Source organism: Carcharodon carcharias, chromosome 21 (genome assembly GCF_017639515.1).
Source record: "Carcharodon carcharias isolate sCarCar2 chromosome 21, sCarCar2.pri, whole genome shotgun sequence".
Lineage (NCBI taxonomy): Eukaryota > Metazoa > Chordata > Chondrichthyes > Lamniformes > Lamnidae > Carcharodon > Carcharodon carcharias.
In genome coordinates this window covers 39118678-39230337 of record NC_054487.1, presented here as the reverse complement: position 1 = coordinate 39230337, position 111660 = coordinate 39118678, and the positions used below count along the sequence as shown (strand labels likewise).

At 43.6% G+C, this 111660-nt stretch overlaps 2 protein-coding genes across 3 annotated transcripts; one reads left to right on the top strand and one right to left on the bottom strand.

Moving 5' to 3' along the window:
* The first annotated feature begins 2117 nt into the window (after positions 1 to 2117).
* On the top strand, positions 2118 to 64002 carry LOC121293054 (hyaluronidase-5-like). The gene is made up of 6 exons (XM_041215646.1): positions 2118 to 2348; positions 16590 to 16671; positions 32613 to 33583; positions 33813 to 33902; positions 39019 to 39055; positions 63885 to 64002. Exons 1-6 carry the CDS (start codon positions 2118 to 2120, stop codon positions 63962 to 63964), a joined length of 1491 nt encoding a protein of 496 aa, XP_041071580.1. The 3' UTR covers positions 63965 to 64002.
* Positions 64003 to 69738: 5736 nt separating this feature from the next.
* hyal6 (hyaluronoglucosaminidase 6) lies at positions 69739 to 110728 on the bottom strand. 2 transcript variants are annotated; one of them, XM_041216120.1, is made up of 4 exons: positions 110635 to 110728; positions 82122 to 83098; positions 72348 to 72437; positions 69739 to 71241 (listed from the first exon to the last, which is right to left on the bottom strand). In XM_041216120.1, exons 2-4 carry the CDS (start codon positions 83085 to 83087, stop codon positions 70801 to 70803), a joined length of 1497 nt encoding a protein of 498 aa, XP_041072054.1. In that variant the 5' UTR covers positions 83088 to 83098; positions 110635 to 110728; the 3' UTR covers positions 69739 to 70800. The 2 variants fall into 2 exon arrangements, with proteins under 2 accessions (XP_041072054.1, XP_041072055.1); XM_041216121.1 differs by lacking the exon at positions 110635 to 110728 and adding an exon at positions 110177 to 110229.
* Positions 110729 to 111660: the final 932 nt, after the last annotated feature.

Here is a 111660-nt window from a genome sequence, read left to right as displayed (position 1 = left end):
GACGTTACAGAGATAGAGAAGGGGCAAGGCCATGGAGAATTCGAAAACAGGGATGAAAAATTTAAAATCGAGGAGTTGGACATAGAACCAATGATGGTCAGTAAGCACAAAAGTCAATGAATGAATGGAACTTAATGTGAGTTAGTTTATGCGCAGCACAGTTTTGTATGAGCTCACGTTTATGGGTGGTGTTGGGTGCTAGGCTGGCCAGGAAGGCACTGGAATAATGGTTATAAATATTGGTAGTTTATTACAGGAGATTGGCCAAGATAATTTCAACCTAATGAAGAAAAATTTTAAATGCCATCTGTGGTGAAGGCGGCTCATTAAAATGACTGGAAAGGGATGAACAGACAAGGGGCCAGCTTGAAGAAGCCAAAGAAAAGTGTCAAGTTGCACAGGATGCAGTGTGGCCACAGGAAGCTTTACATTTTAAAGATTCCACTCTTGGAAGAGTATATGGTGGCACCAGATGAAGATCTCAGTTGTGTTACACTTAAGAGGCTTATAATGATATTTTGGGATGGTGCGTATAATTTAGGGGAAATGATGGGGGTCAGGTGACCTGTTCCGAAGTCTGCCTGACAATAAGACTCGGTGGTTTGTTAGTTATATATCAAAGGAAGGCTTAGATTGTTTTACTGGGAAGAAGATGCAAGGTATTTACACTTGCAGACAGTGGCAGCATTCTCTGGGCTCACAATGGGTAGACCCTAATTCTCCCAAAGTCCAAGAAAGGTTTTGAAGGTATTGGGTCATAAACAGTTGTGCTGTAAATTGTCCATTTGCTTCTAAGATGAAAGTCATGGATAGCTAATTAGCATTTCTACCTAGATACAAGGCTAACATTGCCATGGGGAAGAGGGCAGAGGAGGCAGTTTTTTGAGATTAGGTTACAGGCTTCCTTAAAAATCAATGAATCTCAGACAGTCAGCAGTTCTATGCGCTCAGCTAAGAGAAAGGCTGTTTTCCTTTGCGAGTTACCACAGCTGGATGTGGAAGGGAACAGTCTCTAGTTGAAGAGATGTATCACGCAGCATTCTAAGGATTCCAGGAAATTAGTCCTGCCCTGGCTGGGGCGAAAAAGAATCATCAGAACAGACTTTACTGCTGATGGGTGCATTTAAGAAATTCTCTGAAAACTGAGGAAAGCGACTGGAGATGGTCACTCGAAGTCTTTACTAGTGAAATGGTGATATGAGAAGACATTGAAAGCTGGGAGCCACAGTGGATTGTTTGCTAACAGGATTGTAATTCCGTGGAGAGTTTGATGTGTGATAAGTATGAAATGGAAACATTTATATCTGTAGTTCAAAGTGTATGTTGACTACAAAAAGAAAATGATTAGTCACAGTGTTCTTTTAGAAATTTGTTATAGTAAAAGTTTTAAAACATGAAATCTTGGCGTGTCATTTTTCAGCTAATAACTGGAATTTCAAACCTTTTTAAAGATTACCAATCTCTATGGAGATTGCAACAGTTAGGGCCACCCCCTCTTTAACTTTTCTTATCCTATTTACAGCTTCTCACCAGCACAATAGTAATTTACAGGATTCTTTGCAGTCTGCAGCATTCAAACGCTTGAGGTAGAATCTTCCAATCTCTGTGCATTCGTGCACAGTGCACTCAGAATGCCAATGGGTACATCGCATTATCTCTACTACTACTCTAGAAGTATCCTCTTCACCAATGGCCCATCAATTTGCATCCAGCTAAGTTGCACTCACAGACTCCTGTACCCTCTGACACAGATGGAAGTCATGGATAGCTGCTGTCCATGACTCTACCATTTGCTATTGTTCACTTGTGAAATGCAAATTACCTTGTGAAAATCCAACCAAGTCTCTAACTTGTACCATGGAAGTGTGGGTAACTAAGCTAGTGTATGGCCTGTACAAATCCTGTAATGGTGCACCCTAAAATGGATTGAGCTTCTCTGAGGTGTCGTCTTTTGGGATCTCTGTCACCTCGTGTTTGACATGTGAAGCCCCTGTGGGAGATAACAAACTACTCTCAAGGTAAGAATGTTTGAAATTATCATTATACACATGATCATATTTCATTCACTGTTGACAGCTTCTCAGCCTTTTGGCTAAGATCAAGTGCAGTGTGAAGCGATGGCTATAACCAGTCGAGCCCCATACCATGGGGTACGTAACACCGTTCGGATGCTGGTGAAGGACAGCGAAGGAGGAGCACCCATGGATCGGGCCTTCTTCATCAAGCGGATCCTGTTGAAGGCGTGTGGATTTGAAACGGAGGAGATCTATTCTCTGCAAGATTTCCCCAGTGCTGGATTTTTCGATGTGACTTTCAAGCATGCGGCAGCTTGCGTCAAGTTCCTGAAGGTGTTCGAGGAGAAGAGAGACCAGCCGGAGATGAAGATCCTAACGGTGGAGCCACTCTTTGCACTGCCATTGCAATGGGACCGTGTGGTGACTGTGCATCTCTACAACCCCTACGTCCCTGTTGCCGACGTGTTCACCTTCCTCACCAGGTACATCGACAAGGTTGGGAGCTGCACCGAGGTTAAAGACGCCTTCGGGATTTGGACATGCAAACGCCAGGTTAAGGTCACGTTCAAGACCGATGGTAAGGGAGCCATCTTCCACCCTCCTTCCAGCTTCGCTGTTGGGGGAAGCTGTGGCTACCTTGTCTACACTGGGCAGCCCAAACTTTGTTGCTCATGCGGCAAGTTTGATCATCTGGTCAACTGCAGCACCGCCCTCTGCAAGAACTGCAAACAGGAAGGGCACCAGACAAAGGACTGCAAACAGACTAAGTGCTGCAACCTGTGTGGCGAGGCAGGTCACCTCTACAGGACCTGCCCCAAACGCTGCCTCACTTATGCACAGCCAACGAGGGGAAAGGAGAGGAAATGCTTCGTGTCACTACTACCAAGGACACTTGCAACACTCCAACCACCATGGCCCCCACGAGAACAACGGGACAAAGGAGGACACAGAGAGAGACAAGGTGGAGGAAAAGGTTGAGGCAGCAGACAGCCAATCAACAGCATTGCCCCCTGAACCTCCCACTCCTCAGGAGAGTGAATCAATGGAGGAGGAGGAGGAGGAAGCAGGGGAAAATCAGCAGGTGGAGTGGCAGCTGGTGAAGAGAGCCAAAAGGAAGAAGGGGATAAGAAGGGACCAAGCCACTTCCCAGACAAGTGGCAAGAGGCATCTCCCATCCGACACGGATGACAAGGGCAACTGCTCTTCGGACGAAGAAGTGCCAGGGCGGCACCTACAGAAGAAGTGGCAAAGCTCTAGGGAATTGGAGGACAAGACACCCGAGCTCCAGAACATTGGAGACAATGAGGAGACCAGAGCACCCCAACTTTGCCCACAACCCGAAGGGCCCAGCACAACATAGCCCCAGGGATCTGGGAGCAGTGAGGCACTCAGCGCACCCCAGCTCCGGGAAGCTGGGAGCAGCAACGCTCCAGAGAGGGAGAGGATCAGAGTGACGTCTCCAACAGAGAACAATTCAAATCTCGTCCCTTGCATGAACCCCCAGATGCCATCTGAGCAGAACATTGCCAATGGGGAGGTTCAGGACAGTTTCCTCAGCCCAACCAAAGTGAGGCAATTTGTGAACACTATGGGTATGCAGGAGCAGACCAAAGGTCTGGAACTCTCAAAGACAACAGGTTTGCTAAGAGACTAAATGCTTTAAAATGGGTGTAAAGATTGTATCCATAAATGTGTGTAGCATTAAATCTACTACACGATGTGTTGCGAACTTGGACTGCCTTGCCAAGGTCAAAGCAGACCTGTTGTTTCTGCAGGAGTGTGTGATTCTGCACCTCAGCTCCAGAGGCAATGGTCACGATGGTGGTCCCATGGGCCATCGATCTGGTCAGGCGGAAATGACTCTCGTTCCTCCGGCTTGGGTATTCTGCTGTGAGGAGGCAACTTCACCATCTCTGAGGTTAAGGAGGTGGTGGGCGAGCGCCTCCTCATAGCAGACGTAATGTACGGGAATGCCCAACTCCGGTTAATTAACGTGTATGCCCCGGCAGAAAAGGCCGAACGGCTGGCGGTTTTTCAGCAGCTCCCACTGCTGCTGGCGACCTCCAGGCTGGTCATTCTGGGCGGTGACTTCAACTGCATCATTGATGCGGCCAGACGATCCGGCAGGGCCAACAGCAGATTGGACGCTACGTCCTGATCCCTGATGGAAACTGTTAAGGATGCCAAGCTGCACGATGTCTTCAGCAACCCTGCAGATGGAGCGCAGCGTAGATACACCTGGTCGCAGCCAGACGGATCCATCCATTCCATGATAGACTTCCTGTTTGTGCCCCATGCGTTCGCAGTCAGATCCACCGATGTCAAGCCGGTGTTCTTCTCTGACCACTGCCTCCTCCTGACTGACTGTCACTTAGAGGAAGACCAGAGGGTGGGCAGGGGGGCATGGAAGCTAAACGTGCACCTGCTGACCCCAGAGAACATTGAGGAGCTCAAGAGGGATTACAAAGGTTGGAGAACCATGAAACCCCTCTTTGAGTCACTGACACACTGGTAGGAAGCGATCAAGGGAAACACCAAAAGGTTTTTCATCCTCAAAGGTGCCCAGAAAGCTAGAAGGGAACAGAGAGAAATGTCCCGACTCCAGAAAAACATGCAGAACCTGCACCGGCTGCAGTCAATGGGGGCCGATGTCAAGGAGGAACTCCAAGAGGTGAAGAACCAGCAAGCCTCGCTCTTTGCCTAGGAGGCCTCCAAGATCATCTTCCATTCCAGAGTCCACTCCCTGGAACAGGATGAGACGTGCTCATATTTCTTCTTCCAAAAGGTACACAAAGAGAGAGCTCTGTGATCAGCAGCCTGAAGGAAGAAGACGGCTCAGTCATCGCAGTCCGACGTTTTGAGGATCAGCAAATCCTTTTATGCTGGATTGTATGACATGAAGCCCACAGACAGCACGGCCTCTCAGTCCTTCCTGTCCTCTATCACAGAGGTCTTAGACAACAGTACACGGGAGAGCCTGGACAAACTGCTAACTCCTGACGAACTGACTAAGGCTCTTAGAGAAGAGTAAAACTCCCGGAAGCGACGGCTTGCTGGCAGAGTTCTATTTGGCTCTGTGGGTCTGGATCGGACCGGACCTGATAGAAGTGTACGAGAGAATGCTTCTGGCCAGCAGCATGTCAGAATCCATGAGGAAAGGCATCATCACCCTCATCTACAAGCACAAGGGAGAAAGGGAGGAAATTAGAAATTGGCGACCCATTTCACTGTTGAATGTGGACTATAAGATTCTGTCCAAGGTCATCGCCAATCGGGTCAAGTCCACTCTGGAATTGATGATTCACCCTGACCAGACCTGCACTGTACCGGGCAGGAAGATTTCTGATAGCCTTATGCTGCTCAGGGATACAGGGGTGTGGACACCTGCCTCATCAGCCTGGATCAGGAGAAGGCCTTTGACAGAATATCGCACACCTACATGGTGGATGTGCTCTCCAAAATGGGGTTTGGGGAGGGAATTCATAATTGGATCCAACTGCTCTACACTAACATCAGTAGCGCAGTCACAATCGATGGGTGGGAATCAGATAGCTTTCCTATTAAATCTGGAGTCAGGCAGCGCTGCCCTCTCTCCCCTGTCCTTTTTGTGTGTTGCATAGAACCCTTTGCTGAGTCCATCAGGAAGGATCCGGGCATAGGAGGAGTGATGATCCCAGGCAGTGGAGGCACTCCAGTCAAAGCCTCCCTTACATGGATGATGTCACCGCCTTCTGCTCGGATCTGCTGTCGGTGCGCAGACTGATCTACATCTGCGACCAATTCGAACTGGCCTCGGGAGCCAAGGTAAATCGTGGGAAGAGCGAGGCAGTGTTCTTTGGGAACTGGGCTGATTAATCCTTTGTCCCCTTCACTGTCAGGTCTGATGGCCTGAAGGTGCTGGGGATATGGTTTGGAGGGACCGGGGCATGTGTTAGAAGCCGGAAGGAGCGAGTGGCTATGGTGAAAAGAAAACTGGGCATGTGGGAGCAACGCTCCCTCTCCATTGCGGGTAAGAACCTGGTTATCAGGTGTGAGGCACTCTCGCTGTTGTTGTACATGGCCCAGGTCTGGCCCATTCCACACTCCTGCACGATGGTGATCACCTGAGCCATCTTTCGCTTTATCTGAAGGTCAAAAATGGATCGTGTCCGCAGGGACGCGATGTACAAGCCTCTAGATAAGGGGGGAAAAAACGTGCCCAACATCGCCCTCATACTGATGGCCACCTTTGCGGTACGCAAACACCAATTTCACTACTAGCTGAGGTTCTGCCTGTCCCCAGTGTTGTGAAGGATGGGTCTGGCCATGCTGCCGCGGAACGCTCCAAGTAGTTGGAACATGCCGCACCACCTGTCCCTCGTGGAAAAATTTATGCAGAGAAACACCTTTGACCACAAGTCCATCAGGCAGTGGTCAGCACATAACGTCTTAGAGGCCCTGAGGGAAAAGGAGAGGGTGGATCCTGTGGGATGGTTCCCCGAGCAGACTGTCAAAGTCATTTGGTAGAATGCCTCATCGCTAGAACTTTCCAACATGCACCAAGACATAGCTTGGCTGGTGGTGAGAAAGGCCCTCCCATCAGATCCTTCCAACATGCCAGGAGTCTCACCCCACTCTGCACATTGCCCTTGAGGTGGCTGTGGTGGGGACGAGACCGTTGTTCACCTCCTTGTGGATTGTGCCTTTGCAAAGAAGGTCTGGAGAGAGATGCAGTGGTTTCTGTCGAGGTTCATCCCGAGTAGTTCTGTGACACAGGACTCTGTGCTCTACGGGCTGTTCCCAGGGACACACACCGAGACAAACATCAGCTAGAGCTGGAGGATCATCAGCTCAGTGAAAGACGCTCTTTGGTCTGCCCGAAACTTGTTGGTCTTCCAGCGCAAAGAGTTGTCCCTGACCGAGTGTTGCAGACTGGCACATTCCAAGGTCCACGACTATGTGCTGTGGGACGCACTAAAGCTTGGGGCAGCTGCCGCAAAGGTGCAATGGGAAAAGGTCGCTGTCTAAGACCTTTCTGTCACAGTGCACCGAGGGGCTGGGAATTGTATAGACCCCTCGGGCTGTCCAGCTCAAAATGAATGTATGTATTGAATACTAAGTGTATTATGATTTTATTGAAGCACCTCAGAGTGCAACATGATGTATGTTGATAACTCCAATACCTTTGTCTGATTGTCTGTAATGATCATATTGAAATGATTGTAATATTCATTGATTGTATTGATGTACCTTGTGATCCACGTGTGAAAGTTGAATCTGATTGTACTTTTGTGATGGCGATTTTGAAATGTTTTGGAATGTTCTTCCAGATATTTTATGAATAAAGTATATTTTTCAAAAAAAAAATTCATAGTTGACAGCAAGTCAATATGACTGAGTGTTGTATGTCATGTGGCTTTCTGAAGTTTAATTCTGTCACGACATAGCTGGTGGACCCCCAGTTCCCCATCTCTGATGTCCAGGCACGTCGAGATTTTGCTGCTCTTCAGCACCTCCTCCTCTGTAGCTGTCAGTATGGAATGGCTGTAGGCTAAATCTCTGCCTCTTCCTCATACCCTATGCTTCTGAGAAAGAAGAGACCTGTAAATGAGAATCATGGCATTTCTGGATGGATGGAATGGTTGGAATCCCGGAAATCAGACGTTAATGAAGCGGCTACGTTAAAAAGTCACTGACAGACAAGCTTCACAGGTTTACAGGTTTCCCATGTGCTGTTGGTTCCCCACCCCCACCCCCACCCCCTCCCATTCCAATATCGACTTACTTTTTTTACACCCCAGGAGACACAGTGAAATCGTACACAGTATGTAATTGATTAGATGTAGGTGTCTGGAACTTAGCAGCGCTGAGGTGTGTGGGTTTTAGCATTACTAATAGACTCCCAGTGATTGGCCCCATCACACAGCCACATTTCTGACCAGATCATGACCTATCAGCCAAAGTTACTTTCCTACACTAGTGTGAGTAATATTTGTCCATGTGACATGTTAGATCAGAGCAAGGGTTCCCAACTGGGGTTCTGTGAGAAACTACAAAGGGGCTGAGAACTCTGGAGCAGATCTGATTGGAACATCCAGGCAGTGTCGAACTGATTATCAACCACATAAGCAAGGTGCAACCAACCTACAGTTGGCAGCCTTTTTACTACGGTTTTAACAGGCCCGCCTGCATCGGTTTTTTGGGGATTGACATCCAGCTGACAAGATTGGTTCTGGTAATGTTGGGTGCCCCTTTGCCTTGGCTAGTCCAAATCGGCCCGCAGGTTTATCAGTCAGAAAGCTGTCTTCTGCTCAGGGGTGAAAGTAAGCCGGTACAGTCCGGTATGGTGTACCGGTAAGAAAGTGGCCAAAGCATTCAGTACAAATGGGTAAAACAGGCTAGGTTCAACTGCATTAATAACAGCAAATCAGATTTATTGCTTGAATTAAATATAGTGGAGATGGGAAATGGGGCTGTGATACGACCATACTGGTAAGAAATTTAAGATACTGCAGTTGCTGGAAATCTGAAACAGAAACAGAAAATGCTGGAAAAACTCAGCAGCTCAGACAGCATCTGTGGAGAGAGGAACAGAGTTAACGTTTCGAGTCCATATGACTCCTCCAGGGCATAAGAAATCAGAGGTAAGAAATTTAAGTTACTTTCATGCTTCTGCTTTCTTGCTGTCACTTTGCCCAGTATTATCCTCCCAACTCAGCAAATCCTTCCCCCTGCCATTAACTGAGAGGAAATCCAATCTTCCGATCCAAAGTCAGCAAATCCAACCCAACAATGGAGGCACCATTTCACCCTCTTCCCTTGCCCACCCAGTGCCAGTAGCTAAATAGCACATAGCAGTGCTTTCCAACCAGCCGCTCGGAGAAAATTGGGCTAGAAACTCCGGACCAAAACATATCCAAACACATTCATATGAATGGGGGAAATGCACAATAGGATGTTATTTTCTAAGGTAATTCCAGGCCGCATCCCTGGAGGGCAGCCTGCATTTCAGGAAAGCATTTGGTAACAGTTTCCTACTTCAGGCTTAGTTTCTGACAATTATTCTCAGCTTTTTGTTAACAATTCCCACGCTTTTCCGAATTTCTGCACGGTTTGGTGTATCATTTCCCTGCTTTTGTGTTAACCATTTCCCATTTTGGACTTGCTCCCTGCAAGTACTTTTGCACTCTCAATTAATGATTCCCCGCCATTGACTAATTTTTGGAGTTTTTGATTAGCTAACATGCACAAGGGTTAGCTGTCTCTTTGCTTTTTGACTCACCATTTTCCCTTGAACATTGTTTTTGATTTTTCAGTAAATCATTTCCCACTCTTAACTCATTTTTTGGTGAATATCTTCACATGCTGAAAGATTGCTGCTCAGCACCATCAACAAGTTCCACATTAAGTTCAACAAAATGAATAATATATCTATGTTAATAAATATAGTAAGAATATATATATATATACGGAAGCAAAGTGTTTGATAATTTCTGAAGTCGAAAATTTTGCCTGAAGAAGATTTTTGCAACTCAGTCGAGGGCCAGCAACATGTGGGGAAGTTGGTTAGTTGAAGAGTCAGCCTCGGATAGCTGAAGAACGGCAATACCAAGGCTGGCTGACTGAACAATAGAGCTGAGTGGATCAAAAGGCACATGAGAAAATCAGTAGGGAGTTTGAAAAGACATTGAAAATAGGTGATTAGCAGTGATACTCCAGGTACCCCGATACCCCAGGTTTGAAAGACAGGTGTAACACAAAGGCTATTACAATTCACAAGTAATATCTAACAAGTCCTATGAGCTACCATTTTTAAAGTTTCTGGCAGGAAGTACTGCCACTTTCATATGATGGGAAAAGCTTATAATGGGAACTCTAGTTTATCCATTCAATGGCCTCCTGAGAGGCAAGCAGAGAGATGAGAGGCCTCCCACAACAGATCTTGGTCGACAGGTTAAGGTGAAACCTTCCATGGTCTGGGACTCATGGTCACAATCACACTTTGGGCCATTATTCATTTTCCACATTTACAGACCAGGAAGATGCATTGTCCATGTCCTGTGTGGATTCAACTGTGTGTTGTCCATTGTCCTCTGGGAGTTGATGACAACCTGCTTGTCTCCTTGTGCATGTTAGTTCAAGTCCTTGCTAGCTTATGTCATCAAGAATGTGGTCGAACATGGCATCCCAATCTGAAAAGCAAGCAAACATCAAACGTATCAATCAAAGGTAAGAAATTCTGTTTTCTAACATTAGTTCTTGTCAGTAGAGTGGAAAAATATACCGAGATTACTGGAGGCATGCAGTGTATGTATATCAATACTTCAAATGTAATCTGAGAAAGAACCCACAAGATGGAGCCAGTGAGACAATAATTTTATAGGTACGCTTTACTTTTTTAATATTCACCATTTTCTTGCCAATTTTCTTCCCTTCCCCTCTTCCTTATTAGCTCCTATTGTAGAGTTCCATTCCACAGGCATCAAGTGCCCAATAAGCCACTATTCACACGTGAGCCTCGACAGCAAGCATAATCAGGCTGCTCAACTACACAGGCATCACAGCTGAGCCCGGTACTGTACTGGCCCACCTGATGTCTACACAACTGCGCCTCCAGGCAGTGACTGATGAACAGCAGCCAAGACCCCTTACCCAACCTCTCGCCCCCAAACTAGGGATGCAGAAGATAATTGATCCCAGGAGCAAACAGCTACCACAAACAAGCAGGGTAGAGGAGTAAATAGAAGGTGAGTCATGCTATACCATTTGAACACACATTCCAAAGAACATCAAAAAAGTATTTATAGCGATATAGATCAAGATCTTGCCTGTTCTTGATTTCCAAATAGTGCACCATGTAAGGAGCGAAAAGAATTAAAACAGCTGACAAAAAGTACTAACGAAAGTTGAAATGAATCTTTTCTGCATTCTTGTTTTCCCCATAATCTGTCCTTCCCTTCCTATTTTTCTCCTACTGTATCTTTCCCTCTTTTTATCCATCACTATGTAGCAAAAGTGGACAATAAAGATTCCATGGTACTATTCTGTGAGTAGGCTAATGCCCTGGTGGGTTGGCTAACATGCCTTTTGTAACTAACACCACCAACTGGGCTTTGAGGGATTTCTAAGTGATATAATAAGGTACTAAAAATACAAGTTTTCTTTTCTTGTTTAATGCCAACTTTTTGATCATCGATGATGTGATAGAGGGAATAGTTAAATTGGTATGACAGTTGTTTTTTTAGGCTGTAAAGCCTGTACACCTCTAAATTATAGGTGTTAAGAAACAAAATTTATGTATCTCTGATTTCTGGCATCATGAAGGTCTGACCCATTGACATCATGGATGGCTACTGGTTGTCAGTCACTGTCCCTGCTCATGATCAAAAGCATAACTTTAAGATGTCACAGGTGGTGGAACTTTACACAAAATATCTGTTCTGTACTGTCTGTAAAACATACAAAAAAAGCAATGAGGAGACATATTTTTAAGGCTGGAAACTAATCGAATCCCCTTCCTCTTATTTTTTCATACAGTATACTGTATTGTACTGTATTCTTTGTTTGAGGGAATGGAAAGTAACACTGATAACCATTAGAGCTAAAAAATAAATCTATCAGGATAAGGATAAGTGTGCATCTGAATTAGTGATTTAGATTAATTCTCTGAAGCCAAATGTGCAGTTAGGATGCAATATGCCAAAGGAATGAGTGCCCTAGCTACACCAAGAAATAATGCCGCTGAAGAGTAATTGTTACACTGAGGGTGGGAACATTGTTGGAACATTGTACAAATCATTCCCAAACACATTAATTAAGACCACCAGGAAGACCAAGATTAGAAGGATCAATTCACTGTTGTGGCATCTTAGTATAATAAGAGAAATAACAAAATGTCTTTGAGAATTACTTTCCAAGTAGGAATGTAAGCTGTAACTCACAGGGAGAAACAAACATTGGTTTACTCTCTGGCTATTTTGCAAAGAGAGGGCAATTGCTACTCAATTATAGTTGGCTGAGCGGGTGCATTGCAGATGAAATGTGATTAACCTTTGATATTCCTCCAAGTAGGACAATAATACCAAGACTCCTCCATTTTCATCAATGTAAGCTGCCTTTAGCCAGATGACTCAAAACACCTGAAGGCATGTTCCAAAGCGGACAAGACCAGAGTGATGGTGTGGTTGGGGGGAGACGATTCTTGGACTACACTTTCTTACCTGACTTATCAACTTGTCATGCCATCAAACATTTGTCATTATGCACTCTCAGGGCCTTATGTTCTTGCACGCCACCCACAATCCACTATACACCCTCCCATCAAAATTGTACTATTTTGTTTATATAGTAGCTAACTAAGGAAGTTAAGGATGGTATGAAATGGAGAGAAAAGATATACAATGTTGCCAAGGTTAGTGGTAGGTCCCACTTACATTATATTGCGAAAACTTTAGAAACCAGCAAAGGATGATAAAGATAATAAAGATGGAGAAATTGGAGTATGAGAGAAAACTAGCAAAGATTATTAAAACAGACAGTAAAAGCTTCTACAAGTATATAAAAAGGAAAAGAGCAGTGACAGTGGGTGTTGGTCCCCTAGAGGGTGAGACTGGGGAAATAAGGAAGTGGCAGATACTTTAAATAAGCATTTTGTATCTGCCTTTTCAATAGAAGACACAAAAAGCATCCCAAGAATAGTAGAAAAGCAGGGGGAAAAGGGAGGGAAGAACTCAAAACACACAGCAGACTGGAAAAACACAAATTCAACACCATTATTTAAGAAAGGAGGGAACTATAGGCCTGTTAGTCCAATATCTGTCATGAGAAAAATGCTAGAATCTATTATTAAGGAGGGAGTAGCAGGACAGGACAGGAAAATCATAATAGAATCAGGCAGAGTCAACAGGTATTGGTGAAAGGGAAATCATGTTTGACAAATTTATTCTTTGAGGATGTAACAACCAGAGTGGATAAAGGGGAACCAATAAATGTAGTGTATTTGGATTTCTAAACTGCTTTCAGTAAGATGCCACATAAAAGGTTACTGCAATAGGTAAGAGCTCATGGTGTTGGGGGTGACACATTAGCATGGATGGGGGTTGGCTAACAGGATCAGAGAGTCAGGATCACTTTCAGGTTGGCAAACTAGTGGAGTGCTGCAGGGATCAGTGCCGGGGCCTCAATCATTTATGATCGATGGTAATTACTTGGATGAAGGGACTTACTGTATTATAGCCAAATTTGATGATAGGTAGGAAGTTGTGAGGAGGATACAAAGGCAAGGATTTCCTGGCCCCATCGTGGCGGGACCGACCAATGGAGATTCGACAGCCCAGCCAAAAATGCACTGACTTTCAGCGGGAGCAGATGATCCTGGCAGTGGGTGGGGCCAGAAAATCCTGCCCAAAGTGTTGGAGAAGGGATATAGGTAAGTTAAGCGGTTGGGCAAAAAATGGGCAAATGGAGTATAATGTGGTAAAATGTGAGGTTGTCAATTTTGGCAGGAAAGATAGAAAGCATTACTCAAATGGAGAGAAACTGCAGAACACTGCAGTACAGAGGGACACGGGTGTCCTTGTATATGAATCACAAAAAGTTAGCATTCAGGTACAGCAAGTAATTAGGAAGGCAAATGGAATGTTGGTCTTTATTGCAAGGGGGAAGTACGGAAGCCTTGCTTTGTACAGGACACTAATGGGAACATACCTGGAGTATGTGTACAGTTTGGTTTTCCTATTGAAGGAAGGATATGCTTGCATTGGAAGCAGTTCAGAGAATGTTCACTTGACTGATTCTTGGGATAAAAGAGTTCCTTTATGAGGAAAGGTTGAGCAGGTTCATGAGAAATTAGAAGAATGAGAGGTAATCTTATTGAAACATATATGATTGAGGGGCTTGATAGGGTAGATGCTGAGAGGATGTTTCCTCTCATGGAGGAATCTAGAACTAGGGAGCAATTTAAAAATAAAAGATCTCCCATATAAGACGGAGATGAAGAGGGATCTTTTCTTAGAGGGTCATTAGTCTTTGGAATTCTCTTCCACAGACAACAATGGAGGCTGGGTCATTGAATATATTCAAGTTTGAGTTGGACAGATTTTTGATTAACAAGGGAGTCAAGGGTTATGGGGACAGGCAGGAAAGCAGAGTTAAGACAGCAATCAGATCAGCCATGGTCTGACTGAATGTTGGAGCAGGTTGATGGGTCAAGTAGTCTATTCCTGCTCTGATTTCTTACGATCCTATAAGATCACCAAATTGTCTCTCACAGTGCATCACTTCACACTTACCTACGTTAAATTGCATCTGCCATGTCTTTGCCCTTTTCACTAGTCTTTCTATGCCCTTCTGAAGTCTATTACTATCATGTTCACTATTTACTAGTGCCAAGATTTGTATCATCCACAAACTTCAATATATACCCAACTTGATTTATATTTAATAAGGAATGCGACTTCACACAATGAATTACATTTTTTAAGAGTGCAGTGACTTAGCCTTACAAATACAGAAATTATTCTGCACCAGATAAATATTCTTTCATTGGTGTAGGGATGGGTGGCAGATATTAATCATAGAAGGAATGTTGATCAGGACACCACAGGGATGCTGTGTCTATCGTCAGATAGCACATTGTGATATTGCCATCTATCTAGCCCATCTTCACCAGCTTATAAGACTTTGGTTTAATATTTCATCCAAATGATAGCACTTTTGACATGCACTGGAGAGTTAACCTGGGCCATGCAATCAAATCAGGATACCAGCCTCGGATTTACAACCTTCTGATTCAAAAATGGTGGAGGTGCAAATTGATTCAAGCTATGGGGAGCTTTATGCTGTAAACCCATAATTTATAGTGAACTAACATTTTGTAGGATGCTTGCTGTTGGAGAAAGCTGATTTTCAACCTACCATTCTTTGCTGAATTTGAACCAAAATCCAATCTGTGAAGTATAGTAACCCACATCCTTTCCCAGCCAAACTCTTCAGTCCCCTCTCAAACATTGTACCTGAGCTTTAATAAGAGGGCATGGTTATTTTAATGTAATAGATCAGTTGAGTAACTAATAGAACTATCAGAACCAATGAAAATGATTAATGAGATTTTAAAAAGTGTGCCAATAAATATCATTCAGCTGGAGGGTGATCATCACATCGTTCCTCTGTAAGTCTGGCCCTCTTGTTTCAGGCACTTACACAAAGTACACAAATCTCAAAAAGCTTTCCCGTGAAATGTAGTCTCGCAATTGGTTCATTGCACACTGCTGCACACCATTAATCTTTCAGAGACTTGATGTTCTTTACAGCGTTTCCAAGCCATGCCATCATTAAAGGAGACAGAAATTATTACTGTCTACTGGGACCCTTGCTGCCATCAAACATCAACAACAGCTTGCATTTATATAGCACCTTTAATGTAGTAAAATATTCCAAGAGACTTTTAGGAGCATAATCAGACACAAATTGGCACCAAGTCACATAAAGAGATATTGGGCCAGGTGATCAAAAACTTAGTCAAAAAAGTAGGTTTTAAAGGCTGACTTAAGGGAGGAGAGAGAGAGAGGTAGAGAAGGGGAAGGGTTTATGGAGGGAATTCCAGAGCTTCAGGCCTGGAAATCTGAAGGTATGCCTCTGCAACCTCCTCCAGCCCTAACCAACTAACCATTGCCCTTTGATATTCAAAGGCTTTACATTGTTGAAGCCCCCGCCATCAATATCTATGGGGTTATCATTGGCCAGAAGCCTAACTGGACCAGCCTTATAAATTTTGCACCTATAAGAGCAAGTCAGAGTTCAACAAATCTGCAGCATGCATCTCAAATCCTAACTCCCCAAAGCCTTTTCACCATCTAAAAGGAATAAGTCAGGAGTATGATGGAATACTCTCCACTTGCCTAGATGAGTGCAACTTCAACAACATTCAAGAAGATTGACACCATCCAGGACAGAGTAACCTGCTTGACTAGCACTCTCTCCACCACCTTAACCATTCACTCCCTCTACCATAGGTGCGCCAAGGCTGTAGTATCAAGTACAAAATCCACTGCAGAAACTTGCCAAAGTTCCTTTGACAGGTCCTTCCAAACCTGTAACTGCTACATACCAGCAGAATAAGGGCAGCAGATGCATGGGAACATCACCACCTGCAAGTTCCCCTCCAAGCCACACACCATCCTGACTTAGAAAAAAATCGCCATTCCTTCACTCTCACTGGGTCTAAAACCTGGAACTCCCTCCCTAAATGTGGGTGTGGGTACATAACATGGACGGCAGCAGTTAATGAAGGCGGCTCACCACCACCTTTTCAAGGGCTATTAGAGGTGAGCAATAAATTATGGATTTTCCAGAGACATCCATATCCCTTGAATGAATGAAAAAAATTGTTTTACAGTTTGTTTCTATCTTAATCCAATCATAATATTTTATGTTGTAATTTATGTTATCTGAAATATTTAAATTTCAAGTAAAGGCGTTCTCTCTTTTTTACTTTCTGGTTTGCTATAAGTGTGAACACTTCAATGTAATTGGCTGCTTACCTTGTTTGATGATATTACTGATGCTGTCTCTGTGGATCCTTTTGAATTGTGCCAGATTCACACTGATGTGAAGAATGAGGAAGTCTCTGCTCCAGAGATTGCTGGATCTTTTTGGGCAGCTTTCTTTGAGTTCAGCAGTAAGCAATGTTGCTTTGCTGCTGATCGCAAAATCCAGCCCAATGTTTCAAGACGCAGAGCAAACTGAAGGCATTTTCCTCTCAATCTAGGTTGTGAAACTATTCCAGCCTTCCAGCACTCTTCTCTCCATTTTTATTCCCACTTTTGGCGCCATTTTCAACTCAGTAAAAACAAAGGCAGCAAATACAATAGCAATGCTTAGGCATGTTAAAAAAAAATGATCTTTAATGTCTCCTGAATAAGGTAAGATCACACTTTTATATTGCCTATTACAGTAATATAAAAGTACCTTAATACAAAAATATAGCAGAACAGAAGCATTTTGCATACAAGGTGGGCAGATACAAACAGTGAAATACTAGGCAGTGACTGAGCATTGGACAAGTTGATCAATAAGAGTCTGTATAGATTTGTAAATGATAGATCATGTCTGATTGATCTAGTTGAATTTGTTGAGGGGGTCACTAACATGGTGGATAGGGGAGCCTCTATGAATGTTATTTATGAGCACTTCTGGAAGGCATTTTATAATGTTCCAGACCAGATATTATTAGCAGAAATGAAAGTATATGATTGAAGGTAACCTTGTAATGAAGAAATCTTCATTATAGTTTCTCCTTCATTTAATGTGTGAAACCCTTTAGTTTGCTTTTCAACTTCACATTGAAATGTGATGCATAACAGAAAGTGCACCATAAATCCCAATATAAAATCAATAAGTGGATAGAATTTAACAAAATGACCGCCATCTTACAAATAATTATTTTTCTCTAATTATCCAAAACTCCTTGTTTCAGCTGCACTGGCACGTGATCGATTGAATGATTTCTGAACTGTCTGTAATCTGATCATTAATGCTCAGTATCACTCTTCTGAATCAGTGACGCATTTTCTTTATTCACTTTTATGGGATGTGGGCATCACTGGCTAGGCCAGCATTTATTATCCATCCTTGTTCAGAGAGCATTTAAGAGTCAATCACATTGTCGGTAGGCCAGACCCTAAAGGACATTAGTGAACCAGATAGGTTTTTTATGACAATCCACAATGGTTTCATGGTCATCATTAGATTTTTAATTCCAGATTTTTACTGAATTCAAATTCCACCGTCTGCCATGGTGGGATTCGAACCCAATTCCCCAAAACATTACTCTGGGTCTCTGGAATACCAGTCCGGTGACAATACCACTACATCACTGCCTCCCCTAACTGTCAATCTGACCCATCTGATTTAGACTCACACTGATTATAAACTTATTAAATGCAAGATAACTGGAAACATCTGGTTAAGAAACTGGCAGGCATCTCAAGTGAATGCAATGCAAACAAGTTTAGAGTTAATTACAGTTAAAAGGTAACTTGGGGTTTATCTTACACGGTCAAGGGTAGAAGTGTAAAATGAATGGCCCATCTCTGGGTTTGTAATGGAGCTAGAAGTCTACCCTTGTCTTAATATAAGGTTTAAATTGTTTGTGTAGTTCTCAGATGAAAAGAAGCTTAAGGCAATTGCTAAACAAGAGATTTCCTTGGTGTGACTAGCAATTCTGGGAGGAAGAAATATAGAAATTTAGAGAAATAAATTAGCCCTATGGGTTACAGAATCAAAGAGTTGTGTTGAGGTTAAAATAATTAATTTACCATTTTTGTTTGAAGCATCCCAAAGCATGCCAAATTGTTATGGAGCTGGAGCTGTGGGAGTTGGAAGATTTCTTTGTTTAATTTAGTTGAGCATTTCTCACAGAAGGAGTGGCAGTTTTGGTTTGATGTAGACTGCAGCCCACTGAGTTGGGAGAGCCAAAAGAAATGAATGCTAGTCAGGCCTGCATCTTAAGCTGAGAACATAATAACTTTATCATTCACTACGCAGAATTCAAGTGAATACCTGTTTAGAATTTGCATGGAAAAAAAAGCTGGAAAATTTACCTAGCTAGAGGAAGAAATCTACAGTGGTCTTCACAGAACCTTGTGCAGAAGGCAGTTTGAGGTTAGCTTGGAAGCAGTACACTTAGTTATTCAGCTTGGAAAGGGGCAAGAGATAGCCAAGAGCTGGGAATAAGCTGTGGGAACAGCAACTGTACAGAAGCAGTGGAAGGACCATTAGGAACCAAGGGTGTTCCTGATTTTTAAATCCCTAAGCAAGAAGACAGTGAAGCCTAAGCTTGAACTGAAGAGTCCACAGTCATGAGTTCTTTGAAGAAAATTGGAGGATTGCTTAGCCAAAAGCTAATCCCATGAAATTTCATACCTTGAAGAATAGCTTGAACATTGAGGAGTAACTTCCGGAGGGCTGTGGCATACCTTTGGGTTGGTCCCAGGAAAAGTGAACGAACAGTCATGATTCTTGTAACCTATAAGGGATCTCTTGGAGTGAAGTAACAAGTAGAATGGAGTTTATAGGATAAGCTTTCATTACTATTTTGTTAAGTTAGTGGTGCTTGCTTTGTTTAATTTCCTTTTGCACACAATAAAGTTTTGTCTTTGTTTAAAAGTGTGAAATCTGTGGTATAATTCTGTCAGTTAATCACAAAGAGTAGGATCTTCTGGTCAGCGAGCAGGAGCAGACCCCGTGTCATTTCCATTTTCAGGTCGGCGGGGGTGCAGCCAAGTCAGCTGCGAGGCCACTGACCTGTCAACGGCCTATTGAAGCCATTGAGAAACTAATTAAAATCATTAATGCTCATGTGCGAAAAAGCACACTCCCGGCTGAGGGAATCCCCCCACTGCCCGCACAGGGAGCACATAGCGCTTCTTGGCAGACGTCATGCTGGGCAGGCCTTCATTGGCCCGCCCACATAAAATGGGGGCGCGTCCCCAATGGTGGGGGCTGTTCGGAGGTGCGCCCACTCCGCACTTTCCCCCCAACGGGGGTAAATTTTTCCCCAAAGTGTTTGAATTTCTCTTTCAGCATTAACGGTCTCTAACACAATTGTAACACATTAAATCATTACTAATTTCTTATTTCAAGCCCAGGTCGCTATACTGGGGTTGGCACAATAACAAGGAACTGATATCCAACTGAATATTTGTCTTCTCTTTTTGTGTAATTATAGGTCACTTGCACTTTACACTTTTCACATTTTCTTGCCTTTTCTTTAGCTGTATTCCTGTATCAATGGAGAGGTTGAAAGACAAAGAGAACACTTGTTAGACATTAAATATTTTTCTCTTTCAATCAGCTAAGACCATGGTTTGTTACTATAAGCAATTCATTTGGCTAACATCTTTCATCTGGAATCTCTTTGTTTGTGCAAGTGTCCAAGCAGAAATAAGGAGACAATCAAAGGAAAAAGCATAATACCATGGGTAAGTCAAAAAGTGATTGCAGCATTGATGCCCCATTTATATTCTGTGGAATGGTTTAGAAGATGAGATCTCTCCTACCCGAACAAAACAGAACTTAATTTCTCAATATGATGTAACCATCTCCTTTCTGAATTTACCCCATTTATACAAAGGAGAGGTACGTACACACCAGAATGAAACTGGAAACCAACAAGAAACCTACAACCCCTGGAAACGAAGGGAGAAACTGGTTCAAGGAAGATCAGGAACAGAAGTCATTTATAACATTGTGCTTTTCAATTGAAAGAAATGGTGGTCTAATGGTCTAATAAACTTTTAGGAAATTGAATGTTATAGAAATAGTTCTCTCTCTCTTGTTCTCTTGCTCTCTCTCTGGTTAAAAATTCTTCAGTAGTCTGCTTCCGCTGACATAGAACAATGTTCGTAATGATGAATAATGTCTCTTCATGAGGGGGGTCATTATTTAGTCATGGATGTTGCATAGGAACAAGCATTTGTGTAAATCTAATAAGAGATTAGAGAAATGAGTTATAACCCATATATCTAAACAAGTTATCTGAATGCAGGCAGTAAGATGCTTTCAAGAGATAAGGGAAGATAATCTCATCACAGTCGAGACCCAGGTTCGGACATCTATTACCTGATAATTGAAAAGTTGAATGAGTAAACAAATAAGATTGACACAAGCTGTCCACTGGCCCCTAAAACTAAGCTATAAAAATGTGCAGTCAAGGAAGGAAAATCATGTCCAATGGGGGATGATAGCTCTCTGAGGTGGGTCCATGCTTGTTTCAGCTTGCACCTTGGCCAGCAAGGGAGACAACCGAAGGAGAAGGTATCATTACCAATAGAAATCAAACCCATATCAGCTCATCCGTCCATCCAGAACCAGTAATCTAATCTGATCTGTTACGAGGTCATATACCTACCATGTCTATTCTAACCACAACAAAAACAGAATTACCTGGAAAAAACTCAGCAGGTCTGGCAGCATCGGCGGAGAAGAAAAGAGTTGACGTTTCGAGTCCTCATGACCCTTCAACAGAACTAGGTGAATCCAAGGAAGGGGTGAAATATAAGCTGGTTTAAGGTTGGGGGGGCGGGGGAGAGAAGTGGAAGGGGGTGGTGTGATTGTAGGGACTAGCAAGCAGTGATAGAAGCAGATCATCAAAAGATGTCACAGACAAAAGAACAAAAGAACACATAGGTGTTGAAGTTGGTGATATTATCTAAATGAATGCGCTAATTAAGAATGGATGGTAGGGCACTCAGGGTATAGCTCTAGTGGTGGTGGGGGGAGCGTAAAAGATTTAAAAATACTTAAAAATAATGGAAATAGGTGGGAAAAGAAAAATCTGTATAATTTATTGGAAAAAACAAAAGGAAGGGGGAAGAAACAGAAAGGGGGTGGGGATGGAGGAGGGAGTTCAAGACCTAATGTTGTTGAATTCAATATTCAGTCCGGAAGGCTGTAAAGTGCCTAGTCGGAAGATGAGGTGCTGTTCCTCCACTTTGCGTTGGGCTTCACTGGAACAATGCAGCAAGCCATGGACAGACATGTGGGCAAGAGAGCAGGGTGGAGTGTTAAAATGGCAAGCAACAGGGAGGTTTGGGTCATTCTTGTGGACAGACCGCAGGTATTCTGCAAAGCGGTCGCCCAGTTTACGTTTGGTCTCTCCAATGTAGAGGAGACCGCATTGGGAGCAACGAATGCAATAGACTAAGTTGGGGGAAATGCAAGTGAAATGTTGCTTCACTTGAAAGGAGTGTTTGGGCCCTTGGAGGGTGAGGAGAGAGGAAGTGAAGGGGCAGGCGTTACATCTTTTGCATGGGCATGGGGAGGTGCCATAGGTGAGGTTTGAGGAGTAGGGGGTGATGGAGGAGTGGACCAGGGTGTCCCGGAGGGAATGATCCCTACGGAATGCCGATAGGGGTGGGTGAAGGGAAGATGTGTTTGGTGGTGGCATCATGCTGGAGTTGGTGGAAATGGCGGAGGATGATCCTTTGAATGCGGAGGCTGGTGGGGTGATAAGTGAGGACAAGGGGAACCCTATCATGTTTCTGGGAGGGAGGAGAAGGCGTGAGGGCGGATGCGCGGGAGATGGGCCGGACACGGTTGAGGGCCCTGCCAACGACCGTGGGTGGAAAACCTCGGTTAAGGAAGAAGGAGGACATGTCAGAGGAACTGCTTTTGAAGGTAGCATCATCGGAACAGATGCGACGGAGGCGAAGGAACTGAGAGAATGGGATGGAGTCCTTACAGGAAGCAGAGTGTGAGGTGCTGTAGTCGAAGTAGCTGTGCGAGTCGGTAGGCTTGTAATGGATATTGGTGGACAGTCTATCACCAGAGATTGAGACAGAGAGGTCAAGGAAGGGAAGGGAAGTGTCAAAGATGGACCACATGAAAATGATGGAGGGGTGGAGATTGGAAGCAATATTAATAAATTTTTCCAAGTCCCGACGAGAGCATGAAGCAGCACCAAAGTAATCATCAATGTACCGGAGAAAGAGTTGTGGAAGGGGGTCGGAGTAGGACTGGAACAAGGAATGTTCCACATACCCCATAAAGAGACAGGAATAGCTGGGGCCATGAGGGTACCCATAGCCACACCTTTTATTTGGAGGAAGTGAGAGGAGTTGAAGGAGAAATTGTTCAGCGTGAGAACAAGTTCAGCCAGACGGAGGAGAGTAGTGGTGGATGGGGATTGTTCGGGCCTCTGTTCGAGGAAGAAGCTAAGGGCCCTCAGACCATCCTGGTGGGGGATGGAGGTGTAGAGGGATTGGATGTCCATGGTGAAGAGGAAGCGGTTGGGGCCAGGGAACTGGAACTTGTTGATGTGACATAAGGTGTCAGAGGAATCACGGATGTCGGTGGGAAGGGACTGGACAAGGGGAGAGAGAAGGGAGTTAAGATAACGAGAAATGAGTTCTGTGGGGCAGGAGCAAGCTGACACGATCGGTCTACCGGGACAGTTCTGTTTGTGGATTTTGGGTAGGAGGTAGAAGCGGGCCATCCGAGGTTGGGCGACTATCAGGTTGGAAGCTATTCTAACTATGTATTGTATTTGAGCTGTCACTTCTCAGTAAACCACTTATGACTCCTCAAGTCTTTTGAATAATCTGCGACCCATGATCAAATCTCAATTTGATTTTTTTATTGAAAGTGAAACAAGGAAACTATGTATTTACTGTAACAAGAACAATTAGCCAAACATATTGTCATTCATGTCAAAGTTGATGTTCCAATGTGATTGCAGATATGTTCTATAAACATATCATATCATTTTATATAGACCATTAATATTGCTGATGGGATATATTACCCTGAGATCCCAGAAGCTATCTGAGTGACACTAAGAGGACCATTTTAACACTTGTTGCCATTCATTGATTATTGGATAGGTTTCCAAATGGGCATAAACAGTTAAATATTAAAGCAAACCATTATTCACAATACCAGAGTTATGGTCAGATAGAAACATTTACAGTAAAAAGGAGAAGAACATAATAGAGAACCGGCTGTTCCTTCACCTGTGATAGGTAGCATGGAATTCAGTTATTTCAAAACAATGATTGGAAAGGATCCCACGGGGGGTATAGACCAAAATGTACAGATGGCATCACAGAATTTCCAGAGGACAAGATGGTGGAATGGACAAACATGTGGCAAATTAAATTCACTGCAGAAAAGTGCAAGGTGCTGCATTGTGGTAGGAAGAATGAGGAGAAACAACACAAACTAAATGGTGCCATTTTAAAGGGGGCGCAAGAACAGAGAGACCTGGGGGTGCTCATGTATCCCATGAATGAAAAAGTTATGCTAAACATATATTTTAAAAACTAGTTCAGCTCCAGCTGGAATATTGTGTCCAATTCTCATCACCACACTTTAGGAAGGATGTGAAGGCTTTAAAGAGAATACAGAAGAGATTTACCAGATTGGTTCCAGTGTTGACCTGGGAATTTGGTTGGGATAAGAATTCAGTGCAGAGCAGGGGAGGGGCTGCTGATTTTTATATTTTTTTCAGACTCCAGTAGCTGGTTATTGTTCAAAGTCATTAATTAGATGAGCTGGTAGATGATTGGTTGGTGAGTTTAAGATATTAGCACTCTAAATGAGGGCAGTAGTTTAAACCGGTACTGGGGAGATATAAGTATTCCATTAAATTTATAGCTTAACCAGTTAAGCTACTTAATAGATAACAGTTGAGTGATAGTTATAAACTTGAAACCTAAATTTAAAAAAAAATTTAAAAAAATAAAGAAACTTGAAACCTAATTAGTTAAATAAAACTAAAGTTGGCATGATAGGTGATGTATTGCATTAATAGTGTGTGGGAACTGATGGATGCCTATGTGATCTATGGCAATCATGTTTGCATTAAGTGTCTGTAGCTCAAGGATCCTCAACTCAAAATTGATGAGCTCTGAGCTTGGGATGCTGAAAAGCTTTCAAGGAGATGGAGGTTACCTATATACTTTGTTCGTGGAGGAAGTCACTCTTTAGGCTAGGTACTTATGATTTTGTCCATGGTCAGGGACAGGCGTGTGTGACTGTGAGTGAGATAGGCATGGGAACCCATGGTAGCAATGGACAAGCATCAGGCCTTGCAATTGTCCAACAGGTTCGATGTTCTTGCAGCTTGTGTGGTCGAGAACAGGGACTGCAGGATGGATGAACAAACTGATCACAGCACCAGTGGTGTAGGGAGCCATTCAAGTGGGGTGAGTAACAAGGAATAAAGTTGTAGTAGGGGGCAATATAGTTAGTAGGGGACAATATAGTCAAGGAGATATAATACTGTTCTCTGCAGCTGCAAGCATAAGTCCCAAAGGCTCTGTTGCCAGCCCAGTGCCAGGGTTAAGGCCATCTCCTACAGGCTGGAGAAAACATGGAGCAGAATTTAGCCCCTGTCGGACGGGGGCAGTCAGGAAGCCGACCACCGCCTGACAGCGCTGCCAGGAGGCGATTTCATGTTGGCGGACCAATTAAGGCCCGCCCAGCATAAAACGTGAACGATAGTGCTCAGCGCTGCCTGTATGGGGGGAGGTGAGGGGCTGGAGGGCAAACGAGGTGAGCGCAAACTTCACACATGCATGCTAGTGCGCACTTGAGAATCTCCCTGGGGCACAGAACTGCCTCAGGGAGATGAAGAGTTTTCAGAAAAAATAATAAAGATCGGAAAAATGTTATAAAATGTGTTCCCTCATGTGTTTCTGCCACATGAGTAGGGACATGTTATAAGTGAAATTTGAAAAATATAATTTTATTTTTATTTGATGTTAGTAACCTCATCCTGCATGCATGAGGTTTCCAAAAAAATACAAAAGGCCGCTCGGCCTTTTCGCCTGCCTGCCAACCGTAAGGTTGGACGGGCAGTGAAAAACTTAACCTAATGGTTACTTTAATGGCCTTAACAGGCCTTATAATTATTGGCAGGCACAATGCTGATTCCCACCAACCGAACTATTGCGTGACTGCGCGTTGATGTCAGGACACTTGCCCGACATCATTGCGCATCATTTCATGCTTGAATGGGTCAGTCACGTGCCCATCCGCCAAGGAGACATTCTGCTTATGGAGTGGGAGGGAAAGAATCCAGTTTTCATGGTGCAAGTGCATACCAAAAACATCGATAGGACCAGGGGAGAGCTTCTGCCAAGGGAGTATGAGCAATTAGGGGCTAAATTAAAGACCAGAACCACCAATCTCTGGATTATTACCTGAGTCACCAGAAAATTGGCGTAGGGTAAATGAGATGGTGTGGGAGAAATTCATTTTCATTCATGGGCCACTGGCACCAGTACCGGGGAAAGAGGGAGCTGTAACCATTGAGACGGTCTTTACCTGAACTGCACTGGGACCAGTTTCTTGGTGAGTCACATAACTAGAGTTGAAAAAAAAGTTTTAAACTAAATAGTGGGGAAGAAGGTTAACATGATGGGAGATTTGGAAAATTGAAGTGAAAGGACAAAGTAATAGTGCAGGGTAGGGATACGTTTCATGGTAATTGGGGCATGCCAACAAGGGACAGAGTGTACAGCAGCAAATATGGTCCAAGTAGGGAAAATGGCTTTAAACAAACAGTGAGGGAGGAGGGTTTGGGTGAAGGGAGATTTGGAAATCCAAAGATAAAAGTTGAGACAATAGAAAAGTATATTGATGTGGTTAAATAAAAATTGAGTGGAACAAGAAAGGACAGAGAGTTTAATGGTAATAGTGCTTCAGAAAGTAAAGGCCATGCAAGGAATAGTAGTAAGGAAATATAAGTCACTTTATCTGAATGTGTGGAACACCCTCAATAAGATAATTGAGCTAAAAGCAAAAAACTGCGGTGCTGGAAATCCAAAACAAAAATAAAAATACCTGGAAAAACTCAGCAGGTCTGGCAGCATCTGCGGACAGGAGCACAGTTAACGCTTCGAGTCCGTATGAGTCTTCAACAGAACTAAGTAAAAATAGAAAAGAGGTGAAATATAAGCTGGTTTAGGGTGGGGGGGGGTTGGTGGCAGGTGGGGGGTGGGGTGGGGTGGGGGTTGGGGGTGGGACAGGTAGAGCTGGTTGGAGGACCAGTGATAGGTGGAGATAGCCAACAGATGTCTTAGACAAAAGGACAAAGAGGTGAAGGTGGTGATATTATCTAAGGAATGTGCTAATTAAGGGTAGAAAGCAGGACAAGCAAGGTACAGATAGCTCTAGTGGGGGTGGGGTGAAGGGAAGGGATCAAAATAGGCTAAAAGGTAGAGATAAAACAATGGATGGAATTACATTTAAAAATAATGGAAATAGGTGGGAAAAGAAAGATCTATATAAATTATTGGAAAAAAGGAGGGGTATTGGAAAGGGGGTGGGGATGGAGGAGAGAGTTCATGATCTAAAATTGTTGAACTCAATATTCAGTCTGGAAGGCTATAAAGTGCCTAGTCGGAAGATGAGATGCTGTGCTTCCAGTTTGCGTTGAGCTCCACTGGAACAATGCAGCAAGCCAAGGTTGGATATGTGGGCATGAGAGCAGGGTGGAGTGTTGAAATGGCAAGCGACAGTGAGGTCTGGATCATGCTTGTGGACAGACTGAAGGTGTTCTGCAAAGCAGTCACCCAGTCTGCGTTTGGTCTCTCCAATGTAGAGGAAACTGCATTGGGAGCAGCAAATGCAGTGGACTAAATTGAGGGAAATGTATATTCCTTTCAAGTGAAGCAGCATTTCACTTGCATGAGGAAAAATTTCTTATGAAACACATGGTTTGGATAGGATGGTGGATAAAGGTTCAATCTTAGCATTCAACATGGAATTGGATAAATGTTTAAAGGAGGAAAAAAATTGCATGGATGTGTGGAAAGACCAAAGGGACGTGCCTAACTAGATTGTTCTTCGAAATAGCTGGAGTGGACAAAGGACCGAATAGCTCCTTCTTTGCTGTACTAGTCTATAATATTATAAATGCAAAAATCACCGTGCTGGCCTATATATATGGGCTCAGAGCTGAACCCATCCTTAGCAGGAAAAATATGACAGATCCAAGAGGAAGGAGTGGATATGGAAACCATTTTCTTTTGCAACTGGAGGCAAGGGACAAAACACCTCAACGATTGTATTCCCTTAGTCGGAAAGTATGTTTGCTAGCCCATGAAAACCACGAATATGGCATTCATCCCAGCTTGACTCAAAGAGCCATGGCACAGCTTACTTTACTTCTTTTCCCCTATGCAAAAGGCACTAATAAGTATAAAACCATTTCATACAGCACAAACTTGCACCACATCTAGTGGTGCTTCTACCCTTCTGAAAATGTGAAACAATAACAACTTGAATTTATATAGGAAAAACTCAGCTGGTCTGACAGCATCTGTGGACAGAGAATAAGGGATGAAGAAGGGTCATACAGACTCGAAACGTTAACTCTGTTTCTTTCTCCACAGATGCTGTTGGACCTACTGAGTTTTTCCAGCATTCTCTATTTTTATTTCAGATTTCCAGCATCTGCAGTATTTTGCTTTTATTTTGAATTTATATAGCCCCTTTAACATAGTAAAACATCACAGGGCACTTCAGAGGAGTTTTATCAAACAAAATTTGACACAAAGGGGGTCACAAAGTGAGATGTTAGACCAGATGACCAAAAACTTGGTCAGAGAAGTAGGTTTTCAGAAGTGTCTTAATGTTGGGGAAAGAGGTAAGGAGAGGTGGAGAGGAAGGGAATTCTAGAGTTTAAACCTAGGCAGTTGAAGGTACAGCCTCCAGTGATATGGGGATCTGTACAAGAATTGAAGAAGGGCATATATTTCAGAGGGTTATCGGGCTCAGAGATTCTAAATATAGGGAGGGGCATGAGATGGAAGGATTTGGTAAAAAGGGCTTGGAGATTGAAGCATTGATGGATCAGGATCCACTGAATTGAGAGGTAGTGACTGAACGGGACTTGATGTGAATTAGGGTATTGACTGCAGATTTTTGGATGAGCTCAAACTTATGGAAAGTGCAAGGAAACAATGCATTTCTTACATTACAACAGTGACTACACTTAATGTATTTCATTGTCTGTAAAGTGCTTTCATGAAAATTGTTATATAAATGAATGTTTTTTAAAATACATGCAAGTGTGAAAAGTGTTTGGAATATTAACCTGACTACACTGGACAAAGGGTGAGGGTTAATAATAGCATCTTCTCCAATATGATGAATTATCAATTGTATTGGATGTCTGCACTCTTTGTGAGTATGAGCATTGTGAGCTGTGAGTAAATGTTTAAAATGTATCCTCTCCATATAGTGCCAAGCTCTTGGTATATTGCTATATTATTCAAAAAAAGCTAGGAACTATATTATGTTCATGTATACATGTATATCCAGAATGCTACATCACTCACTATTGCACCAGCGTACCAAAGCGACAATGTATCATTCCACAGCACATGGTGCGATCTGAGAAATACATTTGATGTCAGCTTCCATACCTGTGTAAAACAGTACTTCTGGGAAGCACAAGACATATAATTTTAAAGGTGCATAAAGCATTTATTCAAATGTTGAACTCCAAAACTCATCCAACAAACTCACAAATCTAACATTTCAGTTTTCCAGTAAACCTACTTAAATAGCCAAGAATTTGTTGGATCTGCCTGGTTGCTTTAATATTGTGGAAAGTTATGCAATAATAAAAATAATTTGGAAAAAGTAAACAGACTGCATTTTGTGTGTTCGCAAACTGATAGTTCAAAGTGTTTTCATTGTTTCTATTTAATTGATTTCAATAATGTTGCCTCCTAATTATGCATGTGCCTCAACTTGTTTTTATTACTTTATCTGTATTTGACATTACCCTCATCTAAAGAAGAAACTAAACAAAATAAACATGACCTGTGAGAATGTATTTGATTTTCCCATTAAATGTACTATCTGTGCTGAAGTAGAACAAAGTTCCCTCTCCCAGTGGGAGGGAAAATGGTCAGGCTTTGTTAATCACCCATTCTTTAAGGATTCTTTCTTCCTCCCCACCCCCCCCACTCCCCCCATAACTATTGTGTGACTCTGTTGGGGATGTAACATGAGGTGCTAAATTCTACTGGCTTGTCTCCTTCCAGGATAAATGATCAACTAAGTAATTGCATGGACAAGGGACCTCATTGTAATAAGGTAAGTCATTTAAAAACTAGGGGGATTTGTACATGCCAATTCTATTTTGTTCAGTCAGGTGATGTTGTAAAATCTGTACTGATCTTAAGGGGCACTTTTTGCACCTTTGGGGCAAGAAACACAAGAGGCCCACATGTTGACACTGCATCAAACAAGATGTTCAGGATTGTTCTGCTTCACTGAGGCAGAAAGACAGTGAATTACCTTTGTCGCGTACACCTTTCTGGACCTTTCATAGCTTCACTGCTGCAATTCCATTCAATTCTGTTTAAAGCCACCCACTGTTAACATGCCAAATTACTTTAAAATCTCAGTTAGACCTCACTTGCTGAACTGAGAGTTGGGCGGAAGCTCAGAATCTTAAAGAAAGAAGTATCCGCCTAAAGGAGATTGCATCCTGGAAACAAGAGCCTGCTAAATTAGCCTTCAAGAATGTAAGTGATTCAAGGGAAGTGATATTGAGAGATGAATCTGTAATTACAGATTATTGGTAAATTCCTGGTAAAAGAAAAATGTTCATAGAACTTCTGAGAAGCAGTAACTTTTTCAACATTGCTACAAATAAGGTTTTCCTTACATGTGTTAAATTCAACAGTGAACTGTTGTGTAATTTGCCTTTTTTGAAGTTCAAGCTGTTGAAAAATTTCCCTTTTTAAGAATAAAACTCTGAATTTATTTTTCTGAAAATAACTGATTTGCTCTAAAACATTTGTCCAGTTGTCTTATAGAAAGTATTTCTTATTTTAATATTCTTGAAATACATTTTAAGCATGCAAAGTTCTATTTGATTTTTGGTACTAAAATAGTCTTGACCCCTCATACTGTGATTTGTACTCCTAGGTAATGAGGCAACGTCTGTACATTGGCAGTTTATGACACCAGAGTAGTATTAAGACAGCACACAGAAGTTTAGAGGCAATAATACCTTTTGCATATAAATGTAAGATTGAAAACCATTGGAGAGGAGTATGCTGTTAGAATTTTACAAACCTAGTTTAAATCTCTCACTGCACTACTACTAGCAAATAATTTCCTGATAGTCACACTATTATACTGCAATTTACATATCAGTGGGGTATAACTCTTGTTAATCTATCCTCAGCAATAGTTCTCCAGTAGCTTGTCTCCACAATGTTAACTATCACCGATTTGAAATCCCGAAGCCAAACTGAATTTAAATACCCTGAAGCAACTTCAACATTCTTTTGTGATTGTAGTTCTGAATCTCTCTGGATTAGACTCTACATAAACTGATTGTTCAGATTGCAGGCTTCTAACATGTTCCAAGTATCAGAGACCACCCACCCTCCACCCCACCAACCCCCCTCCCTCACCACCACCATTGTTAAATCGCAGGCAAACACTCCATTTTGACATTTTCATCAATACTTTGTTGCGTGATAGGACTAAATCTGCATATGGTGCTTGCAATTTTATAAATTTATGTATTTAGAATCTTTATTCCTCATTTTATATTCTCATATAATCATAGAAGGAAGCCATTTGGCTTATAGGTCTTGAGGTGGCTCTTTGAAAGAGTTATCCAATTAGTCCCACTCTCATGTTCCAGTAGGTTCAGCCAGTCTGTTTGGAACTTTGGTGTCACAGTTGAGCCTGAAATGAGCTTTCAACCACATATTTGCACCATCATTATATATTGCCTATTTCAATCTCCATTACATTGCCCAACTTCACCCCTGTCTCAGCTCATATACTGCAGAAATGCTTATTCAGAACTTTGTTGCCACGAGATTCGACTACGCCAATGCATTGCCAGCTGGCCTCACACATTCTACCCCCCCCCCCCCGTAAATCTGAGGTCATCCAAAACCCAACTGCCTGTGTCTCCTCACATCAAATCATGTTCACCTCTTATCCCAGTGTTCACTGCCCATTGGCTCCTGGTCAAGCAATGTCTTGATTTTAAAATTCTCATTGTTATTTTTTGAATCCTTCCATGGCTTTGTCCCTCCCTATCTCTGCAATCTCCTCCAGCCTCACAACGTTCTGAGGTATCCACACTCCTCTAATTCTGGCCACTTGAGCATCCCCAATTTTAATCACTCAACCATTGATGGCCAAGCCTTCAGTTGCCTGGGCCCTAAACTCAAAATTCCCTCCCTGCTCCTGTCTGCTTCTCTACCTTACTTTCCTCCTTTAAGACACTCCTTAAAACCTGTCTATTTGAGCAAGCTTTTGATCATCTGACTTAATATCTCCTTATGTGGCTTTGTGTCATACCTTGTTTTATAATGCTCCTGTGTAGCACCTTGGGACATCTTATTACATTAAAGGTGCTATATAATTTTAAGCTGTTCCAGCAAACCTGTCTTCATGTCAATTATCCAGCTTGCCCGTCCTAGCAATACACCTTCAAACACCTCATTTGTATTAAAAACTGAAAATATTAGAAAAACTCAGCAGGCCTGGCAGCATCCGTGGAAAGAGAAACGAAGTTAATGTTTCGAGTCTGTATGACTCTTTCAAAGAGCCATGCAAACTCAAAACATTAACACTGTTTCTCCACGGATGCTGCCAGACTTGCTGAGTTTTTCCAGCATTTTCTGTTTTTATTTCAGATTTCCAGCATCCGCAGTTTTTTGCTTTGACCTCATTTGTATGTCCTATGGCTTTACAATATATGTAAGCTTGCAATGTTGTGCTGACATCAAGTTCATGTGTAGCAGCTGTGTGGCGTACACATGCCTGAAATTGCCCAGACCCAAACTGCATATACCACATGGACAGACTGCCTGCACGTTTTACATTAAAAAAGAGCTTGGAGTGGTAAAAATGAAAGAAATTCAACCTATATCCCCGACCTATTTATTTTCCAAATAAAAGTCTTATAAATCTAGAGTTCTATCAAAGCTTATTTCTTTGACTTTGACAAGTTGTACCCTATTTAGTCTAACAGGACTTTTTGTACTTTTAGCATTGAAGATGGATGGAACAATTTTCTTCTACAGTCACTAAACATTGAAAACCTTTTTGTTCTCTCAGATAACAAATACTATAGTGCGATAATGAGACTCCATGGCTGCATCAGCAACCCTGTCTCCATGGCAATTATCCAGCTTGCCCTACTTATTTCCACCTGCTTCAATCAAATACCTCGTCAAACTGTGAATCCGCTAATAGAGAACTCCCCATTCAGTGCTGTGTGGAATGCGCCCATTGAACTGTGTGAGACCAAATTTAGAGTTACTGTAGACCTGAGTCTTTTTGAAATCATCGGTAGCCCATTAGAAACTATTACAGGACAGCCCATTACGATATTCTACCACACCAGGCTTGGTTATTACCCATATTACGATGATTTAACTGGAGAGTCGTTTAATGGTGGTATTCCCCAGCTGGCACCCTTAGATCTTCACTATGCGAAGATAGTAGAAGACATTCAACACTACATCCCTTCAAAAGTGGTTCCTGGAATTGCAGTCATAAACTGGGAAAACTGGAGGCCTCAGTGGATAAGAAACTGGGACCTGAAAGATATTTACAGAATAAAATCTGTCGCGCTGGTTAAGCAACTAAACCAGTCGTTAAATATGAGTGACATGATTGTGATTGCCAAGAATGAATTTGAAGAGCAGGCAAAAGACCTAATGTTAAAAACTTTAAAATTAGGGAAGTTATTAAGACCAAACAACCTCTGGGGTTTTTACTTATATCCAGATTGTTACAATTACAACTACAAGGATAAAACCATTAACTACACAGGGAGTTGTCCTGACATTGAAGTAGCAAGAAATAATGAGCTTCTCTGGCTGTGGAATGAAAGCACAGCATTGTTTCCTTCCATCTACCTGCAGACAATGCTGCAGGCTTCAGTCGCTGCAGCTAAGTTTGTGCGTCACCGTGTTCAGGAAGCAAAGCGGGTCGCGTTGCTTTCCAGTCAGAAATACACACCGCCTCTGTACGTTTACACCCGGCCAGTGTTCACCGATGCTGCTACCGAATACCTGTCTGAGGTAAGTTAGCTCAGTCTTACGAGAGAAAAAAAAACAAACCTTTAGTTATTCGCCAAAGTAGGTCTAAAGTGTCACAATTTCCTGTAGTTTTGGACTATTACAAATAAAGGAACAAATTTAGGTATTTTTGGAATGATGCAATGCAAAATCAAAAGTATCCTGGTGATCTGGAATTATTTTATTCAGAATTTAAATTGTATTATTTTTCTTCAAACTTTTGTTTTTGCAGATTGATCTTGTTCATACAATTGGGGAAAGTGCTGCTCTGGGAACAGCTGGATTCATTATTTGGGGCAGTTTAAGTATGACTGAAACAGAGGTAAATATGTTAGATGTTTACCCATTTATGTGATAGATATGTTGTTCGCGTTGCAGTTATTTGGGGTTGTCAAAGTCTGTTTTCCTTTCCCTAATTCATCAGCGAGTTAATGCATTACCTGGGGGTGAAACCAAGTTATGCAGGCTTTGTTTGATAGCTTGTCAACACTTTCATCATGCTCACAAATGAAGAAAATATCAAATGGACAAGCTATAGCTGCCAGTGTCTTGTGTAATTGAGATCTATTATAAGCATCAACTTTAGGTCTTGAGGGGTTAAAATAGTTTAAAAACAGATGTTCACATGACCCTTTCCTTTCCTCCTATTTGAAATGGGTGGAGGAGTGTTGTGTAACTAATTTCACCTCAGAGCGAATTGCCTGTTATAGAACTTTGACCAGTATCCCATTGATCTGAGCAATCTACTCTATCGACTACTGTCCAGGCAGTTTCTCCCTGACTGTTTACAGGATGCCTGCCCCATTTCCTATATTACAGCATAGGACTCTAGTGTTTCTTTGTTACATTAAGTTTACATTATATAATTTATGTTTACAAATCTGGAACTCAATGTGGTCCATGCTATTCTTTTGGTATCTACTCAGAAAAGAAACAAAGCTGAGTATTTTCTTCATGTGTCAGCCGTGGCATTAGTTGCTAGTACTCTGGCCTCTGGGTGCAAGGTTCTGGCTTCAAGTCCCACTCCATGACTTGAGCGCAAAAATCCAGAGTGTTGCACTGTTAGAGATGCTGTATTTCAGATTTGATGCTAAACTGAGTCTGTCGTGGTCTCTTACAGTCTGCTGCCCCCATATGTTGAGGGTCTTGATGTAGACCTCAAGGGATCTCCCTCAATGCTATCGAAACTAAGCAGGATATTGAGTCTGACGAGGGTTCTGGTAGAACACAATTACATCAAGTTTATTACTAGCAACAACTATATACAGCTCTGCACAGGCCTTGATTTCACCTGGGTCCTAACAGTTACATAGGTTGATTACCTTATGAGTCAGGCATTTAGCAAGTATACATGAAGTCTTAGTGATAGAGTCGCAGACAGTAGCAAACATCTGCAGTAAAGATCACAGGCAATAGTGAATATCTAACATGGAGTCTGTGCCTTTTATCCTCCAGCCTTACACATGGTGATGTCATTGTGATGGCACTATGCAGCTTCTCAAAGTTACATGCCCTTGTCTGCATTGGCATACCTGCAATATTGCAACACCATCTGTCTGCTTGGTTGGATGTGAAATATTCCATTGCACTGTTTTGAAGAATATCAGGGAGTTATCCCTGGTGTCCTGGCAAATATTTATGCCTCAATCAACATCACAAAAACAGATTATCTAGTCATTATCTTACTGCTGTTTGTGGGAGTTTGCTATGTGCAAAATGGCTGCCCCGTTTCCTATATTACAACAGTAACTACACTTCAAACCTAATTAATTGGTTGTAAAGCACTTTGAGACATCCAGTGGCCACGAAAAGCAAGACTTTCTTTTCTTTGGAGTCGGTCAAAATATGGTCAGTTGCTGCCCAGCATAAATGTATTGCATATTCCTGATTTCCAATTCAATCTCAAAAAGCTTGACTTCCTGAATACACAATGTTGTTAGCCATTAACTAGGAAAAATTTACACACCATAATTACTTAACTCAGGATTAAATGCTAGTGTAAAGTCCTGAATAATAATCATCATGGAGGAAAAGAGAAAAGAAATCATCACCTCCTATCAATGATACTGATCATCTGAAGTGAGATTTGTCCCCTAAGCCCTTTACTAAGATTCATTCTCACCCGCTGCATACACCCCTGAGTCACCCACTGCATACATCCTGAGTCAGCCGCTGCATACAGCCCTGAGTCAGCCGCTGCATACAGCCCTGAGTCAGCCGCTGCATACAGCCCTGAGTCAGCCGCTGCATACAGCCCTGAGTCAGCCGCTGCATACAGCCCTGAGTCAGCCGCTGCATACAGCCCTGAGTCAGCCGCTGCATACAGCCCTGAGTCAGCCGCTGCATACAGCCCTGAGTCAGCCGCTGCATACAGCCCTGAGTCACCCGCTGCATACAGCCCTGAGTCAGCCGCTGCATACAGCCCTGAGTCACCCGCTGCATACAGCCCTGAGTCACCCGCTGCATACAGCCCTGAGTCACCCGCTGCATACAGCCCTGAGTCACCCGCTGCATACAGCCCTGAGTCACCCGCTGCATACAGCCCTGAGTCACCCGCTGCATACAGCCCTGAGTCACCCGCTGCATACACCCCTGAGTCACCCGCTGCATACAGCCCTGAGTCACCCGCTGTATACAGCCCTGAGTCACCCGCTGCATACAGCCTTGAGTCACCCGCTGCATACAGCCTTGAGTCACCCGCTGCATACAGCCCTGAGTCACCCGCTGCATACAGCCCTGAGTCACCCGCTGCATACAGCCCTGAGTCACCCACTGCATACAGCCTTGAGTCACCCGCTGCATACACCCCTGAGTCACCTGCTGCATACACCCCTGAGTCACCCGCTGCATACACCCCTGAGTCACCTGCTGCATACATCCCCCTGCCTAAAATCTGGATAAATATTTATTGTTTAGTTCCAGGTATCTGTTCTATTTTATCTCACCTGACTTGAAATATGTCACCTGGGCTCCTGATTTAAGCTATTGATTACATTTTATTAACATTGCATTTTTAATACACAACATCATGGAAGTGTTCATGGTACTTTGATCAAATCCCATAATTCTGTGCACATTTGTGTGGAAACTGTAAACCAGTGTCCTTGATTATATGCCAGTTTAAGTATGTAGTTAACTTTAATGATGGAGCAGTTTCCTTGCGATGCAGAAGAAACTTGAAGTTCTCACACCAGAGGAGATATACCCTTCCAGTTGTGAGTCAGTCTGGCACTTACATTGAGACAATGCTGACGTTCAATGGGAAATTCTGTATATGTTCAGTGTATGATTTCATGAAGCTAACTGATGTAGGTCAAGATTTCAACTTCAAGTACTGGCTTTATAAGAAAAGCTGAGGTCTAAATGTAAAGCAATAGTGAAGGTGCTCACAGACACAAAATACACCCTTACAGATATGTTCAATCATGCTGTTGTGAAATATCTAATTTTCAATTTTAAATGTGCTAAAAACATTAGTTAGTCTCATCAGATTGAGGGCCAAAAGAATAGTGATCAATTTAAAAATATATTTTTCTCAATTGATTAGATCACTATTTTCTAGTTGGACTATTTTTACCTGAGTGAATTACAAGAAATAAATTCAAATTACAATTAATATATTTGCAGATCAACCTATTAGAAGAAATTTTCATCATGCTGGAATACTTTTGAATAAGGGTCAGTCAAGTGCTAGAAATTTGGAGATAAAATAGCATAATTTGTATGAAAGGTATGATACTGAGATATAATGAGGACTTTAATAAAGCCAATAATTAGATAAACTATTTTTATATCATAGACAAAAGCAATAAGTCTTGTGTCTGGGCATCGCATTTAGTTACAGAGGTGAAACAATCTTTTAAAAAAACAAAAAAAAACCCTGATCTAGAGGTGGAAATTTGCAAACAATTTAATAATCTGCAATGCAACTGAGGTATTAATGAGCAACTACAAATTAACCTCAAGTAAAAGCAAAATGCTGCAGATGCTGGAGATCTGAAATAAAAGCATAAAATGCTAGAAAAACTCAGCAGGTCTGGCAGAACTCAGAAGAAGAAGAGTCCAAAGAAGTGTCATATTGGACTCAGCATTAACTCTGTTTGCCTCTCCACAGGTGCTGCCAGACTGGTTCAGTTTTTCCAGCACTTTCTGTTTTTATTATAAATTAACCTTGATTCTCACAGCTTTGAAGAGGTACCTTAAAGAGGCAGGCGAGGTTAACAAATAAACTTCATATCTGTGCTCAAGCCTCAAACTGCCTGGGTGCAGTAACACAAGGATAGGTCTGTATTTTACTAGATGTTAATTGTACATCAATAATCTACCATTGTTAGACCTGGGAGAAACCATTTGTGACTCCACGTTGTTTTTACAGAGCGTGTGTCTGGCTGCTGCTGACTATGTTAAGGAAATCCTGAATCCTTATATTGTTAATGTGACATCTGCAGCAAGGCTGTGCAGTAAAATATTGTGCCAGAAGAAAGGGCGATGTGTGCGCAAGAACTGGGACTCCACCCATTACCTGCATTTGAACCCTGCAAGCTTCAGAATCATTCGAAATGCCAGTGGATACACAGTCATAGGACGAGCTTCCTTTGAAGATATTTTCTTCTTCACAGAAAAGTTCACTTGCCAGTGCTACGCGGGGCAAAAATGTGAACCTGCTAGTGACATAGTAAACTATATCACCGAACTGGATGCCTGTGTTAATCCTGACAATTGCATCGACTTAAATCTCTATACAGAATCATCCACTAAATCAAACATAATTGATCTAACTTCAGCTAACCTAATTTCTACTAAGTCAACTTCAGCTAATCTAACTTCAGCTATTCCTTCCCAAAATTATGCTTGCTCTGTGTATGCTCACTTTGCCCCTTTATTTAGCATAATTTTTAGTATACTTTATACCATGCATCAAATGTGATTTTTAAAAATGTATTCAATTTCTTTCTGTCCAACTAAATATATTTTGCTTTAATGTATGCAGCTAGAACTTAACTTGGATTCTCACAGGGCATACTTTATCAGTGACCTGCTGGAATAGTTCAATTAGTGTACAAATGTGAATGTTTTTGTCCTTAGATATTACAAGATAGCCTGTACTTTAAATGATTGATCAACCTATTAACTCAGCCTTTTGAGTGTGAGACCCTGATTTTACATGTTGCATGTTTGATTCATGTGGATCATATCACTCAAGCCTTTTAGTTAAGTGAGTTTTGTCAGTGTGCAAGTAGCATACAGAATAAAGTTCCCATTGAACTGATTATGGATTATTCAAAAATGTGCTCAATCTCTTTGGACAACTGTACGTTAACATATCTGTAATTTATCACAGGGTAGTGATTCTGGACCAGTGAATATTAAAATGCACTCTTTGAGTGCACATTTATAACTTGAGGACCTGCGTAACTAAATCTTTCTTCTACCCGCAGAAAGCTGCCATACAGAGATTGGGTGTTACTTCACAAGGTAGGAAGGAAATATTAGGTTGACCTAAAAAGAGGGAGAAATGTCTGAGACAAAAAACCCTTCCTTTCTCGCTAATGATTGCTTTTTCCAAAATTGAGTTTGTCAATCTGAAGTCAGTTCCTAGTCAAAGCTAAAACTCCCTGTGGTAAATATCAGTTTATACTTACTAGGACCATGATGCCATGGGTTCAAATCCCACTCCAGAATTTAAGCATGCAATCCAGGCTGGATCTTATTGAAAAAAAAATGCTGCCTTATTTGAATGTTAAGGATGCTATTTGGTGGGCAAGGTTTTCTTCTTCAAATAACAGATCATCTCATTTCTATCAGTAGAATCTTAAGTAATACCAAAGAGCTATTCTTGCCTCAATAGTTAACAGTGGGATGCATTTTCTGATTAGTGAAGCCCAAGTATGGATTTTCAGAATATTTGTATTATCATAAGGTCACTAGGAACAGGAGCAGGAGTAGGCCATTTGGCCCATTGAGCCTGCTCTGCTATTCAGTAAGATCATGACTGATCTGATTGTGGCCTTGACGCCACTTTCCTTCCTGCTCTCCCATAACTCTCAACAAAAATCTTTCAACTCAGTCTTAAATAGATTCAATGACTCAGCCTCCACTGTTCTCTGAGGAATAGAATTCCAAAGATTAAAAACCCTCTGAGAGAAGAAATTCCTCCTCATCTCCATCTTAATTGGGAGACCCCTTATTTTTAAATTGTGCCCCCTAGTTCTAGATTCCCTATGAGGCGAAACATCCTCTCGTCATCATCTACTTTATCAAACCCCCTCAGTATTAGATGTTTCAATACGACCACATCTCATTCTTCTGAAGTCCAATGAGTATAGGGTCAACCTTTCTTCAAAGGACAGTCACTTCATCCCTGGAATCAGCTTAATGAACCTTTTCTGAACGGCTTCCAATGTTAGTATATCCATCCTTAAGTAAGGAAATCAAAATTACACAGTTCTCTAGGTGCGGTGTCACCAATGCTCTGTTCAGTTGCACATGTTTCTCCATGTGTTCTTTTCCGTCAGGGGGTCAAATCTTTATAAGTTTGTGTTAAGAGTTTGTGCCTAGCTATGTAGTTTAGCGCTGCACTTCAAAGCAGATTGTTGCATCCCAAAAGCTTTGGGACATTAAAGAAATATACATGACAGTGATGGATAAATGGAAGACTTACAATCTGGGACAAGCTTGCAATTTGACCCAGAGCTGCTACTGGAAATAAAGACTAGGAATCCTGTGGTAACTCATCTCCTGACTCCCCAAAGCCTGTCCACCATCTACAAGGCACAAGTCAGGAGTGTGATGGATTAATCTCCATTTGCCTAGGTGAGTGCAGCTCCAATAACACAAGAAGCTTGACATCATCCAGGGCAAAGCAGTGCACTTGATTGGCACCCCATTCACAAACATTCACTCCCTCCATCACCAAGGAATAGTGGCAGCATCTACAAGATGCACTGCAGAAACCCACCAAGGCTCCTTAGGCAGCACCTTCCAAACTCACAACCACTAACATCTAGAAGCACAAGGGCAGCAGATACATGGGAATACTACCACCTGGAAGTCCCCTTCCAAGCCACACACCATTCTGACTTGGAAATATATCACCATAGACGTAAGAGCAGAAGTGCGCCATTCGGCCCATCGAGTCTATTCTGCCATTTAATTAGATCATGGCAGATCTGATAATCTTCAACTCCACTTTCCTGCCTTTTCTTCATAACCCTTGATTCCCTTACTGATTAAAAATCTGCCTATCTCAGCCTTGAATATACTTAAAGACCCAGCCTCTACAGCCCTCTGTGGTAAAAATTTCATAGATTCACTAACCTCTCAGAGAAGAAATTCCTCCTCATCTCTGTCTTAAATGGGCGACCCCTTCCTCTGAGATTATTCCCTCTGGCCCTAGCCTACCACAAGGGCAAACAACCTCTTAGCATCTACCCTGCCAAGCCCGCTATGTTTCACTAAGGTTGTCTCTCATTCTTTTAAACTCCAAAGAGTACAGGCCCAACCTACTCAACCTCTCCTCATAAGAAAATCCATACCCTGGATCAACCTAGTGAACCTTCTCTGTACTGCCTCCAATGCCAATACATCTTTCCATAGGTAAGGGGACCATAACTGTTCACAATATTTAGGTGTGGTCTAACTAGTGCCTTGTATAGTTTTAGCAAGGTTTCCCTATTTTTATACTCCACCCCTTTGAAATAAAGGCCAACATCCCATTTGCCTTCCCTTTTACCTGCTGAAATTGTATGTTAGTTTTTTTGTGATTCATGCACGAGGACCCCCAAATCCCTCTGTGTTGCAGTCTTTCTCCATTTAAATAATAGTCAGCTCTTCTATTCAACCTGTCAAAGTGCATAACCTCACATCATTTTCCCACATTATATTCCATCTGCCAAGTTTTTGCCCACTCACTTAACCTGTCTATATCTCTCTGTAGACTCTGTGTCATCCTCACCGCTTGCCTTCTCACATATTTTTGTGTCATCTGCAAACTTGGCGATAGTACATTCACTTCCCTCATCCCAGTCATTCATATATATTGTAAATAATTGTGGGCCCAGCACTGATCCCTGTGGCACTCCACAGGTTGCCATCCTGAAAATGCACCCCCCACCCCCCCGTATCCCAACTCTCTGGCCAGGATTTTCCAGTACCCCGCACGTCAGCACATCAGCGCGTGCCATTGTGATATTTCAGTGGGCAGGCGCACTCAGTTCACCTGCCGTTAATTGAAGGGCTCATTAAGCCCCTTAACTTGCCAATTGTGTACGATTTTGAGGGGCCCGTGTGAACTTCGGTCGGTGCACGGGCCCAATGGGCAGGCGGGTAGGAGATTATTTAAGAAAACTTTTGCAATGTCGGTATATGTGGACTCAGAGGGATTGTTCATGTTTTTGACGACGTTATAATTGATGAAAGTGTTTAAAAGTTGCCTCTGTGATTGTTAGTAATTCACATCAATTTCCCAAGAGCTTATTGTGTAATTTGAAACCAGTCTGCAGACAGTAACCTTTCTCAGGCCTGCAGCTTTCTGGAGGTCTCCATTTAGCCTGGGGATATGGGTTCTGACTTCTCCGCTGGAGGCAGCTCCCCTGAGGATGAAGGGAGGAATGGAGTAAGGAGGAGGCCAGGACTGGACAATCAGTCTCCAGGGGAGCACTTTTGGGAGGCCAGGCGCAGGCACAAGGGGTGCAGGGCCAAGAGGATGTCCAAGGTGCAAGGGGCCACAGAAGATGCCATTATCCTGCTGCCAGGGTATATAGGCAGTGAAGCAGCTACTTCAATATGACTGATGCGCAGTGCCGAAGGAGGCTCCGATGCTCAAGGGAGACAGTCAACTATATCTGTCAGATGATTGACCTGAGATCTCCCCAAACTGTGTGGGTGGACACCCCATGCCAACGACTCTGAAGCTCACAGTTGCCCTTCACTTCTATGCCTCTGGCTCCTTCTAGGGCTCGGTAGGTGATCTTTGCAGTATCTCCCAATCAGCTGTCCACACTTGTGTCAAGCAGGTCACAGACGCTCTGTTCAGACGGGTATTGACCTTCATCCACTTCTGCTGTGACCAGGCAAGTCAGACACAGTGAACCAGAGGCTTTGAGGCCATTGCTGGCTTCCCCGCATGCAGGGTGCTATAGACTGTACACATGTGGCCGTCAAGGCACCAGCAGGTGAGCCCGGTGCCTTCATCAACAGGAAGGGCTTCCACTCCATGAACGTGCAGATAGTGTGTGATCACAGGATGCAGATCCTGCAAGTCTGCAAGGTACCCAGGCAGCTCCCACGACGCCTACATCCTCAGACACTCCCTGGTGCCGGGGCTCTTCAGTGCTCCGGCTCGGCTAGATGGTTGGCTGCTGGGTGACAAGGGCTATCCCCTGCGAAGGTGGCTCATGATGTCTCTCCGCCATCCAAGAACAGAAGCTGAGCAGCGCTACAATAGGAGACACGGCTCCACAAGGGCTGTGGTGGAGAGAGACATCGGTTTTCTCAAGATGCGCTTCCGTTGCCTGGACCGCTCGGGGGTGCACTCCAGTACCTCCCCAGATCGTGTCTCTTTGATAGTGGTAGTCTGCTGCGCTCTGCACAATCTTGTGCTGGAAAGAGGGAATGCAGGGGATGAAGACCTTGATGCCCTGGATGAGGCTGCACATGATGAATCCAGCAGTGGCTCAGAGGATGAGGAAGCACAGGGCGATGATGAGGGGCACCACGATGACCTGCATTTACACCAAGGAGGCAGGGACACCCTTGACCATTTAATCCAAAGAACCTTCAGCTAGCTCCACACACATGGATCAGCAGGAGCAGCATTGTCTGGCGCTTCCACACGTGGCACTTAGGTATCACATCTTCCACCTGTTCAGCTGCAAATAAGGGCTTAGTACAGAAACATCAATGTCCACTCAAACACTCATGATAAATATGTGAAAAAGAAAAATGCACCTCAAACAAAAGACCCTCAGCCATGATTACAAAGGTGGACTTTATTTTGTCCAAAACAAAAACTCACACCACTTGTTATCGATCACAAAAATATGGGTCCCTATTCCAAAGCCAACACAAAATCACCTGTGACAAACCCGTGGAGTGCCTAAGGTGCCTTATGCTTATGTTTTCGGGTAATACATCTATGTGACGCCCCATCGCTTGGAGTAGCTTGTGAGACAGCCTGCTGACTCTGGTGGCCTATTAGGCTCGATGACCTTGGCGGGGGTCCTCTGGCCCATGGAGCCTGTGATGGCTCCGCCTGGGAGGGAGTGGCCAGTTCCAGAACGGGCACCTCCCCAGTTGTCGCAGCCTCAATGGAAGAAACTTTGTCTGGCAGAGGTACAGAGGAGCTGCTGCCCTCACCTGGAGCACCCTGAGAGGAGCTCACAGCGACGGCAGGCAGCTGCTGCGCCGACGCGAGGTCCAAATCTACCTCACTGCTCACCGCAGATGCATGGGCACCAAGTGCCGACGTTTGGTGTCCACAATATCTACCACAATGGAAAACACCACCTGTGGCCAGTACCTGTGAGGGCTTGCAGGTCAGAGCGTAACCCAATCATATTTTGATCCATTTGGTGGAAGCCCCTCGCTATGAGAGTCGCCAATCTCTCATTGAGGGAATCCTGATGCTCTGGCCTGAGGGCAGATTCTTCGGGTGCACTCTACCTAGACTCCTCCGTCGCAGAGAGCAACTGAACCATTCCCTCATGCAACCCTGCCAGATACAAACGCACTTCCTGCCGCCTGTCCTGCAGCTGCTGCAATGGGGACAACTCCAGAGGCACATCATCAATGCCGGACTCAGCATGTGCCTTGTCCCCTGCAGCCCTCTGGCTGCTGGAGCCATCGGCACTCTCTGTCCCTGCCATCTCCTCCAGTGATCGTGAAGTGCCCTCTCCACTGTGACCTGGGACACCAGCCGACGGTAAAGTCCCCACCGAGGTGTGTGTGTCTGCGCTGGTGCCTGGCTGGCTGAAATGTGCTGCAAGTTGCACATGTTGCCCCTCAGGTGTGGAGTTGGGGGGGGAGCTACGGGGTTGAGATGCGGGTCGCTCTGGTGGTGATGCTGAAATGAACAACAAGGACAGTGCATCAGTTAGCGTAAAGTCAGTTCAACCTTTCATCCCTTTCCCCACCCCAGCCTCATAAGTCACTCACCCTTCAAGACCCTAAGGAGAAGAATATTGGTGAGGTGGAAAAGAGTCAAGACGGGCCCCAAACATTAAACGCACATGCAGACAGGCTGGTCAGATGGCCTCAGGAATGCCACATGGCATGTAATGTACCATAGGAGTGGGGAGAGTGCAGAGGTACCTGACCTGGATGCATTGTGGCCTGGATAGTTGCGGGGCTGAGGAAACATCACAAACAGGAGCGACATTTGCCGTGGATCACAGGAGATTGAGAGGTCACATTATTGGCCTTCATTCCGTTAGGAGGGGCATAGACCAGGTGGGCAGAAGGCACCATTTCCACTTGGCGCAGGGATGAGTAACGTGGTGACATTTATCTAAGTTGAGCCATGAGGATCACAGCTGAGGTGCTGAGAACCTTTTGGACAGAGTAATGTGGGGCTCACTGGCTGAAAGGGTGCTGGAGGTCCCAAACCCCTAAGATGAAATAAGTCTTTGGCTGTGCAGCAGCGATCCAATGGCATGTTAGGCCATGGGGATGGTGGTCACAAATAGGATAAGGTGATTTAGGAAGGTGGTGGGAGACACGATCCCGCAAGAGGACAAGGGTCCCTCCTGTAAGACCCACACGTCTGAGTGTCTCAGTCTGTGAATGAGCAGTGTTGCAGCATTAATGATTGCAGCAACCATCAGTGGTTTGGATGGTGGGCAGACAGAGTGGATGGGACTGTGGGCCTCAACTACCTGCCCGCTGGACTCCAGCCTCACCGCCCCCCACTGCCCTGGCCTCCTGACTGCTGCCCAGCTCCATGGCCTGCTCTTCAAAAGGCGTGAGGTGCTGCAGGAGGTCGCGCCCACCTCCAGTCCTCTGGCTCTCCCGGGCATTGTGGTGAGCTTTTGCCTGCAAAACAGAGAAGAGGATTTATTGGAGCTGTTCGCTCATGTACTCTGCATGTGCATGGTGCACCCCAACCACAGTGGCCCATCTGAGGCCTCCAGCGGCTCCTGACCACACTACTGGTGATCAGTCCCAACACCTTCCCCCAATGGCCACCTTGGACACGTTCGGCATCCATCATTTTGAATATCACATGGCTCTTAACGCCCATGGCAAGGAGGCGCAACTAGGTGCGGTGCCAATGCCAGCAGATGGCATTTGCCCAAAACACCTTGAGGCACCCCTTGCACCATCTCATTACCTGATGTGTTGGAGTTCTATGTGTCATGTGGCCTCCCCCACAGGTTGCCCCCAGACTATTCAAATGCCACAAAGACCAACATATACTGCAGAGAGAACCCTTCTTCTCCTCAACCACTAAGCATTGTCAGTACCCATTTGCCCACCCAGTGTGTGACAGATGCCCTATGCAGTAACGACAGCAAGACATGGCGGGGATGCTCAAAGGCTAAGGCTGCCTTCTGGGTCAAATGGCCAAGGCTAACATGGTACTCACCCGTCCAGAGCGCAGCAAATCGTTGAATCGTTTCCTGCACAGGGTGCCAGTGTGCAGCACATCATCATGGGCGCTGACATGTCACCCACCTCCTCCCATGCCTGGATGGTGACATAGGGTGGCCCTCCTCCTCCCATCCTCAGGATATAGAAGGTGCTGACAGATGCCCACCTCTTGCAGGAGGACAGCAAGGCATGCATCTGAAAATCTGGGGACACAGTGGCCCCCCCGCTGGCCTCTCCTGTGGCTGCCCCCCTCCTCCTGCTCATGTTGCTGTGCACTCGGACCTCCCTCCCTCTCTCCCCGAGTGGCCATGGTGCACTGCCTCAAGCAGGCTGCCTGGCCACTCTTTAAACAGGCTGCTGGTTCCCCATTGGAGCCGGCAGTCTGAGGCCGCCCGTCCCCGCGACTATTTTCCCGTTTTCCACGGGAGTCGCTTACCCGCTGGCTGGGCCTTAATTGACCCGCCCGGGGAAAATGGCGGTGCGGCCCGTTTCTCCAACGGCAATCGGCCGCCCGCCCACCACCGAGTCGGTCGGGCCCGCCCGGCAAACGGAAAATTCTGCCCTCTGTCTTCTATTAGTTAGCCAATCCACTATCTATACTAATATACTACCCTCAACACCATGAGCTCTTATCTTATTATGTAGCCTTATGTGTGGCACCTTATCAAAAGCCTTTTAGAAATCCAAATATATTAAATCTTCTGGTTCCCCTTTATTTACCCTGCTTATTATCTCCTCAAAGAATTCTAATAAATTTGTCAGGCATGATTTCCCCTTCATGAAGCCATGCTGATTCTGCTTGATTATATTATGCATTTCTAAATGCTCTGCAATTACATCCTTTATAATAGACTCCAACATTTTCCCAATGACAGATGTTAAGCTAACTGACCTATAGTACCTGTTTTTTTGTCTCCCGCCCTTTTTGAATTAGGGTGTTATATTGGCAGTTCCCTCCTGCTTCCTTCTGCTCCCTACGACAAGGGGGGAAAGAGCAGCAAAAGGAATGAGAACGAGAGCTGGAGGGAGAGGAAAGATGATGGAGTGGGCGGTAGGGACCAGGTGGCAGGGAGCAGGGATTTTCTGTTTTTGTTTCAGATTTTCAGCGTTTGTAATTATTTGGCCTTTTCATTGTTGTCTTTTCTCTCTTCAGGTGGTGGGTCTGGCCTGCAGCATATTTCCAGTATTTTCTGTTTATAAACTGAGAATATAAGTCTTGTGCTCAGCTTCATCTTGATGGAGCAGTAAACATTGTGAGCAGAAAAGCTTTGGACCTTTGTTCCATGTACTAAATTTAGGTGCCTCTCAGGTCCTAATACTATCTGGTTCCATTTTCCCACTTTTTACGCATCTTCTTAAAGATCCATAAATCCAATAGTCTTTGAATGACCACTGTAATTCCTACACAAAAACAGAATTACCTGGAAAAACTCAGAGGTCTGGCAGCATCGGCGGAGAAGAAAAGAGTTGACGTTTCGAGTCCTCATGACCCTTCAACAGAACTGTAATTCCTACCGCTGAATAGAAACAGGAAGTTGATGCCAAGTCTGCAGAGCAGACAGCAGGGAGACTGGTAGCGGGGAGCAGGAGGGAGCGGGAAACAGACTGGACGGCAGGGAGAGGGAAACAGCGGAGCGGATGACAGGGAATGAGAAATGGAATGTACACCGGGGAGTAGAAAGTGGATGATGGGCAGCAGCAGAGAGTGACGAAGAGGGCGGGCAGTTTCGAGGAGCAGATGGCAGGTGATGGATGCACAATGGTGAAATCAATGCCAGCAGAAACCGCACACACGCTGGTGGACAGAGCTGGCGTCGAATTCCTGTTGTTGGAGTTACAGTGATCATTCAAAAATTAAAGGATAATTATATTAAGAAGATGCATAAGAAGTGGGGAAATGGAACCAGGTAATATCAGGACCTAAGAGGCACCTAAATTTAGCGCATAGAACAAAGATTTTCCTGCACTCCGGTTTCTGTGTAAAAGCTGCTTTCTGCTCACAATGTTTACTGCTCCATTTAGATGAACCTGAGTACAAGACTTACATTCTCAGTTTGTAAACAGAAAATATTGGAAATAAGCTGCAGGCCAGGCCCATCACCAGAAGAAAGAGAAGACAACTGTATGTGAAAAGGCGAAATAACTGCAAAAGCTGGAAGTCTGAGACAAAAACAGAAAATGCATGAATCAGAACCGGTCAGACAACATGTTTAAAGAGAAAAGACAGGTTAACACTGCTGCTATTAGTTACTTGCCCTCTTTTTAGATGCTGATGAACCTACTGTGAGTTTTCAGCAATTTCTGTTTGTGAGTCAGATTTGCAGGGCCAACAGAGTTTCTTTGTATCAACACCAGGTTCGTTTTTATTTAAACGGACTATTCCCTTTTATATTACATTTGCAACTTCTCAGTCACTATATATTTCTGGTAATTTAAATGAAACCAAATTGTGAAAATAAACACAGGCCTATCAATATTTAAAAAGACAAAAATGATAGCATTGTATTCTGGTTGCGACCATTCTTCAGAACATGAAAGAGAGCTCCTTTTATAGGACTGACCAAAGCAAGGAATTGTGGAAAGAACAGATAAGGTCAGATATGGTGAATGTTGTTATAAGGAGTCACTGAACAGTTTTAATAACCTGTGACCAAATTGGGTTGAAAGCAAAATACTTCGGATGATGGAAATCTGAAATAAAAACAGAAAATGCTAGAAAAACTCAGCAGGTCTGGCAGCATCTGTGGAGGGAGAAACAGAGCTTACGTTTCAGGTCATGACATTTCATCAGAACTAAGAAGAGTTAGAAGTGTCATAACTTGCATGTGGGTAAAATGGGGGAAGGTAGGAAAAGAGAGCAAAAGGGGAGGCTTGTGATAGGGCAAGTGAAGGAGATATTGGGCGGAATTGTCGCAGACTTGCACTAAGTGCAGTAGTGGGCGGGTAAAATGATGTTTTACCCGTCACCCACGATGGCGTGTTTTCACGCCATATTGTCCCAAACCCACCATATTATCTATGCATTCCCGGAAACATGTCGTTTCCATGGCGGACAGATTCTCATTCGCCCACTGCCCGCCATCACCTCACTGCTTCATCACGCCGGGTGCTATATTTAAAGTGCAGCCAAGCACACACATCTCAGTGCTTCCAGGCCATGACCACTGTGGGGAAAATGTCCACGAAAGGCAAGAAGACTGCAGCCCCCAGGTTTAGCGATTCATCACTGAAACGCCTTTTGGATACCGTGGAGGCCTGCTGTGATGTCCTGTACCCCCGCTCTGACTGCAGGATGGGCAACGGCACAACCAGCCTGGCTTGGGAGGCAGTGGCTGCAGTGGTTAGAGCCAGTGCCCTGTAAAAGAGGACAGCCACCCAGTGCTGCTACAGGATGAAAGGTCTCGTCTGTTCCTCCAAGGTAATTCACTCTTCTCATCACTGTCAACTCACACACTCACAAACCCATCACACATCCACAGGGATCTCACACCTCAAGGGACAACACCACGAACTCTCACACACACCCTCACATCTCCAGGCTCATATCATCTGGAGCTCGTGCCCTCATCCCATCCATGGCTCCGCTCACCACACAAACATTCCAGGCAGAGTCATGCATCCTGTTCACACTCTCTCCATCTGTTTTCATGCAGGAGAAGCCTGCTCACATCAGTAGGGCGAGGTTCCAGACTGGGGATGGAGTGGCTGACATTAGGCCCCTCACTCACTTTGAGGAGCATGCTATCGCGCTGACTGATGAGGACATGGACAGTGTTTGCGGTGACAGTGAGGTCAGTGGTGGACACCCATCTGAGGATCCTGCACCACATCATCCCTCTCTCAACGCCACTGTGAGTGCTGTTTCTCCAGCTTTGGACTCTGCTGCCATGCACTAATTATCTCTACTATGATTCACAGGGAGCTCTGCCAAAGGACCGACACCCTCAGCCAGCCAGTCCCTCAGCTACATCCACGTCCTCACCTCCAGCCAAGAAGAGGCCTCGCCCACTGAAGAGCTGGAAATAAGCAGCCCAAAAGACCTGTCACCACAGAGGGAGCAGCCGGCCCATAACTGATTCTGGAGGGAAAAGTGTGTATGTGGCAGGGCCTTTCAGATTCTTGTGCAAGCAATCTCACACGCACACAGATCCTTCACCTTTCACACCCATCTCAATGTCCTGAGCAATTTTCAGCGCTGCCTGTTGGGGTTCTCTTTCAGTTGTCCACCTGAGCTGACCCGCATCTCACCCCACCCAATGATCACACTCCCATGCAGCACCTGACCTCACCCACCACAACTCTCATTTCACTTTTGATTTGGACAGCATGGTGCTAATTTGGTTTTACTTTCACTCCCCCATCCTGTACCCTCCCCCAATCACCCATTTCCTTTCCCCCATCACAGTTGACCCCCCTGGCATCACCTTCCACCTTCTCTCTGTAACATACCAGCCACAAGCCTTCCCCTTCGGAGATGACTTGGCAAACATGCATGTTCTCTTCCTTCCCACTCCTGTGCACATTCACCAGCACATTCCCTCTCTGCACCCCTTCCCCCTTTCACACCCCTTACCTCCTTTGCATCCCTTCACCCCTCAGCACCCTTCCCCACCTGGACCCCTTCCCCCCAGAAGCCCTTCCTCCCAGGAATCCCTTCCCCCAACCACACCTCCCCCCCCAGCCCTCCCACTGCCCCCCGGACTACCACCCCTCCCACTTAGTCACTCCCCCTCCCTGACTCCTTCTTCAGTGATCTAATATCAAAGAGCTTTGTTCAGCCTCTGAGGGTTTTTATAGTATTACAAAAACAACTTATAAAACAAAATACTCAGAGCACGTTCGATGGTTTTAATCACCAAATGTGATGGGGACAATGGATTGTCAGTTTTTTTCAGTAACTGAGCTTAATATTTGACTGGCATTTTTATCTGCATCTATCTTACAATCATTTGTGAGCCTCTGCCACTGACAGTGCCATTTCTGTGCCCTTACACTGATAAACAATTCCTAGATTTTCAAAATTAGCAAATCTTACAGAAACATAAGATATTCATACAAATTTCAGCTGTGAACTTCAAATGACATTTAAAGGAAGATGATATGGAATAATTTTTGGTTTGAGTTCCATTAAAAGGATGGATGAAGATAAAAAATAGTAATATACACACGCGTGCAATTCTTATTTAAAGATACCCAATATCTGAAAGTTGTCTGAAAGCTTCTGCAGAAAACAAAATTCCCCCAAATCAAAGATGCTCTTAGATGTATGTGTGAAGTATTAAAATGAGTGAAAGGTGTAGAAATGCACAACTGTGCTGTAAATAAAGAGGAAAAATAAAGAAATGGAACTCATTTAATTTCTTTGATGGGATGTGGACATTGCTGGCAAGGCCAGCATTTGTTGCCCATCTCTAATTGTCCTTGAATTGAGTGGCTTGTTAGGCCATTTCAGAATCAACTAACTGCTGTAGGACTGGAGTCACATGTAGGCCAGACCAGGTAAGGAGAGAAGATTCCCTTCCCTACAAAGGGCATAAGTGAACCAGATCAGTTTTTACAACAATCAATGATAGTTGCCTTGATTACAATTACTGAGACTAATTCAATTCCATGTTTTATTAATTGAATTTAAATTCCACCAGCTGCTATGGTAGGATTAGAAACCATGTCACCAGACCATTAGCCTGGTCTAATAATTACTAGTCCAGTAGCATTAGCACTACACCACCATCTCCCCCAGTCTGCACAGAGACAAAGAGCAAGGGTTAAAAATTGGTTTCCTTCCATTTTTAGGTGCAAGGGTCCATCTCTGACACTTCCCTTCCCTTCCTTGACCTCCCTGTCTCAATCTCTGGTGATAGACTGTCCACCAATATCCATTACAAACCCACCGACTCCCACAGCTATCTCGACTACAGCTCCTCACACCCCGCTTCCTGTAAGGACTCCATCCCATTCTCTCAGTTCCTTCGCCTCCGTCGCATCTGTTCCGATGATGCTACATTCAAAAACAGTTCCTCTGACATGTCCTCCTTCTTCCTTAACCGAGGTTTTCCACCCATGGTCGTTGACAGGGCCCTCAACCGTGTCTGGCCCATCTCCCGCGCATCCGCCCTCACGCCTTCTCCTCCCTCCCAGAAACATGATAGGGTCCCCCTCGTCCTCACTTATCACCCCACCAGCCTCCGCATTCAAAGGATCATCCTCCGCCATTTCCGCCAACTCCAGCATGATGCCACCACCAAACACATCTACCCTTCACCCCCCTTATCGGCATTCCGTAGGGATTGCTCCCTCCGGGACACCCTGGTCCACTCTTCCATCACCCCCTACTCCTCAACCCCCTCCTATGGCACCACCCCATGCCCACGCAAAAGATGCAACACCTGCCCCTTCACTTCCTCTCTCCTCACCGTCCAAGGACCCAAACACTCCTTTCAAGTGAAGCAGCATTTCACTTGCATTTCCCCCAACTTAGTCTACTGCATTCGTTGCTCCCAATGTGGTCTCCTCTACATTGGAGAGACCAAACGTAAACTGGGCGACCGCTTTGCAGAACACCTGCGGTCTGTCTGCAAGAATGACCCAAACCTCCCTGTCGCTTGCCATTTTAACATTCCACCCTGCTTTCTTGCCCACATGTCTGTCCTTGGCTTGCTGCATTGTTCCAGTGAAGCCCAACGCAAACTGGAGGAACAACACCTCATCTTCCGACTAGGGACTTTACAGCCTTCCGGACTGAATATTGAATTCAACAACTTTAGGTCTTGAGCTCCCTCCCCCATCCCCACCCCCTTTCTGTTTCCCCCTTCCCTTTTTTTTTCCAATAAATTATAAAGATTTTCCTTTTCCCACCTATTTCCATTATATAAAAAAAACCCCCCACTAGAGCTATACCTTGAGTGCCCTACCATCCATTCTTAATTAGCACATTCGTTTAGATAATATCACCAACTTTAACTTTAACACCTATGTGTTCTATTGTACTATTGTCGTTGACATCTTTTGATGATCTGCTTCTATCACTGCTTGTTTGTCCCTACAACCACACCACCCCCCTCCACCTCTCTATCTCTCCGCCCCCCCACACACACACCTTAAACCAGCTTATATTTCAACTCTTTCTTGGACTCGAACTCAAGTTCTGTCGAAGGGTCATGAGGACTCGAAACGTCAACTCTTTTCTTCTCCGCCGATGCTGCCAGACCTGCTGAGTTTTTCCAGGTAATTCTGTTTTTGTTTCACCATTCACAATCTGCCCACACCTGGTCTGGGAGAGGCAGAGAGCATGCAAACTTCTTACTGTCTCCTCAATAGAATTATTGAAGCTTTCAGCTGAGTGCAATTCACACTTGTGGCTGGATGAACACTCAGCAGGGGACTTAGGAGCGCGCTTGGCTAGTCTGTGTTCCAGCTAGCCCGCCCCTCTTAAAGAGGAGTGTACCTACTAGAAGGGCTGCTGACTGGCTGTAGTCCTAGTAGCTGCAAGTAGAAGCTAAGCTAATGGAGTATCAGAAAAGACAAAGGGTTCCCAGGTTGCAGAACTTGAGGCCTTAGCGATGGAGATCAAATGGAGGAGAGGTGCCAGGAGCCCCTCAAGGAACAATCTATGAAGGAAATTAGAGCATGTGGCCAGGAAGGTCATGGCACCAGTATCACAAGAAGTTCAACAACCTCCGACAGATGGTTAAGACTTTTCTCTTATTCATTCACGGGATGTGGGCATCGCTGGCTAGATCAGCATTTACTGTCCTTCTGCAATTGCTCTTGAGAAGGTGGTGTTGAGCTGCCTTTTTGAACTGCCACAATTAATGTGTTATAGGTACACTCACAGTGCTGTTAGAGAGGCAGTTCCAGGATTTTGACCCAGCGACAGTGAAGGAACAGTGATGTATTTCCAAGTCAGGATGGTGAGTGGCTTGGAGGGGAACTTCCAAGTGGTGGTGTTCCCACCTATCTGCAGCCCCTGTCCTTCTAGATGGTAGTGCCTGTGGGTTTGAAAGGTGCTGTCTGAGGAGTCTTGGTAAGGTCCTGTAGTGCATCTTGTAGATGGTACACACTGCTGCTATTGTGCATGTGGTGGAATGGAGGGAGTGAATGTTTGTGGATGTGGTGCCAATCAAGCGGGCTGCTTTGTCTTAGCTGGTGTTGAGCTTCTTGAGTGCTGTTGGACCTCCACTCATCCAGGCAAGTGGAGAATATTTCATCAGACTCCTGATTTGTGCCTTGTAGATGGTGGACAGGCTTTGTTCAGGGGGGTGAGTTACTCGCCACAGGATTCCTAGCCTCTGACCTGCTCTCGTAGCCATAGTATTTATGTAGCTAGTACAGTTCAGTTTCTAGTCAATGGTAACCCCCAGGAAGTTGATAGTGGGGAATTCAGCGATGGTAATGCCATTGAACATCAAGGGGCGAAGGTTAGATTCTCTCTTGTTGGAGATTGTCATTGCCTGATACTTGTGTGGCGCTAATATTACTTACCACTTGTCGCCGAAGCCTGGATATTGTCCATGTCTTGCTGCGTTTGGACATGGACTGCTTCAGTATCTGAGGAGTCGCAAATGGTGTTGAACATTGTGCAATCATCAGCAACATTGCCACTTCTGACCTTATGATGGAAGGAAGATCATTGATGAAGCAACTGAAGATGGTTGGGCTTAGGACACTACCCTGAGGAACTCCTGCAGTGATATCCTGGAACTGAGATGATTGGCTTCCAACACCACAACCATCTGCCTTTGTGCTAGGTATGGCTCCAACCAGTGGAGAGTTTTAGCCCCTGATTCCCATTGACTCCAGTTTTGCTGGGGCTCCTTGATGCCACACTCAGTGTAGCAAGGGCAGTCACTCTCACCTCACCTCTAGAGCTCAGCTCTTTTGTCCATGTTTGAAGAAAGGCTGTGATGAGGTCAGGAGCCAACTGGCTCTAACGGAACCCAAACTGAGCATCAGTGAGCAGGCATTAGCTAAGCAAGTGCACTTGATAGCACTGTTGATGGCCTCTTCCATTACTTTACTGATGATCGAGAGACAGATGGGGCGGTAATTGGCCAGGTTGCATTCCTCCTGCATTTTGTGTACAGAGCATACCTGGGCAATTTTCCATATAGCCAGTGTTGTAACTGTACTGGAACAGCTTGGCTAGGAGTGTGGCAAGTTCTGGGGCACAAACCTTCAGTACTATTGCCAGAATATTGTCAGGGCCCATAGCCTTTGCAGTATCCAGTGCCTTCAACCATTTCCTCACGTCACGTAGAATGAATTTAATTGGCTGAAGACTGGCATTTATGATGCTGGGGACCTCTGGAGGAGGCTGAGTTGGATTATCCACTCGGTACTTTTGGCTGAAGATTGTTGCAAATGCTTCAGCTTTATCTTTTGCACTGCTGTGCTGGGCTTCCCCATCACTGAGGATGGAGATATTTGTGGAGCCTCCTCCTCCAGTGAGTTGGTTAATTGTCCACCACCATTCACAATTGATTAGATATGGCAGGACTGCAGAGCTTGGATCTGATCTGTTGGTTGTGGAATCACTTAGCTCGGTCTATCACTTGCTGCTTATGCTGTTTGGAATTCAAGTAGTCCTAAGTTATAGCTTCACCAGGTTGACACCTCATTTTTAGGTATGCATAGTGCTGCTCTGGGCATGCTCCCCTGCATGATTCATTATACCAGGGTTGATCCCCTGGCTTGGTGATCATTGTAGAGTGAGGGATATGCTGGACCATGAGGTTACAGATTGTGGTTGAGTACAATTCTGCTGCTGCTGACCAACAACGCCTCATGGCTGCCTAGCCTGGAATTGCTAGATCTGTTTGAAATCTCTCCCATTTAGCACAGTGGTAGTGCCACACAACATGATGGAGGGTCTCCACAAGGTTTGTGTGGTGGTCACTCATAGACTTATAGATGTCTACAGAACAGAAGGAGGCCATTCAGCCCATTGTGTCCGTGCTGGTCAACAAAGACCTGACTACACTAATCTAGCGCTTGGCCCATAGCCCTGGAAGCTATGGTAATGCAAATGAATATCTAAACACTTCATAAATGATACAAGAACTTCTGACTCAACCACCCTTTCAGGCAGTGAGTTCCAGACTCCCACCACCTTCTGGGTGAAAAAATTTCTCCTCAACTCCCCTCTTAGCCTTTTTACTTCTTACCAATACAGTCATGAACAGATGCTTCGGTGGCTGATTGACGAAGTTGAGGTCAAGTATGCTTTTTCCCTCATGTTGGTTCCCTCACCACCTGCTGCATACCCAGTCTAACAGCTATGTGCTTTAGGACTCAGCCAGCAATGGAGCTACTGAGTCACGCTTGCTGATGGACATTGAAGTGCCCCACCCAGAGGACATTCTGTGACCTTGCCAGCCTCGATGCTCCCTCCAAGTAGTGTTCAATATGGAGGAGCACTGATTCACATCAGTTAAAGGTGGGAGTAGTCATGATCTGCAGGAGGTCTCCTTGCCCATATTTAACCTGATGCCATGAGACTTTTGGTTGCAGAGTTGATCTTGGGCTACTCCCTCTATACCGAATGACAGGACATATCCAGGGATGGTGGTGGGGTCTGGAACATTAGTGAGTATAACTATATCAGGTTGTTGCTTGACTAATTTTGGCACAAGCTTGCAGATGATGAGGAGGACTTTGCAGGATTGACAGGGCTGAGTTTGCCATTGTTGTTTCCAGTGCCTAGGTGGACCAACCAGTTTCATTCCTTATAGGCTTTCTAGTAATTGTGATACAACTGAGTGGCTTGCTAGGCCACTTCAGGAGTTAACCACATTACTGTGGATCTGGAGTCACATGTAAGCCAGCAGATTTCCTTCCCTAAAGGGCAGTAGTGAACCAGATGGGTTTTTACGACAATCATTTTATGGTCATCGTTAGATTTTTAATTCCAGATTTTTATCGATTCTGCTATCTACTATGGTGGGATTCAAACCCTGGGTCAATTCAGCAGAGCATTACCCTGGGTAGCTGGATTACTTGTCTAGTGACAATATCACTACACCACCACCTTCCCTAGGTTAGTGTTTGTATCTTCAAAGGATATGCCCATTAATCCTAATCCACCAAGATTTTATATTGATTTTGATCCATTTGCTAGTTTCTTTTTTATACTCCTTTTCTGTAACTTTTACTATCTGCGTTGTCAGGTTTTGCTGCTCTTTATACCTTTCCCATTCACCAGGATCAGCACTATTTTTTCTATTATTGTATGCTCTTAGTTTTATGTTGTCTCTTACCTCTTTTCCCCAGCTGTCTTTTTTTGGCAAGTAGAGCTTTTCCCTTTAGGGGTATAAATTAATTCTGTCTCACATTAAATTATTCTTGAACACCTCCCACTGGCCTAGTCATTTTAATCATTAACAGATTTGCCCAATTTACTTTGGAAAGTCTCTTTCGCATCCCTTACCTAAACCTAGAATCTTAGTAGCTGTTTCAGATTTGTCCCTTTTAGAAACTACGTTGAACTTGACCACCTTGTGATCACTGTTTATGAAAAGTTTATGCATCATTAGGCTGTTAACTAAATCTGGATTTTTGCTCATTATTAAGTCTATTATGGCCTGCCCTCTTGTTGGTTCCAGGTCTTATTGTTGCAGAAAAGTATCCCAGATGGTCTCAAGAAATTCATTATCTTTCTGACAAAATCTGCATGGGAGTTAAAAAAAACCTTTAAAGTCAATTATGGTCTTTCCGAATACTGGCACAAGTAGTGTTATGGAGCTCAATTTCAGGGCCATAAATTTTCTTTCAAGCAACCTTAATCAGACTTTTTTATTTTACTAATTAAAATCAATATGCATATTTATTGTTTGATAAAACATTACAAATTTAGAATATTCATAAGTTATCCCTAAGGACTAAGGATAATGTCTGAACCTGATAATATAGGAACATATGAAATAGGAGCAGAAGTAGGCCATTAGGCCCCTCAAGCCTGCTCCACCATTCAATAAGATCATGACTGATATGTTTGTGTTTCAATTTCCAGATTTCCATCTACCTCTATTAGCCTTTGATTCCCTTGTCTAACAAGAATCTATCTCTGTCTTAAAAATATTCAATGACCCCGCCTCCACCACCTTTTGAGGCAGAGAATTCCAAAGTTGCACAACCCTCTGAGAGAAAAAATTTCTCCTCATCTCTGTCCTAAAAGGGCGATCCTTAATTTTAGAACAGTCCCCCCTAGTTCTGGACTCACCCACAACAGGAAACATCCTTTCCATGTCCAACTTGTCAATACCGTTCAGGATCGGATACTTCAGGCAAGTTACCCCTCACTCTTCTAAACTCCAGTGGGAACAAGCCTAGTCTGTCTAATCTTTCCTCATAAGACATTCATTCATTCCAGGTATTAATCCAGTAAACCACCTCTGAACTGCTGCCAACGCATTTATGTCCTTCCTTAAATAAGGAGACCAAAACGGCGCACAGTATTCGAGGTGTGGCCTCACTAATGCCCTGTAAAATACGAGAGGGAGAGTAAATGGATTTTTTTATGATAAAGCTTAACAACGAAGAGCAGAATTACAGACATGGGAGGAGTAATATAAATGAGACACAGTATAAATGCAAGTTGTTGTTGGGGTAAACGCCCCTGATAGATGGTTGATGTCAAAGATATGCACAAATCTCAGTCAAATGTTTTGGTACTTTAAAAGGCTTGCAGTAAATTACTACCAACGAGCCTGATGATTTCAGGATGTTACACAGTTAACCTTTTCCTCTTCCTATGGTCAAATATGTTTGCTGCAGGTGAGGTTGAGTTTCGATAGGCTTTAAGATTTCTTTTCAAAGTCAAAAAAAGCCTCTTCCCTGGAGGGGGAGGAGCATTTCTTGCTTGGTAAAGGCTAATCCAACCGACAATGCTGCTGTGCACAGATTAAATGCCAACCATTATTTTGAATTGTATTCATTGAAAAGAGTATAATTTTGTTCAAAAAAGTATCCCTAAAATGGAATAATTTAATTGTCAGTAGTTATTCCGTATATCTCTTACCTTGTAATTCACTGTATACAAATTTTAACCACATGTAACATTTGACATTTCCAATTTTACGGGATAAATTGCTACCAGTTGCGTTTGTGAGAATGTCTGAGGACTGCAGTTTCCTGGAGAGTTGCTCAATTTCCTTGGGGAGCTGGAGAGAACTTTCCCAGAATTTGTTTTGAATAGCTTGGAGGGGGGGGGGGGGGGTTGCATCACTGATCCCCTGGGTTTCCCTGGACAAGGAGTGGAATGGGTTGCACCATAACTGGATTTGAAGGACCCAATGATCTTTTCCCTGCTTTTTGATTGTTTACATGTGATACAGGCGACAGATAAAGTGGATGCCAAACTCATGTTAGAAAGCATGACAAACTCCCAATGTTTTTATTTCAGATCTCCAGCGTCTGCAGTATTTCACTTTTATTTTATTCAGTGCCCACTTCTATCCACATTACATTAAGTGGTATAAGAAAACATACAGCAATCAATAAAAACAAGGATACCAGATGGTAAAAAGATGTTACTTTTACTTAAGCAACTCCTTATCACATCTCAGAGAAATTAAATCATTATGGAAGCAAACATGGCAACTAATTCAGCAGATCTGACAGCATCTGTGGAGAGAAGGACAGAGCTGTCTTTCTCTCCACAGATGCCGTCAGAACTGCTGAATTTTTCCAACATTTTTGTTTTTGTTTCAGATTTCCAGCATCCGCAGTATTTTGCCTTTAGCTATGGCAACTAATTTGCAGCTTGTGGAATCGTACTGTGTATAATGAGATGAATAACCAGAGTACCTATTCTGGTGGTGGTGGTGGATTGAGGGAAAACATGACCAGAGTACCGACTCTTCTTTAACAAGTACTACAGGATCTTCTATGTCTACTACAACAAATAGACATGGCCTGGATTAAATGTCTCACATTGCAACATTACAACAGTGCCTACACTTCAAAAGTACTTTATTAGCTGTAAAGTACTTTGGAACGTCCTGAGGTCATGAAAGGTGCTATATAAATGCAAATCTGTCTTTCTCTGACAATGCGAACCAGACTTAAACCTTGTTTTATGTCACGCGCTCAAGTGTTGAAGTAAGGATTTGAATCCATAACCTTCATGACTCAGAGATGAATACTGTCACTATATTGGTGTCTAGGTTTTAATGATAACAGGGAATCAAATTTTCATTGAGGTGAATGAATAATGTTCATAGTGCAGGATACCAGGATTTGTCAGGGTAGGTGAAAAGACATATAACGGTTAGATTATGACAAGTTTGAGTTTTCGAAGTATTTTATCATGTTAAGAATCAGCAATGAAGGAGGAATTTGTTGTGGGGAAATGAGAACAGACTATTGTCATATATTAATAACTCATGACATCACAGAGTTCAAAAGTGATTCAGTCACATTTCAAAACACATCTAAATTCTTCTAAAGATACTGTTTTTGTTACAGCTGATGATGTTTGGATAATTCATTGTTTAGCAACAGAAACACTACATCTTGCTTTCTTTCATGGCATGTTGGCATTGCTCTCAAGGCCTGAATTTGTTGCCCATCCCTAACTGCCCTTGAGAAGGTGGTTGTGAGCTGCCTTCTTGAATCGCTGCAGTCCATGTGTTGTAGGAATACCCACAATGCTGTTAGGAAGGCAGTTCCAGGGTTTTGACCCAGCGACAGTGAAGGAACAGTGATATATTTCCAAGTCAGGATGGTGAGTGGCTTGGAGGGGAAATTAGAGGTGATGGTGTTTCCATGTATCTGCTGCCCTTGTCCTTCTAGATGGCAGAGGTCGTGGGTTTGGAAGTTGATGTTGAAGGAGGTTAGGTAAGTTCCTGCAGTGCATCTTGTAGATCGTACACACTGGTGCCATTGTGCATCAGTGGTGGAGGAAGTGAATGTTTTTGGATGGGGTGCCAATCAAGCAGGCTGTTTTGGATGGTATCAAGCTGCTTGAGCATCGTGAGAGCTGCACTCATCCAGGTAAATGGAGAGTATTCCATCACACTCCTGACTTTTGCCTTGTAGATGGTGGGCATGCTTTGGGGAGTCAGGAGGTGAGTTACTCGTCTCGTGATTCCTAGCCTCTGACCTGCTCTTGTAGCCACAATATTTAATATGGCTAGTCCAGTTCAGTTTCTGGTCAATGGTAACCCCCAGGATGTTGATAGTGGGGTATTTAGTGATGGCAATGCCATTGAATGTCAAGGAGCAATGGTTAGATTCTCTCTTGTTGGAGATGGTCATTGGCTGGCACTTGTGTGGCGCGAATGTTACTTGCCATTTGTCAGCCCAAACCTGGATATTACATAGGCCTGAGGCCTGCAGCCACTAATTTTTACAATTTTATATTTTTGCATTTTATTTCTGCTTTGCTTTTGCTTTTAAGCCTATATTCAATATTTTAAATTATTCAATATTCAAAATCTTACTTTGTAGGCATTGATTTGATGTGTTTGTGCTTTGATCATTAATCAGTTGTATAATCAGCAATATTGTTAGCTGTAGATTTGGACTTTTTCCCAAGGATTTTTCTTGCACATCATATTCACAGCTGCTGTTTTGACCAAACATTGTAGATACGCAGCCACTAAAAAAAGTTATTTTTTTCCCATTGTTTTAAAAAAAAGGAACTGTTGTTACTATATTTACCCCAATGACACTTAGACTACAAGCCAAGACGACGAATGGCCTTACATGGTGTGGTCAACTAGTATGGTCATCAGGAGATGGACATAACACTTGATGGATGGCAGATGGGAAGACACCAGCAAAAGGTGCATAAATATCCTTGATATTGCAAAGTCTGCTTGGCCTTGCACTGCCTATGAGGAGAATTGATAAGGACTGAGACTTGTTTTGAGAATGCCTCAACCATGCCTCGAATAGCTGGAATGGAGCCAGAAATGTGGCTTAAAGGGACACTGCTTCCAGGACTCAGGGCTACAGATGAAGTGGAATAGTCAGTCATTGATGACTACAGGAGGAAGGGCCAGGGATGGAGTGACTGATCCGTTGTAAGTTTATTCAGAGACTTGGAAGATTTTCCCCTCATTGGCTGGGTAGGACAGGCAGGCCCGTGAGTGGCCATGCAATAGCCTACCGCCCGCGAACGGGCACCACCCGCAATTCCACACTGGCTCCCCAATTAACAGCCAGCCAATGTGAGTCGCACATTGAAATGCTTAGCGCTGCCTGGGTGTGTGGGGGGGGGTGCGGGGGGGGGGGGGGGGGGGGGGGGGGGTGGGGGTGGGGGGGGGGGGGTGGGGGGAGCGGGGTGGAGGGGGGAGAGGAGGGCAAGCATGGAAGTCAGCGCATGCATGTGAGTGCAGTCACAGAAAGCTTCCTGAAGTCACAAAGCTGCCTCATAGAGCTGAAGATTTAGAACATTTAAAATAAAGATTTTAAAAATTATGGTAAATATGTCCCATAATGTGACTGTCACATGAGCAGGGACATGTTAGAAATTAGATTTAACAATTTTTACCTTAATTTTAATTAAATCAGAAACCTCATCCCGCCGTTGGATGAGGTTTCCTCAAAAATCCAAAGGCTGCTTGGCCTTTTTACCTGCCCGCCAACTGTAAGGTTGGACAGGCAAGGAAAATAAATTAAATTTAATTAATTAATTAATGAACTTTAACAGCCCTCTTAACTGTCGGCGGGCATGCTGCTGACTCCCCACCGACCGAAATATCACGCAAAATCGCGATGTCAGGACATTCGCCCGATGTCATCATGCGCTATTTCAAGCTCATGTGTGTCGGGGGTATGCCTGTGTGTCGGGGGCGTGCCCGTGTGTCGGGGGCGTGCCCGTGTGTTGGGGGCGTGCCCGTGTCGGGGGCGTGCCCATGTGTCGGGGGCATGCCCGTGTGTCGGGGATGTGTCCGCACGCTGGATGAAAAATTCAGCCCCTGGTAATGTGTGTACCAAGGAGAATTTTACCAAATTAGGTTCCTGACTTAGAACAGACTCATTTGGGATTATCCATTTTGGGACACTGTCGTGAACAGACCATTTGTGGTTAACATTTGTAATCTAGCATAAAGCTGTAATATAGTATAGTGTGTATGGTATTTAAGTAGAGTTGTCTTTCTTCCTTTCTTTTAATATGTAAAGTGCTTTCTCCTTTCAACGAAGTTATCTTTCTTTCTTCTTACTTATTCCTTTATATATTATTAATTATAATTTCATATAATTATTATGATTATCATTATTCAATAAAATTGTAGCTTTAACACATTGCTTGGCATTGTCACTCATATCTGTTACATCCAGAGTATGGCTCCAAACCTAAGTGAGACTCCACAAGGGGCTGTCACATCTCTCACAATTGTCTAGGTCTCGCTGCATTTGGATATGAACTGCTTCAACATCTGAGGAGTTGCCAATGGTGCTGAACATTGTGCAATCATCAGCAAACACCCCCACATCTGATCTTGGGGTACTTTCCCCAGTAACACTGCCCTGGAGCTCGGAAGTTACAGCCCAAATATTCCTTGAGGAATACAATTGAAAAGTACGGACATTATGGTCAATTTGTATCGGCCCTTTGTTAGATCACGCATAGAGTACAGTGTGTGGTTCTGGTCACCATATTATAAAAATGGTATAGGGCCTGAACTTCTGCAGAGTGGTTAACAGAGTCGGATTGCCACTCCACTCCTAATTCCTTAGCTTGACAATTTTTTGATCATGTCTTGCTCAGTTTTCAGGCCGTCAAGAACTGTGCAGGTCAGCATGCTCCTGAGGCCTTCAGTTGGGTACTGCCAAATCGGACGTAAGTAGGCCACGCCCCTGTTTTACAGCACCAACTTCCGTAAATCAGGTGAGTTTAAAGGGCCAGGGAGAAGGGAGGTTTGTCAGGCAAGTGGCTAGAACTTGGGGTGAGGAGTCGGCCAGTTGGAAGGGGGGATGGGGATGTTCGGTCAGTCAGGTGTAGGGTGTGGGGGGGGGTGCAGTTTCAGCCAGCCACACAGTTTGGGTTGGGGGTTAGGGGAAGTCCCCTGGGAGTTTGGGCATGTGGGAGGAGTCCCATGAGGCGTTGGTGTGGGTCTGTACAATAGTTACCCAGAAGCTAGAAATAGTTTTAATTATTTTTCTGGGTAACTATTGATGTAACACACTCAGAACCATCCAAGGTTTGCAATTTAAATTGCACTTTAAGGATGGTTCCCAGTGCAAGACAATTGCCCAGGGGGAAGGCAATTGCCTTACAATCCTTACCTGGGAACTCCCAGGGGTGGAGGTGCTCCCCAGCACATCTTTAGTGTACCCCCCCAGATACACTGCCATGGAGCTTGGAAGTTATGGCCCTGTAGAGGCACTGGAGAGGTTACAAAGAAGATATACAAGAATGATACCAGAAATACAGCGATATGCATATCAGGCAAGGATTGACAGGCTGGGTCTTTTATGAAAAAAAGGCTGAGGTATTTGAAATCATGAAAGGTTTTGGTCAAGTGGATACAGAGAGAATATTTCCTCTTATGTGGAAGAGCATAGCTAGAGGCCATCAATATAGGATAGTCAGCAAGAAAACCTGAAAGGATTTGAGAAGAAACTTCTTTACCAAATAGTGCTAAGAGAGAAGCTCGCTACCACAGGGCGTGGTTGAAATAGATGTATTTAAGACAAAGCCAGACAAGCACGTGAGGAAGAAGGGAATAGAAAGTTACAATGATAGATTTAGATGATGAAAGATAGGAGGACGCTCAAATGGGCCATGAACATTGGCATGGACTGGATGGACCAGATGGCCTATTTCAGTGCTGTTGAACCTAGGTACTTGTCCAGACAATCACAAAACTAAAAATAGAAGACTAACACTGTGTGAGCATTAATACCCTATTCCACTGCCCATCCCTTATATCCCTTATTTTCTCTCCATCTCTCCTGGATGTGTTATTTGCTGCTTGGTTAGGTGTTATAGGTGCTGGTCAAACAATGGCTATTTGTTCAAGCAGCAATTCCTGTGTAAACCTCAAAGGTAAACAGCAGCAGAATATTTGTTTATGGGGGCATCTCAGCCAAACTTAGCCTTGCCCTCATTTGGCATCCACATACATATACTTTCTAGCAAAAGTCAATGGATAGTTATCATTGAGTGGGGACTCTATCTGAGTTTTCCCCTTTGGTGGTCCTGTCGCTTCTGATTGTAGAACACCTGCTATTACCCCCTCCCTCCCTGCCACCCCCAGCTGAGATAAACTAAATCAGAACAGACTATAGATCAAATCTGGGACTTTCTTATGTCTCAGTTCCACATTAATTTACAAAGTGGCCCATCAGAATGACCGCATTTGTCTCCAAAAGAACAAAACAGCAAGAGAAGGCCATTCAGCCTCTCAAGCCTATTCTGATTCAATTACAACAGTAACCTGTATTTACATAGCACCTTTAACATGATAAAACGTCCCAAAGCACTTCACAAGGGCAGCTGAACATGGTTGGGCCTAGGAAACTGCCCTGATAAACTCCTGGGGCTGAGATGATTGGCCTCCAACAACCACAACCATCTTCCTTTGTGCTTGGTATGACTTTAGCCAGTGAAGAATTGTCCCTCTGATTCCCATTGACTTCTGTTTTCCTCAAGCTTCATGATGCCACTCAGTCAAATACATAGGGCAGGATTTTCCCCCTGTTGGGGGCGAAGTTGAAGTGTGGGCGCTCACAGGCGCACATCCAATCAGCTCCCCCAATCGGGGGTGCGGCGTCATTTAACGTGGGCAGACCAATTAAGGCCCGCCCAGCATGACATCTGCACAGAAGCGCTATACGCTCCCTGTGCGGGTGGGGGAATTCCTAAACCTGAGAATCTATCGTGCATGCGCATGAAAGAGTGCACTCATCTCCCTGAGGCTCAGTGCTGCCTCAGGGAGATCGGCTCTACTGTATTAAAAACAGAAAAAAAAATCCCTGACATATCCCTTCATGTGACATTGTCACATGAGTTGGGACATGACCATAATTTTTAAAGAAACTTTAATTAAATTTTTATAAACTTACATGAAAACTCATCCCACCCGTGGGTGAGGTTTCATGCCTTTTTCTAATTCCCGCCTGGGCTCCTGGCCTGCCCACCAACCTTAAGGTTGGACAGGCAGGTCCATTAATTAGCTTAATTAGTCTGTCAATGGCCTCAGTTGGCCATTGACAGGTTGGCGGGCACACAACTGATTCCGCTGTGCTCCCGCCTTCCTGAAAATTTAAATGGAGCGTGGTGACGTTGGGAGTTCCGCCTGACATCACGGCGCATCATTTTACATGTTGGCGAGCAGGCCCCGCCCCCTGCTCGCCGACAGGAAAATCCTGCCCTTATTGTCAAGAGCAGTTGCTCTCACCTCATCAAATGGACCAAGGCTGTAATGAATTTGAGCTGACTGGCCATGGCAGAACACAAATTGAGCATCAGTGAGCAATATATTAAATTGCATGAAATTGTCGTATTTGCACAGTGGGTACAAATTAAATTTCCCACAGAAAGTTAGAGCTAGTCTGAAGTGAGGAAGGAGCCACTTTGGAAGCACACTGAAAATTAACTATTACTGGTCTAAACTATTACAAGTTTCTTCAGGTTTTAAAAATATAAAAACAAAAACAAAAAACTGCGGATGCTGGAAATCCAAAACAAAAACAGAATTACCTGGAAAAACTCAGCAGATCTGGCAGCATCGGCGGAGAAGAAAAGAGTTGATGTTTCGAGTCCTCATGAACCTTCGACAGAACTAGGTGACATTAGTCGTCTCAATTTCTCTGCTCCTCTCACCCATTCTAATCTCTCTCTCTCTGAACTTACAGCACTCCATTCTCTCAGGTCCAACCCTGACATCGTCATCAAACCCGCTGACAAGGGTGGTGCTGTTGTTGTCTGGCGCACTGATCTCTACCTCGCGGAGGCTGAGTGTCAACTCGCAGACACTTCCTCCTACCTTTCCCTGGACCATGACCCCACCACTGAACATCAAGCCATTGTTTTCAGGACTGTCACTGACCTCATCTCCTCTGGGGATCTTCCTCCCACACCTTCCAACCTGATAGTCGCCCAACCTCGGATGGCCCACTTCTACCTCCTACCCGAAATCCACAAACAGAACTGTCCCGGTAGACCGATCGTGTCAGTTTGCTCCTGCCCCACAGAACTCATTTCTCGTTATCTTGACTCCCTTCTCTCTCCCCTTGTCCAGTCCCTTCCCACCTACATCCGTGATTCCTCTGACACCTGACGTCACATCAACAATTTCTAGTTCCCTGGCCCCAACCGCTTCCTCTTCACCATAGATGTCCAATCCCTCTACACCTCCATCCCCCACCAGGATGGTCTGAGGGCCCTTAGCTTTTTCCTCGAACAGAGGCCCGAACAATTCCCAACCACCACTACTCTCCTCCGTCTGGCTGAACTTGTTCTCACACTGAACAATTTCTCCTTCAACTCCTCTCACTTCCTCCAAATAAAAGGTGTGGCTATGGGTACCCGCATGGGCCCCAGCTATGCCTGTTTCTTTATGGGGTATGTGGAACATTCCTTGTTCCAGTCCTACTCCGGCCCCCTTCCACAACTCTTTCTCCGGTACATCGATGATTACTTCAGTGCTGCTTCATGCTCTCGTCGGGACTTGGAAAAGTTTACTAATTTTGCTTCCAATCTCCACCCCTCCATCATTTTCACGTGGTCCATCTCTGACACTTCCCTTCCCTTCCTTGACCTCTCTGTCTCAATCTCTGGTGATAGACTGTCCACCAATATCCATTACAAGCCTACCAACTCCCACAGCTACCTTGACTACAGCTCCTCACACCCCACTTCCTGTAAGGACTCCATCCCATTCTCTCACGCCTTCTCCTCCCTCCCAGAAACATGATAGGGTCCTCCTTGTCCTCACTTATCACCCCACCAGCCTCTGCATTCAAAGGATCATCCTCCGCCATTTCCGCCAACTCCAGCATGATGCCACTACCAAACACATCTTCCCTTCACTCCCCTTGTCGGCATTCCGTAGGGATCGTTCCCTCCGGGACACCCTGGTCCACTCGTCCATCACCCCCTACTCCTCAACCCCCACCTATGGCACCACCCCATGCCCACGCAAAAGATGTAACACCTGTCCCTTCACTTCCTCTCTCCTCACCGTCCAAGGGCCCAAACACTCCTTTCAAGTGAAGCAACATTTCACTTGCATTTCCCCCAATTTAGTCTACAGCATTCGTTGCTCCCAATGTGGTCTCCTCTACATTGGAGAGACCAAACGTAAACTGGGCGAGTGCTTTGCAGAACACCTGCGGTCTGTCCGCAAGAATGACCCAAACCTCCCTGTCGCTTGCCATTTCAACACTCCACCCTGCTCTCTTGCCCACATGTCTGTCCTTGGCTTGCTGCATTGTTCCAGTGAAGTCCAACGCAAACTGGAGGAACAACACCTCATCTTCCGACTAGGCACTTTACAGCCTTCCGGACTGAATATTGAATTCAACAACTTTAGGTCTTGAACTCCCTCCTCCATCCCCACCCCCTTTCTGTTTCTTCCCCCTTCCTTTTTTTTCCAATAAATTATATAGATTTTTCTTTTTCCCACCTATTTCCATTATTTTTAAATATTTTTAAATCTTTTCTGCTCCCCCCACCCCCACTAGAGCTATACCTTGAATGCCCTACCATCCATTCTTAATTAGCACATTCGTTTAGATATATATCACCAATTTCAACACCTATGTGTTCTTTTGTTCTGTTGTCTGTGACATCTTTTGATGATCTGCTTCTATCACTGCTTGCTTGTCCCTACAACCACATCCCCCCCTCCACTTCTCTCCCCCACCCCCAACTCCCCCCACCCACCACCCCCCCCCCCCCACGCCACACACGCACACACACTTTAAACCAGCTTATATTTCACCCCTTCCTTGGATTCACCTAGTCCTGTCGAAGGGTCATGAGGACTCAAAATGTCAACTCTTTTCTTCCCCGCCGATGCTGCCAGACCTGCTGAGTTTTTCCAGGTTTTGTTTTCTCTGTTAACTCGATCCTTTTTTTCCTCCTTTGATTTCTCTTTCAGTGCCCGATTTTGTATTGCATTTACGCATTCTAATTTACACTTCCTTCTAAGTCCTTTCACTGCTTATTTCTCAATCCTGAAATCTAATTGATTAACAAGTCGTGTAGTTGCTTCCTCCCATCTTTCCTCATCTAAATTTATCATTGTAACTTTCTATTCCCTTCTTCCTCATGTGCTTGTCTGGCTTTGTCTTAAATACATCTATTTCAACCACGCCCTGGGTAGCAAACTTCTCTCTTACTACTATTTGGTAAAGAAATTTCTTCATAGGTTCGAAATGCCCAACTTTCTTTGCTCAATATTATCAGCTTGCACATCCAGCAACTTGCCATTCAAAAAAAGTAAATGCTTGTAGCTGCTATTCGATGTCCTAAATTAACCCAATTTTATGCCATGAAAATGCTTATATGTTTTTAAATGTATAAAACAAAGGTATCGCATGTTAGCTACAAATATGTCAGAATGTATGTGCAAAGTCATAGAAAACATAAAATGATGACAACAGACATATCATTTTGCATGAATTAATTGAATCTTTTTATTTTCAAGCTTTCACTATACATGATTAGAATTGAAATATTAGTGTTTTTTGCTCCAACAGCAATGAAGGAGTACCTGTGCTTTAAGTTACACAGGCAATAACAAAAAAAAATAGAATATGTTAACAAATCATCCCAACTATTTTCTGTGGCTAAGTATATTTGCAATTTGAAAGAATACTTTATTCTACATTCTGGCACCTCCAATGTTCATGGCAATTTGTGAAATGTTTTACACATTTTTTGAAAACATTTTAATTTTTTGGAATTTTCTTCCCTCCCTTCCTGAACATGTTGATTCTTTGTTGGACACTATTCCATAGGTGTTAATTGCACTCCAGTTCCTCACCCAAGTGAGAATCATTCAATTGCAAGCCAAGACAGTGAATGTTGGCAAGTTACTTTACCATGTGTGAAACCAAGCAGTATCATAACCCAACATCCAAACATATGCATCTCCAGCAGAGCTATAGGATCCATCAGGTGCCACGTCAGTCATCCCCTCACTCCCCTCCTAAATCAGGGCCCTGAGGCCAATTATAGTATTCCAACCATTGTCTTGACTATGATCAGTCAACTTGCCCAATAGTGGGGACTGAGCCTTAGATTCTAGTATGGCCAGTTGTTCGCTGTTTGAATCACTTGAGCCACTATGGTTGTCCCAGTCACATTATTAACATCAAACTATCTTGAATTATTAGGCTTGGAGTAGCAGTGACCAAGAAACATGGCATCTGTCCACTTCTAGCAGAACATGGTGTGTGGAGAACTAATGAAGGAAGAAAACATATTTGCAAAAACAAATGTGAAAAATTCATTCTCCTAAATTTTCTTTCTCATTGGACGGAGTTTTCCAGCTGTTCCTGAAATAATCAGGAATAATATGATTTGGAACTGTAATATTGGTTACTGAGAAAGTAAATAAATCACTGTCCAGCCAAGTCCTTTCTTGAATCATTGTCCACATCCATTTTCACACATCAGATAAAATCATGTCTTTGTAACATCAACCATTTACAAAATAATGAGGCTTCTTCTAACATTGTAAATTAAGGGTTTTAATGACCAGCTGAAAGACAACAATACTGGCCAATGAAAGTGGTGCTGAATTTGTTCCAGACATTGTGCTCTGGATACTTCTATCCACTAAAGGAATGTTGAGAACTGGTACTTCACAGGAGATCCCAGTCCAACCTTCGTAACACTGACATGTGAACTTCTGTTTCATGGCTTTGATGTCCCTTGCGTTTATTCTCCCTTTCACAGAAAATCTGGGATATACTCCTTCAGGATTGGTTCGGATTTTGAAACTGCTTGGGTCCAGGTGGAGGTAGGCTTTGGAGTCAATGTTCTTTCTCACACACCTCCCATGTCTCTTGCAAAGATGTTTGCTGCACAACTTTGTGGCAGATGTCACATTAACAACATAATGTCCCAGGAGACCATCTATGTACTGCTTCACTGTTAAACAATGATTCTGTAAGGGAAGGTTAAGGTTATTTTAATCCTAAAAATACATGCATGAAATTAAATGACTGATACTCATCAGAGAGGCACTGTCTTCATTTTGATCCTTAAAAACAGCAACTCATTGAAATATTAAAAAGAAACACCTACCACAATGTCTTCCTGATTATAGATTAAATAGGTTACATAAAAAGACTTGTTTCAGTTACCAGATTTATTCAGTAGAATGGTTTTGCCTGCTACAATATCTGATGTAAGTAAATATGATGATTCAGAAATTGAAAGGATTATATGTACAGCAGTCATTACAAAATCTTGGTTCCTGCCTTTAATCAAGGTAGCGGCTGACTTGCTGAATTTTACAAACCATAGCCAAGCAGAGCTTTTTAACTGCATTTTGATAATTGTTTTTCATAGCTTCGACATATGCTCAAATCCACTGACATTACAAAACATAAAAAATTGGATCATATGAGAAAAGTAGATCTCAATGAGTGATAAGTAAGGCACATGAAGTCATGGCATCTCATTTTTAGAATTATATTAGTGCATAATGTTAAGTAGCTAATAGCAAATCATCAACCTCAAAGTTAGGAAGATTACTTTGAATGGGGAAAAATGCCATGCAAATCCTTTATGTGATTACAATTATCATATTCCTAGAAGAAATCAGTGCCACCTTCTGATGATCCATCACTAAATATTTCAGAATTCTCTATTGGTTTCCAGCTGGTGATATCGGAATAGAATACATGCTCTTTTATGAAGAATATTTAAACATTATATGATGGCTTGAGGGAAAAGGGGAACAAGTTCTTGCTTGAAATAAGGAAATAGCCAACTTTACTGAACTTCCACTGCTTTTGAAATGCTGATATATAACAGGTAGAGTCCCTTATTAGATGTTCAATAGTCAGAGGAATTAAGGAAAAGGGAAGCCGATGAACTAAAATTTGATTGTAAGAAAATGACTTGGAATTACAAAGCGTGAGTATGCTCAATGTGGAATTCACGGTACAGCCCCTATCACTCAGCTAAAGGAAGTAACATGGAGTTGGTCTCCAGTAGTTGGAGGAGGAGGAGGATGTGGAAGAAAAATCATTAAAATAGTTATACCTTTGATCTTGCATAATTAATGCTGCCCCAAAGAATGATTCCTGCCGTTCCCATGGCAGCACTCTCACCAACTGTATGAACCAAGTCAATCTGTAGAGTGAGAAGATATCACAGTACAGTTATACAAGTTATGAAAGAAAATAATACTATGTAATACTATAATACAACTTTGGATTCTGTATTTAGCTGTGCCTACATATAAAGCATCCTTCAGAATATCCTCCATTTGGCAGAGAGGGGAAAAAACTGACCAGGGTTGGATTTGAGCATGAAATGCTAATAATGACTACGGGAAGAAAATGGTCATGCAATAACAATATTCCCCATTAAATATTAACTGGTGGATAAATAAAAGAGTATTTGCACATACCATAGTTATTTAGAAGTAGTTAAATAGCAGTCCAGTAAGTTCCATTTTCCTTAATCAAGTGATAATTTCTCAAGTGTGAACTTAAGTGGTCTGTGATGGTCACAATTTATCTCAATGTCAACCTCACCTGTCATCCAATTTGTAACACAGGTCATTGGATATAAAGAAAACTACCAGCAGCGGGAGTACTAGCTAATTTTTACCCTTCGCTAGTACTGGCGCAACATGACCAATTGTAATGCACCAGTCCTGCTCTGACTGAGTTTCAGTTACAGAACAGGGATTGGATCTTCAGATTCTGGTTTATATGTCACAGTGCTACACACCCTTTAGGAACACTGTCGGATATTTTCCAATTTTGCAATCCTAACATGAAGCCTTGCCTGGTGGGAGTGCATAAGTTTAACTCAAAATTGGGGTTTATATTGTCAAAACAGAGTTAAGAGAGTGTGCCGATGCCTACTCAAGAAAATAGGTCCAACAAATGGGTTCGATATGAACTTACAGCAGTTTTTGTTTTTAACAAATGTAAACATTTTTAGTCAAAAGCTGCTGACTCCCAAGGCATAATCTGCATGTCACTAGGGAGTTTAGCAGTGAATCTTAATTGTAACTCAGCCCCTGGTGCAAACAAGTCAGCGTGTATTGGTGCTAGTCCCCAGCCCAGATAAATGGGGACGGTTAGCAGCAGGAAGGGCATCTGGCTGTCAAATACTTGCCAATTTCAAATGATGATTGATATGAATGGAAACGGCACTCATGTTAGGGCTTACCCTGCAAGCGCTGTGCAGGCACCCTGCCCAAACACTGTGAGGAATGGGTAAGGATTACCATCCAATGGACGAGTATGGCTAAAGAAGAGAGACTGAAGGAGAGGTGAAAGGATGACCAAACCCAAAATAGCAAGTCTAAATATTGGTAGCCTAAGGAGAAACCATGAAGGAACTGACCTGATGGTGGGAAAAGGAATACAATTCCTGTCAAACAAAGTAAAAGGGCAGGAAAGCAAAAGAAATTGGTAGTGGCTATAAACTTTATACCATGGACAGGATGGGAGGAGAAATGGTGTTGGAATAAATGAGAAAATGAAAGACAAGGTTCTGGCAGTGGACAGAATGAGTGACAGGATCATCAACTTAAAGCTAGAAATCGAGGGAAAAATATGGACCAAAATCAGTTGCTATGTACCACAGAGTGCGTGTGGACCAGAGGGGAAAGAAGAATTTTGGGAACATTCAAACAATACCAAGCTGCAACAGTCTAATGGTGGCAGGTGACCTATATGGCCATGTGGAAGGGAAAGAGCAAGATACGAGGTTATCCACGATGGACACGGTTTTGGAGAAACAAATGGAGAAACGAAGATCCTGGAATTTGCAGTGCCATACCAATTGATAATACTAAACACCTGGTACCAAAAAGGCAGGAAACATCTTATAACATACAGCAGTGGTGGTAGAGAACACAGCTAGACTACCCATCATGGTTAGAAAAGTACATGCAAAGGAAGCAAAAAAACAAAAAACTGCAAGGTCTTCCCAGGTGAAGCACTGACTACCCAACATGGAGTGCTGATGGCAGAGCTGATTGCAAAGAAAACAAAATGATGGTAGACAGAATATCGGATGAAGGAAGCACAAAGATCCCTGAGTTAAGGGGGAATTCAAAGACCAAATGGAAAGATAAGTAAGAGAAATAAAAGAAGTTATGACAGACACCACAGAAGACTGATGGAACTCAGTGGCAGACTTAGTGAGGAAAATTGGTGAATAATCATTAGGGGGGGGAAAGGCTATAGAGAAGAAGCTTCTTGGAATGATACAATGCAGTAAAAGAAAGGGAGGACCTGTTAAAGAAATGGAAACAGGGGTTCTAAGAAGATAAAGAACAATACACAAAAGCAAAAAGGAATGCAAAGTAAAGTGATGCTAGAGAAATATCCCTGGCCATGGAAGAAAGTTATGAAAGTCTAGACACCAAAGAGGGACAAAAAGATATCTTTAGAATAGCAGCTGCTAGAGATAGGTGAACAAAAAATAAGGGGAATATATGTACAATCAAGGATGCTGGTGGAGTAACCTTAGTGAAAGGGGATGAAATCAAATAGAGACTTATGCCTGGTGCTTAGGGAGGAAGTTCGAAGATGCACTAGATTCGTGAAGATCCTGAGAAGTATGTATGACTACCACAGGACGTGAGCGCTAATCAAGAGTAAGAAGCAGTGTGGGGGAGAGCGTGAGTTTTGAAGAGAAAGTTGGGTTGCACCAAGGACCAGCACTGAGCCCTTTCCGCTCCCTGATTGTCATGGATGTTCTAACAGAGTGAGTGAGACAGGAAGTGCTGTGGTCAATGATGTTTGCAGATGACATTGAGCTAAGCGTTGGGATGACATGAACATGACTGAGAGTATCTGGAGAACTAGAGAAAAGCAGCGCAAAACAAGGGTATGAGGATCAATAGACCAAAGACCCAATTTATAATTTGTCATTTTGAGCCTAGGGAAGAGAATCAGAATGAAGGTGTAAAGTTTATGGGTGAAGACTTAGAGAAAGTGAGTAGTTTCAAGTACCCGGGGGCAAATATGGAACTATGGAAATGGAGATCAAATGAGGGATTAGCTCTAGTTGGAGTAATTAGAAGAAGTGCGGTGGAGTGTTATGTGATAGAAAAGTATTGCTGAAACTGAGAGGAAGAACCTACAAGACGGTTGTGAGACTGGCCTTGCAACATGATGCAGAAACTCGGGTAACGTTAAGAAGAGGGTAACAATGACTGCTGTGGAGTAATGAGAAAGGAAAAATTCAGGAACTAGCACATCGGGTGTCAGTGAAGATTGTGGGAGCAGTGAAGAAAGTAGCCAAGAAGAGATTGAAATCACAGAATTGTTACAGTGCAGATTGAGGCCATTCAGCGCAAACTGTCTGCACCAGCTCTCCGAATGAGCATTATGACTCAGTGCCATTCTCCTGCCTTTTCCCCGTAACCCTGCACATTGATTCTATATAAATAATCATCGAATACCCTCTTGAATGACTCAATTAAACCTGCCTCCACACACTTCCAGACAGTGCATTCCAGAGCTGAACCACTTGCTGTGTTAGAAAGTTTTTTTCTCACATAGCATTTGCTTCTTTTGCAAATCACTTTAAATCTGTGCCCTCTTGTTCTCAATCTTTTTACAAGCGGGAGCAGTTTCTCCCTATCTCTCTGTCCAGCCCCCCTCATAATTTTGAGCACCTCTATCAAATCTCCTCCTAGCCTTCTCCTCTCCAAGGAGAACAGTCCCAACTTCTCCAATCTATCTTCATAACTGAAGTTTCTCATCCCTGGAACCATTTTTGTAAACGTCTTCTGCACTCTCCCCAGTACATTCACATACTTCCTAAAGTGTGGTGCTCAGAACCGTACACATTACTCCAGCTGAGGTCTAACTAGTGTCCTATACAAATTCAGCATAACCTCCTTGCTTTTGTACTCTATGCCCCTATTAATAAAGCCTAGGATACTGTATGCTTTATTAACTGCTCTGTCCTCCTGTCCTGTCACCTTTAATGAATTATGCACATATTCACCCAGGTCCCTCTGCTCCTGCACACATTTATATTGTCTCTCCATGCTCTTCCTATCAAAATGAATCACCTCATACTTCTCTGCATTGGACTTCACTCCACCAATTTGTCTATGTCCTTTTGAAGTTCTACACTATCCCCCTCACAGTTTACAATGCTTCCAAGTTTTGTATCATCTGCAAACTTTGAAATTGTCCCCTGCACACCAAGATCTAGATCATTAGATTGAATTTTTTGAGGAGGTGACCAGGTGTGTAGATGAGAGTAGTGTAGTTGATGTAGTTTATATGGATTTCAGCAAAGCCTTTGACAAGGTCCCACATGGGTGACTTATATAGAAGGCAAAGGCACATGGGATACAGGGTAATTTGATAAGGTGGATTCAAAATTGGCTTAGTTGTAGGAGGCAGAGGGTGATGACAGAAGGATGCTTTAGTGACTGGAAGTCAGTGTCCAGTGGTGTACCACAGGGATCTGTGCTCAGTCCCCTATTATTTGTCATTTATATAAACGACATAGATTACTATGTGGGGGGATAGGATTAATAAGTTTGACACAAAGATTGGCCGGGTGGTTAACAGTGAGGTTGAGTGTCTTGGGCTACAGGAAGATATAGACGGGATGGTCAAATGGGCAGATAAGTGGAAGATGTAATTTAACCCTGAAAAATGTGAGGTAATACACTTTGGAAGGAGTAATTTGACAAGGAAGTATTCAATGAATGGCATGGCACTAGGAAGTTCTGAGGAACAAATGGACCTTGGCATGTGTGCCCATAGATCTCTGAAGGCAGAGGAGCATGTTAATGGGGACACTTGTCTTTATCAATCGAGGCATAGATTACAAAAGTAGGGAAGTCATGTTGGAGTTGTATAGAACCTTGGTGAGGTCACAGCTGGGGTACTGCGTGCAGTTCTGGTCGCCACATTGTAGGAAGGATGTGATTGCGTTGGAGGGGGTGCAGAGGAGATTCACCAGGATGTTGCCTGGGATGAAACATTTAAGTTATGAAGAGAGGTTGGATAGACTTTGGTTATTTTCGTTGGAGCAGAGAAGACTGAGGGGCGACCTGATCGAGCTGTACAAGATTATGTGGAGCATGGACAGGGTGGATAGGGAGCAGCTGTTCCCCTTAGTTGAAGGGTCAGTCAAAAGGGGGCATAAGTTCAAGATGAGGGGCAGGAAGTTTAGGGGGGATGTAAGGAAAAGTTTTTTTACCCAGAGGGTGGTGACGGTCTGGAATGCACTGCCTGGGAGGGTGGTGGAGGCAGGTTGCCTCACATCCTTAAAAATGTACCTGGTTGAGCACTTGGCACATCATAACATTCAAGGCTATGGACCAAGTGCTGGTAAATGGGATTAGGTAGGTAGGTCAGGTGTTTCTCATGTGTCGGTGCAGACTCAATGGGCCGAAGGGCCTCTTCTGCACTGTGATTCTGTGATTAGGAAAAGCAAGGGTCCCAATGCCGACTCCTGGGGAACACAACTACAAACCTTCCTCCAGCCCGAAAAATATCCATTGACCATTACTCACTGTTTCTTATTACTCAGCCAATTCTGTATCCATGTTGCTACTGTCCTTTTTATTCCATGAGCTATAACTTTTCTCACAGATCTGTTGTGTGGCACTGTATCGAATTAATTTTGAAAGTCCATGTACACCACATCCACAGCATTACCCTCATCAACCCTCTCTGTTACTTCTTCAAAAAACTCCAGCAAATTAGTTAAACACGATTTTTCCTTAAGAAATCCATGATGGGTCTTTCTAATCAATCCATATTTTTCCATGCAACTATTAATTCTATCCGGAATAATTGTTTCTAGAAGCTTCCCCAGCACTGAATTAAACTGGTCTGTAATTGCTGGGCTTATCCCTGCAAACTTTTTTGAACAAGGGCATAATGTTTGTAATTCTCCAGTTCTCTGGCACCTTCCCTGAGTCTAGGGAAGACTGAAAGATTATTGCCAGTGCCCCTGCAATTTCCACTCTCACTTCCTTCATTATCCTTGAATGCATCTCATCTGGTCCCAGTACCTTATCAACTTTAACCTCTGACAATATATCCAATACCTCCTCCGTATCAATTTTGAACCCTCTTAGTGCTGTCACTAAGGGTTTCCTCCTCTGTCACCGTGGCCTGGGTAGCATCTACTTCCTTGGTAAAGACAGATGAAAAGTATTCATTTAGCACCTCAGCCATGCCCCCTGCCTTCATGCGTAAATCTCCTTTTTGGTCCCTAATCAGCCCCACACTTTTACCACCCTTTTACTATTTAGGTGCTGACTGAAGACTTTGGGATTCCCCTTTATGTTGGATGCCAGTCTTTTCTCATTATCCCCCTTTGCTTCTCTTATTTGCTTCTTCACCTCTCCTCTGAATCTTCTGTATTCAGCTTGGTTCTCAATTATATTTTCTACTGGATGCCTAAGCACCCTTTTTCTTCTTTATCTTAATTTCTATCTCCTTTTTCATCCAGGGAGCTCTGGATTTGTTTATCCTACATTTCCCTTTTGAGGGAAAATACCCTGACTGTGCCCAAACCATTTCCTCTTTGAAGGTAGCCCATTTTTCAGCTACAGTTTTTCCCGCCAGCCTTTGGTTCCAGCCTATTTGGCCCAGCTCCATTCTTGCCCCTTTGAAGTTGGCTCTCTCCAAATTATTTATTCTTACTCTGGATTACTGTCATCCTAAACCTTATGATACAATGATCACTGTCTCCTAAATGTTCCCTTACTGTCACTTGATCTACTTGGCCCACCTCATTTCCAAGAACCAGGTCTAGCAGTACCTTCTTGTTGGACAGGACAAATCCTGCTGTAGAAAATTCTCCTGAACACACTCTAGGATCTCTATGGTCAGAAATATTACAGTCATCTGTTGCAGAGAGAGAGAGAGAGGAAATATGGTGAGGAGAGTGATGGAGATGGGATTGCCAGGAGGAGGAGAGGAAGGCCTAAGGCCAGCTGGAAAGATGCAGTGCTGAGAGACTTAAACACAGCAGGTTGGTAGAGGAATGGGTGACTGACAGAAGGAGATGGAGGAGGATGATCAACAAACATTGTGGTGACATCAAGTAAAATGGAAGAAGCCAAAGGAAAAAATCTTAGATGTGAATCTTTCCCTGTCTTTTAAAACTGCAAGATATGTGGAACTGAAAAAACTAAAGGCATGTTGAATACCCAAAATATCAATGAGACTATGAATTGTTTTTATTCATCCATGGGATGTAAGCATCGCTGGCTAGACCAGCATTTATTGCTCATCCCCAAGTGTCCTTGAGAAGGTGGTGGTGAGCTGCCTTCTTGAACCACTGCAGTCCATGTGGTGTAGGTACGTCTACAATGCTATTAGGGAGGAGGTTCTAGGATTTTGACCCAGTGACAGTGAAGGAGTGACAATATTTCCAAGTCAGGATGGTGTGACTTGGAGAGGAACGTGCAAGTGGTCGTATTCCCATGTGTCTGCTGCCTTTGTCCTTCTAGATGTAGTGGTTGTGGGTTTGGAAGGTGCTGTCTAAAGAGCCTTGGTGATTTCCTGCAGTGCATCTTATAGATGGTACATACTGCTGCCACTGTGTGTCAGTGATGAAGGGAATGAATGTTTGTGGATGAGGCGTCAATCAAGCCAGCTGCTTTGTCCTGGATAGTGTCATACTTCTTGAGTGTTGTGTAAGCTGTACTCATCCAAGCATTCTTGGGAAGCATTCTATCACTCTCCTAACTTGTGCCTTGTAGATGGTGGACAGGCTTTGGTGAGTCAGGAGTTGAGTTATGCGTGGCAGGATTCCTAGCCTCTGATCTGCTCTTGTAGCCACTCTATTTATATGGCTAGTGCAGTTCAGTTACTGGTCAATGGTAAACCCAGGATATTGATGGTAAGGGATTTAGCAATGGTAATGCCATTAAATATCAAGGGGCGATGGTTAGATTCTCTCATGCTGGAGATGGTCATTGCCTGGCACTTGTGTGGCGTGAATGTTACTTGCCACCTGTCAACTCAAGCCTGGATGTTGTCCAGATGTTGCAGCATTTGGACATGGACTGCTTTACTATCTGAGAATTCGCGAATGGTGCTGAACGTTGTGCAATCATCAGCGAACATCTCCACTTCTAACATTTATGATGGAAGGAAGGTCATTGATGAAGCAGCTGAAGATGGTTGAGCCCAGGACACTACCCTGAGGAATTCCTGCAGTGATGTCCTGGAACTGAGATGATTGGCCTCCAACAAACACAACCATCTTCCTTTGTGCTAGGTATGACTCCAACCAGTGGAGACTTTTCCCGATTCCCATTGACTCCAGCTTTGCTAGGGCTCCTTGATGCCACACTTGGTCAAATGCTGCCTTGATGTCAGGGCAGGCACTCTCACCTCATCTCGGCAGTTCAGATCTTTTGTCCAAGGCCTTAATGAGGTCAGGAGCTGAGTGGTCCTGGCAGAACCCAAACTGGGCGTCAGTGAGCAGGTTATTGCTAAGCAAGTGCTGTTTGATAGCGCTGTTGGAAGACCCCTTCCATCACTTTACTGATAATCGAGAGACTGATGGGGCGGTAATTGGTCGGGTTGCATTTCTCCTGCATTTTGTGTACAGGAAATACCTGGGCAATTTTCCACATTGCCAGGTAAATGCCAGTGTTGTAGCTGTACTCGAACAGCTTGGCTATGGGCACAGCAAATTCTGGAGCACGAGTCTTCAGTACTATTGCCAAAATATTGTAAGGGCCCATAGCCTTCGCAGTATCCAGTACCTTCAGCCATTTGTTGATAGCAAGTGGAGTGAATTGAATTGGCCGAAGACTGGCATCTGTGATGCTGGGGCCCTCCCAAGAAGGTCAAAATGGTTCATCCACTCGGCACTTCTGGCTGAAGATTGAAGCTTCAGCCTTATCTTTTGCACTGCTGTTCTGACCCCCCTCATCATTGAGGATGGGGGTATTTGCGGAGCCTCCTCCTGCAGTGAGTTGTTTAATTGTTCACCCATTCACGATTGGACGTGGCAGGACTGCAGAGCTTGGCTCTGATCCTTTGGTTGTGCAATCACTTAACTCTGTCTTTCACTTGCTACTTATGTGTTTGGCACGCAAGTAGTCCTGTGTTGTAGCTTCACCAGATTGACACCTCATTTTAGATATGCCTAGTGCTGCTCTTGGCATCCCCTCCTGCACTCTTCATTGAACAAGTAAGATATGATTGAGGCATTTGCAATAGTGGCTGATCCCTGATTTACTCCAACTCATGATTTCAGGCTTACAACCCAGTGAACAATGACAAATCTGCCTTGGACAAAAAAGAAAGGATGGACCTAAAAGTAACAAAGTCTCTAGGCTAGAGAAGTCGATATTGAAGGCATACTTACACCGTTGGATGTAATTGAGTTGTTATCTTTTGTTAATTCCAAAAGTGAACTTTTGGCAGAATCCCTAGCTGAAGCCTCTCCTTTAACATGCCCTGTGGACACTAAATGATGGTAATTGTATTGTTAATTAAACGAGATAAATTATGATTTTGTGTAATTTTTGTTGCGTAAGTATCCTGGGTTACAGATTCACAGGTGCAACAGCCTCCATTATCTCACCCACTTGACCACCCTCTTTTTGTAAGCTTAGACAATGATTGTCTGCAGACAAAGCAATTTTGGGAATACCATAGCTGGGGCAATTCCAATAGCATCCCCATGTTCACTGGCACATTTCTAGCAGGAGTGACTGGATTGCAAGCAGGATATTATTTTGCTGGAGTGGCCCAACCAAGATCAGCAAACTCAACACAAAGTGAACATAAAAGCTGGGATCCTCTAATTCATCTTCAAATGCAATAGGTTTCTACTTACCTCAGTGAGAGCCTCAAATGCATACGCATAAAATGGCCGTCCATATGCAAAGACCGGGAGAACATAATCCTTTTTAGCTATGGAGGCTAATCTGATAGCTTCTTTCAGTCGGTAATGGACAAATTTCAGTGCATTTGGACTTGATTTCAATCCAAGTTGCAGGTAAATAGAAGGATAAAGAGCGCCACTTTCTTTCCATAACCAGAGTAACTTGTCATTACGTTTATATTCAATTGCAGGACACTTGCCATTATATTTCTTTGGGTCTTTCTTATAGTGATGATTATAGCAGTCTGGAAAGAGATAGAACCCCCAGAGGCCATCGGGTCTAATCTTCTCTGCTAACCCCAGTGTTTTATTCATAAATTTCCACCCAGCATCTTCATATTCTCTCCTGGCTTCTAATTTAATTTGATTGTCTGTCCAGTCAGGATGAAGCTTTCTCACAGCTTGTATGGACTTTTTCCGATAGATATTTTTGTGACCCCAGTTTCGGACCCACAGAGGTCTCCAATCTTCCCAGTCAATCACCCCAAGACCACTGAAGTCTTCAACTGGAATGAATTTCTCAATGTCAGCCCTGGCTTTGTTCAAATGTTCTTTAAGGCTATTGTTCTGGGGGATTCCTCCATTTATAGGAATCTTTTTTCTGTTGAAATAAGGGTACTTTCCCAGATGATTGTGATAAAATATGGTAATGGCTGACCCACTGAGTGTCTCATTGGAGTTTGAAAATATATCAAAAACACTGAGGTCCAGATCTACCTTGTACTTAAGCCTGCACTGTTCTGTTGGGGCATTCCACACAACAATAAATGGGTTGTGTGGAAGCACTGGAGATTTTGCTTGCTTAAAGTATTGGCCACTTGTCATCTGCAATATGAATATAAGCACCAGTTTTCTTGCAAACAACTTCTTGGGAATGGCTGCAGCACTCATGGCACTCATCTTCCAGTCAGATGGCATTTCGCCTCTCCCTGAAACAAGAAAGTGAAATTTGCAATCTGTTTATACTGCCAAGCAGTGACACAAGCATTAACAGTACAAGGATATAGTCATTAATATATTATAGTTAGCTTGAATGTTGAAGGTCTAGCCATATAACAAAAAGAAAATCAGGAACTGCCATCATGGATCTTTCTGAAACTTTCCTATTTAGTTCAGAATGTCACTGTATTTCACATATCCATTACAGCTTTCACAGATTTTACAGTTTTTTGTAAAATTAAATTACAGAACATTGCTATGGTTGATTTTATTTTGCTATCATTTCCAGCTTCTACCGACAATTTAAATCGTCTAGCCACATTACAGTCACAATTACACAAAGTATTCATTCTTAATATGAGCAGGACATTGTTCATGTTAAATAATCACTGTCATTGCAAATATGTTCAGCCTTTTAAAAAATATTTTACGATGCAATAACTGAACCATTCAATTAATCAATTAACCATTGTGCACCCAAGGATGAAAAGGGAGATGAAGTCACATTAAGCATTATTCAATGCTTGCAAATAGGCAGGAAAAGACCAACTGGTTCACCAAATCTACCCCACACTCATGTTTGCTGGAGCACCATGAATAGATAGTTTCTATCAACATTCCATGCCAGCCCACCTCACAGACATGTAAATCTGATGGGAGAGGCAAAAATAAATCAGAGAAGATCCCAAGGTCAATAATGGAATAAGTATACTGGTAAATTTCTCTTCGAACCCCTCAGACAATATAAAAACAAATAGGACAAGTCAAAACAGGCCAGGACTAATATAAAAATGCAGAAAAATTACACAATGCTAGGATAGACAGACTAAAAGGGACTATGGATGGAATTGGCAAAAATCTTAAGCAATAAAAAAACTTTCTATAAGCACATTAGTGATAAGATTATAATTAAAATCTGGAATATAGGCTGCTAAAACAGTGAGATATGATAGAAATACTAATAAATCAAAGCTCTTGGTGTACCTAGTGTCACGATGATGTGGCTTGTACATGAGCTATATTAATCTGTAATTTCATCAGCTGATCAAACAGGTATTGAGCTGTTTAAAAAGGACTTTTAAAAAAGCAAGCAAAGACACTGACTTCAGGTCGCTGCCACAAGTCACCAGCTGATGTCACGAACTACTTCAAAAGGATTTACTGAAACTACACTGGACCTCACATTTGCATTTCTATAAGGCTACCTCCCAAGTGGAGACAGAAAATCTACCAAGACAACAGCTTTATGGAAAAAAAACAAAAAACTGCGGATGCTGGAAATCCAAAACAAAAGCAAAATTACCTGGAAAAACTCAGCAGGTCTGGCAGCATCGGCAGAGAAGAAAAGAGTTGACGTTTCGAGTCCTCATGACCCTTCGACAGAACTAGGTGAATCCCCTAGCATCGGCGGAGAAGAAAAGAGTTGACGTTTCGAGTCCTCATGACCCTTCAACAGAACTAGGTGAATCCCCTAGTTCAGGGGATTCACCTAGTTCTGTTGAAGGGTCATGAGGACTCGAAACGTCAACTCTTTTCTTCTCTGCCGATGCTGCCAGACCTGCTGAGTTTTTCCAGGTAATTTTGTTTTAGCTTTATGGAAAGATGTTTTTCCTATCTCATCAAGATGGATAATTAATCATTCAGTAGCTTACGGCTGGGACTTTTAAGCCATGGGACAATAGCCACAGTCTGTTTTCAGGCATGAGCTAAACAAATGCCTTCTGAGACAGGCAATATGGCTGGAGTTACCATTTTCTGAACGTCTTTTATTACAGAACGCAAGCTGCTGAGAATAGTTTGTTGGGATCCTGCCAGACAGGCAGTAAGACACTCTATCTCCCCTTCTCCCTCAAGTTCAAGTTCTCTATTCCAGTTTAAAATCCAGCAGTGATAGAGGACTTTTCATCAAAAGGAATCTCAGGTGCAAAAATCATCAATTTCTGGAAAAGACAGACTACATTTTTAAAAAAAGAGACTGTCTCCAGAAATTCCAGTTTATATAGGCTTCAACTCTTGGAATTTCAAGACCATTGTGGGAAAAAAATCTGCCACAGCAACAGATACCAGCAAAGGACTCAAGAACAGTGAACTCACTTTTTTTTCTTTTTGCATTGAATTTTACTTTGGCTAAGAAAGTCACTACCAACTGTACAACTTGTAATTCTGTATGCTTGTGTGTGTGGGTGTATATGTTGAGAAGGTCAGACATGGATTTACCTTTTCAACTATCTTTATACCTTTATGTGAGTGGGTTTTTTACTCAATAACAACTCATTCTTTTTTGCAGTTAAACTCAAGAAAGCCTGTCTGACTAGTTTCTTTGCAATCAGCACATAAATGGTTAAGCACAGAGAGTAGGTAAATACATTCATTCTTTCAAATTCATATAAAACCTTGTTGAGGTCAGACTTGGAATGGTATAATAGGGGAGTCATTTCTTTACCCCTCCCCACATGATCATAACACTAGTGATTCAATCCCAATACACACTTCGTCTGACAAGGAGAGAGTTCCAGCGACAATGAAGGAACAATAATAAATTTCCAAATCAGAATGGTGTATGACTTGGTGGGGAAATTGCAGGTGGTGATGTAACCATACATCTGCTACTTTTGTTCTTTGAGGAGGTAAAGGTCGAAGGTTTTGAAGAGTCTGTAAAAGAAACCTTGGTGAGTTGCTGCAGAACATTTTGTAAATGGTGCACACTGCTGCCACTTTGTGCCAAAGGTGGAGGGAGTGGATGTTTAAGGTGGTAGATGAAGTGCTGATAAAAGGAGTTGCTTTATCTTGGATGGTGTTGAGCTTCTTAAGTGTTATTGGAGCTGCGTTCATCCCAATAAGTAGAGAGTATTCATTCACACTCCTGATTTTGGCCTTGTAGAGGTTAACAGGCTTTCAGGAGGCAGGAGGTGAGTTACTTACCACAGAATTCCCAGCCTCCGACCTGCCCTTGTAGCCACAGTATTTATGAGGCTTGTCCAGTTAATATTCTGGGCAATGTTAATCCCAGGATGTTGATAGTGGGAGATTCAGTGATAATAATACCATTGAATATCAAAGAGAAATGGTTAAATTATCTCATATTGGCACTTGCATAGCACAAATATTACTTGCTGCCTGTCAGACCAAGGCTGAATATTGTCCCGGTCTTGCCACATGCCAAAGTGGGCAGGGACTGCTTCACTTTGTAAGGAATATGAGAAAAATCGAATATGTCTTACTTTGTCACGTTGGAGCAATGGTAGAAATCTCAGCAGAGTCAAGTAGGCGGCAGGCATGGCACCACCACCAAGGCCCCCAATTTTACTTCCTTCCTGCCTGCCAACCTGTTCCTGGGGTAGGGGGGAAGAGTGTGAAATTCTGGTCAATTGCTTCTATCTTCCCAATATTTAACTGGAGGAAATTTCTGCTCACGAAGGGGACTAAGGATAAACCCCTGGAGGACACCAGAGGTAATGGGGCGAGAGCAGGAATTCAGGGAAACATGTGATGCAGTGGTTACTATTACATTGATAAGAATGGAACTAGGTGAGAGCAGTCCCACCCAGCTGGATGACAGTGGAGAGGTTTTGGAGGAGCATGATGTAGTCAACTGTGTCAAAGGCTATAAACAGGTCAAGAAGGACAAGGAGGGAATATTTACTTTTGTCACAGTCATATAGAATGTCACAGGATGTATGAGTGCATGCCAATAAACGGATGAGTTTGACTAACCCCAAACACATATCAGAGTCAAGATTGTTGCTCACTGCCGCAAATTTTTCTAGCAACATAATTACTACAATAAAGTCATGGGCAAAGTGTGTTAAAAAACTTGTTTTGGCCATGAAGAGTTTTTTGAAAACTGAGCAAGGATTTCAAACTTGATCTTGCCCCAAAACACTTCACATGAAATTTATCAAACAAAATTTGACACCTCCCCCAGCAACATGGAGACAGACCAAAAGATAGGGTTTGAGGAAAGAAATCTGGTGAGGTGGAATAAGATTAGGGAAGAAACTCCAGAACTCAGGATCTAGGCAGCTGAAGGTACACCTGCCATGGAGCAAAGAAAATCAGGAATGAGCAACAAGCCATAATTGGAGCAGTGCATAGGTCTCTGAGGTTTGTAGAGCTGGAGCTAGTTACAGAGATATGGTGGGGGGTGGTGGGGAGGGGGGCGGGGCGGTGAGTGGGGGAATGAGGCCATGGAAGGAATAAGGTTTTGATTCATCATGTGCCTTTAAAGTGACATGTACAGTCTCCAAGTTTTATTTCACACTAGGGTCTGCCTACACAGGAGTAGATTCATCTTCCAAGAGAGGTCAGTGTGGATAAGGGTGACTTGTTTCAGAAACAGTGAAACATGAGAAATCATGTAAAAGCATCCCAAAGTAGTTTGACATGGTGCAGAGTTAAAAGTGGCAGAACAGTAATCCAGAAAAAGATTTTCACTCTATATGTTTTTAATATTTAATGATTAAAGCTTAAGAGCTAATATTAAAGAGAGTTTGGGAATTAAGTACTTCCACATTTTTTTTAAGTTTAAAAAGGTTAACTTCCAAAAATGGCCTTAAATTTAAGTTAAACAGTGTGTTCTTCAGTTTAAATTGAGCCTACACATGTGACGAAGATGGTGCAAAGTTCTTCCACCTTTTCTCCCTTCCTAAACAAAAAGGTTTCAACAAACATTTTTTTTCATCCTGAAGAGGTACTTCTTTAAGAAATTTTTCAAACGCTCAAAACAGCTGCAAGCAACTGTTGATTTTGCTATTCATTACCACACCTGCTAATTCAGAACTGGGGACATAATTATGGTATCATGTTTCGCACCATTTGTCATAGATGAAATGTCCAATAATATATCATTTGAGGTGAATGTTTTTCTGCACCCATTGAAAGCTACAGATTCATGATATGAATGCAGATTTTCAATACCTGGCTGTATGTTTCTGACCTGTGTTATGAGGATGTGCCTTTTGAAGGTACAATTTCTAATTTTTCTTCTTCAGGCTGGATTCAAAAAGAAATTGGCACCTTGTACAGACAATGGGATTTTTTTAAAGCTGCCCAGACCGCTGCAACGCACATGATTTCACATTTCATTAAATGGGGTAAAGACAGATGCTCAACCCTACTAGGGAGCGTAAAAGACCCCATCCCCTGTTGATTCACATTTGTATGCAGGCCGTGGGCAACAATGAGACCACTCTGAGACTTGTTTCTGAGATGAGACATCAAAATGCAATTACCTGTTCTGAAACAATAACTGCAGCAGGCATGAACTAATAGAATTTCTCTGGAATATACAGCCAGAGAGGTACTTCAAGGGCCCCTTACCACACTGGAGGAAGAAAGAAATACAATGCTGTACTGAACACAGGCAGGTTGAAGCTGTGTGCCTTCCCTGTCTCTCTTACTCTATCTCTTTCGGAAGTGCTGTGCCCAGTTTGCAAAGAGACCATCCTGAGAAGAAAAACCGACTGCCAGCGGAGATCTTTTCAAAGAAACATGGAAATCTGATTTATACAACTACACCCAGAGGGCAGCTGAAAAAAACAGCTGCAAATTTGAACCACCACAATGAGACCAGTCAAGGATCAACTAACCTTATACTCCTGTGTTTTATATTGCATGAACTGTAAAAAAAATCCTTTAAGCCTATCCTCTTATTCTGCCATCTGTAGTTGTGTGCCTTTGTGTGTGTGTGCCTGTGTGTGTGTGTGTGGGTCCCGATGAATGTGTGTGAATGTATGGGTGGTTGCATTTTACCTCGTCTTTTTAGCTCAGAAAATAGTTTCAATAAACCTATCTTGTTCTTTGTTCAACCTGAGAAAACCTGTCTGAATAATTCTTTACAACCTCAAAGTGTAAATAGTGAGACTCTTAGAGAATCTTACAGAAGCATACCCTCTCTAAATTCTCAAAAAGGCCCTGTTATGGTCAAATGTAGAGAGAATAGGGGGGTCATTTTACGCCCCCCCCCCAACTGTGGTTGTGACACCTGAAAATCAGGAAACGGGCAGTTTACAATATGCAGGGAGGGGGAGTAGAGAATCTCATTCAGCCCATTTCTGCCCAAGGGCTGCATGTAAGTTTCAGGCAAGCCTGTATGTGCAAGAAGCATACCAATCTGTTTCAAATGTAAGGTTAAATATGTAAATCAGGGTCTAGCATTGATTGCAGTTTTCTAGCAGATGTTGAGTGGTATGGCACTTAAGTGGATCACTGGAAGCTGTGTTAATTTCAATGGTCAAAAATTGACAAAAGGATGAATCTGAAACCAAGAGATAAATGTTCTGTTGAAGGGTCATGAGGACGCGAAACGTCAACTCTTTTCTTCTCTGCCGATTTTGCCAGACCTGCTGAGTTTTTCCAGGTAATTCTGTTTTTGTTTTGAATCTGAAACCAATCTTTATCCTGAAGCCAGGTTTATTTCCATGACTACAAGGTAAAGGCACAGATTCATCTTGTTTCCCCCAACACCCAGTGTGAACTGGTTTTTATACTTTTGCAATGATTGCCTAGTCTTTTTCCAACTGGGGGCAGCTGCCCTTAATTACCAACTCAAAGCATGTGCTCTATTACATCACAATTTCAACATTAACAGGCTGCCATTAAGAAATGGTCAAAGAAACGATTTTTATTTATGATACCAGGAAGAGCAAAAGTACTCTCCGTTGGCCCATAGAAAAACTTGGATCTCCTCCCGAACTGTGCAATATCTCTACTTGGATCACCTCCTTCCCAGGCCCAACCTGCCACTGGTTCCTGCAGTCAGCAAACTGAATGCTTAGTGTCCACACCTCACTGACGCCATTTCCAGTTTGTGCCTTATCTGATGTTGGCTTTGGGCAGGCAGGCAGCAGTTGAAGATAAGAGCAACTGAATAACTTAAAGAATAGAAAGAATGTACACACAATTAAATTATGGCAAATGCACTGAAGTCACAAGGAGCATGTCATATATTGATCTGGTGCCCAGTGAATTTAAATTACAAAGGGAAGCTAAGTTCATCATCCTGCACTACAGGCCCATATTTGTTTAGCCTGTTTCCCAGAATTAGAACTGTCATTGTTGGCACTAAGAATATGCATTCCTCTGGTCAACCATTTCCAACATAAATACATGAACAAAGTACCTTTGGGATTGATGATGATGTGGTTAAGTGATATACCAGGCAAACTGGACTCCTTCCTTGGTGCTTTACATTTTGTGATCATCCAAAATGCTCCAATTACACGATAAAAGTAATGCCTAACAACACAACACAAGCAGTGGAAGAGCTGTAGCAACCTTGAAACCCACAGTGAGAATGATGCAGTTCAATGCAGCCACCACCTCTCCATACAATTTTAGGCTCAATCTGACTACAAAACCATCCAAACATCCACAGCTTGACTAAGACACACCTATTATTTATTCTATAAACAAAATGTAAATAGGCTGAACTTGTTGAAGTTTAAAGAAGAATTTTTTAGAAATAAAATAGGTGAACAAATAAAATATATTTCTTGCTTAACACCTTAATATGCAGCTGAAAATCCCTTGTTGACTACCCAAACATGTTGACAACTTTTAGAACGTCCTGTTCAATCACCAAATAAATTGGCTGCTCACTTTCACCTCAATCTTTGTTTTAAACCTCTTTAAATGGACTCTGTCTCAAGCTTCCCATCTTAGTTCAGAATTCTACTGGTACACAGACATGTCAATTGAATTTATTATTTGCTTCTTGTTCCCACGAAGTGTTGACCTATGTAAATGGAATATCATTTTTCTTAATATTATTGTGGGATATTGAAGCCAGCTTGTGGGGGCTGTATGTGCGTGTTTTGTATGTGCGTGACTAATTTAATTAAACTGGAGACAGTCAGAATGCAAGGTTTAAATTGTCAAGAGAATAGGCAAAAAAGCCTTATCCTGAAATGGATGAAAGCAAAATACTGCAGATGCTGGAAATCTGAAACAAAAACAAAAATACCTAGAAAAACTCAGCAGATCTGACAGCATCTGCGGAGAGGAATACAGTTGATGTTTCGAGTCCGTATGACTCTTCATCAGAATGAAGGAAATAGAGAAATGAGGTGAAATATAAGCTGATAGAGGGGGGTGGGACCAGTAGAGCTGGATAGAGGGCCAATGATAGGTGGAGGCAAAGAAGAGATTGCCAAAGATGTCATAGACAAAAGGACAAAGAGGTGTTGACGGTGGTGATATTATCTAAGGAATGTGCTAATGGGGATATTAAGGGTAGCAAGCAGGACAAGCTAGTGGCAGATGGCTCTAGTGGGGGGAAGGGATTCCCTTTTCCCATTTTGATCCCACCCCACCCCTATTAGAGCTGTACCTTGAGTGTCCTGCCATCCATTCTTAATTAGCACATTCTTTTAGATAATATCACCACCTTCAACAACTCTTTGTTCTTTTGTCTGTGATACCTTTTGATTATCTGTTCCTATCACTGCTTGATTGTCCCTACAACCACCCCCCCCCCAAACTTCTCTCCCCCCACCCCCCCACCCACCCACCACCCCCCCCCCCCTCCCCCCCACCTTAAACCAGCTTATATTTCACCCCTCTCCTATTTTTACTCAGTTCAGTTGAAGGGTCATGAGGACTCGAAACGTCAACTTTGTTCTTCTCTGCCGATGCTGCCAGACCTGCTGAGTTTTTCCAGGTAATTCTGTTTTTGTTTTGGATTTCCAGCATCCGCAGTTTTTTGTTTTTATTACATTTGTATAAACCTCATCCATGGGCAGGATAAGAGGGGTGAGTGGAGTCACGAGTGTTATTTGTCAGACATTTAATTGTTAAAGTTACTGATACTTGCCTGTGTGAGCAGGAATACTTCAAAACTCTTCACAGCTGCTTGGACAAGAGTAACAAGCTTCAGGTCAGGGCTCTTGAGCAAATATCATTTCTGGGGCCTTGTTGGTTTCAGGAAGCCTTCCCTTAGCCTGGGAATGGGAGTTGTGCTATCCACTGGAGGCACCTCCTCTGAGGAGGAAGTGCGGGCCAGAAGAGGGAGGAGGCCAGGAGTCCACATTCAGCCTCCAGGAGAGCGACCTTTGGGAGGAGAGGCGCAGGCACAAGAGGGCAGGACCAACAGAAAGCCAAGGCAGGAGGGGCCGCAAAAGACGCAATTATCCTGCTGCCAGGGTTTACAGGCGGCGAAGCAGCTACCTCAATATGTCTGAGGTGCAGTGATGAAGGAAGCTCCGTCTTTCAAGGGAGACAGTCACCTCCATCTGTCAGACGATAGGCCCTGAGATCTACGCCAACTGTGTGGGTTGACACCCCATGCCAGTGGCGTTGAAGGTCACGGCTACCCTCAACTTCTATGCCTCCAGCTCTTTCCAGGGGTTGGTTGGTGATCTTTGTGGAGTCTCCCAATCAGCTGTCCACACTTGTGTCAAGCATGTGACAGATGCTCTTTTCAGGTGTGCATTGACTTTCATCCACTATCGCTGGAACGAGGCCAGCCAGACACAGCAAGCCAGAGGCTTCGCGGCCATTGCTGGCTCCCCCCGCATCCAGGGTGCAATAGACTGCACACATGTGGCCATCCAGGCGCCAGCAGGTGAGCCCGGTGCCTTCGTCAACAGGAAGGGCTTCCACTCCATGAACATGCAGATAGTGTGTGATCACAGGATGCTGATTCTACAAGTCTGCTCAAGGTACCCAGGCAGCTCCCACGACACTTACATTCTCAGACACTCCCAGGTGCCGGGGCTCTTCAGTGCTGCAACCCGGCCTGATGGATGGCTGCTGGATGACAAGAGCTATCCGCTCAAAAGGTGGCTCATGATGTCTCTCCGCCATCCAACAACAGAGGCCAAGCAGCTGTACAATAGGAGCCAGGGCACCACAAGGGCTGTGGTGGAGAGAGCCATCAGTCTTCTTAAGATGCGCTTCCGATGCCTGGACCGTTTAGGGGCGCGCTGCAATACCCCCCAGATCGTGTGTTGCTGATAGTAGTTGCATGCTGTGCTCTCCACAATCTGGTGCTGGAAAAGAGCAACGCAGTGGACGAGGAAGATGTAGACACAGTTGCTCCGGCTACACACGATGAGTCCAGCAGTGAGTCCCAGGATGAGCACGTACAGGAGAACGCTGAGGGGGTAGACGCTTACCCGGGCATATTGCAGGGAGGCAGGGACACCCGGGAGGCTTTAATCCAATGAACCTTCAGCTAGCCCACCACAGGTGGACCTCCAATACAAGCGAGGGATGCAGGCTCCATACTTGATACCTGATTGCAAAATCTGCCTGGGTAGCAACATTAACTAAGGGCCTTGTCTATAAATCTCAATGTCAAACAACTCACTCATAACATCATGGGTTCCCGTCCACCTGCAGAAGTAAAGAGTCACCCTGAGGCATACTCACTTATCAAAATTTAATGATTTAACAAAATGAGATATAGAAAAAAATAATTACAAAGGTGTTACGCATCACACCAACTGGTCATGAACTAATAGTGGGTCAACCGCCAGTGAGAAACTCATGGTGTGCCTAAGGTGCCTTAAGTTTATGTTTCCGGGTGCTACATTAAGTGCTCCCCCCTCACTGGCACTGGCATCTAAGACAGCCTGCTCACTCTGCTGGCCTGTCGGCCTCGATGACCTTGGTGACCATCCTTTGGCCCGTGGAGCCTGTGCTGACCCTGCCTGGGAGGGAGCAGCCAGTTCCACAGCTGGCATCTCCCCAGTCACTACAGCCTCATGGGATCCCACAGTCATTGGCAGAGGGATGGAGGAGCTGCTGCCCTCATCGGAAACGCCCTGAGAGGAGCCGACAGAGATGACAGGCAGCTGCTGCGCCAATGTGAGGTTGCTTCGGACCTCCCTGCTCACCGTAGGTGAATGGGCAGCGAGTTGGGATACTTGGTATCCAAACCATCTCCCACACAGGCACTGACCAGCTGAGGTCAATGCTGCTGTGAGGGCTTGCAGGTCCGAGTGCATCGCCAAGAAGCCTGATTGGTTTCCTAGAGGACCCTCTCCACGAGAGTCGCCACTCTTTCCATGGAGGAAGCATGGTGTTCGGCCTTGAGGCTCATTGCATCGGTGATGCTCTGCGTGTACTCCTCCAGCACGCAGAGCCTCATGCATCTCCGCCAGATCCTCCGGCATATCCTGCTGCATTTCCAGCATCTGCTGTCTCACGGATGATTCCAGAGGCACATCATCAGCCATCGACCGAGCATGTTCCTGGACCCCTGCAGTCCTCCGACTGCTGGCGCCGTGGGCACTCTCTGTCTCCGCCCACACCTCAAGCGACTGTGAAGTGTCCCAGGACACTAACGATGATCTAATTCCCACTGAGGTGCTAGTGTCTGCGCTGGTGCCTGCCTAGCAGAGATGATGTGAAGCTGGTGAGTCCAATTGTTCAGGGGCCTCAGGTGTGAGAGATGGGCCCTCTGCCTCCTCCTCCCGGCCCTGCTCTGATGATGCTGAAAGGAAGAACAAGGATATTTGATTAGTTAAAGTGGAGACAATGTCAATGTGCATGCCTGTCCCCTGGATCAGTATGCACTCATCCTTCCATAATCAATGGTCAACCCATGTTGCAAGCTTCAATCACTGAACATTCAGCAGTGCCATGGCTGCTGGGTCACACATGGTGACCTCAGTGATCGGCAAACATACCTCCCCTTGGCACCCCAGCCTCACTGCCACCGGTGGACCTGGCCACATGGCGCCTTTCCAAATCCATCGCCTTCTGCTCATATCTAGTCATGATGGCCAACTGGGCCTGGCCTCTGCCAGTCCGCAACTGCTCAGCGGCATTGTGTGCAGTCTTCTCCTGAAAAGGAAGGAGGAGCATTGATTAGTCCACCCTCTACCTGGATTTCCATCACATCCCTGCCACCCCAGCCAGAGTGGGACATTGCAGGGCTCCAGTGCTTCATCACCCCGCAGCTGCCACACACTCACAAAGAAGCCAGGGCTGACTCACCCCTCACCCAAATGCTGCCTCCTTCACATTTGGCACCACATGGTCTAACCTTGCTAAGCAAGGAGACACAAGCACACAGAGGCCAAAGGCCAGCAGATGGATGGGTGCCCCACCACCTGGAAGCTCCCCTCCCAGCCTGTTCGCACCCTGATTTTGACATGCTTCCCAGTTCCAGCACCATGCCCAGGTGCAGGTCCTTGAGGTTGCCCCCAAATCTATACTCTGACTGTCAGTGTCACACATGCTGTGGCTACAGAACCCATCCCAGCACATTCCTCTCAGGGTGAACTAGGCATGGGTAATATCTGCTGGCCCACCCAGTGAGGGAAACATGCCGTGAAGGATTCAATGCCGTTACTGCACTCAGAGTTGATGGGTGGGGGGGCCTTGGGGGGAAAGGCTGCCGGCTGTATTAAGTGACCTGTGCCAACATGGTGCTCACCATTCCAAGCACAGGAGGTCTTTGAGTCGCTTGCGGCACTGGACCCATGTGCGTCGCACCCCGATATGGGAGCTGACTATCTCGGCCATCTCCTCCCAGGCACGTTTGGTCAGGTGGGGGGATCTCCACCTCCCATCCCTCAGAACAAAAACCTCCCCCCACCCCCCTGTCCCATCCCGCCACCTCCTCCAGGAGGACAGCTAGGCACTAATTGGAAAACTGAGGTGTACATTGCCCCACTGCCCTACCCTCCAGCCTGGCCTACCCCGCTGCCCTACCCTCCAGCCTGGCCTACCCCGCTGCCCTACCCTCCAGCCTGGCCTACCCTGCTGCCCTACCCTCCGGCCTGGCCTATCCCGCTGCCCTACCCTCCAGCCCGGCCTACCCCGCTGGCCTACCCTCTAGCCTGGCCTACCCTCTAGCCTGGCCTACCCCGCTGCCCTACCCTCCAGCCTGGCCTACCCCGCTGGCCTACCCTCCAGCCTGGCCTACCCCGCTGGCCTACCCTCCAGCCTGGCCTATCTCGCTGGCCTACCCTCCAGCCTGGCCTACCTCGCTGGCCTACCCTGCAGCCTGGCCTACCCTCCAGCCTGGCCTGCTCTCCAGGTGAGCCCTTCTACTTGCCATTCTGATCAGGCTTTCCAACGCTGCCAGTGCTTCATTTAAACAGGCCGCCGGGTCACCATTGGACCTGGCAGTCATTGCACTCCCGCCGCCGCCCGCCCACTCCCACTATCCTCGGGAGTTGCGTATTATGCAGGGCTGGCCTTAAATGGCCTGCCTGTGTAAAATGGCGGCGTAGACCCGATTGCGGGCAGTGATCGGCTCCGTGCCCGCCCGTGCCCGCTCCCGACCGGCCCACCCGACATGGGGAAACTTCTCCCCTAAGAGTCATATTGGACTCAAAATGTTAACTCGATTTCTCCCTCCACAGATGATGCCAGACCTGCCGAGCTTTTCCAGCATTTTCTGTTTTTATATTAAGAGATTTTGAACATTTACCAATTTTCATTAAAAAAATTATTTCCTCATAAATCTGAGGGAAAATATCCATTATTTTCTTGACAAAATTCAGATTCGGAGATATTCACACATTGCATTTGTGATTGCTGCTGTGACAAATGTGAAGTTTCTGCATCTTTTGACCTGCTTTTCAGCAAGAAAAGAAACAACTGGATTTATTTTTAAGGAGAATGTGATCTCCTTTGAGTATGACTGTGGGAGTTGCATTCTTTAAATGTCAGCAAATGTTAGTTTTTATTTTCTAGTTAGGCGTAGAGAAAGGACATTTGTGCATTGAACAATTACCACAGGTAGCCCTAATAGTGATAGTTCCTGAAGGCTGAGATGACAGCAGGTCACATCCTTGGGTGCTCAGCGGCATCTGGAGCCAGAGATTTGTATCCCCTGCCTTCTATTTCTTCAAGGAGACCTTAGAATTTTGAATCATTGAAGTTCTACGTCCTTCTTCTATTTAGGGCCTGAGGACAAAAAGTTAGGAAAGGACTGGATAGATGACATCATTCATCTCTCCCTCAGGTAATTAACTGTACCCAAAACTACATGCCTTCCAACATTAGTTCCCTTCTGAGTTTATGTGGTGCATTCTGTATGTCTCGGAAAACAGAACAACAGTGCCAATCGCTTTTAGTTTTGGCACCATGTTTGGGAACAGAAACATTTTACACTAGGGAGGTGCATTAACTATTTTTTAGAAATAATTTGATTCTATAATAATTCTACTTGACCCAAGAAAAATTTCTGTCGGCACAATCAGGTTTGCAATTTGCACTTCTCCACTTTTCCTCTGATCAGTGACCGTATTACCTTTTGCTCCGGCAGGTATGGTTTGAGGCATCTTTTTTTGAAGCAGCACCAATAATAAAAGAATCTGACCTACTCCACTCTGCAAATATATACAAGGCAATTGAATTCAAATTACAACAACAGCTAGCGACATTTTCTCTTTCTGTATGGAGAAAATTTTCCAGCACAAGACTCACATATCAAGTTCTTGCCAACTTTAAGGCAGGCAACTCACTTGTGGTTTTTTTTATATATTTGTCCACTGGCTAGGCCAGCATTTATTTCCCATCTCTAATTGCCCCTGTTCAGAGGGCATTTTAAGAGTCAAACACGTTGCTGTGGGTCTGGAGTCACATGTAGGCCAGGTAAGGACAGCAGATTTCTTTCCTTAAAGGAAATTAGTGAACCTGCGTTTTTTACAACAATCATTTCACAGTCATCATTAGACTTCTTAAATGCCAAATTTTTTTATCATTGAATTTAAATTCTACCATCTGGATTCAAACCTGGGTCCTCAGAGCATTACCCTTTCTGGGTTATTAGCCCAGCGACAATACCCCTACGCCATCACCTCCCATTTGATTGCCATCAAATAGCAAGCACATGGTGGGGAACCCTCACCCTTACAGGAAATAGTGGGCACAAATTGTTTAATCATGCCTTCTCTAATCAACTGAAAGCCAGATTGAAGGGACAGGTTTGTAATGTAGGACACCAGCCTGATTAAAAAGAGTAGAAGAAATCAGATAGGTCAAGTAGCGAGGATTAGTTGATTTCTGGTGCATTTGCCACATGATTAAAAACGACTAGAAGGAAAATGCAAGGTGCAGCCTAGTTGAGACATAACTTTTAATAGAGTTAGATTCCATCTGTTAAATGTGTTCATTTTGCCTGTGCCTGAAAAGAGCAATTTGCACAATGTCCTTGTTATTATTCAATAATGAAAATAATCATTAATATTTTGGTCATTCTTAAACTAGAAAAACATTGGAAATTTTCAATTTAAACAAGTTAATTAAGAAAGTTAAGATGATGCTGCCAGGCCTGCTGAGTTTTTTCAGCATTTTCTGTTTTTATTTCCGATTTCCAGCATCCTCAGTATTTAGGTTTTATCTTAAAAAAGTTAGAATGTTTCACAAGAAGAGCAATTTTCAAGGTTTGAGCCACAACCATAGAATTCTGAGAATTAAGGCACAATTAGTAACTCTCAAGTACTAAAAAATATTTCTGGCTGAACATTTTAACATTCTTTCACTCAGCAGGGCTTGTTAACAAATGGATTTCCGATAAATTTTAGAACAGAAGTTCAGAATTGTCCAAAAATAAAGGCAATCTATCAATGGTAAACTATACAAGGTGCAAAGGCAAACATACACAGAAGTAAAAGAGAAATGAGAAGAAATTATAAGAATAAGACAAAAAAACCTAGGACAAGGGAGAGCGATGATGAATGCAAAAACAAAATGGCAAATCTAGTAAACCTAAATAATCCAAATGTTAACAAAAAATATCTGCTAACAAATAATTGTTTCTGAATATTATACATGGGGCAGAATTTTGCCCTTGGTGGGCAAGCTCGGCAGGGTCAGCGGGAGCAGTTGAGAAGCCAGCCGCCGCCCATGATCGGGACCGGACCGCAATTTCACGCTGGCGGGCCAATTAAGGCCCACCCAGCATGAAATGCAAGTGGCAGCGCTGAGCACTGCCTGTGTGGTGGGGGGACAGGGGGGCGAGCGGGCCAAGCACAAACTTCGTGTACGCGCGCGAGTGAGCATTTCGTAATCTCCCTGAGGCATGGAGCTGCCCCAGGGGGGATAACGCGCTGTTAAAAAAGAAAATGCACAAAATTAAAATGTAATAAAACATGTCCCCTCAGCAGGGACATTTTATTAATTCAATTTTAAAACTTTTATCTTTATTTGCTTTTGGAAACGTCATCCTGCCCATGGATGAGATTTCCAAAAAAATGCAAAGGCCACTTGGCCTTTTCACCTGCCCGCCAACTGTTAGGCTGGACGGGCAGTGAAAAATTGAGGATAATTGATTATTTAATGGCCTTAACGCGCTTTTTACTTGTTGGTGGGCACACTGCCAATTCCAGCATGCACCCGCCTTCAATTAAAAGGCCAGTTAAGGCCATTAAATAATCAATTAACCTAAATTTTGACCGCGCTGCCATGCGATTGCGCGTTGATATTGGCATGCTCGGCTGACGTCCATACGTGTCATTTCATGCTCAAGCCAGTCGGGTGCACCCCGGAGTGAAAATTTCTGCGCATGGTTTCCTGCATTTCGTTGACAATCTTAGGATTAAAAAAAGAGCAAGAGTTAAATCAAGTGTGTAGTTGTTACTACGTCTAATGCATAGTTACTCATATAGTGCCGGATGTAGTTCAGTTGGTAACATTCGTTTCTCAGAGTGAGGAGATTGTGGGTTGAAGTGCTACTGTAGAAAGCACACAACCTTAATTAATACTCCAATGGAGTGGTCAATGGACACTGCACTTTTAGAGGTGCCATCTTTCAGGTGAAACATTATGACAAGGCCCTGTCTTCCCTTTGATGTGGGTGCAAAAGATGCCATTGCACTATTCCTAAGAAAAGCAAAGGAGTACTCCCCTCTGTCCTGACAATATTTATCCCACAACAAATATCACTAAAAGAAAACAAGTCATCTGGCCATTAGCACATTGCTGTTTGTGGGAACTTGCTGTGTACAAATTGTTATATTTCCTACAATGCAATTGTAACTGTACTTCAAAGGTAAATTAATTGGCTATAAAGTGCTTTAGGTCATTTTTCTTAAGCATGTGTTTGTGTGTGTTTAGAATTTAAAAGGTTACATTGGAATCACCAAGGGAACAGGAAAAAGGAAACAATATGGTCAATGGAGCAACTCCTATGCGTGATAGTAATTGTACCTGGCGGACCTTGTTGATTGTCCACTATCTTACACAATGTAATTTCCAGAACATACTAATTGGATAGCTCTTTTTTCTGAGGGAAATTATCCAGCACAAGGCTTGCATACTAAATTCCTACCAACATTAAGGCAGGCATTAACCTTGCTTACCAAATTATGTGTTACTGGTAGGGACCTCACCATTAACAGAAAATAAAGGGCACACTGCTTGCAATTTTATGTCTTCTGGAAGCAATGGATACAAAATGTTGTTCCAAATGTCTAATTTTATGGTTCATATGTTTTAGGAATGTAACTTTTAGCTTGGAAACTGAAATTTTTAAACAGAGGATAAGTTTTTAAAAATGGTTTGAGAAGGTGGCCCTTGTTTATTTATTAGGGTCATAGTGGGAGATATGGAAACTAAACAATGGGCTACCTCTCTGAACCTCTCATTGACAGGACGTCTACAGCAGTCCCCATAAGGGATTTAAATTATTCATATGGTTTCCCAGAACCAAAGGAAGGTTTTCAGAGTTAGAGATAATTAGTTTGAATTTCTATCTGAAAAATCCCTGGTGTGCCACATTGCTATGGAAATAGGTTATGTTTGGAGGTCCACTTTTGTTTTGGGTTTATCTCTGTGAATTCTCACAGAAAGGGTCAGTTGGTGCTTGGAATCTGCTGGGGTCAGAAGAGAGAAGGCCGCCAGCAGTTTATGCTTTAAATCAGCTGGAACCAGTAGCAAAGGGCTATCAGGAGCCATGGGTGCTTTCTGATTTGAAGTCACTAAGCAAAAATTCAGTGAGGCCCATACTTGAGCTGGAGGGCACAAAATCATGAGGTGTTAACGGGAAGTTGGAGGGTTCACTTGGCTGAATGCTAGTGGAAGAAATTTCATACCTTGGAAAATAGTTGGAATAATAAGGAGAATCAACATGAATTTGCGGGGAGCTGTAGCTTACCTTGGTTTGGTCCCAGGAGAACTGAGTGGATCCTCAAGATCCTGTAGGATATAAAGGAACTCTTGGGTGGAAGTAGAAGTGTTTATATTCTGTTGCGATTTTTGGTTTAAAGTATAACTGATTACAAAATATAGTGTTGAGTTAGTAGTGCTTGCTTTGAAATCTTGTGGCATAGATCTTTCAGTTAATAACTGGAAACTCAAATTTATTTTTAAAAGTTACTGGTAAAAGTTACCAAGATTGTAACAATATTCATTTCCAGACGATTTGGCTTTTACTGGCTTCATATACTGAAAAACTCAGCCCTGTTATACTATCAACAACATGTTGCATTTATACAGCGCCTTTAATTTTGCCAGACAAAATTTGACACTGAGCCACATAAAGAGATATGAGGATAGGTGGCCAGAAGCTGGTGAAAAAGGCAATTTTAAGGAACATCTTAAGGGAGATTGGGAAGGATTTAAAAAAGGATGAGTATTCTAAAATTGATGTGATGCTGGACCAGGTGACAATGTGGATCAGTGAGCACAACAGTGATGGGTGAGTGGACTTGGTGTGAGTTAACATTTGGGCTGCAGAGCTTTAAATCAGCTCAACTTTATGGAGAATGGAAGATGGGGGAACAGCCAGGAGAGCTTTATAGTCAAATCCAGAAGATAACAAAGGTATTGATGAGGGTTTCAGCAGCAAATCAACTGAGGCAGGGGCAGAGATGAATGCTGTTAAGAATGACTTTTAAATACATTTTGTAGGATAAGAAGCTAAGCTGTATGAAGGAAACCGAAAACTTCCATGAAGCTCTGCTGCTGACAATGTTACATTATTAACTGGGCAATGACATCCATACTAACTTCGAGGGAAACTCTTGCCACAGGATTTTGATGGGCAAATGAGGGCAAAAACCGAGGCAGACGGGCGTGTAATTTCCCCACGCTGGCTGACAAGACAGCTTTCCAATGGAGTTCCGACATTCAGCGCTTTTTGTGATGGGGAGCTGTGGGACCTGGCCACCCACCTGATTCTGAGCAATTGTCATAAGCTTGTTGTCAGCTCCTTAAGAGCTGGTCTACAATTTTAGGAGGGAAAGCATGTGATCCACAGTGGATCTGGAACAGGGCAAGTAAAAAGAGGTAGAAATACAAGGAGAGACAATGGTGTAGTGGTACTATTGCTGAGCTTGTAATCCAGTAGCCTATGCTTTGGGGACAAGAGTTCAAATCTGACCATGGCATCTGGTGGAATTTATATGCAATGAATAATCTGGATTATAGAGTGAATATAAGTAATGGTGACTATGAAACTATTGTCGGTTGTTATAAAAACCCATCTGGTTCACTAATATCCTTTAGGGAAGGAAATCTGTCATCCTTACCTGGTCTGGCCTACGTGTGATTCCAGACCCACAGCAGTGTGGTTGACTCTAAGCTGCCCTCTGAAATGGTGCGGCAAGCCACTCAATTCAAGAGCAATTAGGGATGGGAAACAAATGCTTGCCTTGCCAGCGACACCCACATCCAAGAAAGAATAAATGAATAAAATTTAGTGAGATGGGCTCTAAAGGGTGCACGGCTAAGAGGGGTGTACGTTCATTGACTGTCCGTTAAAGTTCCACAAAATGATTGAACACCTTGAAATTAGGCTCAATAAATTAGTTCTGTAAATAGCTGACCCATACAGGACAGGAAATTTCCAATTTATCTATCCAGAATGATCTAATCCCAGGTGGGCAATAGAATGGAATATTACAATTGGCTTCAGCCTGTTGGCTAGAATGGGAACAGGGTTTCCCCTGATTGTTATCCAATGAGATTTGGATATAGACTGAGAAAGAGTGATGTTGAAATTTTCAGAAGCTACCAAACTAGAAAATATTATTTTTTAGAAGACCATTGGATGCACAAATAGATACAGATTAGATGGGGGATGAGCTAAACTGTGAGTGATAGAGCACAAGGTCAGTGAAGTGATAGAATAAAATTACTTTTTTCACTAAAATCTGAATTAGAGTAAACTTGATGCAGTAAAAAAGCACTATAGGAAGTACACTGAAGCTTTAGAGGGGGTAAGGATTCATTAGGATGCTGGTATTAGGACATACAAATTAGATGAAAGACTTGTAAATTTGAGACCTTTTCCATAGAACAATGCAAATTATGGGTTGACATAGCAGGGTTCAAAATTGGGACAGGGTATATAGGAGTAGATTGATTTCAGTGGTTGAGGTGCCATAGGAAGAAGATTTAATGTAAGAGACTTATCATAGAGCACAAGAGAAACCTCTTTGCAAAGAAAGTTGAGGTTAAAGAATTCAGTTCAGGGTTTGTTTGAGGCAGAAAGGTCAATGCTCAGGACTTTTTAAATTCACAGAATCACAGTGCAGAAGAGGTTCTTCAGCCCATCGAGTCTGCACCGACACGTGAGAAACACCTGACCTACCTACCTAATCCCATTTACCAGCACTTGGCCCATAGCCTTGAATGTTATGATGTGCCAAGTGCTCATCCAGGTACTTTTTTAAGGATGTGAGGCAACCCGCCTCCACCACCCTCCCAGGCAGCACATTCCAGACTGTCACTACCCTCTGGGTAAAAACGTGTTTTCCTCACATCCCCCCTATACCTCCTGCCCCTCACCTTAAACTTATGTCCCCTCGTGACTGACCCTTCAACTAAGAGGAACAGCTGCTCCCTATCCATCCTGCCCCTCATAATCTTGTACACCTCCATCAGGTCGCCCCTAAGTCTTCTCTGCTACAACAAAAACAACCCAAGTCTATCCACCCTCTCTTCATAACTTAAATGTTTCATCCCAGGCAACATCCTGGTGAATCTCCTCTGCACCCTCTCCAGTGCAATCACATCCCTCCTATAATGTGATGACCAGAACTGCACACAGTATTCCAGCTGTGGCCTCACCAAGGTTCTATACAACTGCAACATGACCTCCCTACTTTTGTAATCTACGCTTCGATTGATAAAGTCAAGTGTCCCATATGCCTTATTCACCACACCACTAACATGCTCCTCCGCCTTCAGAGATCTATGAACACACACGCCAAGGTCCCTTTGTTCCTCAGAACTTCCTAATGCCATGCCATTCATTGAATACTTCCTTGTCAAATTACTCCTTCCAAAGTGTATTACCTCACATTTTTCAGGGTTAAATTCCATCTGCCACTTGTCTGCCCATTTGACCATCCCGTCTATATCTTCCTGTAGCCCAAGATAATCAACCTCACTGTTAACCACTCGACCAATGTTTGTGTCATCCGCAAACTTACTAATCATACCCCCCACATAGTCATCTAGGTCGTTTATATAAATGACAAATAATAGGGGACTGAGCACAGATCCCTGTGGTACACCACTGGACACTGGCTTCCAGTCACTAAAGCATCCTTCTGTCATCACACTCTGTCTCCTACAACTAAGCCAATTTTGAATCCAACCTATCAAATTACCCTGTATCCCATGTGCATTTGCCTTCTTTATAAGTCTCCCATGTGGGACCTTGTCAAAGGCTTTGCTGAAATCCATATAAACTACATCAACTACACTACCCTCATCTACACACCTGATCACCTCCTCAAAAAATTCAATCAAATTTGTTAGGCATGACCTCCCTCTGACAAAGCCATGCTGACTATCCTTGCCTCTCCAAGTGGCGATAGATACTCTCCTTCAGAAATTTCTCCAATTGTTTCCCTACCACTGACGTGAGACTCATTGGCCTGTAGTTCCCTGACTTATCTCTACAACCCTTCTTAAATAGTGGAACCACATTGGCTCTTCTCCATTCCTCTGGCACCTTCTCTGTGGACAGAGAGGAATTAAAAATTTGGGTCAGAGCCCCTGCGATCTCCTCCCTTATCTCCGTCAGCAGTCTGGGACACAAATCATCCGGAACTGGAGATTTGTCCACTTTTAAGCCTGCCAACACCTCCAATATCTTTCACTCCCTATATCAATTTGCTTAAGAACTTCGCAGTCTCTCTCCCCGAGTTCGATACTTTCATCCTCATTCTCTTCTGTGGAGACGGACGTGAATTTTTCATTCAACACTCTAGCGATATCCTCTGGCTCCACCCATAGATTGCCCCCTTGGTCCCTTATGGGCCCTACTCATTCCCTGGTTGTCCTCTTCTCATTGATATACTTATAGGATATCTTGGGATTTTCCCAACTTTTACCAGCCAGAACTTTCTCATATCCCCTCTTTGCTCTCCTAATTGCTTTCTTAAGTTCCACCCTGCACTGTCTGTACTCCACTAATGCCTCTGCTGATTTGCTTCCCTTGTACCTGCTAAAAGCCTCTCTTTTCCTTCGCAGCGTAACCTGAATATCTCTGGTCATCCATGGTTCCCTGTGCTTGTTACACCTTCCTATCACCCTAGAGGGAACATGTTGAGCCTGTATGCTCCCCATTTCCTTTTTGAACACCCCTCACTGTTCCTCTGCAGATTTCCCCACAAGTAACTGTTCCCAGTCTACCTTAGCCAGATCCTGCCTTATTTTACTAAAATCCACAATCCCCTAATCCAAAACATTTTTTTGCAACTTGTCGATTTCTTTGTCCATAACAAACTTAAACTGTACCATGTTGTGGTCGCTATCACTAAAATACTCACCCACCACCACCTCAGCAGCCTGTCCGGCTTTATTCCCCAGAATTAGGTCCCTTGTTGGACATACTACATATTGAGCTCAAAAGTTCTCCTGTACACATTTCAAGAAATCCACTCCAAGCCCTTAACACTATGTCTATCCCAATTAATGTTGGGAAAGTTGAAATCACCTAATATAATTACCCTGTTATTGTTTTCAAACACCTCCACAAATTGTGCACATATTTGCTCCTCAATTTCCCGCTGACTATTTGGGGGTCTATAATAAACACCTAATAATGTGGTTGCCGCTTTTTTATTCCTAAGCTCTACCCACAAAGCTTCATTCGATGCCCCCTCCAAGATATCATCTCTCCTTACTGCAGTAACTGACTCCTTAAATAATAATTCAATGCTTCCTCCTCTTTTACCCCCTCCCCTGTCTTGCCTGAAGATTCTATATCCTGGAATGTTGAGCTGCCAATCCTGCCCTTCCCTCAACCACATCTCAGTGATGGCTACTATATCACAATTCCACATGTCAATCCTCACCCTTAACTCATCCGTTTTACCTGTAACACTGCTGGCATTAAAGTAGAGGCCATCCAGCCTTGCCTTACTCCCTTGAAGCTTATTACAGCTGTACTCCCTCTGACTTGATTGTTTTACTGTATTATGATGTGTCCTGATTCTGCTAACGCTCTGTGTCCCCTTCCTCTGCTGAATTAGTTTAAACTCCTCCCAACAGCACTAGCAATCACGTCTGCAAGGATGTTAGTCCCGCTCTGGTTCAGATGTAAACCGTCCCGCTTGTACAGGTCCCAGCTTCCCCAGAAACGGTCCCAGTGATCCAGGAATCTAAAACCCTCCCTTCTGCAGCAACTCTTAAGCCACATATTCATCTGTGTTATTCTCATATTTCTGAGTTCGCTGGAATGTGGCACTGGGAGTATTCCAGAAGTTACAACCCGAGAGATCTTGCTTTTTAGTCTACTGCCTAAGTCCTGAATTCTTGATGCAAGACCTCATCCCTCTTCCTACCTATGTCATTGGTACCAACATGTACCATGACCTCTGCCTTATCACCCTCCCCCTTCAGGATGCCCTGCAGCCATTCAGTGACATTTTGGACCCTGGCACCAGGGAGGCAACATACCATCCTGGAGTCAGGTTGATGGCCACAGTAGCGCCTATCTGTTCCCCTGACTATAGAATCCCCTATTACTATTGGTCTTCCTTCCTTCCTCCCCTCCTGTACAGACAGGCTGCTTGTGGTGCCAGAAGCTTGGTTCTGTCCTCACTCCCTGGAAGAACCAGCACCCTCATCAGCCTCCAAAATGGAATACGGATTTGCGAGCGGGACCCCAGGGGACTCCTGAACTACCTGCCTGTTTCTCTTGGACTGTCTCATGGTCACCCATTCCCTTCCTTCCTCAAGTCCCTTCACCTGCGGTGTGCCCACCTCTCTAAATGTGCTATCCACGATGGTCTCAGACTCGCAGATGCTCCACAGTGTCCCCAGCCACCATTCCAGCTCTGAAACCCGAGCTTCCAGGAGCTGCAGTTGGACACACTTCCTGCATACATGCTGGTTCCGGGCACTGGAAATGTCCCCGACTTCCCACATGGAGCAAGAGGAGCACACCACGGCTTTGAACACTCTTGCCATGACTTATCCCTTTAAATTAAACCTTTTAAGTCAAATACTCTAGGGCCCTTCTTTCCTGTTCCTCGTTACTGTAGAATATACAAACTGTAAACCACAATAAGACTTTAAACTATTAGCAATCAAAGTAGTAAATACCACTACTTACCAGTGATTCCTTTCCCTTGTAGCCTCTACTGCTGCAGCACGCTCTGAAGATTTAAAAGTTGGATAGCAAGGAAAAAATGCAAAGAGCTCCTCGGCTCCTCGTCCCCTATGCACTGTATTCCTGCTTTGCACCAAATTCCGAATACCCAATCTGGCTGTGCCCCACTCAGGATGTGCTCGCTCTCCTGTTCGTGTGCCAGCACATGAGAAAGTGGTGGTGAGCCATCTTTTTGTATACCACTGAGTGACTTGTTTGGACATTTTAGAGGGCAGTTAGAGTTAATCACATTGCTGAGGATCTTCAGGGTTTAGATTGTTAGATTAATTAAATTAAAGGACATAATGGGATATGGGGGCAGGGCAGGTAAACATGATTAGGAGTTTTTGCTTGCATGGAGAGTAAGTACCAACAGGGACCAGTTAGTCTGAATGGGCTGCTTCCATGCTGTAGCTTCTGTGCATTTCTATCAGACCTGCTGGAAGTACACACGTAAATGCAAGGACAGGATTCCGTTTAGCTGTGATGTGCAGCTTGGTCAAATAATCCTTTAATGTTCACTGTGAAAGCTTTCATATTTTTCACTGACTTTATAAAGCAGTATTTTCAGCAATTTAGAATAAGTACACAAGTTAATTCTTATGCCCCTTTCCCCCACAAAAGTCTTGTTCGCCTGTACCATGGTTATATTGTATTAATTACTTGAAAGGCATCTGCAACATGGGCATCATTTAAAATTCGACCTTGTCTTTGATACCTTCAGTTCTTTTGCAACTTCCTTCCCTAGAAACCAAATATATTTTTATTAGCCTTATATTTTCTGGGCTTAGCTGATTATGCTGATGATGTGAAGAAATAAGTTTGTAGGCAAAGAGATACTCGTGTATGCTATCAACCAAGATATATAGAAAAACCCTGCCTGAAAAAGGGTTTGAAAAAATCTGTACTTTGGCCACTTTTGAGCCCTGGAATGCATGAATACCATTATTACCTTTGCCTCTGCACGTATAATATGAATAAGGTGGATAAAGGGCATGGTGAAACTTTGCATATATTGGAAAAATGCCTGGAGTTTGATTCAGCATGTTTGTACTTATTCATTCTGGGGTGTGGGTGTTGGCAAGACTAGCATTTGCTGTCCATCCTCAATCGTCTTTGAGGTGATGAGCTACCTTCCTGAGCCGCTGCAATCCATAAATATATCTGGGGGTTTAATTGTCCCTGAATGTCCAATTGAGCAATATCATTTTTTAAAACAAAATCTCAACCTAAATATTATGATTTGTAACATTTCAACTATTTAAATAAACATGTAAATTTTACTGGTCCACATGTATGTCTCTAGTTTTCATTCCCTAATATTCCAGTTGCACTGTAAGTTCTGTTTGAGTTTTTAGAAGGTAAAAACAACCAGCAATTCATCACAAAACAAAAACAAAAATAAAAATACCTGGAAAAACTCAGCAGGTCTGACAGCATCTGCGGAGAGGAATACAGTTAACGTTTCGAGTCCGTATGACTTTTCAACAGAACTAAGGAAACATAGAAGAGAGGTAAAGTATAAACTGGTTTAAGAGGACAGGTAAAGCTGGATAGAGGGCCAGTGATAGGTGGAGATAGCCAAAAGATGTCATAGACAAAAGGACAAAGAGATGTTGATGGTGGTGATATTAGCTAAGAAATGTGCTAATGGTGACATTAAGGATAGAAAGCAGGACGAGCAAGGTACAGATAGCCCTAGTGGGGGTGGGGTGGGGGGAAAGGATCAAAATAGGCTAAAAGGTAGCGATAAAACAATGGATGGAAATACATTTAAAAATAATGGAAATAGGTGGGAAAAGAAAAATCTATATAAATTATTGGAAAAAAGGGGGATCGGAATGGGGGTGGGGATGGAGTAGAGTTCATGATCTAAAATGTTGAACTCAATATTCAGTCTGGAAGGCTGTAAAGTGCCTAGTCGGAAGATGAGTTGCTGTTCCTCCAGTTTGCACTGAGCTTCACTGGAACATTGCAGCAGGCCAAGGACGGACATGTGGGCAGGAGAGCAGGGTGGAGTGTTGAAATGGCAAGCGACAGGGAGGTCTGGGTCATGCTTGCGGACAGACTGAAGCAATTCATCACATTTCTTTCTTAGCACTACTCTTAAACAGAAAGCCCTAGTAGGGGTGGGGTGTGGGGAAAGGATCGAAATAGGCTAAAAGGTAGCGCTAAAACAATGGATGCAAAATTCAAGTATTTAAAATGCAGCAAAGAACTGCACCGATTGTTATCCAAGTGTTGATGATTTCATTTAACATTAACAGTAGATAGTGTGTTGGTTCTGTTTTTGGCATTACAAACATAAGGATTGATTTTGCAATTTGCTATTATCTTGTGGTTAAAACAAACTGATTTGAGACAATCTATGCCAATTGGTCTCACCACCAAAGTCAAATTTCAAATTAGTGTCACTTTGACTGCAGTTACAATGAACACTTTACATCACTATAGAAACAAGATTCCTTCTCAACAGCACAAAATTTGCTTGTCTATACGATCTGTCAAGCACTGACGATCACTGAAGACTAATTCAAAGCTTTTTGGACCTTACCTTCATCAACCAACACTCAGGGAATTTTCTCCAAAACGAGCATTCCTGCAGATCTGAGGCTGTCATTTTAAATATATTGTTATGGGAATGCTTTACGTGGAGTAAGTAACTGATTCATTGGTTTAGTATAATTACATTCCTCAAGGGTTTGTTTAATGCAAATTTATGTTAATTTGTTAACTGGAAAGCAGAAACGTCTATGAGTCAGTAGCCATTTACTTAGCAGCCCATCTCATAACAATTTGACTGCAGTTATAATGAACGCTTTGCCTCACTGTAAAAGCAAAATCAATTCATAGTAATGCAAAATTTGCAGTCTATTCTGTTCTAGAAGTCTTACACACTTTTCTGTATGATCTGTTGAGCAACGGGAGTAGCAATCATAGTCACAATCACAGGCTAATATCGTTGTCTAAGTCAATCTTAATGCAAACTGCTCAAAAATTTACAGATCTTACCTTTGTCTTCAATCAAACAACATTCAACAGATCTCTGAAAGTTCCTGCATGTCTCAGGCTGTTGCTTTAATACATTGTTATGCTCCACCTTATGGGAGTGTTTTATGTGGAGTAAGTAAATGACACACAAAGATTTACTTAAATACATTCCCCAAGGGGCTTTAATTTTGAAGAATACTGTTTTGTCAACTGGAACACATTTGGTTAAAAATGCTATAGATAGTCATTTGTTTCACAGCCCAAGAAACATTGATTTGCAGTAGATGATCCCGTGTGAGAATTTGTGTTTTAATGGAGGGACAACAAAAAAAAGGCAAAATACACCCTAGAGGGAAGGAGGAAAAATATTATCAGGAACCATTCCACCATAACTGAAACAAAAATACTTGGAAAAACTCAGCAGGTCTGACAGCATCTGCGGAGAGGAACACAGTTAACGTTTCGAGTTGGATGACTCTTCATCAGAACTAAGGAAAAATAGAAAAGAGATAAAATATAAACTGGATTAAGTAGGACAGGTGGGGCTTGATAGCGGGCCTGTGATAGATGGAGATTGCCAAAAGATGTCATAGACAAAAGGACAAAGAGGTGTTGACGGTCGTGATATTAGCTAAGATATGTGCTAATGGTGACATCACGGGTAGAAAGCAGGACGAGCAAGGTACAGATAGCCCTAGTGGGGGGGAAGGGAATGGATCGAAATAGGCTAAAAGGTAGAGATAAAACAATGGATGGAAATACATTTAAAAATAATGGAAATAGGTGGGAAAGAAAAATCTATATAAATCAATGGAAAAAGGGGGATCAGAAAGAGGGTGGGGATGGAGGAGAGAGTTCATGATCTAAAGTTGTTGAACTCAATATTCAGTCCGGAAGGCTGTAAAGTGCCTAGTGGGAAGATGAGATGCTGTTCCTCCAGGTTGCATTGAGCTTCACTGGAACATTGCAGCAGGCCAAGGATGGATATGTGGGCATGAGAGCAGGGTGGTGTTTTGAAATGGCAAGGAACAGGGAGGTCTGGGTCAT

Coding starts and splice junctions, on each gene's coding strand:
- LOC121293054 (XM_041215646.1), top strand. CDS start 2,118: ATGGCTATAACCAGTCGAGCCCCATACCATGGGGTACGTAACACCGTT. Junction 33,584..33,812: donor CTACCGAATACCTGTCTGAG/GTAAGTTAGCTC, acceptor TTGTTTTTGCAG/ATTGATCTTGTTCATACAAT. Junction 33,903..39,018: donor TAAGTATGACTGAAACAGAG/GTAAATATGTTA, acceptor TTCTACCCGCAG/AAAGCTGCCATACAGAGATT.
- hyal6 (XM_041216120.1), bottom strand. CDS start 83,087: ATGCCATCTGACTGGAAGATGAGTGCCATGAGTGCTGCAGCCATTCCC. Junction 72,438..82,121: donor CATTTGAGGCTCTCACTGAG/GTAAGTAGAAAC, acceptor CTCACTCTACAG/ATTGACTTGGTTCATACAGT. Junction 71,242..72,347: donor TTAATTATGCAAGATCAAAG/GTATAACTATTT, acceptor CTTCCCTTACAG/AATCATTGTTTAACAGTGAA.